The following is a 121,896-nucleotide window of genomic DNA, read 5'->3' as shown; positions in this document are numbered from 1 at the left end:
TATGGAAACAATTCTTATGGAAGAAAGAAGTTCAGTTATTACTACTTTTTACATCATTAAAAAATGCAGGCATACATCACCATATTTAATTGAAACAAACCAACTTAAAAACTGCTTATACTTCTGTATTTCTCAGACATATGCTGCTTATATTTTGTGCCAAAACAAGTCTTTCCACAATTTTTAACTTGCAGATATAAATTTAACAGCAATTAATCAATGCTGAATTATGCTTCCTTTATCACAAGTTTGTTTTAGCTGGAACTATGACTTTGACACTGGGAATCACTTAATTCTTAATAGAATAAAATGTGTAATGTTCACAGCAAAGTATATTCTGAAAATAAACGCTTGTAAGAAAACATTAAAGATGTTTACAGTTTCCCTTTATTCTAGATCAAAACAAAAAGGAAAAACACACTCCTCTTAACAAGAAATGATTCCCCATACTTTGCAATGGACACTGCCAGATAAAATATCCATGGACAGGATTAAATAATTTACAATATAATACATTTCTTCTTCCGTCGTCCAGGTTTTTTAGGTCCATTATTTGTTTTACATAAAGCTCGCTTCTGATTCCTAATTTCTCTCATTAGATGAAAGAATACCTGAAAAATAACCATGAAAACATTAAGTATATTGGTTTTTTTGTTCTTTCTCAATACATAAAAATATTCTGTTTATACTTTGCAGATAACTCATAGAACCATTTAAAAAAAAAAAAAAAAAGTGAATCAAGACCGTGTGTTTGTGTAAGTGAGAGAGAGAGGTGTACCTCTGGGTTATCTTCCTGGACATTTTTAGTATCCACAAGTTATAGCATGGAAATGTTTCAACTTCATTTTAATCATTAGGAATAATTTAGGCACCTTCCTACTCTTTCTTACCAAAGATCTCCTTTCATTTCATTCATTCATTCTACTTAAACATAATGAATCTTGCTTCAATCTTAATTCCTAAAAATTCTGCTTTTAGCTCATTCATCCACCCCAAGCCTAACCACAGAATTGGTATAAATTACTAAATCCTTCAGAATACCATTTTTGTTGTCTTTCCACTGAAGGATGACAGCCTTGGGTAGAAAGATCTGCATCTGAATCTTGTCTAAGATCCAAAGAATCTTTATAGAGCCACTGAAATATGAAGGTAGTAAGTTCTCCCTCCTAGAACCCCCCCCCCCTGCAAAACTACCTGAAGAAGACATGCAATATACACCTGAAAAGAGACATCATAAATTTATGAAAAAGGAACATTTATTATACATTAGAAGGCTCTTCCTTATACTACTTTGCAGAAAGCTTCCTATTTGTGAGAATGCAGATTTCAAGACTTTCTAGATTTTATTTTTTATACCTGGAAAAGGAACAGTATAAAAAAAAAGTATGATGCTTTATCAGTTAGCACAAAAAATTAAGACCTGATGGACCATTTCTTGGGTAAAGTAGATAATTGTTATATATCACTAGATCTTGTGAATGTGCTTGTAAAAGACAAGACTGATATTTTTGGTACAGTGAAAAGTAACAGAAAGGGTCTCCCAGAGGAACTTAGAAAAGATAAGTTGAAAAATTACTATTGTAATGTTAAAACTTCTTCAATGAAACTATTTTTCAATTTTATCAAAATCTGCTGAAAAAAAAAATTTTTTTTTGTACAATACTGATCAAAAAATTATCCAGCTGGAGGGTTAATAAGCATTGCCTTGGAAAAAAATACTAACATACAAATAACAAAAACCAACAAAGAAAAAAAAAAAAGAAACTGCAAGTAATTTCTGAAAGAAAATATATATTCTATCCAGGAAGAAGCTTAAATCTATGCCATGACATAAAACACCAGGGTAAGGATATTAATAGTGCATGGAATATAGTTAAAGGACATCTAGATGAAACAATATTAAACTGATTACCTAAGGTAAGGAGGGTTAATCAGATAGATTAACCCTCCTTACCTTAGATGGATGATAATTAAGTATGAACTGCAGAAGAAGAAAATGATGTGGTGGGTATATAAAGAGAAAGGTGACCAGCAAACTCACAACAGTACTCAGGCAAGGAAGGCAAACTCAAATTATGAGAAGAATGACTATGGAAGATTAACCTTAACGAGTGTTGATGGTCACGATGAGACAGAAGCAGATAAAATAGTTGTTACTGAGTGACCACTTTTGCAAGGATATATCATCCTGGTGAGGTTACTGCTTTAACATATGACAGACATTGATGTTTGAACAGAGGTGGATGAATTGAGATAATATATTGCAGAATCTCAATGTAAATACAGCTGTGGAATTAGATGGTATATCAGCTAGGGTTTTTCGAGAATGTGCAAGGGAACTGGCAATGCCTCTGACTATGTTCTTAAATTTAAATCTCAGCTCTGGTAGATTTTCAAGGGAGTTGAAAGAGGACAAAATAATTCCCTTGCATAAAGTAGGTTCTAAGACTGCAGTAGCAAATTATAGACCAATCAGTATCTCAGACATGGTGATAAAAGTAGTAGAAAAATTGGTCAAAAAGCATTCAAGAATGGGTAGATAAAAATATGATACTGTACGAGGGTCAACATGACTTTATGAAGGGTAGTTCATGCCTTAGTTAACTTTTTATAATGGAGTAATTGCTGAGTTGGATAAAGGAAATGGCTACATGATGATTTTGCAAAGGCATTTCACTGAATAACGCATGGAACACTGTTACACAAATTAGAACAAACGTGGATAGACATAACACTGGTTAAGTGGATAAGAGGATGGATGCTGGACAAATATCAAAAAGTGGTTACATGGAGGGGGGGTAGAATCTAGGCAAAAACAGATAACTAGTGGTGTGCCATAAGGTTCAGTACTGGGAACACTGCTGCTTATTTTGTACATAAATGATATAGGAAATATTCGGTTGTTTGCCAATACAAAATTATAGAGTGATAGTTAATCAAGGCAATGCGGAGAGCAATTTAAATAGGATATCAGTATGGGCAAAAGATAATGGGTGTCAGTTTAACGTGGAGAAATGTAAAGTTATGCATTTTGGGAAAATAGATTACAAGCTGTTTATCATATTGATGGTGCTGTACTCCGGGAAATAGAAGCAGCTAGAGATTTAGGGATGGTGGTAGACAGTTTAGAGGACATATTGCTAAGAACCCATAAGATTACTCAGCTACTGAAGAACACATTAACATATAGAGATAATAAAATTGTTATTACTCTTTATTGGTCCACATCTGGATTACTGTGCTCAAGTCTGGGTTTCTTGGGGAAGAGGAAGCGGTGGAGAGGATTCAGAGATGAGTTGTCTGTTGAATGTTCCCTATGAATATAGATGGAAGATGTGTTGATTGCAGAAGTTGGTTGATAGGGAAAAAGAGGAGATATGATAGAAACATTTAAGTTGCTTAAAGGGTTTTATAGGATTGAGGGGAAATGTTTCAGCACTTGGCTAGAGGGACCAGAACAAGAGGTCATCCCTGGAAGTTAAATAATGGTGTGGTTAGTAGGGATGTGAAGACTAGATTTTATGTTTGGAGTTGTGAACAAGTGGAATGGGTTGCCAGAGTCAGATGTGAATGCTTTGTCTGTATTATCAATATGGCAATACATGCCGCTGCAATACCATAGTGGATAATTCAAAACGTCACAAGTTTTGAATTACGGAATGTTGTGTGGCTACACAATATATTCAACATGCTGAAATTGCAATTGCATACTCAACCACAGAGTTTCACTCAAAATGTTATGGTTATAGCATGTAATGCTGGTCTTGAGGTCTACTAAGTTGTCTGTGTGTCCAGGATAACCAACGTTTATGAAACATTCCCACAACCAAAATTCGCAGGAGGTTCAGACCCGGGTGAGCAAGCTAGCCACATTGTATGAAAATGATGGCTGATGATTCTGTCTTCTGTAAGATGTGTCTGAAGCAGCTGCTTGACACTGATAGTGATTTGAGGAGGAGCACCATCCTGCATAAAAACTTGAATCCAAGCACTGATGCTGTTGAAGTGTTGGAATCACCTGATTAGCCTAGAGAGATGCACATCACTGGCCATTGACAGTGCAGGTAATGAGACCAGCAGGACCAAGCTCCTCGAAAAAGAGAGTTCCAATAATGAATTCTGCTGTAAAATCATACCAAATGGTGACCTTCGGGGAATGAAGCGAAATCTGTTGCACAACTTGTGGGTTTGTGGTTGTTCAAATTCTGCAGATGTGTGTATTCTCAGCACCATCCAGATGGAAGTAAATTTTGTCAGTTCAGAAAATGTTTCATGGCCAGTTATTGTCCACCTCAATCCAAGCAAGAAACTGTAGGACAAATGTTTCTCATGAACCCTGATGGCATCTGCCATTTTTCTGTCCTCTTGTCAAGTTTGACATCTAAGGAACCCATCTCTTCAAATTTCCAGATAATTTTGTGTAAATCATTTGCAGTCATAGGACCTGTTTTTAATCCCTTTAATGTTCTGAACTTTGGCAGTGCTATCAAGGCACAGCTGTTATTTTGGTAAGAAAATGCAATCCTTTGGTAATGGTGACATTGTGTTTTAACACGTCTGCTCACAGGCAATGAACTGACATATTCCGCAACTAACTGCTTTTAAAGACGCTTCTTTCGAAGAATACATCATTAGGAATATGTCATTTGCATAAATAGTACGGTCGCAGCATTTCACTGCTTATCAGGAGTATCATACATAATTTACACATATTGCAGGACCATGTATCACCCTGGTGGTAAGTTTTAGAACTAATGTTTCTTGTGCAAAATAAAATTCCATTGCTGCACACACCGTGTTAAATGTTAAATCGTTCCGCTGAATAGTTACCCAGTTACAGCCTTTCGAAATATTAACTTTAATTGTAATGACCTTGTGTGTGTGTGTGTGTGTTTTTTTTTAACTGCTCCACCACTCAAGTATTGAGAAAACTTAAGTGGACCGACATAGGCATCAGGAACTTAAGATATGATGCAATAAGCAATATTCTATTTGTTGATATTATCATCTTCTCAGAAGAACTCAATGAACTGATTTTTTTTAATCATCCGTGTGAGGGTCCCCCCCCCCCCCATCCTTGACTGTCCCTTAGGACTGGTTGAGCCCTCCTAATGAGAGATTAAGTATGTATTTTTTTGACTGTAGCACAGTGTGTTTACGGGACTGGTTTGCCTGCTCTGAGGGACAAAAAACCCTCTACTTTCGTATGAGACTAGCTAACTCACCTTTAATCGAAAGAGACCAAATAAAGACCATTCCTCAAGTCATGGACGAGGAATCGAAACCAGGTCTTTCCAACCAAGTCTATACCGAATGAGCTACAGAGGCTCACAGTGAACTGATAGGGATGATGAACTGAACGATAAACCACACTGGTGGAATTTGAAAGAATTTTATGAAAACAAATATCACTAATATCTCAAAAGCTGCGTGACATTGTCACCATTGAATACATGCTAGAGTATATCTCAACATCATCAATTTCCTGATAGGTACCCATAAGCGGTGTATATACAGGCTACTATGACAAAATTGCATAGTTAAGTTTACATTATTATTAATCTCAAGCATCAAATACCTTTTTTCTCCCATTCTGTTTAAATGACCATAGCACTTCAGATTATCCCAGCTCACACATTCTTGAATACTAACAATGTCAAGTGCCTTTCTAATATCTTCATTTTAATGTGATTCTGTCATTGATGCTATCTAGGTTAAGTCCCTAATTTTTCTCAAAACTCTCATACATCTATTCTACAGTTTTTCTCAGCCTATTCTCAAGTATATGATGCAAAGTTAGGTAGAGCAATAGTTAATACAGAAGTCAAAATTTTGCAGGATGATTTGGATAGATTGGCAGACTGGGCAAAGGAGAATGGATGTCAGGTTACTGTGGCAAAGTATAAGATTAGGTATTTTGGGTCGAAAAGATTACTAGCTATATATCGCATTGGTGGAACTGTACTTCAGGAAATTGATGAAGCCAGAGACTTTGGAGTGGATAGGGAGTTCAAGTTAAAGGGACAAAAGCAAAAGTGGCTAAAGCAGTTCATCAGATCACTTGGTTACTAAAGAATACTTTGACGAACAGGCTATTGTTCCTCTTTATTAAGTCTTGACAAAACCCCATCTTGACTACTGCATGCAGATCTGGGTGCCAGAGTTTCTTGGTGATGAGGAGGTGGAGAGGATCCAGAAACAATTGACCAAGATGGTAGCAGGTCTATGGAATGAACCTTAGGAGAACAGGTTGAAGATTTGTGGATTACAGAAACTGGTTGATAGGTGGAAAAAGGAATGATATGATTGAGACATATAAAATTATTGAAGGGTTTTTACAAGATTAATTCAGAGGAAATTTTTCAGAACAGATCTGGTGGTGGAACTAGGGGCCATCCATGGAAACTGAGTAAGGGTGAGTTAGCAAAGGTGTTAGAACTAGCTTTTTTTGCTTGGAGAGTAGTGAATGAGTGGAACAAGTTACCAGAGTCTGATATGGGTGCCATGACTGTGAATGAGTTCAAAGCAAAATATTATAGATAATGCACAAATGTTGGATAGTTCTTGACATGATGTTTAGGACCTTGCTTGATGAGTCTAAGAACTCCTTGGAGTTTCCCATAATAACAATTATCTTACTTGCATAAATCTTATCTGGAACACTTAGTTGAGAAGTTTCTCTGTAATTCTCACATTCAGTTTTATTCCACTTTATATATGGGAACTAGGAACGTTCTATTCTAATCATCTGGAATTTGATCGTCTGACAAGGTTCTCTGAATTATGCAGTGTACTCAATGCACAACACTTGCACCTCTGTATATGAGCAATTCTGGTCAAATATCATCTACTCCACCTGTCTCTACATTTCAACCTTTTGATAACTTTTTCTACTTCAAGTATATGTACCTTGTTTGCTTTCCTCTTGAATTTTGTCTGTTACTATTTTGTTTAGCAGTGTTTCAAAGTAATTATAATTAATCCAGATATCTAGAATATCCTTATCTTCAGTTTTCATGTCACCTTTATCATCTTTAACTTCTTTTACAGTACTCTTTACTCCATTTCTAAGCTTTTTCAATAGCCTCCAAAAAGTTTTTACCTTTCTGATATATCTTACTGAAGTCTTCTCACGACTTTTTCAGCTACTTTTACGCATAACTCATCTTTCATGCAATTTCCTACTATTTAGGACATCTGCTGAGTTATTTGGTAAGAACTATCTGAGCTTTCTTCTTTTCCAGAACTGCTTCTTTAACTTGTGTCTGTCATAGTGATTTTATATTTATATCTTTGCAAACAACTTCATGACATGCTTCCCTAGATGAATCAATTTTTTCTTCAGAATTTGCTACTGAGACTTCCAGGGTTTGGTTCTTGTTTACGAACTATTTCATTTTTTCTTTGATGTTTGTATAGTTCAGTTTACAGTTTACCCATAAAATCTGCTCAGCTTGCTTGAATTCTTTTAAAAATGTTCTTACATATTGCTCTTTAAAACGTAATATTCACTTTCATCCTACTTAAACTTCGTAATGATTACTTCCAATTTCAAATCCTTTGTCTATTCTTGTATCTTGAACCATCATAAAAATATTACTATCAATATTAACATAGTTAATGATGCCTATCTTATTTGTCAAGTCTTCTCTCCGCATGAACTTCTGCATATGTTTATGTTGAAACATGGTGTTAATGAATAGTCCATATCCTCAGCAGAAATCCAGCAGGTACTTATTATTAGCATTGTCCTTTTTTCCAAATTTTCCCAGAATGGTTTTATATTCCTGGTGAGATTAATTTTCTACTCTGTTATTTAGATCTATCTAACAATCCCACTTTTTCCACTTTGTGTCAGCTGCTTACTCTAATAACTGACTTCTTCCTTAGAATATTCTGTGCATTTATAGGCACAAATAACTTCCATTATCCATTTCTTCATTTTGATTGCCCACCCAACTCTACTTGAAACTGCCTTCCAATCAAAACGTTTATCTCATATTTGATCTGTTTAGTCTTCTTTGCCTTGGTTAAGCTAAGTATTGTCCACATAACAGTAATTTTCCAATTATTGCAAACAGCATGGGAAAGAAGGAACTTGATGTCAGAGAATGTTAGATTTGATCAGTGTCAGAAGAGAGGGGGGGGGGTCTCAGTTACCATTAATTGGTGACAGTTATGCAGCACTTTCCTGGGGAATAGCTAATTATATACATGCTCAAATTAGGACAAGTTACATGCTGGACTATAAAGCTGGACCAACTCAGGAGAATACTATCTTTGGTCCCATGGTATAAGTTGCTGAATGGGAAAGATATCGGCAATGCATGGGAATCTTTGAAAAAAGTGCTTAAAATGATGCAGTAACTGAATAATCACAACACTTTGAAGAACAAATAGGATCAGAGTGAAACAGATGTGCAACCTTATTAAGCAAGAAATCCATAAGTGATGTGGAAGAATATCATAATAAGAGAGAGAGGAGTTATGAAATACATAAAAGCAGGCCAGAAAAGTTGAGTATTGTGCAGAAGGCTAAATCAGAGTATGAAAAGAAATTGGATATGCAAGCTAAAGAATTCTATCATGTTGCAAGTAAAAAAAAAAACAGGGAAGAATAACTTTACTGAATACAGAAGGTACTTCTGTACCATCTGCATTCAGCAAAGATGATTGACAGAAGCTGATGAGGGTGTTCAATTAATGAATGCTATGCTCACTATACTAAGATATATCAACCAGATGTATATGGATGAAGACAGAGGTACATGAGAATGAGGTTGAAGAACTGTTGCATAACCTGGATAAGAATTTAGTACTAGGGCAAACTGAATATCAGCATGTATATACTGCCCAGTCAAATTGGCTAGGTCTTCGACATGTTTGTATAACTTCAGCCTCAGCTCAGGAAAGATATCATAGAAATAGAAAGAACATATTATCATCATCAACAGACTTCCATGGAGTCACTCATTGTGGGAGGTCCCACTCTCACACTCACACTCATCATACCTTGACTTACATGCATTCATCGCCTGCAAACACCACACTCATTCAATGCATTCCAATCACCTGCTACTCTCCATGAAAAAATCTACTCTTCACCCACTTGCTCATACTTAATCTGGTAATTACTCCTTACCAACTTATACATCTCAGTCATATTCTCTCCCTTCTATTCACTAGGCTCTGTAATTTGAATTCTCTTAATTTGTCATACTCTACATTCCAGAGAACAGAAACCAACTGTCAATTGATTTGAACTGTGAAATGGTGTTGAATAGCTGCTGCACAAATTTTAATAGATTTAAAAGAGTGAAGGAAGAATTGCTGAGGCTGCTTTTGAGGAATAGTCCAAGGAAATACTTGTAGAAATTGCAAATATCAGAAACTGAATGTGTGATAAAGTGAAGTGAACTAATGAGAGATTGATGATTAATCGACCTGATTATCTTCTGTACTGAGTCAAGTAATTTTAGGTAGCTCTTTTGGGGTATCATCCAAAATGTATGAATAGAATTTATTCAATAGATAGGTGGATTTTGGATCGGAATAGTTAATAGCTGTTCACAGGTAAAGATTGTTGCAAGCAAAGAAAACCCAAATTTTCTGGATTGGAGGAGACAATATTTGCAAATTGTTTATGCCAAGAGAATGATTTGACATTAGAATAAGCCTAAGAAGAGAAATCTCATCTTGACCAGAGGTTTGTGGTTGTTAAAAGGATTCATTTTTGTGAAAAAAAAAACACTATTATTATCATCAACAATTCCATGGAGTCAAAAGACTCATCATGGGAGATCACACTCTCATATGTACAGCTCATCGTACTTGACTTAAATGCATTCACTTCTCTGCACTCACTCTCAGGCAATAAATTCCAATCATTCTCCATGTAAAAAACCTACTCCTCATCCCCTCGCTCACATCCACCTTATACAGCTTCCAGGGATTCCCCCCCCCCCATCACCAGATATTCTATGAAGAAATCTCATCCTCCTCATCTGATAATTGGCCCTTAGCTTATACTTTGCAATCATGTCTTCCCTCTTCCTTCTATCCACTAGGTTCTGAAAATTGAATTTTCTCAATCTGTCCTCATATTTCACATTTCAGAGACAAGAAAACTTACTCAATCGTCTCTGCACCCTCTTCAACATCTCATCATCCTTTTGAAAATATGACCAAATATGTGAACGATAATCCATATGCAGCCTGATCAAAGACTTGTACAGTGGAATCAAAACATCCTTATTTCTACATGTCAGTGTTCTCTGCATCATCCCCATAATCTGTTGTGTTGTCCTCATAATTTCAGCAAAATGTCCATGAAATTTCAAGTCCCTATTCACCATAACTCCCAAATCTTTCATGTTCTCCACCTCTTCTAAAATATCCCCACCAATCTTATACTATGCATCACATTTTTGCTTATCAAATTTTGAAACCTCACACTCTGCAACATTAAACTGACATCACCCACACATTTGTCCATTCAGTCTATTTAGGCCATCTTGCTATATCTGCTCTACTTCTCGTAACTCTCCCCAATGTCATTTACATACAAATTAAGCAACAACAATGGTTCCTAAAATGACCCTTGAACAAACACTAGTGACTTTCCTCCTCTGGGATATCCCTTGCCCATATACAACAAAAAATAAAATAAATATATATATATATATATAAAATGGTAACAATATGGAAGCATCACAACTCATTTGGTATACAAATAAACCCACAATAAAGATACACTATAATTTTCAAACTAAATTGTATTAGCAAGATGATTTACAGAGATCAGTAAAAGCATGAAATAAAATTTCAGAACAGTATAATATGGGAATATCAAAAGTAAAGACAAAAATAATGCCTTTCAAAGGAGAAAATCCAATAAGCAAAACAGATAATAAAATATTAGAAGAAGAAAATACTTTTAAATACCTGGGATGTGACTCATCATATGAAGATGAAAAAGATAAAGACATTAAAATATCAACTTTTATTCAAGTAAATGATATAATGAACAATATATTTAAGCCATCTCTGGCAAAATCATGGAGTAAACATGTTTTTGTGCCATGCCAGAATTGGACTATATAATGTCCTGTCTAAATCAACCTTCTTACATAGAAGCGAAACATGGACTATAAAAAAATTAGAATGAAAAACAGATTCAAACAGCAGAAATGAAATTTCTCAGAAAAATAGCTCGATATACCAAGGGCAACCATAAACTATTATATAAGTAAATATAAACAAAAATGGTTAGAACATCTAAATACAATGGACAATAGCAGACTGCCAAAAAAATACTACATGGATAGGAATTCAATGGAAAAAGAAGAATTGGAAGACCAAGAAAGCAATGGCATGAGACTGGAACAGGCCATTTAGCCTAAACTCCATAATATGAAAATGATTTATAGTTTTAATGGTGCAAAGGACAGCAAAGATCATAACTGCACCATATCAAAGGTAAGAAAATCAGAAATATTCAAATCCACAACCTGTTGGTTGGAGAATGGTAATGCTAACCAATCGGCCAACCTAGCTGGCTAATAGGAAGAAGCCCACCAACACCACCAGTGAAAAACGAAGTACCACTCACAGGAATGCCATATGCTGAATTCAACAACTATGTTTGCAGATTTAAAGCTTCTGAAATGCTCAGGTGTCCAAAACCCAATGTAAAAAAAAAAAAAAAAAAAAAATCTAATCTTGAATCAGCATATATCAAAGACAAACTGATGAAGTAAACTATGAGAAACATTATTGAGCACATCACAACAATGAGCCACATGTCATCATCATCATCAAATTCCTGCCATGTACCCTCAAGGGGTGTACATGATATCATAGTACTACATGAAAAAAATTACATCATTACTAACTACGTATCTATAATTTTCCTCCAAATCAGTCTGTAACTTGTCAAGACTCCAACATTACCAGATCTTATAATTCCATCGTCTAAGGCACTTTGTACCATATCAATCCACCTATATCTTGGTCTTCCTCTGGGTCATCCTGCTGCCAACCTGGCAGAGAACACTTGTTTTGCTAATCTTTCTTTGCCAATTCTGTTTAAGTGACCATACCACCAGAGATTAGCTCTGCTAACGCATTCCTGGATGCTGACAATCTTGAGTTCTTTCCTAATATCCTTGTTTTTAATATGATATTGCCATTGATGCCATCTGTTCACCCTCTATAATCTTTCTCAAGACTCTCATATCCGCAGTCTCTAGTCTTTGGTCAAGTGTTTTACTTCTGACCCAGCTCTCAGATCTATAAGTTTGAACACTGTCTTGTATACAGCTAATTTAGTGTTCCGACTAATTTCTCTCTTATTCCATATGAATTTATTCATTTGACTTCCCACCATACCAGCTTTGCTGATTCTGTTGTCTATTTCCATATTTAATTTACCATCTTCACTAAAAATCGTGCCTAAGTAGCTGAAATGTTTTACTTGTTCCACAGGTTCTCCATTCATAACACAGTTGACATTTTCAATGATTCTGCCTATTTTCATTGTCTTTGTCTTTTTATTGCTGACCTTCATACCATATCTATTACAACAGCTATTCAATTTAGTCAGAGAATCTTCTGGACTTGTAGTGGATTTATTTAAAAGTATAACATCATCCGCATAAAGCAAAGAGCTGACATTAACATCTCCAATTTTGATATCAGGTTTAATACCACTTTCCTTCATAATGTGATCCATATAGATAATGAATAACAGAGGAGATAATGTACATCCTTGTCTCACACCAGATTCAACATTAAACCATCTTCCTGTACTTCCTTCAATTCTAACTGCTGACTTACAACTCAAATAAAGACTAAGTATTGCTTCACATAATGCCCCATTGACACCATATAACTGCAGCGTATTGAATAGCTTCTCTCTTGGAACCTTGTCATATGCCTTTTCCAAATCGACAAAACTTAAATACAGATCTCTGTTATATTCCCATGCTTTCTCGACTATTTGTCGTAAAGTGAAGACCTGATCCTGATAGCCTCTATTTGGCCTAAATCCAGCTTGTTCTTCACCAAGCTTTTCTTCCACAATTCTTCTCAACCGTCTCTCAAGTACACTTGCATAGATCTTGCCAGGAAGACTCAGTAGGGAAATACCTCTGTAATTCTCACATTCAGTTTTATTTCCCTTTTTATATATGGGTACTATGAGAGCTCTACTCCAATCATCGGGAATTCGTCCCTCTGTCCAGAGAGCTCTACTCCAATCATCGGGAATTCGTCCCTCTGTCCAGGCTTTCTGAACTATGCAGTGCAGCCACTGTAAGACTTATACCACCATACTTCAGCATTTCTGGTCGAATATTATCTACTCCTGCTGGCTTTCCACATTTCAAGCCTTTGATGGCTTTTTTCTACTTCAAGTATGGATATGTATTCCTGACTGCATGCCTTTTGCTGTCATCACTGCTTGTTTCATTTAGACAGTTTTTCAAAGTATTACTCCATAGTTCAAATATATGTTTCTTTCCCATTTTCATGTCACCTTTATCGTTTCTACCTCCTTTTACAGCACTCTTTCCTCCATTCCTAAGCTTCTTCAACAACCTCCAGAATATTTTCCTAAAGTCATTCCATGACTTTTGTTTAGCTAGTTTTACAGTGTTTAGCATTCTTGCATTTGTCTCTGTATTCTCTAAGAGCACAAGCTGACTTATTTGACAAGAACTTTTGATATGCTTTCTTCTTTTCCTTCACTGCCTCTTTAATTTCCTGTGTCCACCAGGGAGTTCTGATTTTTTTATCCTTGCAGACAACCTCACCACATGCCTCTCTGGCTGAATCAATCAATGTTTTCTTCAGAGTTTGCCACTGAATCTCCAAGGTTTGATTCCTGTTCTCAAACTCTTTCAATTTTTCTTCAATAATCTTTGTGTATTTTAGTCTACAGTTCACATCTGAGAGCTGCTCAACTTTTATTCGCTTTAAAACTTTCTTACATGTTATTTTTTTTTAATATGAAATTCAATTTTATCCTGCTCAAGACTAAATAGTGATCACTTCCAATTTCAAATCCTCTGTACACTCTGGTGTCCTGCACCAGGGAGAAAACATCACTATCAACAATAACATAGTCAATGAGACGTTTCTTATTCCTTGCCTCTTCTCTCCATGTGAATTTGTGCACATTTTTATGTTGGAACATGGTGTTAGTAATAACATTTCTGCTCAATCCATGTCCTGAGCAGAAATCCAACAGATATTTGCCATTATTATTAGCTTTGCTCTTTTCTTCAAATTTTCCCAAAATATTATTCTATGTCTCACAATCATTTCCTACTCTGCTATGTAGATCCCCAACAAGGATCAACTTTTCCTTTTTCATTGTGTCAGTTGCATTTTCTAAAGCGTCAAAAAATTCCTCCACTTCTACCTTAGTAGAACCTTCTGTGGGACCATAGGCACAAATAAGTGTCATTGTCCAGTTCCACATTCTCATATTTGCCCACATTACTCTACTTGAGACTGACTGCCATTCAAGAAGATTAGCCTTGTATTTTGTGTTGAATACTATGGCTAACTCCTTTTCCTTGATTGTCATTGCCTGAATATAACATTTTGTATTTATTGGTCAGAAAGATCTCACCAGTTTTTGTCTTTTTTGTTTCAGCACCCCTATTATGTCGATCTGGTACTTATCTAATTCATCAGCTAGCTCCATTTCTTTGCCATTCAGGCTTCTTATGTTGATAGTACCGATCTTTTAACTCTGGTGACGTTGAGTTGGGGAGTGTTTTCAGATTTGTTCCAGTAGCTGACTTTTCGCTGTTCGCCTTGGCGAAAAAAAACGGGGACCTTGTTTATCCAGGCGACGCCCCAGCCGGCATGAAATTTTGTCATGTCATACCATCATTTTTATTTTGGTTTAACCAATAAGAATACAATTTGGTCAGCTAAATTCCAAATTGCCAGCCCATCCTCGTTTGTTCAGTATTCAAGTAGATACCCAACATGGTGCACCACGAGAAGGTCAGGATTGGACATTAGGTCAGAAGCCCTGGTCGGTTCTCCACATTCCTTTAAAGGCTATGTGGAGGTCTCCTCTCAGTTATACAGCTTTGACCCTTAAGCACCCCACATGTCTATTATCTCAATATAGACAACATATCATTTAATAACAGTTATTAGTTTAAAAATCTGTTACCTGTTTTTCTAATTGCATAATTTAATCTGAAGATGTACAAAACTAGTCAAATAGTTCTTTTTCTGAATATATTATACACAGTTCTCACCAGATAAAATAATGGATATTTCATACCACTGATACCTAAATTCATTCAGAAGGCTTCATGCATGAAATACCAGTCCTGTGATTTGTAGTATTTAATACCTGCATTCAAAATTCTGTTGCTAAGCAAAACAGTTTGTCATATTCAGATTATTTTCAACCTGTGTTTTATTTTACAATCTAGTTCAACTTGTGTTTTAACTTTTTTTCACCCTCTGCAGTCTCACTATTAACATTACATTACTTTTGATAACCAGTATTAAAGACAAAATGAAATTTTGGATAATGAAGATTGTCTGACTTTTTGTACATCAAATGTCCGGTGCAGTGATGCTCGTTGGATTCACATACAGTGCTTTAAAGAAAATTTGGTTACCAATGAGTTCCTTAAATGTTGCCCTTTACATAATCTCTGGTGAAGGAAGAGATGTCTCCAACGAAGTTAACTTCAATTCTATTAAAACTTTTTTCATTCCAACATTAGATATCACCATCCCTTACTAAAGATGGATTTAAATCTGTGTTTCTTCCTTATGGACAAAGTTGTTCCTCCACAGTTAGAACAAGTTTCCTGGTGGACAAAAATGTTCTTACTATAGGGGTATGCATGAACTGAAAAGCTACGAAAGAACAGAAGAGTTCGTAAAGCACCACCATCTAAATGACATCGTAATGATGACAACAAATACAAGAGGAAGGCAGTTCCACATTAAAAGATATTACAAATAGATAGTAATAAACAAAGATCACATATAACTTCACTACAATATTTAAATCTAATGGTAAGAATGCATCAATTCTTCCAATCTTTTATACCGGGTGATTATAAAATAACATGAAGTGTTCAGAGCCCTCTAGCGAGTAATGTATTGGACGAAACACACCACTATTCGGTAGACGTACACAGTGGAACATGGGGATTCGCTTAAACAAAAAAAAAAATAAAGTACCAAAAGTCGCCAACAGGGGAAATTTTGGCACTGCCAATTTAATTTTAGTAGGTGTGACTAATGAATGACTAAATGGCAAATGAGAGACTGCACAGATCAATTTCATGACGTTTATTGTTAATTACAAATGAGGTTCGATAAGACCACCATTCTGGTGTTCCAGGAACTGCATACTGTGCACGACATTTTCCACAGTGGCTTGCAACATATCGGAATTGATTTGTCTCACATGTAACGTTATTCGATCTTTCAAAGTTGGAATATCGGGTGCATGTCCTTGATACACAATGCTTTTAAGAAATCCCTACAGCCAAAAATCACAAGGATTGAGATCAGGCGATCTCGGTGGCCATGGCGTGGGAAATGCATGACTAGAAATGTCACAAAACACGCTGTACCTGAAGTCTGATACGAGGTGGTGCACCATCCATCCTGCATGAAGATGGTCGAATCGAGACATCCTCTTTGCTGCAGTTGTGAAACCTCAAACTTCTGTAGCATATTGGCATACCTGTTAGCATTGATGGAACAGGTCACTGGTCCATTTTGGAGATTTTCCTCGTAAAAGTATGGACCGATGATAAAAGATGCCGTAAATCCGCACCACACTGCGACTTTGGGCGAGTGGATAGGCATCTGCAGACACAAGTGCGGATTAGTTGCAGCCCAAATGCGACAGTTGCGTGTGTTAATATCGCCGTTCAAATAAAAGTGCGCTTCGTCACTCCATAAAATCTGCCACGGCCATGCATCATCCACTTCCATGCACGCTAAGAATCTCAAAGATAAGTCGATTTGTGTGGTCGCATCACCAGGGCACAATTCTTGAACATGACTGATTTTATAGGGGTAAAATTTCAACATCTGATGTAGGATTTTCCACAACGTTGTGTGTGCGATATCCGTTTCTTGGGATATTGCTTGTGCACTGCTGGTACCCTGCACATTCATCATCTCCTGTTCCACAATAGCAGTTGCAACTTGTTCAACTTGATGGTGATTGATTGGTTTGCATCCCCTGCTTACCTGCACTACTAGAGTTCCAGTAGTTTCAAATTGCCGAATCAGTTTTCGTAGGTTTGTTACACTAATCGGTCCTTTTTGTAAATTTTTTATACGCCGAAAATCACGAAGACAAGCACTGGCATTATTGTTCGCTGATAATAGAGTTTGACTAACAAAGCATGCTCACGTAAGTCATCGAAAAGCAGTTCGTCTATGAATGATAAGAAATCTCACAGGCTTTCCTTTTATTGCACGAGCGCTCACAAGAAACGCGATAATGCAAATTAATGCATTTTACTCAGTAAACAGCACCAAAATTTCCCGTGTCGGCAACTTTTGGTACTTTTTTTTTTTCGTTAAATCGAATCCCCACGTTCCACTGTGTACATCTACCGAATATTGGTGTGTTTCTTTTTGTCCAATACATTACTTGCTAGAGGGCTCTGAACACTTGACGTTATTTTATAATCATCCAGTGTGTGTGTGTGTGTATATATATATATATATATATATTTGTGTGTGTGTCTCACTACAAAAAAAATTTCATGGAAGTTTTGGGAGTAAGCCAATGGTTAAGAACGTGGGGATTCGATTTAACGAAAAAAAAAAAGTACCAAAAGTTGCCGACATGGGAAATTTTGGTGCTGTTTACTGAGTGATCCGTGCATTTGTAAACTTCTATAACTGGGAATAACACTAAAAATTAACTTATTTTGCATTTGGGGATATACAGACTGAAAATATATTTGAAGAAATTCTTACCATATCTACATTTGCCTTTGTTTTTGCTGAAGTTTCAACATATGGCACACTCCATTGCTTAGCTCTGCCTTGAGCCTCTTCAACTGTCACTTGCCTATTGTCTTCCAAGTCTGCTTTATTACCCACAAGAAGAAATGGAATGTTCTCATCTCCTTTTACTCTTAGGATCTGCTCTCTAGGTGCAAGCGGAAAATGAATTTTTTACTGCTAAATGTTTAGTAATCAAAAGAAAGTTATAAACAAAAATAAGCAAAAATAACCAAAAACATAAACTGGTAAAATTGAAGCCTAAATTTGAAGATTAATCATGATAATTTAGAACTTATTAAGAAGCAGACAAAGAGACAGCTGAATGAACACCAAGAACAGGATAATGAAGAATAAGGCAAGATTATGGCCACTGGAACAGAGATGTGGAAAATCAATTAAATGGAAGAAACATGGAATGAAAGTCATCTAGCAGTGGAGTGAAGCTGTTCATGGTGAAGTGCATATAATTTGCACAATTGTTTTTTCCTTAAAATTCTGCTTAATACAACTACCACCCTGGTGAACTGCACCAACTCCACAAGAAATACTGCAACATAATTCAGAGTTGTGTTGATAACAGGAATCTCTGTGAGGGAGGACATGGGTTTGTTAAGGGGGAGTGTTGGCAATTTACTCATTACAACAGGGAGACAGATGTACTGGACAAGAGGAATGTGCATATGGCAGTATATTTAGATTTTGTGTGGGCTTTTGATAGACTGCCATATGACCAGTTGATATGACAACTGGATGGGTAGTGTTAGGCAATAAATTAGTAAATATTAATTTTTTACTTAATTTATTCATTTCTAACAATTTTTTTGTTGAACAGAAATAAGCAATGTGTGTGTGTGGGGGGGGGGAAGAATAGTATCTAAAAGCCACAGTTTACCAGTGATTCCGTTGCTTGTTAATGACCTTGAAAGAGATTTATGAAAGTCAATGGACATCATTTTCGTGCGATGACTGCAGCGATTCTATGGGGCATACTTTCCACAAGCATAAGATAGTAATCAATGGGAATTTAGGATCATTCATCCTGTAGGCATATAACGAGGACTTGAACTGTTGTGGGGGTGGATGTCCCTTGACCTCACCCAATGAACCAGTTCATCCCACAAATATTTAATTGAATTGAGATCAGGGCTTCACAGGCCAGTCAAGTGTGGTGATGTTCCATATGCATTACAGTAGCAGCCTTATGACACAGTGCATTGTCTTTCTGAAAGAGACAATGGTTAGTTCCGTAGAAATGCTACAAAGTAGGAAGCATATGCACTTTGGTAAGAGACGTTCACTGGATATCCACCACACCTGTCATCTGCTCAGTAGAGGATGTAGCTTGATTCGTCATTACATAACACAGATTTCCAAGCTTTCACATCTCACTGTACACACTCTTTGCACCAATGAAGACACTGCATGTTAGTTTGGAAAATGAATATTGTGGTCCTACCATGGAAACCCATGTTGTGAGTCTTGGTTCTGTTCCAGTCACTGCCCAGAACTCTGCATGAAAAGTGTTGGTCAACGAATGGTGGTTTTTATATATTATCCTTCATAGAACCCTATGGTCACATTCAGTAAGCATGGTGGGTCATCCACTGCAGGTATCACTTGCAGTTGACTCCCTACACTTCCATATCAATTATATCATGGATTATTGACCTGGGATAGCCCAACTGGTCAACAATTTTAATTTGTTGAAAACTGAACATCCTAAGACAACAGATACCCCAGGTCAGGAAGACCTTCCACAGCAATCACACCTGAAGGCATCAATGAAGTGCATGCCATGATCCGTGATGATAAACGAATACCAGCAAAAATATTGCAAAGATTCTGGAGATATCCAGAGTATGAGTCAGGGATATTATCCACCAACATCTGGACATGCACAAGCTCTCAGCAAAGTGGGTCTCCAAATGTTTGAATGCCAACCAAAAGAGAGAACATGTGCTGTCATCTCATGGGATTTTGGATCATTTTGAGAAATCAGGTGCAAATTTTTTGGCTTGTATTGTGCTGTTGATGAAACATGGCTTCATCACTATGACCCAGAGACTAAACAGCAATCAATTATGTAGACACACAAAAGGTTCTTCAAGGCCAAAGTAGTTATGAATCCGAAAGTCAGCAGGGAATGTTTTGGCCATTGTCTTTTTGGATATGGATGGTGTAATCCTTACCAAGTACTTTAAAAAATGTGAAACTTACAGCAGCAATTTATTCAACAGCTCTAAAGAAATTAAAGGAGGCACTGAAGGAAAAAATGCCATTGGAAATTAAGCAGAGGCATGTTGCTTTTGCAGAACAATGCAGTGGCTCACACTGCTTATGTAACATAATAGACAATACACAACTTGGGCTTTCAATATCTACCTCGCCCACCTTTTTCACCTGGCCCCATCTGACTATTTCCTATTCCCAAATTTAAAGAAACACTAGAAAGGAACAAAATTTATCACAGATGAAGTATATCTGCAGCTGGGGACTGGTTTGTGCAACAATGGAAAGACTTTTTTCTGATGCAGCAGCATTATAACAAGTGCATAACAGTTTGCAGGGAATATGTAGAATAATGCAGAATAAATTCTACCTCAATTCCTTCATGGTGGTTATCACAACTTTTCAGCACACCCTCATATCATGTTTGTGTATTGCTTCTTTATTTGATTTAGGAACTATATATTTTATGCTAAGGAAAGCATCTTGTTTGATATTTATGTATTCATTATTATTTTTATGAATAGCAGTACCCTAAAAGCATATAAATATCTAAAGGGTAGTAGTTTAGTATAGTGTATTTATTACGTATTGCAGCATCCTTGCATTTGTTTTTAGTTAAGATTTGAATTACTTTATTATGAGTCGAAACTAGAGGTTTCAGTGTATTGTGATAGATTCCTCCCCAGCTTAAAATACCTAACGGCTGCCACACAATGAGGCAAGGACTCTACAAGTTTGCAAAAATGTTTCACAGGTGTGGCAACCCATGCATCCACCAGAGCTGTTCAAAATTTGCCAAAGTTCAGCAGTGATGAGACACAGGCCCAAACACTCTCTGCTCAACAGTATCCCAAAGATTTTTGATCTGACTTAAATCAGTGCTTCTAGGTTGCCACTTCATTATTTCAAACTCAATAGAATGCTCCTTCAATCAAGCAGTAGCCAGCCTATACCTGTGAGATAAACAACTGTCTTGCATCTCAATGGAAATGGATGATGGACATAAACGGGTGTAAATGGTTAGCCTCGAGTTCCATGTACTGCGATGCACTGATTGTTGTACACGTACCAAAGGTCCCAAACACATCCAAATGAAGATGCCACAGGCCATCACTGAGCAACCACATCCAGCTTGCCTTGACATGCAGGATCCATGGCTTCATCCTCAGTCTCCCAGCAGCATTATGAAGTTTAAATCGCGATTCTTCACTCCAGGATATGCATTGGCAATTTTCATCATTCAGTTTTGATGTTCTATAGCCCAGGCAAAGGCATTCAAAGCTCGGTGTAGTGCAATTAGAAGCGGGACTCTCATAGGTCAGCAGTTTCCAAAGCCAAGAAGGTGAAGTGAAAGACACACAGTCTTTGCACTGCCTTTCCGGCTGGAACTCGTTTAGATGGGAGGTGATTTGAGATGATGTCGGCCCTGTCGATACATATGATGCAAGTCAGCCCATGATCATTCAAGGCTGGTTGCGCTTTGCAATTTGTCTGGATGCTTGTTTTTTTGCTGGAATTTTCATATTCCAGGAACACTCTTTGAAACTGTCATATTAGAAAATCCAAGTTCATTGACAATTTCAGAGATCGAATGACCCATCCATCGGGCATAAATGATCTGCCCTCTGTCAAATGCAGCTAAATCCTGCTCCTTTCCCATTACACTTCTCAAAACAAATACTTGGAGAGCTAAGTATAACCCCCAGTCTTGGCCACACATGCAGCAAATGTGGGAGTTGCAGTACAGAATTTGCTCAGTGTCTCCTAAAATTAGTGGAGAATCTCCATCTGCAGATTCAATAATGGCAAATGACAGTTTGTGGCAGAAAAAAGCTGATGAAACAGGTATGAATATTATTATAATCTGACACCTTACAATACATCTAAATTCAAAGGAGATGAATGTGTGGGTGAAAAAAAAAGCTAGACTTGCTTGACGGTGCTCTATGTAGATATACCACAGATACAGATTTAAAAAAAAAAAAGTTAATGACAAATCATTAAAACCTTGGTGCTTCAAAAATACGAAAAGTTTCTGTGGATTACACTGCAAACAAGAAAACTTTGATGACTTTGAACATTTTTCAGCAGTATTTACATGATTGGAATGAACTATTTGAGAAAGAAGAAAATATTTTTTTAGTTGATAACGGTCTGCACATGCCCAGATCTGTTCAATATTGAGCTAGCGATTCTGCCTCCCGACACATCAAATTTACAACCAGTGGACATGAGTGTAATCAAGAGTTTGAAAGGATTTTATAAAAGATTTGTAGTTAAACATCTAATCAGTCAAAGAGAACACAACTTAATGCATCTCTATCGATATTGGATGCTAGACATTACTGAATGATGTGCGGAACAATGCTACTTCAATAACCATATCTTCAAGAAATCAAAATGAAATTCAAAAAAATTTCAATCATAGTTGACGATGATGGAAATAAAGAAAACAGCTTAGATTTTAACAATGACACTGATGAATTTGTAAGTCGCTGACAACTTGTTAACTAATGGTCTTTTTACAACGATATTGTAAATGCTGTGCTCAACACAGACGATAAAGATGATGATACAATGACAAGAATGAAAATGAATCAAAATCAGTGCAGACAATCTCTCAAGCTCAAGGTATTATGGACACAGTCAATTTGTTAAAGGAACTGACGCAAATAACGTTTGAGACACTGTGTTTTAAGGGGAAATATGAGAAATATCAAAGTGAAAAATGAAATTTTTATATCAATTTTATGAAGAAAAAAAAAAAAATTGAAACCCTGTTTATTATTAAGTGTGCTGTAGTTTATACAAGCATTCATTCAAATAATATATCTATCTATCTATCTATCTCGGGGGACCCTATAACCCCTAGAGCATGCGTATCCTTGGTTGGCGGATATGGGAGCCCACCATGTGTGTGTGTGCATGCGCGTGCATGTGTGTGTGTGTATATATATATATATGGTGGGGTGGTCCCGCTGAATAAGGACTCGTGGACCAACAGGGCAATCATCTTGATTGTAAGGGAAGCGGCACTCCAATGGATCCCCTAGCTGGATCTATCCTCTCCTTATTCTACTTTGAGGAAGATCCACTTACTTTAATCTTTCCTATAAGGCTTTATCAGCCAACTCTTCTTATTTTATGGTCCCTATGCTATTAGAGTACTCGAGGGCCATGGGGTCTTTTCATTTCTGGCCTTACAACTATGCCCTCTCTATAAACCTTACTATAATTCTTCTATAATCTACTCTTTCCCCTTCAATATACCTTTTCCTCGTATGGGTTTAAATTCGGAAGAAGGCTAGTTCAGAAGCCTTAAGGTAGCAGTCCTACCACTGAACTATTCCATCATCAGGCTAGTCCCCTGACATGGAGAACATAATCCTACTTGTAAGCTGACAGAAAAAGATAATCGGATTGAATCTATGGGAAACAACCCTGGAATGGAAAAGGTAAAACAAATATGGAAATGACAAAATATAATACACATAGTAAACTGGAATGTAAGAGGAATAGCATATAAAGAAATAGAATTAGACCAGTTATTAAATGAAAGAAACTTTAAAATAGCAGTAATCACTGAAACAAAAAAGAAATTAAAAGGAACCATGAGAACCGAAAATTTTAATCTGATATACAGTGGAGTCGACAGAGACCAAAGAACATAAGCAGGAGTCATGATTTGGATTCATAACTCCCTTTTCACACAGTTAAAACATTATAAATTATGGAATGAAAGAATAATAGAAGCTAGAATAAAAATAGATAGAGGCTATTTAACAATAATTGGTTTATATGCCCCAGAAAAAGGAAGAGAACAGCATAATAGATTTTTATAATCAGCTACAAAACATATATAATAAAATAAATAAAAATGATTACATAATTTTAGCAGCAGACTTAAATGCAAGAATTGGAAAAACGAAAATTAATAATAATATAGGAATACATCGAGAACACACTCTAAACAGGAATGGTAAAAAATTGATTGACTTTGTAGTTTATAATAACCTAAATATAATGAATTCCTTCTATAAACATAAAGACATACATAAATATACTTGGGCAGCAAGAGGATGGAAATCAATATTAGATTACTTTATATTAAATGAAAAGACATGAAAATTTTCACTAGATGTTAGAGTTCACAGAGGATATGAAATAAGCAGTGACCACTTGATTGTTAAAATAAAATTAAGATTACCACCTAAATGGCTACAGGTAACAAGAACAGAAAGAAAAATTGAAACATTTGTTTATAAAACTAGACTATTGAATGACACAAATGTACAATGGTTATATGAACAAAGAATTAACCCATATCTAGACAAAATAAAACAAAATGAAGAAATAGAATGGCTTAATATAAAAACGATACTAAATGCAGCAGCAAATGAAAGCTTAAGAAAGACCAAAAAATTCAATACAAGTAAAAAAAAAACTGAAGATCTAGGATGATACAATCAAAGAAATAATCAAAAAGAAAAAAGAAGCCTATCACAAATGGTTAAGCAGTAAAAGATTAGAAGATGAAATAGAATATAAAAGAATAAGAGCCATAGCTAAAAGAGAAGTCAGAAAAAGACAGAGAATCATGGAACAAATTTATTTCTAATTTAGAACATGATTTATATAAAATAAGACCCAATGTATATAATATTTTGAAACACTTAAATGCAGATACCAAAGAAAACATAAAATTAACCACCGAATTGAAATTAGAAGAATTTCTAAATTACTACAAAGAATTGTGGACAGGCAAATATTTTAAAAAAGACAATTGGCAAACAATTAACAAAAATGAAAAGGAAATAACTAAAGAAGAATTAGAAATCAGCCTGAAAGAAACGAGAACGGAAAATCACCTGGAGAAGATAAACTAGGTTCAGAACTATATAAATATGCAGGAACTAGATTCAAAGGAAGACTCTTATTATTTTTAAATAAAATTTATTCAACTGGTATCCGCCCCCCCCCCCCCCACCAATAGAATGTAAAAAAGCAATTGTGATTCCTATCTTTAAAAAAGGTAATAGAGATGACCCTAAAAACTATAGAGGTATGTATACTAAATTCCTGTTACAAAATATATAGCAGAATCTTAAATAACAAACTAATGAAATATTCTGAAAACTTTATTTTAGAAGTACAGAATGGATTTAGAAAAGAACGATCATGTATAGACTCGGCCTTTTGCCTAAAATTAATAATAGAGAAAAGAAGAGAATACAATTTAGAAACACATATTGCATTTATTGACTTTGAAAAAGCATTTGACAAAGTTAAAAGAAACATATTATTTAACATATTAAAAGAAAGACAAATACCAAATAATATCCTAAAAGCTATCACAAGTATATATGAAAATATCAAATATCAAATTAAATTACGAGCTATCATATACGAGAGAGATAAACCAAGGGTTCCGACAGGGAATTTTAATTAATATCTACTTAATTAATATAATAATAAAATGGAATAAAAATTTACATCAAGGAATTAAACTTTCTCCTACAGTTAACTTAAACACTCTCCTCTTTGCCGACAACCAAATAATAATTACAAATTCTGAAGATAACTTACAGTAAGCTATTTTAGATCTAAATGAGATATCCAAAGTTTATGGTATGATAATATCAACAGAAAAATCAAAAACTATGGCCTTTAAAGGACAAGATCCACCAAGAACTAAAATAGTAATAGATAACAAGATCTTAGAACAGGTGAATTCATTTAACTACCTAGGATGTATGATCACATATGAAAATGAAAAAGATATAAATGTAAAAATTGCAAAATATTTAAAAATAACAGGTGTAATTAACTCTATATTTAAACCAAACCTAGTTCAAAAACAAACCAGGCTAAAAGTATACAATACATTAGCCCTACCAGTCTTAATGTATGGAAGCAAAATCTGGACAATAAAACAGAACGACAAACAAAGATTAATAACAGCAGAAATGAAGTTCATGAGAAAAACTGCAAAGTATACCCTATTTGATACAAAAGAAACGAAGATATGAAAGAATTAAACCAAGAACCAGTAATAGAAAATATTAAAAAATATAAACATAAATGGATGGAACACGTTCAAAGAATAAAAACAGAAAGATTACCAAAACAAGCCTTAAAGTACAAGCCATTAGGAAAAAGAAACCAAGGACGTTCTCTTAAACGATTCAATGATGACTTCTAAGGCCAGAACAGGCCATGCTAGGCCTGGCCTGTTCTGGAAAATAGTTCCACTGCATAAAGGTGGTTCCAAGACTGCTGTTGTAAATTACCGACCGATTAGCATATCAGGAATCATTGTCAAGGTCTTAGAGAAATTAGTCAAGAAAAGAATACAGGATTGGATAGATGAAAATGGGATATTGTATGGGGGACAACATGGTTTTGTGAAGGGTAGATCATGCCTCAGTAACTTGCTCACGTTTTATAACACAGTGACGGCTGAACTGGATAGGGGTAATGGGTTTACAGTGATACTACTGGACCTTGCCAAGGCCTTTGACAGGATACCACATGGAACCCTAATCAGTAAACTGGAGCAGATGGCGATGAATATAGGGTTGGTGAGATGGATAGGAGGGTGGTTGAAGGAGAGATACCAGAGAGTGGTTTATTCAGAAGTGGAGTCTAAAAGACAGCTTGTGACTAGTGGTGTGCCGCAAGGCTCTGTTCTTGGACCACTGCTTTTCAATTTGTTCATCAATGATATTGGAAAGGATTTGAGAGGAAGTGTTCACTTGTTTGCTGATGATGCAAAGTTGGGTAGAGCAATTGTGAGTGCACAGGATGTCAAAATTTTACAGGATGATTTGGATAGTTTGGAGGACTGGGCTAGGAAAAAATGGATGTCAATTTAATGTGGCAAAGTGTAAGGTTATGCACTTTGGGGTGAAAAGAATAGCAGCAGTATATCACAATGGTGGAACCGTACTCCAGGAGATTGATGAGGTCAGGGATTTTGGAGTGTTGGTGGATAGGGAATTGAAGTTTAGGGAGCACATTGCAAAAGTGGCTAAATCAGCTCATCAAATCACTTGGCTTCTGAAAAATACTTTAACATAAAGAGATAAACAAGTTGTTGTTCCTCTGTAACGAGTCTTGATAAGACCCTACCTGAACTACTGTGCCCAGTTATGGGCGCCAGGGTTTCTTCGTGATGGGGAGGAGGTGGAGAGGATCCAGAGATGAGTGACCAAGATGATAGCAGGTCTGTGGAATTAACCTTATGAGAATAGGTTGAAGATTTGTGGGTTGCAGAAATTGGTCGATAGGCGAAAGGGGTGATATGATTGAGACATTCAAATTACTGAAGGGTTTCTATAAGATTGATCCAGAAGATATTTTTGAAAATAGGACTGGTGGTGGGAGGACTAGGGGCCATGCATGGAAGCTGGGCAAGAGTGTGGTTGACAAGGGTGTTAGAGCTAGGTTTTTTTACTTGGAGGGTGGTGAATGAGTGGAATAAGCTTCCAGAGTCTGTTGTGGGTGCTACGACCATGAATGAATTCAAGGCAAGGTATGATAGATACTGTGTGAATGTCAAATAGTTGTTCTTGACATGTTAGGGCCTCCCTCGATGAGTCTGTCGACTCCTTGGAGTTGCCCGAATAATAATAATAATAATAATTATATATATATATATATATATATATATATATATATATATATATTTGTGGTTCCCACCCACAAAAGGTTATTATAAACCTATGGTACATTTATACCATCGTGAGCTAGAAAATTTTTTTTTTTCCACCCACTGTCTGGAAACCTTGTTCTAGAGACCAAACATGGAACTTTTTTAAGTCACTTCAGGCCTCCAATAAGCAGGGCGGTGGCACTGGGCAACAAAATTCATCTCCCAGCTAAATACACATTCACAAACATCCATGCCTACAGCTGGATTTGACCCTGCAGACAGGTGGTCAGAGAGTGAGTATGCTAACCACTTAGCCAACCTGGTATGCAATTTTTTTTACGTCATTTTTTAATTGCGTTATTGAGAATTAAAAAAAAAAGCGTCATCACTGATATAGTGAGTAATAGTTATAATGATGAAATTTTGTGTTAGTCTCCTAGTGCTTGTTATAACTATTTGAGTGCACTAAGTTTCCAGATATACCTTTTCTTAAAGCTAAAACAGACCAATTTCCTGTTCATATTGTAGCATATAACAAACTACTCTGTAATATACTGTGTAATCCGAGAAGATCATACACACCATCAAGATTATATCAGGGCTAATACATAAATCTAGTCTAATGTAGCATGGAATGGGCAAAAACAGAATACTCAGGTCAAATACCAAATTAATGCACAAATCCTATCCTATTCCCTCAGCCATACAGATGGTTGGGGTATCTACATGCTACCATACTAGGGAGATAATTATGATCAAGGAGAAGATGAAAACTGGACATTAGGTTAGAACTCCAGTCAGTTCTCCACATTCCTTAAAAGGTCATATGGAGTGCCCCCAGTTATACGACCAACTCTTAAGAACATTAAAAGCAGCAGACTTCCAAGTTAAATACCATTCCATTTCTTGTAGTTCCAGATGTGGCTGGAGTTGTGATATTATTTAAGAGGGCACAAACTGGTAGGTGTTTATTCTAGAACTCATGAAAAAACAAATTTATAATTTCAAAATTATTTTTATTTTTCAACATCATCTCCCTTAAGACGAATACATTTATTCCAGCGATGCTCCAGCGCGACTATCCCATCTCTGAGTGCAGTGGTGTTCAACCTTTTTTACTACGCGAGCTACTTTTCTATAAAAAAATTATTCGGCGATCTACACTCTTATATGGATCATGTTCCCCCAACCTGATATCTGATTATGCACAAATAAACAACTAAAAAAAAAAAAAAAATACACAACTAAAAACTTTGTGTATTCAAAACTGCATTTATCACTTTTAATTATTTTAATACAAAAAAAAAAAAAAAAAAAATATATATATATATATATATATATATTGGAATAAAATATTTATTGCTCTATTTTGGAAAACCAAAGTTAGAAAAAACAACAGATTGATTACAAACTCACAAGTTACAGGAAATGCTGGTTGATTAAAAAAAAAGTTAATGTGAAATTTGGCATTGTTTGGACCTTGCAATATTTTCATAGTCAAGTTGATATGAAGAAGTGGCCAATTGCAGACAATCATCCAAATGATTATTTGTAATTTGGTTTCTTAATTGATTTTTTATGACGGTCATATTTGAAAAATTGGATTCTGACAAGTATGTTGATCCGAAACACGACAGAATTTTTTGCACAATATCAGTTAATATTGGAAATTTTTCATGTGCATACTTCCAAATTACTTCATTGTTTATTGATTTTAAATGTAAACTATTCTGAATGTTTATTATCTCAAGTTCTACTTCAGCTTGGTTTATATCAAACAGCTCACTCATTTTATTTGAAATTTCTGTGATGTTTAAGTTTTCTTGAAATGGATTATTGATAAAAGATAATCATTTCAGTTTTATTAAAATCTTTAAATCTTGAATTCATTTCTTCCTCAACTAATTCTATTTCATGAATAAATTCTTTTAAATCATAGCGAATCATTTCTTGATTTTATTCAAAAAATTTTAATAAATATGGGAGATGTCTAAATTCGCAGTCATTTATATTTTTCTTTAATAAAATTAAGTATTACGATAAAGAGCCTATTTTTTTCTGGCAACGTAAATTAAGTTAAGGGAATAATAAATCCCTCATTATTTTAAAGCCAGATACGAAACTCGGAGATCGAAATCTTTCATGCCGCAGAACTATCAGCGAGTCCAAGCATAAGTCAAACTCTTAGATTTTGATCTCCGAGTTTCGTATCTGGCTTTAAAATAATGAGGGATTTATTATCTTAACTTAAAAGTAAGTATTGTTGGAAAGTTTTTATTGAACTTAACATGTCAATTAAATTTTTATCTCTATCTTGTAATTCCAAATTTAAATTACTTAATTTCGTACAGAAATCTACTAAAAATGATAAGTGTAACAACCATCTTTTATCACTCAATTGTGGATAAATATCTCCTTTTTCATCAAGAAAATTTTTTATATTGTTAATTAATACAAGAAATCTTTCTAAAAATTGACTTCTGCTGAACCAGCGAACATTATTGTACAACATAAGTTCCCTATCATCATCTGCCTGTAATTTAAATAACCGCCATTGCAGGGCTTTTCCTCGAACAGAATTTATAATTTTAAATGTAATCAAAACATCTCTTGTGTTTAATCTTTTACTACACAGTACTTGTTGGTGAATAATACAGTGGTACGTTAAAAAATCTGGATATTTGTCATCGTTTTTACATAATGAAATGAAGCCTGATTTATTACCTATCATTGCAGGAGCACCATCAGTAGTAATAGACACAAGTTTAAAAAAGCGGAAGTTTGAGCTGTTTCACAAATTCATCAAATGCCGAAAAAATGTCTTCTCCCCTAGATAGCAACTTACAATCAAAAGTTCTTCTTTACTTGAATAATCTTTTAATACCATGCGAATAAATACCATTGACTGAGCAATATCAGTGAAGTCGTTTGATTCAAATTGTAATGAAAACGCAACACACTGGTGAATGTCTGACATTAACCTGGCCTGGAAACTTTTCTCTGGCAATTGGAACTCTTCCTTTCGGCAATTTGAAACCTTGTCTGTGGCCTAGAAATAGTCTCTCTCTAGCGACATCTCGAACCGAGAAGCTCCTTTCTGGAAGCAGGGAAACTCCTCTCTCAAGCAACATGGATCCGAGCAGTCTCTCCGATGACAACTCTGGACCGGGCAGCCTCTTCTCCGACAGCAATTCTGGAACCAGGACCCCCCCTCTGCTTGCTTCAGTCCGTTTTTATTAAGCCTCCTCTGAGACCACATGAAGTTTGGCAACCCCCGAAAGAATCGGAATGAGTCTTTCATCTTAAGTTTCAAGTTCGGCACGCCTTTTGTTCTCCTCCAATTTCTTTTGATTGTAAGTTGCCAGCCATCGGAAAGTTGTTTGAACTCTTTCTGACTGACTTCGGAGATGTTTATGCTTAGAGCCTGCAAGCCTTTCTCATACAAGTTTCAATAACAATCTTTCTAATGCCGCCGTTTACAGCTTGGGCAACAAAAACATTGCCTTTGTTTTTAACACTCTAACATATTCTTATTAAAGCAGTATATACAGTTAGCTTCAAAAGAGTTATTTACAAAAACATCTAATACAAACTATACCAAGACAAAGTTTATTATTTTTTTTTTTAATATTCACATGGGACTTAACCTAAGTAAAAAATCTATGTAATGTGCTTTGAAATATTTAATATTTAAGCTACAATCGAGTTTTTTACACTTTGCTTATAATCGTATTCACTCGGTTCGCTGTTTGACTTCCACTGATCCAAATTAATTCATTTACCCGGACTTATAAGAAAATTACTGATTTGACAATTTTAATGAAAAATAAATAAACAATAGCAATACACTTAAAGCGAATTAAAAATAATACAAAACAATGATAAATAAAATATTATGTTTTCAGCTGTAATTAAATTTGTAAGTAAAGGAGGAATACACAAGAGATCAACCAAAAATCGCTCTGCAATCGACCGGTTGAACATCCCTGCTGTAGTGGTTCTCAGTAGGATCTGCAAAATACCCCTCTACAGCTGAAGTCACCTCTTGATTAAAAAAAAAATGCTGACCAGTGAGGAAGAGTTTGTCTTGGGAAGAGATAGAAGTCAGGGGAGTAAAATCTGGGGAATAGGGTGGATGGTCCAACAATTCATAGTGTGGATCCCTTCATTTTCTCATTGCCAAAACACCTTTGTGGGCGGGTGCATTGTATTGATGAAAGATGATATTTTTTCTTCTGCAAACCGGGTCTTTTCTCACAAATTTTTTCATCTAGTCTGGTAAAATATCGGAATAATATTCCCCAGTTATTGTTTAAACTTTTCAAGATAATTAATACCTTTAGCATCCCAAAACACCAATGCCATGACCTTTCCTGCTGATGGAACCAACTTTGTCTTCTTTAGCACTGAACAACCGGCTTCTGTCCACTGTTTTGACTGCTGTTTGGATGCTGGTGTGTAATGGTGAATCCAAGTCTCATCCACAGTAATAAATCTATGCACAAAATTAGTTTTATTCTTGTTGAAACGGTCGAAGCACTGCTCAGAGATTTTCATGCGAGTGTGTTTTTCATCAGCTATGAGCAAGCACAGCACCCATCTTGTACAAAGCTTTTTCATTTGCAATTCTTCATGCAAAATATATCTTACATATTCTTTTGAAATGCCTATAGTCTCGGCAATTTCACGCACTTTGATTTGCCGGTCAACCAATACCATATCGTGCACTTGAACAATGATTTCTGGTGTTGTTACACTTTTTGGACGTCCATCACATGGATCATCTTCAAGGCTGGTAAAGCCACATTTAAACTCAGCAGCCCATTTCTTAATTGTCGAAAACGAAGGTGAAGAATGTTCATAAACTTTTATGAACTTTGAATGAATCTCTTTTGACATTAAACCTTCTTTTACAAAGAATTTTATAACTGCACGATACTCAATTTTATCTATTTCAAGGGATACAGATAACACTTTTGTTTCAGACAGCTGTATAAAACAAACTACTTGATAGAATGACTTTCAATTTCACACGGATGCTTATGACATATGTACCAACTTAGAAAAAAAATTTTTTTTTAAATGTTGCGATAATGTTGCCATCTATGGTCGAGGCTGAGAACCTTTCAACCCACCCTCATATATAGAGGCTATGACTTAATTGGTTGCCTCAGTATCCAATAATGCAAAGCACATTTCAGACATGTATAATGTCTATGCATATGGAAATAGTCACTATCCAGACCAGTTTTGACCTTTATTAATCTGAAATTATTAGCCTCCGTATACAACCTAGTTGTGAAGATACTTCATACACAAACTTTCTTTGCTTATGATTGGGTAAAGGATTAAACAAGAATTAATTTCTTGGAGAGTTTAATCATTTTACTTAACACACTAATTAACACTTATAAATGCATGTTAACCAGATTGGTATCCCATGAAGTTTGGCGTATATGTTACAAATGGATCTATGAATCACATCAATCCTTTAGATTCAAATTGTAACATTCTGGAGCACACTATTGCTGTATACCAAAAATTTCTTAAGTACAATGTTATGTGTGGTACTGACTACTGAATTTTGTTGTACTTAAAATGTCCTTGCTAGGAAATATTAGATAGCATGTTAACATATTTACCTTCAAGAAAATACTATAGCCTGATATGCTGTCCTGTATATAATCATTCCATAGATAAACTGTCCTGTGTTAAAATGTGTTTTTTTTTAAAACACTGAAATATTAAAAAAAATCAGGTGTATATAATATTCTTCAATCCTCAATATATTATATTGAGGATTAAAGAAATGAAATTTTAAAAAAAATATTATATATAAGCATAATTGATGGTTTTAGCATATTATCTCTCATTATAGAAGTAAAATAGTTATTAATAAAAAAAAATAATAGAACAGATAAATACTTTCAGTTATCTTGGATGTGAAATATTATATAAAGGAGAAAAAGGCATAAAATTAAAAACTTCAAAATTTTTACAGATTATAGGCCTGATAAATAGAACACTCAATCCAAATATAGTACAAAAAGAAACATGCTTGAAAATATACAATACTTTAGCAGTGCCCACATTATTACATGGCAGTGAAATTTGGACAATAAACAAGATAAAGAATAAAAACAAGCGAAATAAGATTTATGAGAAGAACTGCAAAATAAACATTATTAAATCAAAAAAGAAATGAAGACATTTTAAAAGAACTAAAAACAAAACAGAAATGGATAGAACATGTAAACCGAATGGCCAACACCCGATATCCTAAACAAATAATAAAATATAAGACAATTGGAAAGAGAAGACAGGGTAGACCTCAAAAAAGGATATTGGATGGATAACGAGATGGATATGGGAACAGACCAATATGGTCTATTCCCATAATTAGAGTTATGATGATATCTTTCACTGAATAACTTCAATCACTGACTCACAATCTATTTCTACCCTACATCTTTTCTATAGTACTTCCAAGGTTGATGCACTGAACTGGCATTAATCATTCTTCTGTTCAAAACACAAGCATAAGTCAACCAACATCTTTTTTTTGCAGTTCGATTACAAACCCACCAATATCAGCTTCTTTTCTTCTTTCATTCCATCTGCCTCTATTCTTTAGAAACAGCTTTCCTCACAGATGTGCCCAAACAAATTCAACTTCCAACATTTCAAGAAAAGTATCAAGTGTCCTTCTTCCTTAATGCTTGTCTAGATATTGCTAGACAATATGCTTAGGTTTGGCAACCTTGTGTATGATTGATATTAAAAAACTAGAGGTTGTAGCCTTCAGAGAAAACAGTGTGAAGAGGACTATCTTTCCAGAGAACATAAACTAGAGGAATGAAAAAGCCACAATGTGAAGCTGATATTTGGATAGGTTTTAAGCTGTAATAAGAAAGTCAACCAGCAGCTGAAGCAAACTTACCAGAGTGTGGAGAAATAATGAATGGCAGTTCAGCAAAACGGCACCTGTATGGATGTAAAAATGTCATAAAGGTAGTAATGCATGTGTATGAAAGAGTGATTCAAGTGTGGTATAGGCTAAGGATGTCATGTGTATGTCAGGAAAAGCTGCAGGCATAAAACAACCTAAGATGGAACTACAATCCTGTCTCAAGATCCAGGTATTATTACCAAGAACTGAGGTTAAGGGACAAGAGATTATAATGCCTGACCTATTTCCCTTCCTTGGAGATAAGATAGGATCGAGTGTTAATTATGGAACATAAGTTGCGAGTACAACTGAAGACTGTTGAACAAGAGTTAAGAATATACTTAGAATAATATTCTGTTTATTTCCAAACTTCTAGATGTTTGCCCTATGTAAGCAAGGCCACAAGAACATGGAATATTGTAAACTCCAGGATGCTTGTTGAAAGGGTTGTGGTCCTTAGGTGAATGTAACAAAGCTCATATAGTCACAATGAGCTTTAAGAGATTTCAGGAGATTGGCGATTTTGAGAGAAAGTCTACCAATATAAGGGATAGGAACCAAGGCTCTGTAGGTGAATGTCAGGAATCTGTTGTGAAGCAGGAGTAGAGAATATAGTATTCTTTGTACCATTTTCTTAGCCTATCCATTGCTCCCCAATAGTTGAAGAGAACATAATTCTTCTTTTGTTTCTTCATCTCCTGTAATAGCTACCTCCTTTTGTTTAGCATATGTAATACATGTAGGTACTGTATGAGTGGGCTTACAGTATACCCTAAGAGAAAGGCTTATTTTCAAAATTAAAACATGTAGGAACACTGGAAACACAGTGTGGCTGAGTTACAAAATTTTCTTTCGTCTAGTAACTTCTTCCATTATAAAATTAAATTCACTTTAGAACTTGAAAATGAAGGAAAATTATCTTTCCTATATTTCTCTTCATTTTGAAGTCCCAAAGTAAACTTAATTTTATGCTGGAAGGAGTTATAGATGAAAGAAAATCGTGCAACTCAGCCACACTGTGTTTCCACATTATAAATATGTCATGTACGTATCTCGACAAAAGTGACAATTTTGGATTTGTAGCTAGCAAATCTTTTTTCAAAGTTCTCCATGAATAAATCAGCACATGGGCTTCCCATTGCAAGACTAAACAGCTGTTTGTAGATTTTCCCATTCCATCAGAAATAATTTGAGTTGAGACAATATCTAAATAGTTAGGCAATGTCAAGGGGGAACAGATCAACTACAAGTGCCACAACTTCATCTATAGGAACATTTGTGAACAAAGATACGTCTAGACTAGATATAATGTCCTTTGGAAAGATAGAAATTTTTTCCCAATTTTTCTACAAAGTGTTGTGAGTTTTTGATGGAGTTCATATGTCTGATATGCACCTTTATATCATCATCAAATTCCTGCCATGTACCCTCAAGGAATGTACAGGATATGATAGTACTACATGAAACATTTACATCATTACTAACTTCCTATCTACAATTTTCCTCCAAATCAGTCTGTTACTTGTCAAGACTCCAACATTATCAGATCTTACATTTCTATAGTCTAAGGCAGTGCTGCCCAAACTTATGAATGTAAAGGCCCCCTTGGAAAATTAAAATATTTCACGCCCCCCCATAAAAAAAATCATAATACAGGCATATTATTATTATATTTATTGTATTTATATAATAAATTTATATAATTTAAAACATACACAATGAATATTGCAAAAATCAAATGCAAATATTACATTTATAGCATCTTACATAGCACACTTAGTCTTAAAACATTTTAAATTTGTTTTCATTATTTCACGCCCCCCCCTCAACAAAACTAACGACCCCCAAGAGAAACGTGGGGGCTGTTAGTTTTGTTGAGGGGGGGGGGAGTTTGGGAAGCACTGGTCTAAGGCAGTTTTTACTGTATCAATCCACTTATATCTTGGTCTCCTCTGGGTCGTTTTCGTGCCAACCTGGCAGAGAACACCAGTTTTGCTAATCTTTCCTCGCCAATTCATGACCATATCACCTGAGATTAGTTCTGCTAATGCATTCCTGGATGCTGACAATGTCAAGTTCTTTCCTAACATCCTCATTTTTAATACGATATTACCATTGATGCCATCTGTTCATGCCCCTAATCTTTCTCAGGATTCTCATATCTACGGTCTCTAGTCTTTGGTCAAGTGTTTTACTTCTAACCCAGCTCTCAGATCTTCAAGTTAAAACTGTTTTGAACACAGTCTTGTATACAGCTAATTTAGTGTTCTAATTTCTCTCTCATTCCATATGAATTTATTCAATTGACTTCCTACCATACTAGATTTGTTGATTCTGTTGTCTATTTCCATATTTAATTTACCATCTTTACTAAAAATCGTGCCTAAGTAGCTGAAATGTTTTACTTGTTCTACAGGTTCTCCATTCACAACACAGTTGACATTTTCAATGTTTCTGCCTATTTTCATTGTCTTTGTCTTTTTATTGCTGACCTTCATACCATATCTATTACAACAGTTACTCAATTTAGTCAGGGAATCTTGCAGTCTGTAACGGATTATTTAGAAGTATAACATTGTCCGCATAAAGCAAAGAGCTGACATTAACATCTCTAATTTTGATATCAGGTTTAATATCACTTTCCTCCATAATGTGATCCATATAGATAATGAATAAGAGGGGATAACGTACATCCTTGTCTGACAACAGATTTAAAATTAAACCATCTTTCTGTACTTCCTTCAATTCTAACTGCTGACTTACAACTCAAATAAAGATTAAGTAAGTATTGCTTGATATAATGCCCCATCGACACCATATAACTGTAGCATATTGAATGGCTTCTCTCTCTCTCTTGGCACCTTGTTATATGCCTTTTCCAGATCTACAAAACTTAAATACAGATCTTTGTTATATTCTGATGCTTTCTCCACTATTTGTCGTAAAGTGAAGATCTGATCCTGACAGCCTCTATTTAGGCCAAATAGAGGCTGTCAGGATCAATGTTATACTTCTAAATAAATTTATTTAGAAGTATAACATTGTCCGCATAAAGCAAAGAGCTGACATTAACATCTCCAATTTTGATATCAGGTTTAATATCACTTTGATCTATAATGTGATCCATATAGATAACGAATAAGAGGGGATAATGTACATCCTTGTCTGACACCAGATTTAACATTAAACCATCTTTCTGTACTTCCTTCAATTCTAACTGCTGACTTGCAACTCAAATAAAGACTAAGTATTACTTGATATAATGCCCCATTGACACCATATAACTGTAACATATCGAATAGCTTCTGTCTTGGCACATTGTCATATGCTTTTTGCAGATCTACAAAAGTTAAATACAGATCTTTGTTATATTCCGATGCTTTCTCCACTATTTGTCGTAAAGTGAAGATCTGATCCTGACAGCCTCTATTTGGCTTAAATCCAGCTTGTTCTTCACCAAGCTTTTCTTCCACAATTCTTCTCCACCATTTCTCAAGTATACTTGCATAAAGTATAGAGCTGAGCCGATTGTTAACATTTTTCAAATTTAGTGAGCTGGTTGTTAATGTTTTTAAGTCGGGCAAGCAGGTTATTAAAATTCTTTATGAAAGGATAGATGATGAATAATACTATATACTTTTTCTCATAAATAGTTTGAAATTGTATATAATAAACACTTACATATATTATAATTATCATCAAAAATAAACGCATAAAGGAGAATTCACAAAACACAAACTCAATTTACAAACGGGAATTTGGAAACAATTTTATTTACTAAACAATGTCTGCATTCATTACAACACAAGCACGTTATCAAAACTCCCATACTGGGCATTTGAATAAACAATAATGCCTTATTTTTTGGCGAATTTCCAAGAACTTGCAACATTAAGTTCTTGGAAATGCAACATTGTTGCACTATTGATAAATATAAAAATTCGTCGCGACGGCTACAGTTTCTGGTCATTTGATAGACTACTCACAGTGTATAATTGTGCCAGTCATAAACGAGTGGTAATATTAGTGTTACATTTTTTCATCTTGTTCAGGACTTCATTTGATAACACATAATAATAATAATCATTGTAGGTAAAATAGGTTATAGGATAGGTAAGTTGTAGATAATATAGAAAAATTTTCTTTATATGCTTTTATTTCGTTTATAATTAAAATTATTTTAATCAGGGTTAGTTTTGCGGTCGAAAAAGCAGATAGCTGTTAGTTGAAAAAATGAAATAAAAATAAGCAACAATAAATATTCTTCTGTTTTTTAATAAATGTAAGAACAACATAATGTCTTTCCATTAGAAAAATGTTAAGCAAATTTTTTTTTCCAGCCCTTGCTATTCAAAATGTCGAAGAGGCAAAGCAATTTACAAAACTTCTTAAACGTGAAAAGGACATAATTTGAAGAAGCAGAAACAAAGACATCTGAAGATACAATAGAACTTCGTGAAGAATCAAATTCTTCAAATATTGTAGAAGATTCGATCTGTGACGATAATGAAAATTCCTTATTATGAGAAAAATCTAATCCTTCTCTTCCGGATTGTTGGTGTGAAAAACAACTAATAACTTTTTAGAACAGTATAAATGGCTTGATATAAAGGAAGGAAAATTGCTTGCACATGCTGGTCTGTTAATCTTGATCTTTCAGCAGTTTTATTATTCTGTAAAGTTGAAAATAGTTGTTCGCATAAATATGTGCTACCGAACATCGATAAAATACTCCTAATTGCACATAACACATTGGGGTACCAATCGACTGATAAATAATTATAGAACTTTGGAATTACAACATCCACATATTTTTGTTTCAAAACAGAATCACACTGAATTCCAACTGTAAATTGTCATGAATAGTTTCAACATCAATCGATAGAGGAGAAGTAAATAGGTGAAAGTGATTTTCATATTTCTTAAAATCTAAAAATCTTCTTTCGAATTAATTTTCTAATAACTTAATTTGATTGGCATGTTCTGAATATTTCAATTTCGGTGATTTTTGTAATAATGATTGACAACGTTCAAAATGAGATAAATTTTCTTTTTGAATTTGTTTTTGCCAAAGTAATAATTTCTGTTTGAAATTATTTAATAATACATTCACGAATAAATTCCTCTTCAGTGAATGGTTTCGACTTGCTTGCAATTAAATGTGATAACAAATAACTGGTTTTTACCATAGCTCTTCAATAGGTTTGGTAAATACACTTTGTTGATTTTGAAGTGTCAACTTTAATTCTGACAATTTATCTTCACGAAGTTTCGCAACATATTTGTCATAGTTTTCTTTATGATTTGTATCGTAATGCCTTTTAGTATTATATTCTTTGCAAACTGCAATAGAGTTACTACATATCAGGCATAAAATTTTTTTCCTTGAATACAAAAATATTATAACTCTCACTTTTCTTGAAAACTATGATGTACTTTCAATTAATCGTTTTTTACTCATATTGGTTGAAGGTTTCGACATAATTTTTATAAATTCTTTATTAATTATAAAGAAAACACTGCACTTTCTAAAGACTTGAAAATTGCCAACGGTTAGCCTCCGAATGCTGTCATCAGCGGATAGCCACATCAGCGGATCTTTAAAAAAATATAAATTTTTTTAAAGATCTGGCACTAATGATAGATATTCTCGAAGAATTTTCTTTACTTTCAATTGGCCTTTAATCACGAAAAACAAATTTAACCAAAGCTCAAACATTAATAAAGCATACAATATGTGCTTTTGAACTTCTTAAAAACAATCACGGAAAGCATAAGCAATAAATTAATGAGTTAGTGGAATCTGACAAATATAAAGATATTCCATTTTATAACGACACAAAAATAATGTCACTTCCCAAAGAAAAATTGCTTGACAAAATTATTTATTTTATGAATTTGTGACTTTTACTCAGTGAAGTTAATAAAGATATCTTGGAACTATTCGATTTACTAGATGAATCCACATGGCCCTATGAAAAATTAACTTCACCTTGGATGGAAAGTGAAAGAAAATTAGATCAATTAATAGAAGTTTTGAAATACCAGATAATAAAAATGATTTTCGAGATTTTGTAGATGACAACGTAAAGGAAAAAACTTAATCAGTTCCTACAACAATTAAAACAGCTGGAAAAATAATGAATACTATAGCAGTCAGTAGCGCAGAAGCTGAAAGAGATTTTAGTTTAATGAAGGTGATATGTTCAAAAGTTAGAAACAGTTTTATGGTTGAACATATTTCTGATTTCATGACGATTAATTTACTAAGCAAAGAATTAAAAGAATGGGATGCTACACCTTTCGTAAATTCGTGGATAAATAAAAATCACAGATTGGCCACCGATACGAGGATACGACATAAAAAAAAGAAAATTTTAGTGAAACACAAATTTCTATTTGTAAAGTATTATAAAAATTTTGGAAAAATATTTTTCAATAAAAATAAATATTGAATTATTGTTTAGTTTTGTTATTATCATAATTTGTTTCATTAAAGGATTTTAAAGCATTCACTATGTATCATGCCATAGACCAAAACGAAATTGTTAATTAAATACCTTTAAATTTTCATTGTAATTTGCCGTCATAGCATAATTTCTGGTGAATATTGCCCCAGTCTATAAGAGGCTCACAGATAAATATGTGAAAAAACCTAAAAACACGATGGGAAAATATTCTATGCCAGCTTGTCCCTCTTTCCCCAAACTTTTTCCCTGGTCACATCAGCACTGGTTCTATACTTTGTGGGGTCCTGTGCGAAATAGAATAGCGATGCCCCTCAAAGATAAAAAATAATTAGTTTAGGGCACTTGCTTTGCCAGTGCAGGGGCCCTCTACCTCTGCACCGGCCCTGGGTCGCATAAAGTGAGCCGGTTGTTAAAAATTTACCAATGCCCCTCAAAGATAAAAAATATTTAGTTTAGGGCACTTGCTTTGCCAGTGCGGGGGGGGGCCTCTACCTCTGCACCGGCCCTGGGTCGCATAAAGTGAGCCAGTTGTTAAAAATTTACCAACACACCACTGGACATTCTTCTGTAATTCTCACATTCAGTTTTATTTCCCTTTGGTATTATGGTACTATGAGAGCTCTACTCCAATCATCAGGAATTCATCCCTCTATCCAGGCCTTCTGAACTATGCACTTTAATACCTCCATACTTCAGCATTTATGGTCGAATGTTCATCTATTCCTGCTACCTTTCGACATTTCAAGCCTTTGATGGCTTTTTCTACTTAAAGGATGGATACATAGTCCTGACTGTATGCCTGTTGGGTGTTTTTTGCCACTTTGCTATCACTGCTTGTTTCATTTAGTTACTCATTAATTACATTCATATTAACTACTCCATACTTCAAGGATATCTTTTTCCCAGTTGTCACCTTTATCATCTTTAATTCCTTTCACAACACTCTTTTCTCCATTTCTGAGCTTCTTCAACAACCTCCAATATATTTTGCCACCTTCTTGATATTTATTTTCTATGTTCTTGCCAAAGTCCTTCCATGACTTTTGTTTAGCAGTGTTTAGCTTTCTTACATTTGTCTCTGTATTCTCGAAGAACTCAAGCTGACTTATTTGCCAGGAACTTTTGATATGCTTTATTCTTTTTGTTTATTGCCTCTTTAACTTCCTGGGTCCACTATGGAGTTCTGATTTTTCTATCCTTGCAGACAACCTCACCACATGCCTCTCTGGCTGAATCAATCAAGGGTTACTTCAAAACTTGCAACTGAATCTATAAAGTATGGTTCCTATTCTTAAACTCTTTCATTTTTTCTTCAATAATCTTTGTGTATTTTAGTCTACAGTTCACATCTGACAGCTGCTCAACTTTTATTCGCTTTAAAACTTTCTTACATGTTATTCTTTTCAATATGAAATTCAATTTTATCCTGCTCAAGACTAAATAGTGATCACTTCCAATTTCAAATCCTCTGTACACTCTGGTGTCCTGCACCAGGGAGAAAACATCACTATCAACAATAACATAGTCAATGAGACTTTTCTTATTTCTTGCCTCTTCTCTCCATGTGAATTTGTGCACTTTTTTATGTCGGAACATGGTGTTAGTAATAACCAGTCCATGTCCTGAGCAGAAATCCAACAAATATTTACCATTATTATTATCTTTGCTCCGAATTTTCCCAATATATTTTTGTATGTCTCACAATCATTTCCTACTCTGCTATTTAGATCTCCAACAAGGACCAACTTTTCCTTTTTCATTGTGTCAGATGCTTTCTCTAAATACTCAAAAAATTCCTCCACTTCTACCTTAGTAGAACCTTCTGTGGGACCATAGGCACAAATAAGTCTCATTGTGCAGTTCCCATTCTGATATTTGCCCACATCACTCTACTTGAGACTGCCTGCCATTCAAGAATATTAGCCTCGTATTTAGTGTTGAATACAATGGCTACCCCTTCTTTTCCTTGATTATCATTGCCTGAATATAACATTTTGTATTTATTGCTCAGAAAGATCTCATCAGTTTTTGTCTTTTTTGTTTCAGTCACCCCTATTATGTCGATCTGGTGCTTATCTAATTCCTCAGCTAGTTCCATTTCTTTGCCATTCAGGCTTCTTATGTTGATAGTACCGATCTTTAACTCTGGTGATGTTGAGTTGGGGTGTTTTTTCAGGGTGAGGTGCTTAAGGGTCAAAGCTGTATAACTGAGAGGAGACCTCCACATAGCCTTTAAAGGAATGCGAAGAACCAACCAGGGCTTCTGACCTAATGTCCAATCCTCAGCTTCTCGTGGTGCACCCTGTTGGGTATCTTCCTGGATACTGAACGAACGAGGATGGGCTGGTCGGCTAAATTTGGGATTTATCCGACCAAACTGCAATTCTTATTGGCTTAAACCAAATTTCAAAATGATGGTACATATATTTATTTGTTGTTCCCACCCACAAAAGGTTATTATAAACATATGGTACATTTATTCCATGGGTGAGCTAATGATTATTATTTTTTTTTGCCATTTTTATCGTTTTATATTTTTTTTTGTAATTAAAAATTCCTTTTTTTTTTTTTCTACAGTCTGGAAACCTTGTTCTAGAGACCAAACATGGAACTTTTTGAAGTCACTTCAGGCCTCCAATAAGCAGGGCAGTGGCACTGGGCAACAAAATTCATCTCCCAGCTAAATACACATTCACAAACATCCATGCCTACAGCTGGATTTGAACCTGCAGACAGGTGGCCGGAGAGTGAGTATGCAAACCACTTGGCCAACCTGGTATGCAATGTTTTTTAAGTCATTTTTTAATTGCGTTATTTATTGAGAATTAAAAAAAATAAAAAGCGACAGATTTAACTCATCACTGATATAGTGAGTAATAGTTATAATGATGAAATTTTATGTCAGTCTCCTAGTGCTTGTTATAACTAGTTTGAGTTCACTAAGTTTCCAGATATACCTTTTCTTAAAGCTAAAACAGACCACTTTCTCTCTTTCCTAAAACAGACCAATTTCCTGTTCATATTGTAGCATATAACAAACTACTCTGTAATATACTGTGTAATCCGAGAAGATTATACACACCATCAAGATTATATCAGGGCTAATACATAAATCTAGTCTAATGTAGCATGGAATGGGCAAACACAGGATACTCAGGTCAAATACCAAATTAATGCACAAATCCTATCCTATTCCCTCAGCCATACAGATGGTTGGGGTATCTACGTTCCACCATAATAAGGAGATAATTATGAGCAAGGTGGTTTCCTGTTTCCTGTTTCGGGTGTCTTGCTTAATAAGACTGCACATTCATTTTGCCCCCACTCTCTCTGTTCTTCAAATTATAAGGAAACATTCAGATGCTGCCTCATTTAAGCACCTTTTGAAGGCTTCTCAAAAGGTGCTTTTATATCCTTCCCATTCCAGTAGCTGATAACATGGGATCAAATATTATAGTATTCTGAGTTTATCATAATTTCTAGTTTTGTAATTCAGGGGTAGCCAACCTATGGCACTTGCGCCAAAAGTGGCGCACTGAACTCCAGAGAAAAATTTAAAAAACAAAAAAAAATTGTATACGATTTATATATATATATATATATATATATATATATATATATATAAACACACAATTAACCTACCACTGAATTCTAGAGTGCGCACTTATACTTGTTTGATCTTGAAGCAACAGGCACCGGGAAATGCTGACATGCGTCACCAGTTACTGAATCAGTTTACAGCTGATTGAGTAACTGTTGACGGATAACATTCATAACGTTCGATGAACTTCTGATTCGATGTGAGTGAACAATTCTGTGTCTTCGAACTTATATGTTTTAATTAACAGTTCTTTAAGTTTAAGATAAGATTTCTGTATTCATGAAGACTTAATATAGTTCTGTAAATTTAAAAATAATTTTTTTCATTTTGAACGCGTATGTCAAGTTCTTGCCCGCTCCCCTAATTTGCTGATTACTGAAACCTGCAATTATTTGGTGTATTTGTATGTGTGTGTGTTTTTTATACAATATCTTTCCTTTTGATTTACGTATATAGTAGGTTTATTCCTAAAATTTAACTGATCATCAGCAAAGCTTTCGTAATGAGGATGTTTGGGTTGTGTGTGTGATTGCCAGCTGATCGACTGTTTTATGGCAGGAAGTGATCTCGTATTTCATTGGACATAATATATTATGACAGAGAGACGTAAACTCTCTATGAAAAAAAAAAAGATTTTTAAACTTATAGAACTGTATTAGGCCTTCATGAAAACAGGAATCTTATCTTAAACTTGTAGAACTGTCTTTGAATGTTCATAATGTTTAAAACAATATAATAATTTAAATGAATTATTTAATAATAAGCTTTACTTTTTGAAATAATTTTTTTTTTTTTGCAGTCAGTTACCCATTACTTTGCAAAAGAAAATGAACAGAAGAAAAGTAGAAGGTGATAACAAGTGCCAGTTTAATGAACTGTGGGAAAATTAGTTCTTATTTATTGCGGGTCCTTCAGGAAAACCGTTGTGCATTGTGAAAGCACTCTCTCAGATAATAGAAGACATAATCTTAACAGACACTATAGAAAACGTCTGCTGAATTAGAAGAAAAACTGAAGTTAGTTCCTGGGTCTGAGTTGCGGAAAGAATATGTGGCTAAGAAAAAGGAAGAAATAAAAAAGAGACAAAATATATTTGTGAAACGAAGTTGTGAAAGTGTGGCGATGCTGGAGGCATCTTATGAAATTGCCTTTGTGTTGACTAAAAAACACAGGCCTTTCTCTGATGGAGAGGAAGTTGTTAAGCCCTGTCTCGAAAATTTGAAAAACGTCTTGGTGATAAGAATGTTGAAAGAAAAGTAAACCAAATTGCTCTGTCCAAGCAAACAATTACAAGACGCATTGAAGAACTTTCCCATGATGTTACTGAGCAATTAAAAGACCATTCATGCTTGTGCTTTCTTTTCTTTAGCCTTGGACGAATCCGCTGACATATGTGATGTAGCCCAATTAAGCATTTTTATAAGAGGAATTGATGATAATTTTAACATCTTTGAAGAACTTATCGGTCTTGATAGGTAGAGTTTCTGGGACTGTAACTTTACTTGAAAGGTTTTTAGGTCGTTCTCTTCTAAAGTATCACTATATTATACACGAAGAATCTCTGTGTGGAAAAACTCTAAATTTGAGCCATGTTATGATACCAGTTGTAAAGTGTGTGTGAATAAAATTAGAGCAAGAGGGTTAAACAGAAGAGAATTCAGAGAATATTGTGAACTGCTAGATATGGAATATGGTGATCTCATCCTTCATTGTGAGGTGCACCGGCTTTCTAAAGGACAAGTTCTCAGTAGATTTTGGAAGCTGAAAGAAAGTGCTCGTAATTTTCTGGAAGAGAAGGATGAGCTGCATGAGGAAAAAGCCCTTTTGTGGGTTGAGAAATAGCTATTTGATTTAGCATTTTTAGTTGATGTTACCAGCCACCTCAATTATCTAAATTTGAAACTGCAGGGCAAAAACAAATTGCTTCCTAGCTTAGTAATTGACATCAGTGCCTTCAAAATGAAATTAAAATTGTTCATCTCTCAGAAAATGGGGATTTAAGTCAATTTCCACATTTAAATGAACATAGTGAATCTGTTGAAAATAATGGCAACTATACAGAATATACTGAGAAACTTAGATTATTACAAGAGTCCTTTAACATTCGTTTTAGCGACTTTGCCTAAGAAGGAGACTGCATACTTGCATTTTAAATCCCTTTTCACTTACTGAACAAAAAATCTTGACGATGCCTAGTAACATACAAATGGAACTTATTGATCTCAGAACCAATTCTTTATCATCATCAACAAATTCCTGCCATGTACCCTCAAGGGGTGTACAGGATATGACAGTACTACATGAAAAAATTACATCATTACTAACTTCCTATCTACAATTTTCCTCCAAATCAGTCTGTTACTTGTCAAGACACCAACATTATCAGATCTTATATTTCTATCGTCTAAGGCACTTTGTACCGTATCAATCCACCTATATCTTGGTCTTCCTCTGGGTCGTTTTCCTGCCAACCTGGCAGAGAACACTTGTTTTGCTAATCTTTCCTCACCCATTCTATTTAAGTGACCATACCACCTAAGATTAGCTCTGCTAATGCATTCCTTGATGCCGACAATGTCAAGTTCTTTCCTAATATCCTCATTTTTAATATGATATTGCCATTGATGCCATCTGTTCACGCCTCTAATCTTTCTCAGGACTCTCATATCTGCGGTCTCTAGTCTTTGGTCAAGTGTTTTACTTCTGACCCAGCTCTCAGATCCATAAGTTAAAACTGGATTGAACACTGTCTTGTATATAGCTAATTTAGTGTTCTGATTAATTTCTCTCTTATTCCATATGAATTTATTCAATTGACTTCCCACCATACCAGCTTTGCTGATTCTGTTGTCTATTTCTATATTTAATTTACCATCTTCAGTAAAAATTGTGCCTAAGTAGCTGAAATGTTTTACTTGTTCCACAGGTTCTCCATTCACAACACAGTTGATATATTCAATGATTCTGCCTATATTCATTGTCTTTGTCTTTTTATTGCTGACCTTCATACCATATCTATTACAACAGCTATTCAATTTAATCAGAGAATCTTGCAGACTTGTAGCAGATTTATTTAGAAATATAACATCATCCGCATAAAGCAAAGAGCTGACATTAACATCCCCAATTTTGATATCAGGTTTAATACCACTTTCCTTCATAATATGATCCATATAGATAATGAATAACAGAGGGGATAATGTACATCCTTGTCTCACACCAGATTTAACATTAAACCATCTTCCTGTACTTCCTTCAATTCTAACTGCTGACTTACAACTCAGATAAAGACTAAGTATTGCTTGATATAATGCCCCATTGACACCATATAACTGCAGCGTATTGAATAGCTTCTCTCTTGGCACCTTGTCATATGCCTTTCCCAAATCGACAAAACTTAAATACAGATCTTTGTTATATTCCCATGCCTTCGACTATTTGTCGTAAAGTGAAGATCTGATCCTGACAGCCTCTATTTGGCCTGAATCCAGCTTGTTCTTCACCAAGCTTTTCTTCCACAATTCTTCTCAACCGTTTCTCAAGTATACTTGCATAGATCTTGCCAGGAACACTCAGTAGGGAAATACCTCTGTAATTCTCACATTCAGTTTTATTTTCCTTTTTATATATGGGTACTATTACAGCTCTACTCCAATCATCGGGAATTCGTCCCTCTGTCCAGGCTTTCTGAACTATGCAGTGCAGCCACTGCAAGACTTTTATACCACCATACTTCAGCATTTCTGGTCGAATATCATCTACTCCTGCTGCCTTTCCACATTTCAAGCCTTTGATGGCTTTTTCTACTTCAAGTATGGATATGTATTCCTGACTGCATGCCTGGTCAGTGTTTTTTTTATCACTGTGCTGTCATCACTGCTTGTTTCATTTAGCAGTTTTTCAAAGTAATTACTCCACACTTCAAGGATATATTTTTCTCCTGTTTTCATGTCACCTTTATCCTCTCTAACTCCTTTTATAGTACTCTTTCCTCCATTCCTAAGCTTCTTCAACAACCTCCAGAATATTTTGCCACCTTCTTGATATTTATTTTCTATATTCTTGCCGAAGTCCTCCCATGACTTTTGTTTAGCTAGTTTCACACACTGTTTAGCTTTCTTACATTTGTCTCTGTATTCTGTAAGAGTAAAAGCTGACTTATTTGCCAGGAACTTTTGATATGCTTTCTTCTTTTCCTTCACTGCCTCTTTAACTTCCTGTGTCCACTATGGAGTTCTGATTTATTTATCCTTGCACACAACCTTACCACATGCCTCTCTGGTAGAATCCATCAATGTTTTCTTCAGAGTTTGCCACTGAATCTCCAAGGTTTGATTCCTGTTCTTAAACTCTTTCATTTTCTTTTCAATAATCTTTCTGTATTTTAGTCTACAGTTCACATCTGAGAGCTACTCAACTTTTATTCGCTTTAAAACTTTCTTACAAGTTATTCTTTTCAATATGAAATTCAATTTTATCCTGTTCAAGACTAATAGTGATCACTTCCAATTTCAAATCCTCTGTACACTCTGGTGTCCTGCACCAGGGAGAAAACATCACTATCAACAATAACATAGTCAATGAGACAATTCTTATTTCTTGCCTCTTCTCTCCATGTGAATTTGTGCACATTTTTATGTTGGAACATGGTGTTAGTAATAACCAGTCCATGTCCTGAGCAGAAATCCAACAGATATTTGCCATTATTATTAGCTTTGCTCTTTTCTCCAAATTTTCCCAAAATATTTTTGTATGTCTCACAATCATTTCCTACTCTGCTATTTAGATCCCCAACAAGGACCAACTTTTCCTTTTTCATTGTGTCAGTTGCTTTTTCTAGAGCGTCAAAAAATTCCTCCACTTCTACCTTAGTAGAACCTTCTGTGGGACCATAGGCACAAATAAGTCTCATTGTCCAGTTCCCTAATCTCATATTTGCCCACATTACTCTACTTGAGACTGACTGTCATTCAAGACCTCGTATTTTGTGTTGAATACTATGGCTACTCCTTCTTTTCCTTGATTGTCATTGCCTGAATATAACATTTTGTATTTATTGCTCAGAAAGATCTCACCAGTTTTGGTCTTTTTTGTTTCAGTCACCCCTATTATGTCGATCTGGTACTTATGTAATTCCTCAGCTAGCTCCATTTCTTTGCCATTCAGGCTTCTTATGTTGATAGTACCGATCTTTAACTCTGGTGATGTTGAGTTGGGGTTTGTTTTCAGATTTGTTCCAGTAGCTGACTTTTCGCTGTTCACCCTGGTTCCCTGGCAAAAATAACGGGGGCCTTGTTTAACCGGGCGACGCCCCAGCGGGCATGAAATTTTGTCATGTTGTACCATCATTTTTTATTTTGGTTTAACCAATAAGAATACAATTTGGTCGGCTAAATCCCAAATTGCCAGTCCATCCTCGTTCGTTCAGTATCAAAGTAGATACCCAACAGGGTGCACCACGAGAAGGTGAGGATTGGACATTAGGTCAGAAGCCCTGGTCGGTTCTCCGCATTCCTTTAAAGGCTATGTGGAGGTCTCCTCTCAGTTATACAGCTTTGACCCTTAAGCACCCCCCAATTCTTTATTAAAAATTCAATTTAATGAACTTCCATCACTCCCAGATGCTTCTGATATAATTAATTTCTGGTGATCGTTGCCCTGTGAACATTTTCCAGAACTGAGAAAATTTGCTCAGAGTCATATCTGTCATTTTGGAACTACATACAGATGCGAACAAGCATTTTCATCAATGAAAATGATTAAGAACAAACTACGGTCGCGACTGACTGATTTAAATTTGAAAAACTATTTGATGCTTTCTGTAACTGATTTAACTCCAAACATTACAAGCTTGGCAAAGCAAAACAATTTCAAAAGTCAATAAAATAATTAATGTTTATCTTTTCTTTATATGAAATCCTTTTATTTAAAACTGCTAAAAGTGTCTATTTTACTATATATATAATAAATCATTTTATGCATAACTGTTAAATATATCCATATTACCATATTTTAAAAGCGCTGAAAAGTGGTATAAGTTTGTATGGCGCATCTTAACTATAAAATGAAAAAATTGACGAGTGAACTATAAAAGGTTGCCCCCCCCCCCTGCTGTAGCATATAACAAACTACACTGTAATCTACTGTGTAATCGGAGAAGATTATACACACCATCAAGATTATATCAGGGCTAATACATAAATCTAGTCTAATGTAGCACGGAATGGGCAAACACAGGATACTCAGGTCAAATATCAAATTAATGCACAAATCCTATCCCATTCCCTCAGCCATACAAATGGTTGGGGTACCTACATGCTACCATACTAAGGAGATAATTATGAGCAAGGTGGTTTCCTGTTTCCCGTTCCGGATCTCTTGCTTAATAAGACTGCACATTCATTTTTCCCCCACTCTCTCTCTCTTTTCTTCAAATTATAAGGAGACATTCAGATGCTGCCCCATTTAAGCACCTTTTGAAGGCTTCTCAAAAGGTGCTTTTATATCCTTCCCATTCCAGTAACTGATAACATGGGATCAAATATTATAGTATTCTGAGTTTGTCATAATTTCCAGTTTTGTAATTCAGCATGTAACCTATCCTAACTGGAACATCCAAATAGTTAGCTACCTCCCAGGACATTACATTAGCTTATGACAATACTTTGTTCCAATGAGATTCTGGCATCATTTTTAAAAGTATCTGAAATTAACCATCATCATCATCATCATCAAATTCCTGACATTTACCCTCAAGGGGGGTGTATAGGATATGATAGTACTACATGAAAAATTTACATCATTACTAACTTCCTATCTATAATTTCCTCCAAATCAATGTATTACCAGTCAAGGCTTCAACATTGTCAGATCTTATATTTCTATCTTCTAAGGCATTTTTTACCATATCAATCCACCTATATCTTGGTCTTCCTCTGGGTCTTTTTCCTGCCATCCTTGCAGAGAACACCAGTTTTGCTAATCTCTCCTCGCCCATTCTGTTTAAATGACCATACCATCTGAGATTACCTGTGCTAACACATTCCTGGATGCTAACAATGTCAAGTTCTTTCCTAATATCCTCGTTTTTAATATGATATTGCCATTGATGCCATCTGTTCATGCCCATAATCTTTCTCAGGACTCTCATATCTGCAGTCTCTAGTCTTTGGTCAATTGTTTTACTTCTAACCCAGTTCTCAGATCCATATGTTAAAACTGGTTTGAGCACTGTCTTGTATTGTCTTGTCTTGTATACAGCTAATTTAGTGTTTTGAACCAATTTCTCTCTTATTCCATATAAATTCATTCAGTTTCTTCCTACATACCAGCTTTGTTGATCCTGTTGTCTATTTCCATATTTAATTTACCATCCTGGGGTGGAAGGGGTGGTGAAGCACAATACATAGCCTCTCCCACTCAAACGTTAACCTCACCTTCCTGTGGTTTATCCTGTTCTAAAAGTACAAACTAGGTACTGGCGGCCAAGTATGGGCTGTATAACCCTAACAGAGTAAAATGCTGTTAGATCGGCCTGTTCAGAGGCGTTACATAGCAGCCCTACCACTGGACTTACCCAGCGACAGGTTAGTAACCTGCCCTGGGAAAATTCAAAATACTTTCAAGTCTCATGCAAAGAAAAGCCGGACAGACTATTAGGGAAAAGACCACAATTCAGGAAATGGTAAACGAAATTAGAAAAAGGAACACATAATGAAGATTGCAACATGGAATGTGAGAAGCATTGCACACAAAGAAGAAGAACTTGATAAACAACTAAACTAAGCTAACATAAAGATATGTATAATAACAGAAACAAAGAAAAAACAAAAAGGTACAAAAGAAATAAACAACTATATACAAATCTACAGTGGGGTAAAAAAAAGAAGAAAGAGCAAAAGCAGGTATAATGATTATGGTACATAAATCCCTAAAGAATAATACTGGTATATTACAACTATTTGAATGAAAGACTAATAGAAATTAGACTGAAGACATTAAGAGGTCACATAACAATAATGGCGCATATGCAACATAAGAGGGAAAAGGAGAAGACAGTAATATATTTTATAAAGAATTACAGAATGCCATAGATAAAACAAAACTATTTACTACTAGCAGATTTAAATGTCAGAATAGGAAACAAAAAATAGGTAAATTTGGCAAAGATACATGGATTCAAAATGGTCGCAGATTGCACGACTTTGTCATTTATAATAATAATGAGAATAATGAATTCAATGTTTAAACACAAGGAAATGCATAAATATACTTGGTCAGCCAGAGGATACAAATCAGTAATTGACTATGTTATCACAAATTTTAAATTAGAGGAGTTAATTTTAGATGTAAGAGCATATTGAGGCTTTGAATTAAACTCTGATCATTATGTAAAAATAATCATATTAAAAATTCTGAATATTTTTACGTATTAATATTGTTTGTTAGTTTTTGTTTTCATACACGCAGTGTCTGCACTTGTGATGTGCTCGTTATGAAAATATTATGTTAGAAGTAATATGTAAAAAAAGTAAAAATATTGAAGTACTTACTTAATTGATTATTTGTATTATTTATAAGAAAGTTTGTTGTATTTTTAAATGTTGAATTTTGTGTTTGTGAAAGACTTTCTTCAGCGCTGGTGGATACAGCGAGTCAGCCATATTTTTACAATGCGTAGTTTCTGACGTTGTTGAAGTGAGCATGCTCCCGGAGTGAACTTGATGTTTGATTGACAGCTGACAAGAAAGCGTTGCGTATCCAAGTTACAGTGGTAAACAAGAGAGCGTTCGGAAAGTTTTTAGAACACTGGCCGAGGAATATTCAAGTTGGGAGGAACTTGATTTTTTTGTGTGCGGCAGTTAGAAGGAAATTTCATATTGTATTCCGAAAAAGGAATAGTGGAAATAATATGTTTCAAGAAGGAATAAGTACAGAAGAAAAGGGGAATCTTGAAACTAAGTTTTTATAAACTGGCCGAGGAATATTCAAGTTGGGAGGAACTTGATTTTTTTGTGTGCGGCAGTTAAAAGGAAATTTTATATTGTATTCCGAAAAAGGAATAGTGGAAATAATATGTTTCAAGAAGGAATAAGTACAGAAGAAAAAGGAAATCTTGAAACTAAGTTTTTATAAACTGGCCGAGGAATATTCAAGTTAGAAGGAACTTGATTTTTTGTGTGCGGCAGTCAAAAGGAAATTTCATATTGTATTCCGAAAAAGGAATAGTGGAAATAATATGTTTCAAGAAGGAATAAGTAAAGAAAAAGGAAATCTTGAAACTAAGTTTTTATAAACTGGCCAAGATATATTCAAGTAGGGAGGAACTTGATTTTTTTGTGTGAGGCAGTAAAAAGGAATTTTAAAGGGATCCTAAAAAATGAAGTACAGAACCTTGTAACTTCTGGAAAGAGCCTTAACAGGAAGAGAATAAGACTATGAACATTTTTTTTGTGATTGTAAAAGAAAAAGTGTTTTGTCTTAAGAGTAAGTTTATATTTTTTTAATAAGGCCTTGGATCCATATAATCTGTATTTGTAGTTATGTATTTTTACTAGAAGTGTATATATATTGTTTTAAGTTTTATTAAATGTGTTTATTTTGTACTTGGTATTGAGTCAATGATTAGTTGGATTCTGAAAGAGTGAGTTAAAGTCATTGCACCAATTGGAGTGAACTCTTTGTGCAAATATAATAACATATAGGGACACTCGGAGTCAAAAATAAAAATAATTGTTAGTAAATGAAATATTATTTATAATACACATTATAAATAACAATGGCACATATTATAGGATAAATTCATCAAGAGCATATTGCGGCTTTGAATTAAACTCTGATCATTATATGGTTTCAGTAAAAATTCGATTTAAACCAAAGTGGCTAAAAACACATAAAATTGAAAATTCTTACCAGCCAAGCTACAAAATTTCTTCATTACAGGATCCTCAAGTTAGACAACAATATCAAAACTGCACAAACTTAAAAATAGAAACCACACATGAATCAAGTGACATAAAACATAAAAGATGAATGGGAAAATTTGAAACAAATTATCACAAAAGCAGCAACAGAAACCTTCCGAATAAAGTGCAAATGGATTAGAAAAAAGAGAACTGCGAGACTGGAACAAAGAAATAGAAACAAAGAAAATATAATAAAAACAAAGAAGGGCAGTTACCAGAAATGGCTAAATTCCAAAACTATAGAAGCAGAAATAGAGTATAAAAGAAGTAGTGTGATTGCAAAACGAGAAGTAAGGAAAAACATAGAGAAAGATTTAACAATTTCGTAACAGAACTAGAAAAGGATTTATTTAAACCACAACCTATAAAGTAATAAAATACATGAATAAAGAAATAAAAGAAAAGATAAAAATGCAAACAATTGATTTAGAAAAATGGGTGACCTATTTCCAAAATCTCTGGCCAGATGAGAACAATGAAATAAAATTTTATAAGACAAAGAACGACTTAATAGAAAATATCACAATGTTAGAACTGAAAAATATAATAAAGAAGATGAAAAATAGGAAAACACCAGGAGAAGACAATATAAATATAGAACTATACAAAAATGCTGGTGAAAAATTTAATGAAAGACTTCTGAAATTAGTTAATATGGTTTGGATGTCCGGAAAAAAAGCACTGGTTATCCCCATCTATAAAAAAAAGGACATAAAGACGATTGCAATAACTATAGGGGAATTAGTCTGCTGAATACAGGATATAAAATATATGCAGGAATATTAAAAGAGAGAGACTAAGCAGCATTGTAGAGGACAAACTACTAGAAGAAGAAAATGGTTTCTGAAAAGGCCGATCCTGCATAGATCCAATTTTTACTTTAAAATTATTAATAGAATAGAGAATTTCAAAAAGAAACACGTGGCCTTTATTGATTATGAAAAAACCTTTGACAAAATTAGTAGACAAAAATTGTTCAAAATATTAACCAATTTAAACATACCAAACCAACTTTTACAATCGATTCAAGAAATATATATAGGAAATAAAATAGCAGTTAAATTAGGACACATCTCAGAATGGAAAGCTATATCAAGAGGAGTATGACAAGGATCCACCCCTCTCACCTCTTCTTTTCAATATATATATAAATAAAATTATAACCATCTGGAAACAGCATAACCCATTTGATATACAAATGACCCAGCAAATGAATATAGATACACTACTATTTGCAGATGATCAAATAGTATTAGCTACATCAGAAGATGATTTACAAAGATCATTAAAATCATTAAATGATATCTCAAAAACAATATAATATGACAATATCTAAAGAAAAAACAAAAATAATGGCATTCAAAGGAGAAAAACCAATAAGAAGTAAAATAACTGGTAATTAATTTACGGAATTAACAACGCATATAAAGTAAATTAATTAAAGATAACTTTAATTAATCACTTCTATATTTCGACAATGTCACATTGTCATCTTCAGGAACATAAAGATATGGTATGTGCACTACAGGAACTAACAACGCAAATGAGGAAGAAATTAAGACACTAATTTTGTTCCTAAAGTCCTAATGGTGCCCTCTTGCGGGCTAATTTGGTAGTCTTGGCCGTTGGGCTGAAGTTCTCATAATGAAAGTCTCCCAAATTTGGGGCAGTTTCATGCACCCAAATTTGTTGAGGTTAGGAACGTTTTTTAGAGCTGCTGAAGATTCTTTGAATAATCTTTCGTATTTAAACTTGCTGCGATGGATTATTTTTGTCTTCTTCCAACGAATTTTATGGTGGGTATCTAAGGCATGGTCTGCCAGCCCAGAGCGGCTGTACTGGTGAAAACGGATGTAGTCTTGGTGTTCTGAAATCCTGATATTTGTTGTTCTGCCTGTTTGGCCAAAGTAGGACAATTTGCAGCTGCAAGGGACCTGGTATACACCAGGTAGGTCTAGGGGAAGTGGTTGGTCTTTGGTAGAGCGGATAAGGGATGCCAACTTTTTATATGGTCTTATAATATAAGATTATAAGTATAGATGCCAACTTTTTATATGGTCTTATAATATAAGATTATAAGTATAGACCATATAAAAAGTTGGCACTTTTTATATGGTCTATACTTATAAAAAGTGCCAACTTTTTATAAGTATAGACCATATACTTATATGGTCTATACTTATACAAAGACCAACCACTTCCCCTAGACCTACCTGGTATACACCAGGTAGGTCTAGGGGAAGTGGTTGGTCTTTGGTAGAGCGGATAAGGGATGCCAACTTTTTATATGGTCTTATAATATAAGATTATAAGTATAGATGCCAACTTTTTATATGGTCTTATAATATAAGATTATAAGTATAGACCATATAAAAAGTTGGCATCCCTTATCCGCTCTACCAAAGACCAACCACTTCCCCTAGACCTACCTGGTGTATACCAGGTCCCTAGCAGCTGCAAATTGTCCTACTTTGGCCAAACAGGCAGAACAACAAATATCAGGATTTCAGAACACCAAGACTACATCCGTTTTCACCAGTACAACTGCTCTGGACTGGCAGACCATGCCTTAGATACCCACCATAAAATTCGTTGGAAGAAGACAAAAATAATCCATCGCAGCAAGTTTAAATACGAAAGATTATTCAAAGAATCTTCAGCAGCTCTAAAAAACGTTCCTAACCTCAACAAATTTGGGTGCATGAAACTGCCCCAAATTTGGGAGACTTTCATTATGAGAACTTCAGCCCAACGGCCAAGACTACCAAATTAGCCTGCAAGAGGGCACCATTAGGACTTTAGGAACAAAATTAGTGTCTTAATTTCTTCCTCATTTGCGTTGTTAGTTCCTGTAGTGCACATACCATATCTTTATGTTCCTGAAGATGACAATGTGACATTGTCGAAATATAGAAGTGATTCATTAAAGTTATCTTTAATTAATTTACTTTATATGCGTTGTTAATTCCGTAAATTAATTACCAGTTATGTCTAACCAACGTATAAGTAAAATAGTGGTAGATAATAAAATACTAGAACAAGTAAACACTTTCAGATACTTGGGATGTGATCTATCATACGAAGAAGAAAAAGACAGACGCTACAATATCAAACTTTGTCAAAGTAAGTAGCATAATAAATAATATATTTAAGCCATCCCTAGTACAAAAACGCACTAGAATTAGACTATATAATGTCTTGTCAAAAGAAACTCTACTATAAGGAAGCAAAACATGCACCATAAAAAGGAAAGATGAAAAACGAATTCAAACAGTAGAAATGAAGTTCCTCAGAAAAACAGCTGGATATACCAAGTGGGACCAAAAAACAAATGAAGAAATCTTACAATCCCTGAAAATAAAACCAATAAATTACTACATAAGACAGTATAAACTAAAATGACCAGAACATTTAAATCGAATGGACAACAGCAGACTATCAAAAATATTATACACACACAAAATAAGAAGAAAAAGAAAAATCAGAAGACCAAGAAAGAGATGGCATGAGACCGGAAGGGCAACTTGGCCTAAAATCCATGTTACGAAGAAGAATTTACCATCTTCACTAAAAATCGTGCCAAAGTAGCTGAAATGTTCTATGTACTTGTACTTGTTCTATTGATTCTCAATTCACAATGTAGTTGATATGTTCAATGCTTCTGCCTATTTTCATTGCTTTGTCTTGTTATTGCTGACCTTCATACCATATCTATTACAACAGTTATTCAATTTAGTCAGGGAATCTTGCATACTTGTGGCGAATTTATTTAGAAGTATAAATCATCAGCATAAAGCAAAGAGCTAAAATTAACATCTTCAATTTTGATATCAGATTTAATACCACTTTCCTTCATAATGTGATCTATATAGATCTATATAACAGAGTGGATAATGTACATCCTTGCCTGACACCAGATTTAACATTAAATCATCTTCCTGTACTCCCTTCAATTCTAACTGCTGACTTACAACTCAAATAAAGACTAAGTATTGCTCGATATAATGCTCCACTGACACCATACAACTGTAGCATTCTGAATAGCTTCTCTCTCTTGGTACTTTGTCATATGCTTTTTCCAGATCTACAAAACTTAAATACAGATCTCTGATATATTCCCATGCTTTCTCGACTATTTGTCGTAAAGTGAAAATCTGATCTTGACAGCCTCTATATGGACTGAATCCAGCTTGTTCTTCACCAAGGTCTTCTTCAACAATCCTTCTCAACTGTTTCTCAAATATAGTGGCATGAATCTTACCATGAACACTCAGTAGAGAAATACCTCTGTAATTCTCATATTCAGTTTTATTTCCCTTTTTATATATATGGGTACTATGAGAGCACTACTCCAATCATCTGGAATTTGACCATCTGTCCAGGCCTTCTGAACTATGCAGCGCAGCAATAGTAAAAATTTTATCCCTCCATACTTGAGCATTTCTGGCCAAATATCATCTACTCCAACAGGTAAAGAGCAGGTAACTCTGCTCTTTAACCCCCCCCCCCCAAAAAAAAACCCCATACAATATGTATTTGCTATAGGCTTTGTGGTCACTAGTGTGTGTGATAAAAAAAAATAATAAAAATAAATTAATAAGCCAAAAAAGTAGAGGAAGATAAAATTCAGTGACTACTACAGAGATTAAGCCATCACAATCATAATTTAAATGCTAAAAGCAACATTAACCTACGGGAATGAGGAAGTTATTCTCCCACTTTGCAAGATTTTGATAAGAAATCCTGACTGCTGTGCTCAGTATCGTCTGGATTAGATTTTATGATGGGAATGGGAGATAAATTTCAGGTAATCTATAGAATTAGCAGTGTAGTTAGCAAGCATGTGACATACATCTTCTCAGAGCATATGGTAGTGAGTGTGTGGATTGGGCTAGCAGGTGAGTAAATCTTCAGTGAATGGTTTCAAAGAAAATAGGAATTTGCACATTATGACATGAAGAGGCCATCTCTCAATAAATTTTACTCCCCAGAAAAGCTGCATAATAATAATAAATTCATCTTTACATTTAGTTAATTGGTATTCAGCCTAATTAATATTAAGAAGACAGAGTGCATAAGAACAAACCTGAAGTCTGAGGTTAGGAAAAAACTGTCATGATCTGTAATGGAAAAAACACAGAGAAACCCTTCACCAGATCGAAAATAATTGTCTCTTATTGCTGCATAATCTTCTTGCCCTGCTGTATCCAGGATATCTATCTGAACTTCTTCACCATCTAGCATGACTTTTTTACGATAAGAATCTGCTTTAGTTGGTTCATAGTCCTCCACAAACTGAAAAATATTTTTTTTTACATTTATATGGTCAAAAAGTAAATATAAATTTTCAACACTAGTAAAAAAAAACTTCCATAACGAATGTGATAATTTGCTAATACATGTTTAGCAGACAACTACACTGGTTTCCATAAATTAAGGAACAAGGAGAAAAATCATGAAAAACTCAAAAACTGTATGATGAATTTTTATGCATGATGAAAAGCTGTAGGAGATGCAAAAGCAACACCCAAAAATATTATAAATTATTTATTTCAGTAACAAATTGGTGCATGAAGACAATGACCAAAAACCAGAGGTCAAAATGAGATTGTCAAAGTGCCCTGATAAGGAATATGGTCACCACTCATAGCAATACAGAACTCAAAACTGTTAATATTGTTTGTATACTGTCAGTTGATAACCACTGCTCCTGCAAAGCTCTCCAAGGTTTAGGGAAAGAGGAGTGAGAAGCAGCAACACACTACCTAGTGCATCCCAGACATGCTCAATAGGATTAAGGTCAGGAGACGTACCTAGCCAGTGGATATGCATGATAATCTCCTCTGAAGAGCTTTGCTTGACAAGGACAAGCATCTGCATCTTGCAGGATAAATGTCTTCCCTATTGCACCAACATATAATGAACATAGGGGGAGCAGGACTTCATGTCTATAAGTTGCAGCATTTATTGTTCTGCTAGGAAGCACACACAGGTTGGTGCATCTACCCAACGAGATACCTCCCAAAACCATCACACCACCTCCACCATAAGTGTCCCCTTCACAGATATTACAGGAATGATAACATATCCCTGACTAAACAAACACATGTAATAACCACAGTAATAAGTTTAATAAGTAAATATTTCATCCTAAGTATCTCGGGACATCATCAGTACAGTTAATTCAAACAATACTAGGAATAACATACCGTCAGGGCACATGATTACAATGGAATCTCAATATGCATGCAGTAGCGTGTTATAGAATTCAATTAAAATATAACTGAACAAACAAAAAAAAAAATATAAAGAAATTATTTAACACAATTTTGTATAACAATTTAAATTTCCCATACTTTAGGAATAGCAAAAACATCATTACGGTTTAGATTTGGTCTATGAAGTAAGGCTTCAGCACTTTCTTTATATAAATGTTCATGTTTATATAAAGATCTATGTAAAAGTTCATTTTTTTTCCAATGGATCCTATGGTTTGGGGTTTTCAACAGCGTGTTAAGCGAAGACAGATTTCTGGGGTTTGATAAGATAGATATGGTCTTGATGTTCCAAAATACATTTCCGAACAGATCTACCTGTCTGTCCATAGTAAGACTATTTACAGGAGCATGGAACCTCGTATACACCAGGTAGCATCAGAGGTGAGAGTTTGTCTTTAGGAGAATGTAACAAGTTATAGATCTGGTTCTCTCCAGATCAGAGCATGTCTGGTATTGCTTTGTAGAGCAAATTGGGACTTATTTGTAAACAATAAAAACCCCCAGTGGTCTTAGGTTCAGATGCATGTTCTCTTCTGTGGCATGGGGATGGGGGGGGGGGGAACACGGACCACCAGTTGCCTAGCACCAGGCCACCTTCATGAAGCCTTCTGTGCTTAGGAAGCAGATATCAATGTTCCTGTAGCTGACACAAGGTCGGATCATAGCTGATTCAGCATAGTACTCCTTTTTCAGCAAGCAGATAACTGGAGATATCAGTCATCTGCAGTTGTAGGAATGTGTCCTTCCTTCACTGCATCTCTGGCATGTTATTTGGGACTGTTGGAATTGGTTCTACAGGCTGAACCATGGAACAACTCAACCATCTAGCTACCTCCACCTGATTTTGGACAGCCTATAGTCTTATCCACTTGAATTTATTAGATAATAATATCTTGCAATCATAATCAAGATTTTGCTTTCACCCAGACATGAAATAGAAAACTACTCCAAAATGCCTACTTTTATGCCGCTGTTCATTTGCATATACTATTACTGACAGCATCACTAATTTGTATAGATAACCACACTCATCACTTTTTACATAATGTACAGACTTTCACATCTTTTTTTTCTTCAAGTTATTGTGATTTTTCTGTTTGTTCATTAATTTTATGGAAATCAATATAATAAAAACTGAAGTGTATCCAATTGGTTGGAATGAAATGAGAAAGCAGAGGAAATATTGAACCTGAATGTGATGTTGAGTAGATAAGAAATTTAAGGATTGCATAACAGGAAATGTGAGGACAACACAACAGAATACAGAAATGGTGAAGACACTATCATACAGAAATGAAGATTATAGTAAAGGACCTCTGAATCCTTTCCAAAATGTTTCAGAAATAGTCCAAAGCAGCATGATATGGGGAAGATAGTGTGCTATCTTGGCCATATCATCAAGATTTAGAAGACTTGCTTTCTAAATACCAGAGAAGTCCAGCATTAACTATTTTCTCTATCTCATAAAGACAGCTGGTCAGAGCAATAGGTCAATAATTATTTCCTTGTGTTGAATCCTTTCCTGGGTTTGGAATAGCAATGACAACTGACCTATGACAAGAATCTGGAAACTCTTATTCTGCAAGTATTCTGTTGTATACTAAGAGAAGGAGATAATAGGAAATGATGGTAGATGTTTTATCATTTCATAACAGATGTCATCAGGTCCTACTGCACTAGGGAGAAACAGTAAAAGAGTTCTTCCTTAACAAATGACTAATTGTATGGCTCAAGTCCATTGATAGAAAAATTTAGCCACTGTTTCTCTTGCTGATCTTTCAATATTATTATTATTATTATTATTGTTCCGGGAAACTTCAAGGAGTCGACAGACTCACCGAGGGAGGCCCTAACATCATGTCTGGAACAACTATTCAACATTCACACAGTATCTATCATATCTTGCCTTGAACTCATTCACGGTCGTAGCACCCTGGAAGCTCATTCCACTCATTCACCACTCTCCAAGTAAAAAACCTAGCTCTAACACCCTTGTCAACCACGTTCTTGCCCAGCTTCCATGCATGGCCCCTAGTCCTCCCACCACCAGTCATATTTTCAAAAATATCTTCTGGATCAATCTTATAAAAACCCTTCAGTAATTTGAACGTCTCAATCATATCACCCCTCCTTCGCCTATCGTCCAATTTCTGCAACCCACAAATCCTCAACCTATTCTCATAAGGTTCATTCCACAGTCCTGCTATCATCTTGGTCACTCTGGACCCTCTCCACTTCCTCCCCATCACGAAGAAACCCTGGTGCCCATAATTGGGCACAGAAGTCCAGATGGGGTCTTATCAAGGCTTGATACAGAGGAACAACAACTTGTTTGTCTCTGCATGTTAAAATATTTTTCATAAGCCAAGTGATTTGGTGAGCTGTTTTAGTCACTTTTGCAATGTGCTCCCTAAACTTCAACTCCCTATCTACCAGCACTCCCAAATCCCTGGCCTCATCAATCTCCTGGAGTACGGTTCCACCAATGCGATATACTGCTGCTGTTCTTTTCACCCCAAAGTGCATAACCTTACACTTTGCCACATTAAACTGACATCCATTTTTCCTAGCCCAGTCCTCCAAACTATCCAAATCATCCTGTAAAATTTTGACATCCTGTGCACTCACAATTGCTCTACCCAACTTTGCATCATCAGCAAACAAGTGAACACTTCCTCTCAAATCCTTTCCAATATCATCGATGAACAAATTGAAAAGCAGTGGTCCAAGAACAGAGCCCTGCGGCACTCCACTAGTCACAAGACGTCTTTTTGACTCCACTCCTGAATAAACCACTCTCTGGTATCTCTCCTTCAACCACCCTCCTATCCATCTTACCAACCCTATATCTATCCCCATCTGCTCCAGTTTACTGATTAGGGTTCCATGTGGTATCCTGTCAAAGGCCTTGGCAAGGTCCAGTAGTATCACTGTAAACCCATTACCCCTATCCAGTTCAGCCGTCACTGTGTTATAAAACGTGAGCAAGTTACTGAGGCATGATCTACCCTTCACAAAACCATGTTGTCCCCCCCATACAATATCCCATTTTCATCTATACAATCCTGTATTCTTTTCTTGACTAATTTCTCTAAGACCTTGACAATGATTCCTGATATGCTAATCGGTCGGTAATTTACAACAGCAGTCTTGGAACCACCTTTATGCAGTGGAACTATTTTCCCCTCCTTCCACCCGCTCGGGACTAACCTGGACGCAAGACTCAAATTAAACAAAATGGTCAAGGGTACTGACAATTCTTTAGCTGCTTCTCGTACTACACGAGCTGGTATACCATGCAATCCCACAGATGTATTGACATTGAGGTTATGCAATAGACTACTCACCTCCACTTCATTCACCACAATTCCCGTATAATCTACTGGTTTATTCGTTTCTGCAATGTCACCACCTGGTGATATATTCTTGCAAAGTGCTCACTCAGTAACTCAGCTATCTCAACTGATTCAGTTACCTCCCTACCATCGGCATTCTTTAAAATCATTCTGCCATGTACATTTTTCCTTTTACTTGCTACATATCTAAAAAACTGTTTAGGATTCTCTTTAGCCTGCATGGCCAATGTCCTTTCATAATCCTTTTTTGCTTTTCTTACCACACTCGTCACCCTTCTGGCCTGCGCTTTATACCGTTCATGTGCCTGCCGGTCACCTTTCTCCTTAAATTCCCTCCATAGTTGTTTCTTTTTTTGCAGCTCAAGCTTAATGGTGTTATTCATCCATTTAACCCCTACTTGATTTATTATTCGGACTCTAGGTATACAGTTAGCCATTGCTTCATGCAAGCACTTCCTAACTACCTCCCATGCACTATCAACTTCTAGTCCTTGCAGTTGTACATGCCATGGCACTGAGCCAATCAAACTCCTAAGCTTGTCATACTTTCCCGCCCGATAATTCCACATGTACCCTGTCTTAATTGAAAATTCTACACCTTTAGCCACCTCCCAAGTCAAGACCCTATGATCACTCTCACCGATTGGTGGCAATGTGGTCATATTTGTTACAGCCAAATCCTCAGATGTAATTACTAGGTCAAGCACTCTCTGACCCCTAGTATTTTCCATTACATTCTGTCGCAGATAGTTATCCCTTAATAACCGCATAAAATCCAATTCCTTCCTCCCGTGTGTCCTCTCCTCACTCCAATCAATGCGACCATAGTTTGAAATCTCCCATAATAATCACCCTCCTTCCACTCATTTCTTCTATTTGCTTGTGCATACTGTCACCACCATCTTTTCCATCACCCGGTCTATAGCAGCACCCAATTGTATATTTAGTTCTGCTAACCACAATCTCACACCAAATGGCCTCAAACGTGCTCTTTTCTCTATCCTGCAATTCAACTTCTATTCTCCTTGGCTGTAGCTCATCAGCCACAGCCAAATATTAAAAATTCAGGAGGATATGAAGCTGTTGCTGAGATTCTGGGAAAATTTTCTCCCAGTGTCTGCAATAGCTTTAGGATCAGCAATAACACACATCCATTATGGACTAAGGTGGGCATACAATGTGTTCTATATCTACCTTACATTTTCCTGATTTTATCCCTACAATTTTTGTAACTATTCATTTAATTAATTGATGAGGTAAACTGGATCTAGGATAGCTTTTGACTCTGCAGCTCACATAGGACTGGCACATAGTATTTTTCTTGTGTGTGCGATTAATGTTCGGCGCCTTTCCAAAAAAGTTTTTTTGAATAAAGTGTGAATAAAACGAACAGGAAATGAAAAACAAATGAAAACTGCTTTACAGTATAATGTTACCAATGAATTAGTCCTGCTAATTAGATTAGTTTTGCATTAATAAATAAATTAATTTTGAAGATTCAACGAAAATAGATAAGAGAATTTTACAAGAATGTTTTGCATTGGACTCGAGAGTTCGCCGATTATTTTGTGTCGCTGCCGCCGCCCTAACAGCCGCTAATACAACAGACTCGAATGTCGAGAAGAATGAGTTATTGGTAGTAAGCCGACTTTTAGGGGTGGACCACATGCATCCGATCCAATTAAAATTAGCATAGCATACAGCCCTTACACGGAACTCAACAATTAATCATAAGTTGATTTATGATACATCAAAAAAAAAAGAACTATTTTAGGTATATTTTCGTAAATTTTAGTCATAAAGTACAGTGATATAATCGGGTCCAGGATACAATTTCAGAATTTATTTGTTCGTTTCTGGGAAGATCTGAAGGGGCCCCAAGCAGAAGAGGATGTACATTCATAATTATATGTACCATTCGTTGTTCGTTTAAACTCTTATCTCATATTTTTTTTACTTCTTTTAGGTGCCTTTTCTTGTGCAGTGCCTGTGTATATTGCACACGCCACCAGCTGGGCCAAATCTCACATAATGTTCCTGGATCCAAGCATGCTTAAAAGCTCTATTAAGTTTGATGTGGTGGGGTATCTATGCAATATACTTAATGCTCTGTGCTGATCTTTTTCAGCTGCCTGATATTCTTGGTAAAGTGGAAATCAAGATGATATTCTTGGAATGGAGGCTGTTGCTGCCTGGATAATGCAGTTCCATACTTGACCGCTTCACTGAGAGGTGGTTGACTGTATCAGCATTAAATTTTGCAAGATGGAAAAACAGTTTTACAGTCAGCCTGCTCCGTTTTCCATATGGGCATCAGTGTAGGACAACTGTGAAGACACTATGCAAAGAACAAACATGATCACTTCCATACATGTTGTCTTCGACATTTCAGATGAGCAAGGGAAGTGGATGGTAAGATCGATTGCAGAATATAAGCAAGTAGGAGGCATATGGAAGAAAGTATTGAGTCTGTGATTCAAATGGAAGTGGTTATTATTGTCAAGAATTCATTCGATGATAAGACTTCATCTATTTGTGTTGACACCACCCCACAGAGTATTGTGGTCATTAAAGTCACTCATAAGAATTATGGGTTCAGGCAGTTGCAAGATAAGATTATCAAGTTCAATTTTATTTAACATAGCACTTGGTGGTAAATAAACTGAACATACAGTAATAAGAAATCCCACATATAGGTGAATTGCTATTGCTCCCAGAGCAGTATTGAAGCTGGACATGATGGAAAGGAGTATGACTACCCACTAGGATAGATACTCTGCTATGAGCAGGACCACCTCCACTTCTCTCCTTGTGTGCAACAGTGAAATTCTTTAAGGCAGGGTCCTCACTGGATCTTAAGCATGGTTCCTGTAGACAGTAACAAAGGTTTGTGTTTCTGCAGCAAAATCTTGATATCATCGATATTCTGGCAAAACCTATAACAGTTCCACTGTAAAAATTTTCCTATTGTTTTGGCTTTATGGACTTGTCTGGTTTTCAGGAGGCTGCGGGCTTACCATTGTCAGTTTTATATTTATCAACTGTTTTTGGGAAGTATACATGGATAGTATCCATCTCTTCCTCCAGTAAAATATTCAATATACCTAATATGTCAAGGTTAGTTGGCAAGTTTATTTTACTTTCAGTGGATACTGAAGTGTCCATTTTTCCTGTGGGATGGGATGTCTGGTGGTTTATGTTTAAGTGATATCTTTGCCATAATTTTTTGACAAGTGGGTTCTCAATGAATGGAACCATTTTTGGAGTTGTCTCTGGAGTAAGACCTTACATCATGTGATTGATGCACTCAACATGTATGGTGAAATCATCAGATAGTGACATTTTCTTAGCTGTCACCTTCTCAGTATACAAGGATCACAGAAAATGTGTAGTGGTGGTTAATTTCCTTTTGGCATCCTGATATATTTTATTCTGTTTTATTTATTTATTTTATTTTTTTTGTATTTCTTTTTTCATCTTTCCAATTCTGACATGTGTGAGAATAAGCTGGATGATCTCCCAGACAGTTGACACATTTACCTTTTTGCAGAGTAAAATTTGTTTTCATGCTCTTTACTACCACATCAGGCACAGATGGTAGAGTCACAATAAGCAGTTTGGGCATGCCCATATTTCTGACATTTAAAGCATGTTAGTGGATTAGGGATGTATGCTCTAACAGGACAGCTGGGATACCCTGCTTTTACAGATGTTGGAGGCTTAGGTCTATCAAAAGTAAAGATGATGTTCCTGGTTGTAACCAGGTGACCATCACTACATATCAGGATGTGCCTCACACTTGTCATGCCCTGATCTTTAAGCTATGAACATATCACTTCATCAGTAACATCAAAAGATCCAATTATTCTAATATTACTTCTCTACAAGAATTGAGTATTTTATGAGGCGTTACTGTGAATAGTATTCCACTTATTGACGTTGCTCTCAGCAGTTTCTCAGAATGTTGCTGACATGTTTCCACAAGGCTATCACTAGAGCGTAATTTCTTAAGTTTTTGGGAGATCCTGCCAATCCTTCAAAACCCTTTTGAATAAAGGGTGATATTTTCTCTATTGCATGGATGATCAAAAACACTGGTACATTTATACCAGTATCATATTTTTTTGTTTCTTACTTCTGTTACTAAATGCTGTATCTACAGTATGTACTTCATTGGGACTTTGTTAGAGACCTGAAATGGTTGAGGATAAAGAATTCATGCTCGAGGGGTTTTGGTTTGATGCTATAACTCCCCACCCAGCATGGACACACACTGACCAGAAAGCAATGACTGCACTCAGGAATGGAACACCAGGGCTACACTAGATGCTATACCAGCACCACAGCAAGCTTTGGGTCCTGACTCTAACCCATGGGGCGAGAGACTTACTGCAACACAGTTAATCCTTGTAGACAAGCCCACTAGAGAAATGATCCTGGCAGGCCATCCAAGACTGCCGGTCTTGCCAAAGCAGTGGCCAAAATAGTGCCAGACTACTAGGCACTATTTTGGCCACATCCCCCTTTCTGGATGTCCACTGGTCACATTGCATAGCAAACATGATGGTAGTCTGGAAGAATGGATAGTAAAAAAGATTCAGGAGAGTGCAGAGAATACAGGAATAAAAGCAAAGAAAAAAGAGGAAGAATGAAAAAGGCCCAGTACCATCACTGAGAACTATTCACAAATGACGAAGCCAGGGAGTTTGGAATGATTTTGGACAGGGATAGGGATGTTATTGTTCCCTTTCATAAAACTTTCTTAAGGCCAGATCTGGACTACTGTGTGCAAATCTAGTCACCTATATTTTGTGAAGATGAAGTGGAGGACAAGATCCAGAGGCAAGTGAAAAAGATTGTGGCAGATCTGTGGAATGCTCCTTTTGAGAATATTGATGGTCTTGGTTTTCAAAAACTAGCTAAGCAAAAAAGAGAAGACATGATAGAAGTATATAAGTTATTAAAGGAGTTTTACTGAACTGACAGTGAAGACTTTTTTCAGTACATGACAGGAAGTGAGATGAGAAGTCACCCATGGAAATTGTGTAAGAGTGGTCAGCAAGAATGTTGGGACTGCATTTTTTGCCTGGAGGGTGGTGAATGGATTGCTAGAGATCATCCGTGAATGAATTTAAAGAGAAATATGATAAATATTGTGTAAATAATGGCTAGTCTGAAAAATAGGTCCCCCACGTTGAGTCTTCAGACTCCTGGAGGTATTTGTATAATAATAATGTTATATTATTGTATTATATATATTTAAAGCATTATTAATGACCAGTGGCATTGTGTGTGTGTGTGTGACAGTGAGAAACCTCTACAGTAAAGGCATTTCTGTTTCATAGAGAACAGATGATACCAATAAAGCTTCCCAATGTTAAGGGAGAAGGTGTAAATAATAAAGAGTATATTAACTTGTTTACAGAGGACAGTTGTTCCCGAGACAATAATTTTTATCATTAATTAGTGAATTAATTTAGAAGTTTTTCTATTACAAAAACACCCTTTACTAAGATTGACGGTTTCTTGTTTTATATTCTTGTTTTAATCCTTCACCCGAACATAAGCAAGCTAATTTTGTATGTGAAGTATCTTTATGAATGGACTACTTGTATATTAGAGGCTGTCGAATTCACATTGATGCTTCAGTATCTCATAGCACACAAACATCCTTGCAAGTGTATAATCACTGTGCACAGGGGCATGCCAAGGTTATTTGCCGCCCGGGTACAAACTTTTATCGGCCGCTCCTAATACTGCATTGTATAATCCAAATTAGATATTAGCTACATAAAATGCTGCCCAGGTGCGGTGCACCTCTTGCACCTTTGGGTTGATGCGGCCCTGACTGTGCATTATAGGAAAGAACACTATTCAGACTAGCATCAATCTTGACTGAGATCTTATTAGTGAGAGGTACACCTCTCATCGTGGACGCTATACCCAGGAAGATATCAAATTCCTGATGTATATACTTACAGGAGATACAAAGCATATTATGATAGTACTACATGAAAAGTTTATATCATTACTAACATCCTACCAACAATTTTCCTCCAAATTAATCTGTTAGTTATAAAAGATAATATATTGCAAACTGGTATCCAAGATAAACCAAGGGAAAAACCTGGTAGACTTCCAACTAGATGGGAAGATCCTCTAACCAGAGTGATAAGAAACAAGTGGAGAAGAATGGCTCAAGATCGCCATAGATAGAAACTTTGCGACTTTGTGAATTTGCATTTGTGAATAAACTCTGAATGAAAACAACAGGTCCATCCAGTTAATTTCAGCCTTGTTTAAGTTTACTACGAAAAAATTCTACAAACAAATAGAAAAAATAAGCTTGGGCTCTCTGTTCCCCCCCCCCCCAGCTAATTACTTCATGCAAATATATGAAGAGAAAGCACTAAACTCTGCCTCACATAGACCCCTATTTAGATTTGCTTTGTTGATTGATGCATTCTCCATTTGATCATGTGGCCCAAACACTCAACATATTTTTTAACAAATAAAATTTCTGGATCCAGTTCACATTACAAAAAGAAAGTAGCAATAGTCTCCCATTCTTGGACACCTTAATTACATGCTAGGGATCCATCTGGTATTTTCTGTTTATAGAAATGCCATACACACTGGTAGCTACATTCACAGTCACCCCCCCCCCCCCAACAACCTCTCAACAGTATGGGATTATCATTGTCTTCTCCAAGGAAATTAACCACATTCACAAAACCTTCCTAGGCAATGGCTACAATTCCCACTATATCCAAAAAATATTAAAACCCCAAAAGCACACATCCCCTCCTCCTCTCCAGAACAGATTTCACTTAAGTTATCAAAATGCCATATATTCATGGTACATCTGAAAAATTAACTAAAATCTTAAAAAAATACAACCATCCAATCACTTACAGACAATATAAAAATTATCATCCCTTATCTGCTTCAGCAAAGACTAGCCATAGTCCATAGACCTGTTAGGTGTTTACGTGGTCCCTTGAACTTGTAAACTATCCTTACTATCTTGTATAATGATATCTGTGGTGTATCTGTAATAAATTTAGTTTAATCCTTTATCCAAGTGTAAGCAAACAAAGTTTGCATCTGAAGTATCTTCAGGACTGAGGCAACTCATGGTAAAGGTGGACCAAGCTCACATCACTTGTCTTAGTATTAAACTAAATTTATTATAGTCTAACCAAGTGGGAAAAAACTTCCAACATCTTTCTCTAAATCCAGAGTAATTTAATAATAAGGTGAGACACCTTTTGGCAACTTGTATAGGTAAATATGACTTCTCTATTACTTCCACCATCTCTGGATCTGGCTCCCACTGAAGAGACCTCAATAAAGGTCGAAACCGGTCTGGGTAGTGGCCCTTTCCTTAATGCATAGCATCATACATGTCTGCAAGGAGATGCGCTTTGCATTATGGGAGATACTAAGACAAGGAGTGATGAGAGCTTGGTTCACCATTACCACGAGCTGCCTCAGTCCTGAAGATACTTCAGGTGCAAACTTTGTTTGCTTACACTTGGATAAAGTATTAAACTAAATTCATTATAGTCTAACCAAGCAGGGGGAAAAACTTCCAACATCTTTCTCAAAATCCAGAGTAATTTAATAATAAGGTGAGACACCTTTTGGCAATTCGAATAGGTAAATATGACTTCTCCATTACTTCCATCTTAGTATCACCACCTCTGGGTCTGGCTCCCACTAATGAGACCTCAATATAGGTCGAAACTGGTCTGGGTAGTGGCCCTTCCCTTAATGCATAGCATTATACATATATCATTTAATGCAAAAGTACATGTATACATGTACTTTGTATACATGTATACATATTATACATGTATCCTATAATGCAAAGCACATCAAGGAGATGTGCTTTGCATTATAGGAGATACTAAGACAAGTAGTGATGAGAACTTGGTCCACCTTTATCACGATTTGCCTCAGTCCTGAAGATACTTCAGATGCAAACTTTGTTTGCTTACTTGGATAAAGGATTAAACTAAATTTATTATAGTTTAACCAAGTGGGGAAAAACTTCCAACATGTGGTATATCTGCAATTATAGAATCGCACATGTATCTCAGTAAAAATTAAATTTATTATGCAGATATTTCGTCTTGCATATTATAAGACATCAGTGCAAACAGTGAACATATTCATGTTTATATATATATATATATATTTTTTTTTTTTTTGAGTATGAATAAACAAACAGCACATGCATTAAATTGGAATCCCTCTATGTATACAGTTGCATGTTAAAACTATCAAAAGAAAAATCAGCTAATGTATTTTATTCCCCTATAGAGAGTAGATAGGCTGTTTTAGCCCCATCTAACTTTTAGAGATTGAGGAGACATTTCAACCTCCACCGATAGCCAATCAGAGATAAATGTCATCATCTCATGGTCCCTAACCCTACCACTATTTATTGTCTGAAAACAGTGTGGGCTCTACAGTCTATTTTCTTAAGTTTATAGGATGAAAAACGAGTTTCCAGGAGGGAAAACCCACTTGCCCGTTCCATAGATTGACTAACTCAGGAACCAAGTCAAAAAAAGTATAGTAATCGTTCCTCTAGTTGACAACTAGAATTAAACTTAGAATGCTCTTTTTTTGGGGTGGTCTACTGAGCTACACAGGTGGTCATTAGGCTGAAAAATTAAAATAGATGAGTTAAAAAATAAAAATATAAGGGATTACAAATTTATTCAATACAGTTGAGGATGACAATTTCCCACACATTTTCGGAATAGTAAGGCAGTCATTACAATTGAGGTTAAGTCAATGAAGTAGGGCTTCAGCATTTTATTTAACATTCATGTTTATATATGGATCTATGTATGTATGTATGTGTTCCAATTTGCTATGTAGATCCATATATAAACATTTCTACAAAGAACGTGCCCTACTTCACTGATCTAACCTCAATCATAACGACTGTCTTACTATTCGAGAAGTGTGAGAAATTTTCATCCTCAACTGTATTAAATATATTCGTAATCTTTTATATTTTTAATTCATCTTTTTTAATTTATTTTCAGCCCAATAGTATTAACCTATGAACACACAAGTGTACTATTATTATTACGGGCAACTCTAAGGAGGTCCTTAGACTCATCAAGGGAATCCCTAAACATAATTTCAACAACTATTCAGCTTCCAATAGCATCTATCACACCATGCCTTGAACCCACGCACAGTCATGGCACCCACAACAGACTCTGGCAACATATTCCACTCATTCACCTCTCCATTCAAAAAACCCAGTTCTAACACCTTTGCTAACACACTCTTGCCCAGTTTCCATGGATGGCCCCTAGTATTCCCACCACCAGACCTGTTCTGAAAAATATCCTCTGAATTAATCTTATAGAAACCCTTCAGTAATTTGAATGTCTCAATCATATCCCCCCCCTTCCGCCTATCAACCAATGCCTGCAACCCACAAATCTTCAACTTGTTCTCATAAGGTTCATTCGATAGACCAGCTATCATCTTGGTCACTCCCCTCTGGATCCTCTCTACCTCCTCCCCATCAAGAAGAAATCCTGGCACCAAGATCTGGGCACAGTAGTCAAGATGAGGTCTTATCAAGGCTTGATACAGAGGAACAATAATTTGCTTTTCTCTGCTCGTCAAAGTATTCTTCAGTAACCAAGTGATTTGATGAGCTCATTTAGCCACTTTCGCAATGTGCCCCCCTAAACTTCAACTCCCTATCCACCAACACCTCCAAATCCCTGGCTTCGTCAATCTCCTGGAGTACAGTTCCACCAATGTGGTATACTGCTACTAATCTTTTCACCCCAAAATGCATAACCTTACACTTTGCCACATTAAATTGACAACCATTCTCCTTAGCCCAGTTCCCCCAATCTATCCAAATCATCTTGCAAAATTTTGACATCATGTGCATTCACTATTGCTCTACCCAACTTGGCATCATCAGCAAACAAATGAATAGTTCCTCTCAGATCCTTTCCGATAACATTAATGAACAAATTAAATAGTAGTGGTCCAAGAACAGAACCCTACGGCACACCACTAGTCACAGGCTGTCTTTTGGACTCTACTCATGAATAAACTACTCTCTGATATCTCTCTGTCAACCACTCTCCTATCCATCTCACCAACCCTATATGGTGCAGTTTTACTCATTAGAATTCCATGTGGTATCCTGTCAAAGGCCTTAGCACGATCCAGCAGTATGACTGTAAACCCATTACCCTTATCCAGCTCAGCCTTCGCTGTGTTATAAAACGTGAGCAAGTTACTGAGGCATGATCTACCTTTCACAAAGCCATGTTGTCCCCATTACAGTATCCCATTTTCATCTATCTAATCCTGTATTTTTCTCTTGACTAATTTCTCTAAGACCTTGAGAACGATTCCTGATATGCTAATCGGTCAGTAATTTACAACAGCAGTCTTGGAATCTCCTTTATGCAGTGGAACTATTTTCCCTTTCCCCCCCTCGGGACTAACCCAGACCCGAGAATCAAATTAAACAGAATGGTCAAGGGCACTGACAATTCTTTAGCTACTTCACGTATGACACAAGCTGGTATACCATCCCAACCCACAGATGTATTGACATTGATGTTTTGAAATAGACTATTCACCTCCACTTCATTCACCTCAATTCCTGTATAACCTGTTGGATCTTTCATTCCTGTAATATCACCACCTGAATGATATACTCTTGCAAAGTACTCGCTCAGTAATTCCACTATATCAACTAATTCAGTTACCTCCCTACCATCGGCATTCCTTAAAATCATTCTGTCATATACATTTTTTCTTTTACTTGCAGCATATCGAAAAAACTGTTTGGGATTCTCTTTAGCTTGCATGGCTAATTTCCTTTCATAATCAGCTTTTGCTTTCCTTACCACACTTGTTACCTTTTTGGCCTCTGCTTTATACTGTTTGTGTGCCTGCAGGTCACCTTTCTCCTTAAATTCCCTCCATAGTTGTTTCTTTTTTTGCAGCTCTAGCTTAATGCTGTTATTCATCCATTTAACCCCTACTTGATTTTAATATAATAAATTTAGTTTAATCCTTTATCCAAGTGTGAGCAAACAAAGTTTGTGCCTGAAAGTATATTCAGGACTGGGGTAAGGTGGTACAACACCAGGGCACTCCTTGCTTGATTTACTATCCGGACTCTAGATATACAGTCAGCCATTATCTCCTTCAAACATTCCTTTACCACTTCCCATGCACTATCAACCTCCAGCCCTTGCAGTTTTACATGCCATGGCACTGAACCCAGAAATCTCCTGAGCTTGTCATATTCACCAGCCCAGTACTTCCACATGTACCCTTTCTTAAATGAAAATTCCACACATTTGGCTACCTCCCAAGTCAAAACCTTATGGTTACTCTCACCAATTGGTGGTAAAGTGGTCATATTCATTACAGTCAAATTCTCAGATGCAATTACTAGGTCAAGCAATCTCAACCCCCCCCTCATATATTCCATTACATGCTGTCTCAGGTAATTATCCCTGAGCATAAAATCCAATTCCATCCTCCAATGTGTCCTCTCCTCCTTCCAATCAATGTTACCATAGTTGAAAACCCCCATAATAATTACCCTCCTTCCACTCATTGCATCTATTTGTCTATGCATACTATCTTCACCATCTATTCTATCACCTGGTCTATAGCAGCATCCAACTGTATATTTTGTTCTGCTTGTCTCAGTCTCCCGCCAAATAGCCTCAAATGTGCTCTCTTCACTATCCCGCAGTTCAACTTCAATTCTCCTTGGCTACAGTTCATCAGCTATCATCAATAACACTCCTCCCCCATTATTTCCTCTCTGTCCCTCCTGAACACACTATACCCTTTCACATTCTATCCCACTAGCTATATCATCTTCTGTCAGCAATGTCTCACTAATGCCAATAACCTATGGCCAGGAAGAGCCAATCAAGGCCAAAAATTCTTCCTTCTTATTCCTAATACTCCTGGCATTAGTATACATGAAGTGCAGAAGCCTGTTAGTCCCATCCCTATCTTGATACCCTATACTAACTACCCATTCTGATCTGTTGTCCTTCATACTAGCTCATGCATATTATTAACATTCTTACACTCAACTGCCTCACCCCTCCCCCCCCCCCCCTTAACAGCTCTAGTTTCCCTGATTCTGCACATCCATCCACTTTCACTTCATTCAGCAACACTTTTTCCAATCTCCATACACTAAATCCATTGAGATGCAATCCATCCATCTTATATAAGTCCTTTCGCCCATCAAATTCACTCCACACGTCCACAAACTCCACACCACTCCTCATATATAACCTGCGCATAGTCATTTGCAATTATGGCTCTTCTTCGCAACTCTTTTCTGTAATACCGCAGCAACAGACTCACTATCTTAACTCTCTCTCACTCTTTTCTTTTGCTACCTCTAGTAATTCCTTCAAGTCTTCTCTCATAGCAAATTTATCTCCTTTCAAATCATTCGTTCCTGCCACTACTATCACTTCTTTCGCCCTCTGCTTTTGCACTCTAATAGCCTCACTTACATCCTTAATTTTCACACCCGTATACATAGAGGAATTCCAATTTAACGCATGCACTCTGTTTCTTTATTCAAATTCCTTATTGTAGTTTCACTATTTGCCCTGCTAATGACTTATGATACTCAAGACAAAATATCTGCATAATAAATTTAATTTTTTCTGTAGTATACATGCAATTCTATAGTTATCCTTAATATAGCCAAACAGACAGAAAGCCAACATCAGAACTGCTGAAAATATACGTTTGCACTGTTACAGCCACTCAAGACTTGTTGACCATGCTTTGGAAACCTGCCATGGGATATGCTAGAAGAAGGTAACAACTCCATCGCAGCAAATATAAATATTAAAGACTTTTCCTTAAATCTGATTCTGCCTTAAAAAATTACCCAAGCCTCAACAAATTTGGTTACATGAAACTGTCCCATATTTGGGAAGCTCTCATCCTCTGTGGTTCAACTCAACAGCTGATGATGCCTAATTTATCCCACTAGGGATGCAATTTAGGACTTTAGGCTTACTCTCAGTTGACATGATTCAATCTCATTACTTAGTGTAATACCTGTATGCACATATATGGTGTTCCTGGTGATGGCAATTTGAATTTGCTTAAATACTGAAAGTATTAATTACATTTATTTTATTTAATATAATAGTCTACATTGTAATCTCCTTAAAAATACATTTATGGAAATTAAAACAATGTGAGAATTATTCCATTTTCATGCTAAAGAGTATTCCAGGCTAAATTGTTGAAAAACATTCACTTCATGTTTAGGTTAAAAAAAAAAACTGTTTTCAGCTGTTGAACTGAAACATGGTAATGTTTCATTTGTTGGAATTTCTTTGAGCTAAAATGCTTTTCTTTTCTTTTTTTAATAATTTAAAAACATTTGGTTTGAGATTTGCAACTAATATTAGTGTTCCACAAGGAACACCAGAATTAGCAGTCTTTCATCTACACTCTTCCTACTTAACATCAATGATCTTTTCAGATGACTCAAAATCCAATACAGTTTTGCCAATGAGAGTACACTGCACTCTTCGTTTCACGTCTTGCACTACACAAAGTACCAAAACTTCTACAACCCTAAATTCCAATCTCCAAACCATTCTTCAATGGTTTGGGGATCGAAATTTAGCCTCATAGATTTCAACGCTAGGAAGGAGGTGAGAACAAAATGTCTAGAAAAATTGGTTTGGCTAATAAGAAAAGGGTGATGATCATTATGGGCAATTTCAATTATGGTGATATAGACTGGAATGAAGAGTACATAAAACAGAGGCCATATGTAGATCAAGGGTCTTGGATCTGATTATATCAGAAGACACTAATGAAGTGTCACATCTTCCTCCAGTTGGTGAAAGTGACCATGAAGTGATCACTTAGGTAGTGGCCAGCATCAGAACTATTGTGAAAAAGTTATATGTGGAATTATAAGGCAGGTGATTATGGCAAACTCTGGAGACAGCCTGCAGCGATATCATGGAATGAAGAATTGCATCTTTTTTTAGTAAATCAATGTTGCTTGGTCTCTACTCAGGAAATATCTAGCAGAGGCAATGACTGAGTGTATTCCAAAAGGTCAGGAGATTAAATAAGGTAGGTGCAAAATGGATGACTAAAGAGACAAAGCATGCGATATGGAAGAAAAAGACATTGTGAAGGCAGCACAAGATGAGTGGAGATAATCAGTTGCATGAGGAGTACAGAGAGCAATCAAGCAAGGAAGGTGACTCACTAAGGGTAGCAAAAGTGTGGTATGAACACCAGTTAGAAAATCACACTAAAAGAAATCCTAGGGAGATTTTTTTTGGTATGTGGCCGGTAGAAGGAAAATGATTATGGAAGGATGATGTTGGTCGTTGATAATGAAAGAATGATAAACATTGAACAAGGATATAGTAGAGGTGTTTTATGAGCAGTTCATTAAAGTATTCTATCCCTGTGATGAGTGATAGTGAGTGAGCAGAAGATATCAGGAAGTTTATTTATTTCATATGGCGATTCAACAGCCATGGGCCCCTTTTACAGGGAGGTACGGCACCACCTCAATCCCACTCGCCCCTCTTTTTATCCGGGCTCGGGAACAGCATAGCTGACAATTCAGACCTATGTGGCTGGAGGGATTGTCTTAGGTATTCCTGACTGTATCCGTGTGTAACAGGGCCGGTTTGCCTGTTTGCAGGATAAAAAAACCCAGCTAAACTGGTGAGAAAAATCCTGCTGTCCATGCCCAAAACCAGCTAACTTGGCTATGTTTGAGAAAGATCCTTAAGCTCCACAACGTCAGGGATGGTAATCAAACCCAGGACACTCCTTTCCCAGACACCTGGTTGTGAAGCGCACAGCCAATTGGCTAACTGTGCAGACATAAGGAAGTGAGTAAACAATGTCAACAAGGCCATGAGACTTGGTGTATCATTGCATGTCTTGAGGGAATGTTCCAAAGAGTTAAGAACAGTTTAAACATACATTTTAACATGGCAAAGAGTACAGATCTTCAAATCCACTGTTAAGTTAACAAATTTCTTCTCACCTTTCTGCTCATCCACAGTACTGATGCATAGTAGGTTGAACCTCTCGTGAATTACCATAAAAATAAAATAAACAATGAGGGGTTATCCTTAGAAATTGAATAAGAGTGTGGTTAGCTTTAGTTCTTATGTGTTTGATAGTGATAAACAAGCAGAATGAGTTGGTAACATTGTGAGTACACTGTCACTGAACTAATCGAGGAAACATGACAGTCATTGTGTGGGTCTCCCAAGAATAGTCAACTTCATAATTTGTTATACTCCAGAAGACCTGTAAACAATTTAATAGATAACATCTGCATAGAGGAAAGAATTGAGCTTAATGTCCCACTTCCTGATACTAGGTTTAATATCAGTTTTCTTAGTAATGTAATTATAAATAATAGTGAAGATAATGTGTCAACCTGCTTTATACTAGATTCATCACTGAACCATTCTGCTGTATATTTTTTCATTCTATTCTACACCTGCAGTTTAAGCAATGAACAACTGGAATATATAAGAGGGAAGGGTCTGGAAAGTTCTGATAAACACTTAGACCAAAATATTAAAGCAAAAAACATACTAGTAGCAGAGTTATGAAAGTAACTTATTCTCGTATGTTCTTTCTTGTGGTTATATCAGTTGCTTTAATATCAGGGGTTTATCAAAACTTTCTAGATCTCCCTTGTAAGCTGTACATCTTTGCATAAATGTTTAATAACAATAAACCAATTTTTCCCTTTGGAATTGTTTTTTTCTGAGCTCAACAAATCTTAAAAAAGACTTATTATATTCCTATGATTTCTCGCTTATTTGAGGAAGTAAAAAAAATATACCTCTGGCAAGTTTTATTTTACTTTTTATTTTATTTTATTTTATTTTGTCACACCCGACATGTTTTTCATCTGTTCTCCCAAACAATTTTTCTCAAGAATCAAACAGGTAGAGAAGCTTATGTTCTGGAAGTAAACTGAAATTTTTAGGGGATATAATTCACAACACAAAACAATAATAAGAAAATAATATATTTATTTACTTAGTTGCTAATATTTCACTAGTTTTTCACCTAGCATCTTTTGGACTTGAACAGTCTAAAATTGTAAAGGATAATATAAAGAACTAATTGAAGTCCTAATTGATGAAATCTATTGTTTGCTACAGAGAGAGGTAAATAAGTACTAATATGATATTAAAATGACTGTCTTTAAGATTTTTGATAAACTGATACAGCCATAATTGTTGAGGTGTGGGCAATGTTTTAAAGCTGCAGCTGATTCCCCCCCCCCCCAAAAAAAAGTCGAGTCTCTCTCTGACTTGTAGTAACTTCTGTAAAGCACTTTTGTTTTCTTCTATTCAATCCTATGTGAAGGGGCATTCAAGGAATGGTCTGCTAGGCCCAACTTCCCATAATGATAGTGCCGAATGTATTTCTTATGTTTCCAAGGCAGATGTCAACCGATATTACTGTCTGTAAGTAAGATCACTAGTACAGAGCTTCATAAACTTCTTAATGTGATAAAGGAGAGAGTTTGTTTTTAGGTAAACAAATGAGGGTTGTTAGTTTGATATATGGCTTAAATGTGGTGTGCAGCTGATATTTATTAAGCACTCTGGAATCTTTGTTGTGATCTTATTAGGGAAGAGAGGGAAGGATTTAAACACATTCATTCAGTATTTTATCTGCTTTCTGAGAATTATAGCTATTGGCTAAAAAAAAAAAGTGTGGCAAAGGTGAGCAGGTTCAGTGATATGAGTATCATAAACAACTCTGGCTTTGTGTATTAGGGTTTTTAAGACTCTAGTGATGGGCTGGATGATGGTGATTGTGCAAATAACCTCCAGTGTTTTTAAGCTTTCTATAAATAGAAAAAGATAATGAACCATTCAGAAGGCATGTAAGTAGTGTATTTAGGAGGGGCATACAATTACTTGATTCCTTTCCATTGTGAAGGGGATTCTGGGATGTTGGCTATTTAAATGCACTAAAAATGTATGGAATGTTTCTAGACACATTAGATACCTTCAGTCATACTCAAACCACCTTTGAGTATGGCTGTGTTAGTTAATGGCACATTACTAAAAATGAGATCCTCAATGTTTGGGGGAAAGAGATGGCTCCATGAAATCAAGGATTTCAGTTAATGGTACATTAGTAAAAATGAGGCTTGAGTTCGTAAAGCCCAATTTCCTCCCAGACATTCAAATTTAGAGTACATATTGATAACCAAGCACTCATCAAAGCCACCTTCAAACTGGTGGTTTGACTGCAGCATGTAGATGATGTATTTGCTATATGACATGGTCTAGACACACATCCCAACATAGCCAATATCCACTTCGCAATGGAAAAAGAATTAAATAGCTGCATCCCTTCTTTACATGTTAACACAAGGCCACAACAAACCCTATTGCATACATTCTGGACACATCTGAAAAGATATCCAGAGTGCTTAATAAATATCAGCTGCACACCACATTTATACTATATATCAAACTGACAACTCATCTGTTCACCTATGAACAAACTCTTTCCTTTATCACATCCAGGAGGTACCCTATATTGGTGACTTTGCTTATACACAGTAATATCTGCTGACATCTGTCCTGGAAACAATCATACCATACCATATCCTGGTTATTCTCACAGGATTAGATAGAAGAAAACAGAAGTGCTATACAGAAATCACTAAGAGTCAGAGAGACTTTTGGAATCAGCTGAAGCTTTAAAACATTTCCCAAACCTCAATTATGGCTGTATCAATTTATCAAAACCTACGAAACAGCCATTTTAAGATCAAATTAGTACTTGTTTACTTTACCTCTCTCCAACAACAGATAGTGCCATTTAGGATTTTGGTTCTTTGTGTTGTCTGTTACAATTTTAAACTGTTTCACTATTGATAAATTCTTGCTGTTCACTTATTCTGACAAACTGATTGTGCTCCAAAGATCCTAGGTGAAAAAACAGCAAATATTAACAACTAAGGAAATAATATATTTTTTTGTTGGTGTCTTGTGTTGTCAATTTTCTCAAGAATATTTACATAAATATTTTGTGTGCTCAGTAAGGAAATTTCCATTATTCTCGCAATGTTTTATAGATTTTTTTTTTTAAAATTAATTGATACAACAAGATCACTTGATGGCTAAAACAACTAAAGTGAGTTCAGTAGAATATCTCCTCACTATAGCAAACACTACTATAACTACTGGGAAGCCCTCAATTCAATAGGTGAATGCTATGCTAAAAGACATTCACTATAACAAACTTATTGGTATGATCTCTACAAGGATGCTTAGTGACAGCTGACTGTGTATTATCTTTTAATTGGCCATTTAATCCTCTGACCAGTTTTGCAAGATGAGAAATTTCATTTTCTGGGGAACTTTCATCTAGGATGCAAAGAACTTCATAAAGACTCCTCATAAGATAGGATTGGAATTCAGTCTTTTCAACCAAATGAGTACTCTTTAGATTAACATAACATTCAGCTTAATTTCCTAATGTATAACATTCGGAAAATTAACTGATAACTCCACAAAATGGGCAACTATATACTTGTTATTCTTTCTTTTAAGGTTAAACAATAGCTTGTTATTCTCTCTCTCACACACACTTGTTATTCACAATTCATCTAGTTTTTATTTTTTTTTATTCCCCTGCATTTTCAGTCATTTTCGGGAGATAAAAATAAAAAAATAAAAACACATCTGGATTAGATAGGCTGCTTAACATGAAATATGAAAAAGAAATAAATCTGAGAGCAACAATAACGAACAATTCACAATGCTCAAAATTAAGAAATCTAAGTATATAATGGAAGTGATCAATTAATGTAGGTTTAATAAACAATCAGCAGAGCTCCCATTTCCTTACTAATAGGATATAATTGAAAATAAGTTTAAAAAAAACATTACTATTAACATACATCCTAAATCATAAAATCTGTATGTCAACTTATTTAAAACGTTTGTATTTTGTGAGATAAACTTTTTAAAATAACAGTAAAAAAGACAGGCATTTATGAATGTTAATAAACTGCCTACTTCGGAATTAGTCATCAATTGAAAATACATCGTTAAGTAAAACACCGAAGTCAGTTACTGATTTCGTACTCCGCATTGTGAAATAAGCATTTTAATTTATACAGTGTGACATTTAAAGGGAACTGTCAACATATAAAAGTTAATATAGGTAACTCAAATAATATTATACACTTACCTCATCATACATAAACTGGAGAGTTAGGGCGGATTTTCCAACACCTCCGCTGCCAACCATTATTACCTTGTGCAAAGCAGGTGGGGCAGTTTTCCCCTTCGACATTCTGTCTTCCAAGCGCCGGCGTCTATAAAAACACTTCGAGCCTAAACTAATAGGGCAAACAAGGTTATCTGTTATATTCGGCATTGTGTTACTCCTACTTTAAAATATTCTTATGCTACAGCAGCGCCCGTAAATAAAAAGTAGCTTTATAAACGGGAGAAAATACAGTTATATTAACGACGCTAAACTTTCTTCGCAGACATGCGTGTCGACCGCTTAGTTATACATCAATGCATTACCGGAAGTCAAGCTTCAATGTGCACACACCGAACACTTGAACGCAAAGGGAGTAAAAGAATGGTGACAACAAAACTGGTGAATTATCAAAGAAATACACAGTTTTCGATGAACGTATACATCAATCCCATATACCTATCCTCCTGAGATAACATATACTAACAGCTGCTATTGAATAAATTACAACACCAGACGGCAATTTACTAGTTTTAATATTCATCCATAAATCCTTATTTTTCCTCTTAATAAGAATCTTTTTTCTGTTATTTCTATTAAATGTCTGCTTTGAAAATATCACTATTTTTAAGTGACCATAATATATTACGTTATACTGAGATCACTGCTTTTTTTTTTTTTTTTTTTGCCTATCAACAGTTTTCAACTATTGATAGAAACAAGTTAATAATTAATCTAATTTGATTTAACCTCAAAATAATAAATGGTTGTAAAAATGATAATGGCAAAAATGCAACATTAACTTGTAAAGTAGGAGAATAATTTCCTTATTCCTACACGTTCTTAATGAGCCAACATCTGGAGCAAAAAAAACAAGATGAAACTGAATATTAAAAAAAAGACAAGCAATAGCCAAAAGAGAAACCAGAAAGAGAGACAGAGAAAGCTGGGAAAAATTTGTATCATACCTAGAAAATCATATATACAAAATAAGATACAATGTATATAAAATACTAAAGCAAATGAATGAATGAAGATATAAAAGAAAACGCAAATATAAACTGTGAAATTGATTTAAAGAATTCTTGGATTACTTCACAGATCTTTGGCCAGATAACTTAAGCCATTTTAGAACTCTATTATACATAACATAATAAAGGACTTTGTGGCATGCAGTGTTAGCAGCATGTATGCTTCCTGGGAGTTGGATATGTGGCGGGTGAGAGAAGGGGGAGTGTGTATATGCACAAAATGCAGGCAGTGGGAGGAAATCAATGAATTAGATATTTCGATAACCAATCTAGTTGCTTCAGGGATGGAAAATGAATGTTGAGAGGCGAGTAGTGTGATAGGAGAGAATGACGAGCGAAATATGATTGAGAAAATAAGAGTCGGGAGTGTGGAAGGCTTGAATGACTGTGAAGTTTGCGGCAATGGCTTTGATTGGGTAAATGAATGGCGAGTAAGAGTGACTAACTTGCAGAGAGGGATAGATGAGCTGAAAGAGGAGGTGGAATGTCTTGTGAATGAGATGAGAAGTATAAAAGATGAAATTATGAGAATGGAAGAGATGAATGTAAGGCAAATCAGAGTAGGGGTGAGAGAAAGTTTTGGGAATGATAGAAGAGGAGAGTATAGAAACAGTGGGAGAGAGGGAGTGAGAGAGAGTTATGGGATTGATAGAGGGGAGAATGGAAACAGTCAGAGAGAGGAAATGCGAAGGAGTGCTGGAACCAGGGATAGAGTGATGCCAGGACAGCAGGTGAGTAGGGGAACATGGAGAGAAAGGGTTAGAAGAGAGAGAGAGAGAGAGATGCAGGTGAGCAATCAAGGAACAGAATGGTTAGCGGTGTGATGTATGGAGACTCGATGATCTCAGGTGTGCAAGATAGGATGCCAGAGGTGTGTTTGCTTGGAGGGATGATAGAAAATGTGGCTATGGCAATTAAGAGGGGTGAAAGGATGGATGAAATGAATGTGATGGTGAGCACGAATGACTTGAGAGGCAATGTAAATCGGGCGGTGAGAGATCTGAGATTCTTGCTTGAGGTTGTGCAAAAGAAAACACACAGAGGAAAGATTGTGTGTGTGTGTGTGTTGCCCAGGTATGAGAGTGACAAGTTAAGCAGAAGAGCAGTAATACTGAATAGCATAATAGCCAGAATGTGTCAGAAGAGAGGATTGGAATATGTGGATGCTTGGAGGGTGTTTCAGGACAGAGGGGGAAACTGTGTGAGAGACTGCTTGCATTTGAATGAGGAAGGACGAAGGCATCTGGAGAGATTGCTGTTTTCTGAACGAGTCAGTGTGTCAATGCAGGGAAAACTAGAATTCCCAGGGTGGATGGTAGCAGGGGTGGCCTCTTATGGGAATGGGTGCTTGGGGGAAACAGGGACGACATCAGGTAACACTTAATCCAGTGGGGGTTGAGAGGGGACAATGATAGGTATAGAAGCAGTGACATTTTTATGCTCTATACAAATGCCAGGATTATCCAAAATAAAGGAGATGAATTGCTGGCGGTGACAGCGTCAGCCTGGCCAAAGATTATTGGGATCTGTGAGACGTGGTTGACGGAGGATGATATAATAACAGGAATTGAAGTGGCAGGGTACAGCATTTTTTGGCAGGATAGGAAAGGAAAACGTGGTGGAGTACTGCTTATGATGAGCGATGACTCGTGTCCTCTAAGAGTGGAGTCTTTGGAAGGCAGCGACACTAATAGTTTGAAAGCATATGCTGTGAGGTAGAAGTGGCCAAGACAGGATATTTAGTGGGTTGTTGCTATAAACAAGGGAGCATAGAGGGGGGAGGGGTGCAGGAGATGTTGAGGCAGTTGAGCTTGGCAAGTGCAAGAAGAATGATTGTTATGGGAGATTTTAACTACAGCAGTATAAACTGGGAAGATGAAAATGCATGTAGTAATAAGGGGATGGAATTTCTAGAATTCTTGAGCGACAAATGTCTTAGGCAACATGTAATAGAGGTTCAAGAGTTTTGGATTTGGTCATAGCATCAGAAGAGTTGATAATAACTGAGATGACATCTCTCCCACCAGTTGAAGAGAGTGACCATGTAGTTTTGACTAGGAAGATGCAGGTGTGTCAAAGAAAAGGGAATGAATGTGGAATTATAAGACAGGTGATTATAATAGTCTTAGGTATCAACTAAGGGCAGTTCCATGGAGAGCAGAATTGGAAGGCCAGGATATCATTAGTGGTTGGGAAATTGTGAAAGGATATTTGTTAGCAGCAATAGTAAGCTGTATTCCACGAGTGAAGAAGTTGACACAATTTGATGTAAAGCGGATGACAAACAATATCAAACAGGAACTGCAGTTGAAAAAGAGATTATGGAAGAGATATAAGGACAGAGGTGGAGGGCAGATACACGAAGAATATAAGACGCAGGCCAGGAGAGTGACCGGTATGGTGAGGAAGGCAAAACTGGAATATGAGAAGAGATTGGCACTAAGATCCAAAGAAAATCCTAGAGAATTTTTTAGCTATGTAGCCAGTAGGAGGAGAAATTATTGTGGAAGAATGACACTGTGGGATAAAAATGGGAATAGAGTGACTGATGCAGAGGACATAGTGGAGTTGTTCAATGAGCATATTATTGGGGTATTTCATCCTAGAGAAGGTTTTAATACTAGAGGGATAGGGCAGGTTCAGGGTTTAGAGGAGAGTGTGTTCCAAATACTGAGTACTCTGGATGGTATTTCACCACGGGTTTAGAGAGAGAATGTGCTAAAGAACTGACAGCTCCAAGTCTGGCTGTGGGAAAGGTACCCAAGGAATGGAAGGAAGATAAGACAGTGCCACTGCACAAGGGTGGTAGCAGACTGGAAGTGTCTAATTATAGGCCAGTTTGTGTGTCATCAGTAGTTGTTAAAGTCATGGAGAAATTAGTGAGGGACTATATACAGCGTTGGGCAGATGAGGGTAATGTTATTTGTGAGAATCAACATAGATTTGTTATGGGGTGCTCTTGCTTTAGTAATATGATTGCCTTTTATAATAAAGTGACAAGAGCAGTTGATTAGGGAAAGGCATATACTGCGATTTTTTTTAGATTTTGACAGGGTGCCACATGATGAGCTGTTATTTAAGTTGAAGCACATGGGTTTAGATGTCAGGTTAGTCAACTGGATTCAGGATTGGCTGTCTGATAGGTACCAGAGTTGCAGAAGGTTACAAGTTGTATTCCACAGGGCTCAGTACTGGATATTGTTCAACCTTTATATCAATGACATTGTCAATGGATTGCAAGAGGATATTCAGTTGTTTGCAGATGATGTGAGGCTGGGAAGGATTATCAGTAATAGTGCAGATGTGGCAACCTTGCAAGAGGATTTGAATAAACTAGACAGGTGGGCAAATGAATGGGAGTTTCAGTTTAATGTAGCAAAATGTAGTCTTGAAGTTTGGGAACCATCAATGGGAGGATGCATACTCGACTGGAGGAGCTATATTGGAGGAAGTAGGGGTGACAAGAGTTTTGGGGGTGATGATTGATAGAAAACTGAAATTCAGGGAGCATATTGCAAAGGTAACCCAGAGGATCGCTGCAATACTGAGAAAGATGATAACTCTTATCTCTGCAGGTCAGCATTCTGTTGTATAAGACCCTGATCAGACCACATAGTTACTGATCAAGAAACAAGCTGCACTACAATCATCATGGCATGCCTATTTAATGGTCTAACAGTTGATCAGTAACTTTAGCATGCCATGTAGATTGTAGCGTAGCTTGTTTCTTTGTATATATATACACATGTATACTCCAGAAGATGACCTTAATGTGAAGGTCGAAATGTTGAGTGTATATTTTGGTTTATATTAAACTAAAGTTTTACTCTAACACGGTAGTTGTATAAGTTTCATAATGTATTCTGAGCACTGGGTAAGCATGAAAGACAGGATACCTGAATATTCTTGAAAGCAAAGGTGATCATAATTTTGCAGAAAGTTATAAATTTAGTTACATCAAGAATATTTTCCATTTTTAAGAAAAGAACAAAATAGGTTGAAAATAATGCAAAAAGTGAAGAACTAAGATATGTATGAATGGATGAATTTATATAGATTAGAAATGTGAAATACATTATTATCTAATTCCCATGGGGTCAAAGGACTCATCATGGTTTGATCTATACTCTCTCTCATGGCAAAAGATCAAAACATGCCTTGAATCCATTCACAATTTCTGCACTCACCACACTTTCAGGCCATGCATTCCATTCACCAAGAGTAGGTCACTTTAGTTCTACTCTTGTTGCCTTCTATGAAATATCTTCTTTAATAATATTAGAAAATGTTTTAAAGTATTGAAAATATTATTAGGGAGCATATTGCAAAGGTGGTAAAGATAACCCAGAGGATTCTGCAAATATACATATATTAGAAAATTATTGGTATTAATACCAGAAGCAACATAAAAAGGATTCAGAAAATCCAGTTATTTTAATAATATAATAAATTTGGAAAAACTTTTCTTTTTTAAGAAAAAATACATAATTTAAGTAGTCATTTTTGATGTGTTTAACAATGACATTCCACTACATCAGTGTTTTTGGATTAATATATTAATAGCTTCTTCAGAGCTACAAGAGAAAATAATTTATGTTGACTAATGAAACAGTTTTGCTTCTAACCCAACTGTCATAGTTCTATATCTGAAACTCACAGTATACTTATTTTGATTTCATGTCAATCTTCCAGTTTTTTCATCCTTTCCATTTTGCTAACATTAATATAATCAGTGATAATATGACATGGTCTGTGAATGTTTTGTGTCTACTGGCTTCTATATTTATTAATTCCAATTATTATTCAATGCTGCTTATTCTCTTAATTTTTTTTTTTTTTTAACTAATCATATATATATCCTAATGGTCAACTGAAATAAGTTTAATAGCTATCATTCACTTTTCCTAAGAAACTTCTTCTGGGACCTCACTGCCACATAAAAGACAGATTTGATAATTACATTGTGGTCTAATTCTGGTTTCTTTTGTATCATTCTATGTAGTTTGTTATATTTTAACTATTCAATGTCTTTTTTTTTCATGAAATGTGGACAGACTTAAGTTGTTCCCATGTTGGCAGTCATCCATTTTATATAATTATCAGGATTGAACATAACACCATAAAAACAAAAATAAGAAATTCAAGGTGCACATTTTATAGGACTATAAACAAGTATCTCTATAAAGCATAAACAAAACCAACTATTTTTTCTTAGTGCATTTAAACAGTCAATAACTTAAAATACATAGCACAATGCCAGCTTAGTTAGCTAAGTGGAGCATGTAAGCTCTCCAATCAGCTGGTTGTAGGTTCCAATTCCACATTTTTTTATGTGGAAGATGAATTTCGTCACGTGATGCGAGACAACTGCCCTGCTTATTTGTGGTCTGAGGAAAGCTCATTTAGTCTCTAGCAAGAAGGATTCTTTGATATCTAACTCTTAGCTCACTAATGGTGCTAAATGTATGACAGGTTTAGAACTTTACATAGGTAGAATGAACATAAAAAAGAATTTTTTTGACAGGTTTGGGGTTAGATTTTATAATTTATTTTAATGGTATTACAACACCAAAACAAAAACACTAAATTATAAAATGTTTACTAACTAGCTTATATTCTTTTGGATTTTAAACCAGCATTCCAGAGTTCAACAACATGTTACAGTTTGCATGCAACGAGTTAAGTGAAAGGGTTCTAGGAAAATTCAGCATAGGAAAATTCGCCAGAACATTTTCACTGTAAAACATTTTGCATTAATTTTTGTAAATAATCAATGGATGATAAAGGCATTATAAATTCATTAAAAAGGCCAATTTTAATTAAGGTGAATGTTAGTGATACATAACATGAAATCATTTAAAAATTGTGCAAATTAAAAGAGATGCTGCATAAATAATTAACTTTTTGCTGCAGATAGTCAATTCAACAAATCCAGTCAATAACATCGCTCATTGTAAAAATGCTAATGCTGTGAAGCATTTAATTTTCGTGTTGAATTCAGCATCTGTTTGATAGCGTAACTTCAAACCAATGGCAACAATTTTGCGACACAGATTTTGTACCATATGAAATAAACAACCTGTTATAGTTGTTGATGTAAATATGTTAGAAAAAGCATTGATAGTTGCTTTCTCGAAATCAACCATTAATGTTTCAGGATCTAATGATGAACATAAGCCCTTTAAGGCACTGAATAATCTGCTGTAAGTTATTCTGATTTGCCAGGAAGCAAAGCAAAAAGTCGCCATGAAATCCTTAAGGGTCTCATGCCAGTACCAAGCCTGGATAAAGGAGGAAGGTCGGTGAGATGAGTGTCAATGCTCTGACTGTAAAGAAAAAAGACGATTGTTATCGTATGCATATATGATCAACAGCTACAACATGCTGGCTTGGACGTCGCCTGGATCAACAAGGTCTGTGATACCAATCAAGCAATCGGGGATTGGATCGAAAAGTGGGATACTGAAAGGAAACAAACTGAAACTAACAGAACTATTATCAGTAGGAACATGGAATGTACAGACACTTTGGATGGCAGGAAAACTAGAATTACTTTGCAAGAAAATGAAGAGATATCAGCGTGATATACTAGGACTGAGTTGCAATGGACATCAGCAGGAAACATAAATAGATGCGAAGTCATATGGTCATGGAATGACACCAAGCAAGAAGCAGGAGTTGGTTTTCTTCTTAACAAAAAAGCTAGAAAGGCAATCTCAGGCTACAAACTAGTCAATGAATGAATCATAACAGCAAGATTTCAAGCAAAACCATTTAATATAGCAATAGTTCAGATATATATGCACCCACATCTGACAGCACAGATGAGGATATTGACTTATTTTACAAAGATCTGACAGAGACAATAGAAACAATACCAAAACAAGATGTACTAATTATTGAAGGAGATTGGAATGCCAAAGTTGGAATATATAATGATGGTTGGGAAAGAGTCATGGGAAAATATGATTTTGGAGAAAGAAACGAACGAGGTGTAAAAATGTTAGAATTTGCTGTGGACCACAATATGATGATCTGTAACACAAGATTCCAGCAAAAGGAGTGTGGAAAACGGACGAGGCGATCAAATGATGGGAAAACCAAGAACATGATTGATATGATTATGATTAAAAGAAGATGGATAATCAGTACAGCAGTGTCGAACTTTTCAAGGAGCGGATATAGACTTGGATCATAGTTTAGTGATTACAAACCTCAACTTGAAATTAAAAAAGAAAATATAAACCCCATCATCAGAAACGAAGAGAGCAAAAACAAGTGAAGCAGAAATAGGAAGAAGCTGAAGAACAGTGAGGAGAAACTTAAAAATGTGGACAAAGAATAAAATTCGAATCTAAGAGTGAAAGGAGTAACTAAGGCGATAGAAGATGCAGTTGAAGAAACATTACTAGAAGAAGAGAAGATCAAAAAGAAATGGATTAGACAAGAAACAATGACGTTAGTATAGGAGAAAAGAATGTTGAAGATAAGGAATACATCAGAACAAATAGAGGAGCAATATAGAAGTATAATGAGGTGAAAAAAGCAGTCAGCCAGATAAGAAGAAATGGTTAGAAGTCCAATGCAATAATATAGAACAGTACTATGGAGAACATAAAACTAGGAAGGTGTACAAAATGATTAGAACCATTAATAGAAGGTGACAAACAAAACAGAATACAATTAAAGACGAAAAAGGCAAAGTAAATTGATGAATAAAGATAAAATTATATAGCGATGGACAAGATACTGTAGCGAGTTATATGAAAAAAGCTAGCTTTAGATAGCATTGGAAAACTGACTGAAGAATTGAAGCAGATATCACCACTAGGTAATGAGTATGATATGGAATTGCTCAATTGGTATTGCGGACCTTGTTGATCCGGGCAACGTCTGAGCTGGCATGTTGTAGCTGTCGATCGTATATGCATCAGATAACAATCGCGTTTTTACTTTACGGTATCGCAAAATTGTTGCCGTTGGTTTGAAGTTATACTATCAAACAAATGATGAATTCAACACGAAAATTAAATGCTTCACAGCATTTTTTCAATGAGCGATGTTACCGATGAATTTGTTGAATTGACTATGTGCAGCAAAAAGTTAATTATTTATGCAGCATCTCTTTTAATTTGCACAATTTTTAAATGAGTTCATTATGTTATGTATCACTGACATTCACCTTAATAAAAATTGGCCTTTAAGCAAAATATCTTACGCCGAAAATGTTGCGCAAATTTTCCAGTCTAATTTGGGTCAGTCTCATTCATCCAAATCTGTTGAGGTTGGGCAAGTTTTTTTAGGGCTGAGGCTGATTCTATGAATAGTCTTTCAAATTTATACTTGCTGCGGTGTATTATTGTGGCTTTCTTCAACGAATTCTGTGGTGAGTATCCAGAGCATGGTCTGCAAGCCCAGAGTGGCTGTAATGGTAAAACCAGATGTAGTCCTTGTGTTCTGAAATTCCGATATTCGCTGTCCTGCCTGTTTGGCCAAAATAGGACAGTTTACAGCTACAAGGGACCTGGTAAACACCAGGTAGGTCTAGGGGAAAGTGGTTAGTCTTTTGTGGAGCAGATAAGGGATGCCAATTTTCTATATGGTTTGTAACAAGAGGTCAGGTCATATTTTTTTAGGATTTTGGTTATTTTTTCAGAAGTGCCCCAGATGTAGGGGATAGTGATTGATTTAGAGTACTCTTTATTGTGAAGGGACGGAGGGGGGGGGTTGTGGTTTACTGGTTTTAGTCTCAATGCAGGTGTTGGGTGTTTCGGTGCTGGCAAATCAACAGAATGAGGTACAGGTTGCAAAGCTGATGCAACATTTGGATACACAATGTTTCTTATTTTTTGATGAAAATCGGAAACTTTTGTAAGGCATAAATAAGTCGGTAAAATGATTGGTTGACTCTCTCCAAATCACTGGAACAGCAAATGGCATGCAGGGTCTGTTTCTTTTCAGCCAAGCGCACAGATTAACCACACAACTTGCACAACAAGTATACAAAGCCCAGCTTTTATTTTGTTTACCTGCCTTACAACCAAAATAACATTCATGGGCTTCCTTAATTAACTTTGTAAATGGTCTCTGCTTCTTGTTTGGAGTGAACTCCCTACACATGTAGCAAAACAAATTAGGGGAATTGATACACGAGGCATTTTTCTATCACACAGAGAATACGATAAGCTATATCTGAGACTCATGCACCAAATGGACTGTACAGGCTAATGTGGAATGATGTAATGTCTTGATCATCTTACACAATAGTTAAATGTTGCATCATCATCTCTTGTTAACTAAGCGTGGTCAATGAAATAACAACAGAATGTGACTGCATCACAATAGCTCATATAGAGCCTGGAATGTACCTCATGTACCATTTCTCTGGAATGGTACATGATAAAAAAATTTTAAAACATAGTTGAAATCAGTGCAAAAAACTGATTCAGAGATACCTTTTTCTTGCAAAGGAAACAATGTGTGTGTGTCAGACATAGCCCTAATTATAATTAGGTCTCGATGTCAGGCCTTCAAAATGTAAATGATAACCACAGGAATTTCTTCAAATCTCTCAGTTTGCTGTTAGTCTGCTATGGAATGAGCATGGCAGAAGTCATATTGGTCATATAGAGTCTATAGTTTTTCTCTGGAATGATACATGGTAGAAAAATTTTAAGTAAAATAAACTTTAGTACTGTGAATTTTTTACTAAGTAATTTAAGGAAATTACAATGTCAACTAGGATATACATTAAAATAAATTTTAATATACTTCAATATTTCAGCAACGTCACGTTGCCATTTTCAAGAAACTTAAGAACAAGACACGTGCACGCAGGCACAACAAACAGTAAATGAGGAAGAAGCAGGAAGCCATTATTTCTCCTAAAGCCCTGATGGTGCCCCCTAGCAGGCAATGTTGGTATTCTTGGGCGATTGGGCTGAAGGTCTTCTGATGTAGGTTTCCCAAATTTGAGGCAGTCTCATGCAGCCAAATTTGTTGAGGCTTGGATTGTTTCTTAGGGCTGAAGCTGATTCCATGTATGGCAGGTATCCAGCACATGGTCAGCAAGACTAGAGTGGTTGTATTGGTGAAACCGGATGTAGTCCTTGTGTTCTGAAATTCTGATATTGGCTGTCCTGCCTGTTTGGCCAAAGTAGGACAGCTTACGGCTGCAAGGGACCTGGTACACACCAGGTAGGCCTGGGGGGGGTCTTTAGTAGAGCAGACAAGAATACCAACATTGCCCGCTAGGGGTCACCATCAGGACTTTAGGAGAAATAATAGCTTCCTGCTTCTTCCCCATTTATCGTTTGGTGTGCCTACATGCACGTGTCTTGTTCTTAAGTTTCTTGAAAATGGCAACGTGACGTTGCCGAAATATTGAAGTATATTAAAATTTATTTTAATGTATATCCTAGTTGACGTTGTAATTTCCTTAAATTACTTAGTAAAAAATGCATAACCAACGTCTAAGCCTTTCCACGAGAATTCAGTACTGTGAAGAAGTCGACTGTTGATGACTGTTTTTTAAAAAAACTGAAGTAAGGGCAATTAGAACAGCAATTTGATGCTGATTTTTATTTCACCTACTTCCATAATACTAGATAAATGGCAGAGAAGTATGACAGTCTTTACTGAAAAATGGAGTATTAATTCTGAAAAACACAATTTTTGGACACAAAGTTATTAAGATTTCTTATGTCTCTAAAGTAAGATTAAAGGAGATATCCTGTTTCTGGTATAGAGAAGGTGATTTGCCAGGTATATTTATATAGGCTACCACAGAAGGAAAACTGGTTCTAGGAGGTCTCTTATCTTTGGGTAATATCACAATGGTATCACCTGGAACGAAGGAAGGGCAAAAGTCCACCCAATGCCTTAAGCGAGTGAACAGGAAGCAAGTTTCAAATACTTGGTTATCTAACAAGTCTCTGTCAGAGAACCAAGGATTGGATAGCAGTTAAAGATGTTCGATGTTATTATTAACAACTGACCTCCATGGAGTCATCATGGGAGGTATACACTATCAAGCACAGAGCTCATCTAACTTTAACTGATTAAATTGTGCCTTAAAGTGATTCAATGTGTCTACATTCACAACACACTCAGGCAATGCATTCCACTCACCACTCTCCATGTAAAGAACCTGCTCCTCACTTTGCTAACACCCTCCTTATATAGTTTCGAGGGATGGCCTCTTGTTCTATCCTCCCCCCACTTCTCCCATTGTATGAAAAATCTCTTCCAAGTCAACCTGATAAAACCCTTGACTAGCTTATATGTCTCAATCATATTCCTCCTCCTATTCATGAGGCTTTGCACTTTAGATTCTCTCAATCTGTCCTCATACTCTACATTCCGAAGACCACTGATTACCTATGTGAATCATCTCTGGACCTTTCTAATATATTCTCGTTGCCATGAAAACCCGGTGACCAAATCTGTGCACAATAATCCATATGAGGCCTGATCAAGACATTAATACAATTGCATCATTGTATTTATTTCTGCACGTGAAGGTCCTCTGCATCATTGCCATTATCGGGTGTGATGTCTTCACAACTTGTGCAATGTGGCTTCAATTTCAGATCCTCGTAAGCCACCACTCCCAGATCTCTCATCTCCTCTCCTTTCATTAACATTTCCCAACCAAGTGTATACTTTGCATCCCATCATTGCTTACCAAATTTTAAAATGTCACACCTTGCAACATAGAACTGACAGTTCCACTTACCTGCCTAATCATGAAATATTTTCTTCAAGTCCTCCTGTAAGGCCATAACATCTGAGTGACTCTCCCCAATTTTGTATCTTCTGCAGACAATATCATTAATCTCAATATCATTAATATACAAATTGAACAAAAATAAACTGTTACTTGAGGCACACCACTAGTGATCTTCCTCTTTCGGGATACTGCACCCGCATACAGTGCTGTAACCAGACAGGTGCAATGGGTGCACAAGAACAGAGCCCAGGAAGAAGTGGGCCAGAAATGGGAAATCACAAAAAACAATCAGTATTATATTTTCATATTCAAATTTTAAATTTTGCTACTGTGGGGGCTGAGCCCATAAAAATTAACTGATCTATTTCTATCGTATTTGTAATTTTTTTATTTTCTTTCCAAAAAAAGAGGGGGCCAAAAAATAAATCTTGCACAGGGCCCATGAAAAGCTAGTTATGGCACCACCCACATATACAGCTTTCTGATACTTATCTGAGAGCCACTGATCCAACTCAGAAGTCTGTTACCCAATCCCATCCATTTCAATTTATTTAACACTTGTTATGTGGCAGTCCATCAAAAGCCAATATATGCACCTTCATGGTCAAAGACATTTGTCACCTTGTTATAATACATAAGTTAGAAAAACATGATCCCTCTTTAACAGACACAGAGAACTTTAACCACATAGAATATCAACCCATTTCTGTATCCTACTTCTCAAAAATCTCTCTAGCACCACCACGTATACAGATTGGCCTATAATTTGTAGCCACAGTCTTTTATGCAGTGGAACAATTTTACCTTCTTCCCACTCCCTTGAAATTAGTGTTGTTGTAAGACTTGCAATTCCCTGGAACATTCCTTTAAGATGTAGTGATATGTTATCACATCCTATCGCTTTATTGACTACTAAATACCTACTACCTCTCCTATGTCCTCTACAGTTAAGTTTTTCGTGATTCCACCTTAATGAAGATGGAACATCTCTATAAATCGATCACTGAATACCTCGATAATATCTTCTGCAGCAGGTACCATTTTATCATTTTCATCAATTAACATCATCTTTCCATAATCATTCTTCCTTCTACTTGCCATATATATCTAAAAAAAACTCTCTAGGGTTTTTCTTTGCCTGATTTTCTAATTTCTGCTCATACTGCACTTGTTGTTGTCCTTACGGAGTCTCTCTCCGGGCTTGTTCTTTATACTCTTCATGTATCTGATTATCACCATTACTCATTTTGTACTGTCTCCAAAGTGTCTTCTTCAAGATTTCATGCTAAAGCCCCTCATTCATCTATTGTATATTATCTTATTCAACCTTTTGAATTTGACTTTCAGAATACATTCACACACACTGATGCTGTTATGTATTTCGTTGTCAGTTTCCAACCAGCATTTATTTCCTTACTGCTCAACTCCTCATTCCATGCTATAACTCCAAGCTGTTTCCTAAACTTGTCATAATCACCAGCCTTGTACTTTGACATATATATATATATATATATATCCTTTCCTCACAGAAGTCTGCATATGGCTAGCCACAACCCAGGTGATCACTTCATGATCACTCTCACCAACTGGAGAAAAGTGCAAAATCCCACTCATAATTACATCCTTTGATGAAATGATCAGATTCAAAACTCTTGATCCTCACATCTTCCTTTCACATGCTGCCTGAGATAGTCATCTCTCAAGAAATCAAGAAATTCATTTTCCTTATTCCCAAATGCTTCGTTCCAATTTATACCACCATAATTAAAATTGTCCATAATAATCACTCTTCCTTTGTTCACTAACCTAAGTTGTTTACACATTTCTTCATCATCACGCCACTCCCTGGCCAATAGCAACATTCGACAAAATGTCTCCCTGTCAACCACTACCTCAAACCACACTGCTTCATAACCATTGCCAGTATTTCATTGTTTCATGTCTACCTTAATGTGGACAATCCTCCTGCTATCATCATCAGCAGCGCCCCCCCCTCCCTCTGCAAAGAACAATGTTCTCTTCCAATTCTATTCCCATTAGGATATCATTTTCATTCAACCATGTTTCTCTTATTCCAATGATTTTGGAGTGAATAAATTCAATCAATGAAACCATTTCATCTCCCTTATTTCTGATATGTCTGGTATTTGTAAATAAACACACAGTTCACTTTCAGGTCTATAACCAAGCCACTCGTTGGTTGCGATTTTCCCACCACACCTGCCCAATCACCTTTATCACTGCTTACCACATATATCCACTCAGTCTCAACTTCCCCACCCACATCCCAATATATTCCATTTCTATGCTGATCATCCCTATACATACATACATTCACTACTACTTCAAACATCCACTCTCCCTATACCATGTCACCATGTCCACCCAGCCCCCCCCCCATTTTCCTTTTGCATTCCCATTCGCTCTTCACCTCTTGCACTACTAATGTTTCCATTACCAAACTTCCATCTCTTCAATACCAGTCTTCTGATCTTTCACTTCAACTCTTACTTCTGATCTCTTGCTTGCATCACACACACACACTGCAATTCCATCTAGCAACAGTTTCTCCAGTGCACTCACTCCAAAGCCATTCAAATGCAATCCATCACATTTATAAAATTTCATTCTTTCCTCAATTACATGTCATACATCCACAAACTGTACTTCCTTCTCCTCACATATCTCCACTAGAATACCATACATGATCCTGGCTCCTGCTTAAACTCATCATTTCCACACCTCAGCAACACACTGAACAATCTTTCCAACTATACTGTTATCTTTCACTCTCCTCAATAACCTCCTGATATTTGTCCTTACAATCTTCTTATGTCCATTTAAATCATTATTAATCATAGCGGTCCCACAACCGCTACTAATTCTCTTGCTAGTTTCCACATGTCCAACGCACAAATTATCTTGTTCATTCTCCCTCCTGGATAGCAGACTATATGGACTCTCTCTCTCTCATTAACCAATCCTCTAACAACAGGATCTCCATACACTGCTATTCTTGAATCACTTACCACCTCTTTTATCGCTATTTTTTTTTCATTATCTTCTTTTGCACACTTTAATTTGTTTACACTAAATGTCTAATGTCACTCTACATATTCCTCGTTTCATTTTTCATTTTGAATAACTGTTTCAGCAAATCTTGCATTCCAACAATTTCACTCTCTGTCACTACCGTAGTCTCACTACCACTCGTTCTGCTACACCTTACTTCAGATTCCTCATTTATACTTTCTTCATTCCCTTATCACTTACTTTTGCTTCTACATTCTTGTGCTCTTTCGCTCCCTGAATGAAAACATTAATTAGACCAATGAAAAGAGTAGTTGTCATCCCAATCAATGACCTTCCACTGTAGTCCAAAAAACAGTGAGAATATGTTATAAACAGGAGAGTTGCTTAAGACAGAGTATAGAAGGAATGGTGAGGACTAGCTATTATTCTGGTGGGTGGATGAACAATTTTTTTAAATCATTACTAATAGCTGGAGAAAGGAAACTGGTTTAAGTTGTGAAACTGAAGTCCACAAGAGAAATGAGCTCACAGTTTCATTATTTCTTTGAAATAATGAAAGAGATGAGTGATAATGACAGCAAAATGAATGTGCAATACAGTATAGCTTGGAAATATTTTGAGCCTGCAGATCACAGAGAGGAAGATTTGAGGTTTTTACCATTTTTTTTACCATTTTCTTTTATGGAATGCCAGATATGAAACTTACAAGGGTGGTCTGAAAAGTACTCGGCCGCGACCTTAGATGGCAACACTATGGGCAAGATTTTTTTTTTCTAAGTTGGAACATCTGTCATAAGCATCCATGTGAAATTGCAAGTCATTCTATCAAGTAGTTTGTTTCATACAACTGTCTGAAGCAAAAGTGCAGTCTGTATCCATTGAATGTGCAATATTCAAGTTATAAAATTTCTTTATAAAAGTTTAACAGTAAAAGAAATTCATTTGAAGTTCATAAAAGTTTATGAGTCCGCGCAGTTAGCCTAGTGGCTATGCACTTCGCAACTATATGCCTGGGGGAAGGAGCGTCCTCTGTTCGATTCCCGTCGGAGACGCGAGGAGATCTAGGATCGTCCTCAGCCATAGCCAAGTTAGCCAGTCTTGGGCGTGGACAGCAGGGTTTTTTCCCCTAATTTATCTGAGGTTTTTCATCCTGCAAGCAGGCAAACCGGCCCTGTGAACACACATGGATACGGTCAGAAATATATCGCCCTAGGGGATGCAGCAGAGGAGTGGTGAACCGGCTGCATTAATACGCCAGTAAACCCCTCATTAGGAGGGGACTCAACCCATCCTGGACGGATGAGGATAGGAGGAGGAAAAGTTTATGGGCACTCTTCTCCTTCGTTTTCAACAATTAAGAATGGGCTGCCAAGTTCAAATATGGCCGTACCAGCCTTGAATATGATCCACGTGAAGGACGTCCAAAAATTGTAATACCACCAAAAATCATTGATCAAATGCACGATATGGTGTTGGATGACCGGCGAGTCAAACTATAGGCATTTCAAAAGAACATATAGGATATAAATATTTTGCATGAAGAATTGCAAATGAAAAAGCTTTGCGCAAGATGGGTGCTGCACTTGCTCACAGCAGATGAAAAATGCACTCGCATGAAAATCTCTGAACAGTGCTGGGAGCATTTTAACAAGAATAAAACTGATTTTGTGTGCATCAATTTATTATTATGGATGAGACTTGGATTCACCATTACACACTAGAATCCAAACAGCCATCAAAACAGTGGACAGAAGCCGGTTGTTCAGCGCCAAAGAAGACAAAGTCAGCAGGAAAGGTCATGGTATTGGTGTTTTGGAATGCTAAAGCCATGATCTTTATTAATTATCTTGAAAAGGGTAAAACAATATCCAGAGAATATTATTCTGATCTTTTAACCAGGCTAGGCGAAAAAATTCATGAGAAAAGACCCAGTTTGCAGAAGAAAAAAATCATTCAAATTAAGAGGATATTAAATCCCACATTGTTTTAAAACCGAATAAGAAACTCAAAGATTGGATTCAGAGAGTTTCATGCCGAATATAGTAAAGTTTAGCGATCCAGAACTTTCCCCACCTTTGGAACGAGTTGCCTGAGATTGTACTACGTACTACTTGCATTAGCTCACGCTAGTAACCGCCGATACTTTTATAGTTTACTATATTCGGCATGAAACTCTCTGATTCCAATCTTTGAGTTTCTTATTCAGTTTTAAAACAATGTGGGATTTAATATCCCCTTAATTTGAATAATGTTTATATCGCCGAAATGAAACCTATTGGCTCTTTATATTTAAGTAACTTAATGGTTGCACCTGTTTGACAACTTGCATAGCAGAGTATATAAGTTCTTTTCGCTATACCCTTTGGTATCTATTTGGTCTAGCTACTCACTGATGAAGCCTCAAAAAAGGCTGAAACCGGTCTGGGTAGTGACCTCCCACCATAATGTAATAACAGCATACATTTCCTAGGAAATGTGTTTTTACATTATGGAAAATACCAAGATTAGCAATCGGAACTTTCCCCACCTTTGCAACGAGTTGCCTGAGATTGTACTACGTACTAGGACTACTTGCATTAGCTCACGCTAGTAACCGCCGATACTTTTATAGTTTACTATATTAGGCATGAAACTCTCTGATTCCAATCTCTGAGTTTCTTATTCGGTTTTAAAACAATGTGGGATTTAATATCCCCCTTAATCTGAATAATGTTTATATCGCCGAAATGAAGCCTATTGGCTCTTTATATTTAAGAAAAAAATCATCTTTTTTTCAGGACAATGCACCTGCCAACAAAGGTGTTTTGGCAATGGAAAAATTAGGGGATCTGCGCTATGAATTGTTGGAACATCCACCCTAATCCCCAGATTTGGCTCCCTCTGACTTCTATTTCTTCCCAAAACTAAAACTCTTCCACGCTGGTCAGCGTTTTTCTTCGAATCAAGAGGGGGATTGCAGCTGCAGAGGGATATTTCGCAGATCTTACTGAGAACCACTACAGGGACTCGATAATGGTGCTGGAGCATCGCTGGAATAAATGTATTAGTCTTAAGGGAGATTATGTTGAAAAATAAAAATAATTTTTAAATTATAAGTTCGTTTTTTCATTGTTAGGCTGAGAACTTTACAGACCATCTTCGTGCATATACCACTATTTTGATGAAAGGAATCATATGTATAGTTTGAATAGCACCTATGTACATTAGTACAGTGGCAGGCAAATGTTTTTTTTTTATTATTTTTATTTATTTTACAGAATGATATGGAAATCCTGCTCTAGAATCAAAATGTAAAATTTAAATACATGAAAGTAGTGATACATATCAGCTATATTTAAAACCATAAATATATATACATTTCACCAGATTGGTGGGTCGAGTGGTTAGTGTATCCACTCTTCAGCGAATAGGTTCAAATCCCACCATGGGCATGGACGTTTGTCATTGTCCTACTAACTCTGTGTGGAAAGGGCATCTATGACCCTACCACCTCTTCTAGTAGAAGGCTTCACTCCCAAAACCAGGTTGGGTACGAGAGTGATCACATGGTGTCTACGTATGTCAAATGCAATTTTTTTTAAAATATATATTTTATTGTTTTTGTCTATTTGTTTGTTTCTCAAACCCATGAAAGGTTAATGGCATATATACAATGAAATAAATTTAGAAGAAAGACAAGAACAAAATGGATATGGGATGTTGTTAATGATAGTAGAAGAATTGTTACCAAAAAAGCTTGAGATCTGTTGAGAGGGCAGTGCATTTGAATCTATTTGGTAAGATAGAAGTAAAGAGGGCAGTTGTGGGATGAGCCTACAAGAGTATCTATGGATGCAAGAGTAGATTTAAATTATATGTATCAACAGATCAGATCTGAGTAAGAGCAAAATAATCATTATAAGAGACTAATTATGTACAGACTGGAAAGAGAAAAGGATGGGTGGAGGAGGAGTAAATGTACACAGCCAACTGAGAGATAATCACTTGAGACAAAATGCGCTGCAGGGAACTTATGGATCAAGATTGTTAGATTTGGTGATGACAGACGTTTTCCATTTCCATGATCATTTTGCTGCAACTGGAAAGAAAAATCATTCTTCATTGTCGTGATAGGTGTTTGCTCACATTGAATCTTTGGTCAAGAATGGATACATGTGGAATTACAGAACTGGAGATTATGTCAACTTAGAGAATAACTTGGAGTTATTGTCTAAGTTAGCATAAGTTAGTCCTTGTAGTATGCCATGCTACAAGGAAAGGATGTTAGTGATGCATTCCTAGGACTGAGAGAAGTAAAAAATGTTCGAGTTAAATGGGTAAGTAGCATCATTAGGCATGAGCTAAAAAAAAAAATATTGTGGGGAAAATATAAGGTGAAGTGTAATCACCATGCTCAGGAACAGTGCAAAGCACAAGCAAGAGAGGTGAGCAGCATTGTATGGAAGGTAAAATCATGTTATGAGAGAAAATTAGCTGGGCATGCCAAAGGGAAATCACAGAGTTCTTGTGTTATGTAATGAGTAAAAGGAAAAATGGTTATGGAAAGATATCTTTAACGAATTCAAGTAAAAAGGTAACAGAACCTGAAGAAACAGTTGCATCACTGAGTGATTATTTTGTGAAAGTTTATCATCAGGGTGAAGATAAAGTAGTGGCTGATGAGACAGACACTGACATGCTATTTGAGGTAGATGAACTGAAGCTGCTGGGGATATTGCAAAATCTACATGTAAATCTTATTATGGGTTTAGATGGGATTTTGGCAAGTGAGTGTTGTATGAATGTGCAAGGGAATTGCCATTACCTATGACCAGGTTATTTCACTCCAGCAGAGATTATAAAGAAGATATGATATGATAGGCCCAATACACAAAGGTAGATCGAAAGCAGACGTTAAAAATTACAGACCTGTTACTATTTCAGGAGTGGTGGTTAAAGGTTTTGAAAAAGTTAGTGAAACCCAGAATTCAAAAATGGGCAGATAATAATTTGATACTTTGTAGATGATAATATGACTTTGTCAGGGATAAGTCTTGCCTTAGCAGTTTACTTTGTTTCTATAGTGAGGTGATGCTAAAGTTGAGTTGGATAAAGGCAATGCCTATAACTGCTGCTGTGAGGACATCGTATTGGAGGCTTAATGGATTGTATACAGCACTCAGAAAGGATTAAAACAGACACTTTACATTCCAGGCCACCTACAACCACCCTTAGAGGTGCTCCACCTAGATAGGACTTTAGTGTCACCCATGTGGTTGGGCTTAGTATTGTGTGTTATTTGTTTTTGATGTTACATTATTTTTTTTTTTTGTAATCCCTACAGATGTCTCATTTACTGAGATGAAATATATAGGAAGTATTAAATTCTGTTTTAATCCTTTCTGAGTGCTGTATACAATCCATTAAGCCTATAACTGTTATAGTTGTTTCTTTCAGGGTTACACAATAATCAGCAATCATTATGGTGACATACTACCATGTTCCAAGAACATAGTTCAATTAAAATTAAATTTGTTTAATGTTTCGACCTTTATTATTATTATTCGTGACACCTCCAAGGAGTCTAAAGACTCATCGTGGGAAGGCACCTACTTCACAACACTCCGTCTCCACTACTACACCGAACCTCTACTACGAATCGCCTACATCAACGCCATCTACTGTCCATAACCACCACAGCTAGTATTTTTGTCTGTAAATTGCATGTGTTCTTTTATATCAAGGTCATTATTAAGAAAACGTGTGTATATACACTGACTCACAAGCCATACTGGTACATATTGCAATGCGCTGAGAATAACTGATCTGTCAACTGTTGACCATAGTGTGATCTCTAGTAGTAAAAATAAAGCATAATTATCTTAGTAAAACTTATCTTAAAAAAAGTAAAAGAAGAAAGCATATAGAAAGTTCCTGGTGAATAAATCGGCTTGTGCTCTGAGAGAATACAGAGAGAGACAAATGTAAGAAAGCTAAACACTGTGTAAAACTAGCTAAAGAAAGGGCATGGGAAGACTTTGTTAAGAACATAAAAAAAAAAAAAAATATCAGGAAGGTGGCAAAATATTCTGTAGGCTGTTGAAAAAGCTTAGAATGGAGGAAAGAGTGCTGTAAAAGGAATTAGAGATGATAAAGGTGACATGAAAATTGGAGAAAAAGATATCCTTGATGTATGGAGTAATTACTTTGAAAAACTGCTAAATGAAACAATCAGTGATAGGACATTAGTAAAAAAACACTGACCAGGCATGCAATCAGGAATATACATCAATACTTGAAGTAGAAAAAGCCATCAAAAGCCTGAAATCTGGGAAGGAAGCTGGAGTAGATGATATTCGATCAGAAATGATGAAATATGAAGGTATAAAAGTCTTGCAGTGGCTGCAATGCATAGTTGAGAAGGCCTGGACAGAGGGATGAATTCCAGACGAGATGGAATGGTTATTACTAACACAATGTTCCAACAAAAAAATGTGCATACATTTGCATGGAGAGAAGAGGCAAGTAATGAAAAAAAGTCTCATTGACTATGTTACTATTGATAATGATGTTTTCACTATAAACTATTTACTGGTGTAGAACACCAGTGTACAGAGGATTTGAAAGTGATCACCATTTAGTCTTGAGCAAGATAAAATTGATTTCATATTGAAAAGAAGAACACAGAAAAGTTTTAAAATGAATAAAATTTGAGCAGCTCTCAGATGTGAACTGTAGACTGAAATACACAAACATTATTCAAGACAAAATGAGAGTTTGAGAATAGGAACCAAACCTTGGAGATTCAGTGGCAAGCCTTGAAGTAAAGATTGATTCAGCCACAGAGGCATACACAGGAAGTTAAAGAGGCAGTGAAAAAAAAAGAAGAAAGTATATGTAGAAAAACCTGCAAAAGGCATATGAAAAGGTGCCAAGAGAAAAGCTATTCAAAACACTACAGTTATATGGTGTCAATGGGGCATTATATCAAACAATACTTAGCCTTTTTTTTTTTTTTTTTGAGTTATAAGTCAGAATTGAGGAAAGTACAGGAAGATGATTTAATGTTAAATCTGGTCAGACAAGGATGTATATTATTCCCTCTGTTATTCATTATCCATATGGATCACATTATGAAGGAAAGTCCTGAAATCAAAATTGGAGATGTTAATCTCAGCTCTTTGCTTTTATGCAGATGCTATACTTTTAATAAATCTGCTACAAGTCTGCAAGATTCCACGCCTAAATTGAATAACTGTTGTAATAGATATGGTATGAAGATCAGCAGTAACAATACAAAGACAATGAAAATGTAATTGTGAATGGAGAATTTATAGAACAAATGTTGAAAGTTTATTTTTCACTTGGTTAGACTATAATAAATTTAGTTTAATCCTTTATCCAAGTGAGAGCAAACAAAGTTTGTGCCTAAAAATATCTTCAGGACTGAATATGGTATTGTACTATCTTACCTGAGTAAGTAGTACAACACCAGGCAACTCGTAGCAAAGGTGGAGCAAGCTACCAACACTCCTATCCCAGTATCTCCCATAATGCAAAACATCTCCTTGCAGATATGTATAATGTTATGCATTAAGGGATTGGCCACTACCCAGATTAGTTTGACCTTTATTGAGTTGTCTTCAGTGGGAGCTAGGCCCAGAGTTGGAGATACCAGGTAGAAGCAATAGCAAGGTCATCTTTACCTATAGGAGTTGCCAAAAGGTTTGCCACCTTATAGAACAAGTAAAACATTTCAGCTTCTTGGGCACGATTTTTAACGAAGATGGTAAATTAAATATAAAAATAGACAATAGAATTAGAAAAGCTAGTATGGTAGAAAGTGAGCTACCACTTCCTACCTTAAAAAATGGTAGGAAATGGTAAGAAAAAATTTATGTGGAATAAGAAAGAAATTAGTCAAAACACTAATTTCTAAATTCAAACAAATTTTAGCTTTTGGATCTAAGAGCAAGGTTAGAAATAAAACACTTAACCAAAGACTAGACAGACCATGATATGAGAGTTCTGAGAAGGATTAGGAATGTGAACAGATGGCATGAATGGCAATATCATATTAAAAATGAAGATATTAGGAAAGAACTTGACATTGTTAGCATCCAGGAATGTGTCAGCAGAGCTAATCTCAGGTAGTATAGTCACAAACAGAATAGGTGAGAAAAGATTAGCAAAACAAGTGTTCTCTGCCAGGTTGGCAGGAAAAAAACCCAGAGGAAGCCCAACATATAGGTGGAGTGATACAGTAAAAAGTGCCTTAGAAGACAGAAATATAAGATCTGATAATGGTGGATTGTGAAGTAGTGGAGACAAAGTGTCTCCACTACTTCACCTCGATGAGTCCTTGGACTCCGTGGAGGTGACAAATAATAATAATGTTGGAGTCTTGACAGATAACATATTGATTTGGAAGAAAATTGTTGATAAGAGATTAGTTATGATGCAGATTCTTCATGTAGTGCTGTCACAATATCCTGTGCATCCGGTGAAGGTACATGTCAGGAATTCGATGATGATGATCTTAGTAAAACTAAATCAGGAATTATTTGCTTCTTATAGTTCTGTTACTTTAAATGTCTATTTACTGCTTGAGAGTTGCCATGTTAGAGTAATCCTGTCAAGTACCTTTCTGACGAAGATACTTGACAGGATTTATGAACAAGTACCTTCGTTCATAAAGTCAGAAAGTAGGTCTTTCTGACTTTATGAACCAGACTTCAATCTGACAGGAAAGGCACCCTGTCCTTACATTGGACTAAAACATGGTACAAATAAATTCAAGAAAGCCTATGAAATGTTTATCGACCAACAAGATCTTAACAGAAATGATTGCCTGAAGGTCTCAAAAATTTGGATGGCTCACCTACAACTCATGACATCTAGGGAAAAAAAAATAACCCACATAGCGAATACCAGAAGAGTAAGAGGTCTATAAGAAACAAATAACTCTTGATGTAGTTTTTACAAAGATAATTATGCTTTTTTTTTTCCATCAGAGGTCAGGCTATGGTCACTGGTTGACCAAGTAGTTATTCTGAGGCCACTGTAGTACGTACCAATATAGCTTGCAATGCAGTGTATGTGTGTGAGGATACAAAGTCAAGTGACCTCGATGGTAGTAGATCTACTATGGAATGAAACTTATGAGGCCAGGTTGAAGATTTATCATCATCATCATGCATATCAAGGATTTAGGCCTAGCATGGCCTGTTCCGGCCTTAGACGTCATCAGTGAATCGTTTAAGAGGACGTCCTGGTTTTCTTTTTCCTAATGGCTTGTACTTTAAGGCTTGTTTTGGTAATCTTTCTGTTTTCATTCTCTGAACGTGTTCCATCCATTTATGTTTATATTTTTTAATTTTTTCTATTACTGATTCTTGGTTTAATTCTTTCATAATTTCTTCATTTCTTTTGTGATCAAATAGGATATACTTTGCAGTTTTTCTCATAAACTTCATTTCTGCTGTTGTTAATCTTTATTTGTCTTTTTGTTTTATTGTCCAGATTTCGCTTTCATACATTAAGACTGGTAGGGCTAATGTATTGTATACTTTTAGTCTGAACTAGGTTTGGTTTAAATATAGAGTTAATTACACCTGTTATTTTTAAATATATTGTAATTTTTACATTTATATATCTTTTTCATATGTGATCATACATCCTAGGTAATTAAATGAATTCACCAGTGCTAAGATCTTGTTATCTATTACTATTTTAGTTCTTGCTGGATCTTGTCCTTTAAAGGCCATAGTTTTTGATTTTTCTGTTGATATTATCATACCATAATCTTTGGATATCTCATTTAGATCTAAAATAGCTTTCTGTAGTTTACCTTCAGAATTTGTAATTATTATTTGGTCGTCGGCAAAGAGGACAGTGTTTAAGTTTACTGTAGAAGAAAGTTTAATTACTTGATGTAAATTTTAATTCCATTTAAGTAGATATTAAAAAGAGTTCCTTAAAGGGGCCATCCCTGTCGGATCCATTGGTTTATCTCTCTCTCGTATATGACAGCTCTAGATTTAATCTGATTTGTATTTGATTATTTTCATATATATACTGATAGCTTTTAGGATATTATTTGGTATTTGTCTTTCTTTTAATATGTTAAATAATATGTTTATTTTAACTTTGCCAAATGCTTTTTCAAAGTCAATAAATGCAATATGTGTTTCTAAATGGTATTCTCTTCTTTTATCTATTATTAATTTTAGACAAAAGGCCGAGTCTATACATGATTGTCCTTTTCTAAATCCATTCTGTACTTCTAAAATTAAGTTTTCGGATTTCATTAGTTTGCTATTTAAGATTCTGCTATATATTTTGTAACAGGAATTTAGTATACTGATACCTCTATAGTTTTTAGGGTCATCTCTATTACCTTTCTTAAAGATAGGAATCACAATTGCTTTTTTCCATTCTATTGGGGGGGGGATACCAGTTGAGTAAATTTTATTTAAAAATAATACGAGTCTTTCTTTGAATCTTGTTCCTGCGTATTTATATAGTTCTGAACCTAGCTTATCTTCTCCAGGTGATTTTCTGTTTCTTGTTTCTTTCAGGCTGATTTCTAATTCTTCTTCAGTTATTTCCTTTTCATTTTCGTTAACTGTTTGCCAGTTGTCTTTTTTAAAATATTTGTCTGTCCACAGATCTGTGTAGTAATTTAGAAATTCTTCTAATTTCAATTCAGTGTTTAATTTTATGTTTTCTTTGGTATCTGCATTTAGGTGTTTCAAAATCTTATATACATTGGGTCTTATTTTATATAAATCATGTTCTAAATTAGAAACAAATTTGTTCCATGATTCTCTGTCTTTTTCTGACTTCTCTTTTAGCTATGGCTCTTATTCTTTTATATTCTATTTCATCTTCTAATCTTTCACTGCTTAACCATTTGTGAAAGGCTTCATTTTTCTTTTTTGATTATTTCTTTGACTGTATCATCCCAGATCTTCATTTTTTTTTTACTTTTATTAAATTTTTTGGTCTTTCCTAAGCTTTCATTTGCTGCTGCATTTAGTATCGTTTTTATATTAAGCCATTCTATTTCTTCATTTTCCTTCATATTTCTTCATTTTGTTTTATTTTGTCTAGATATTGTTTAATTCTTTGTTCATATAGCCATTGTACATTTGTGTCATTCAATAGTCTAGTTTTATAAACAAATGTTTCAATTTTTCTTTCTGTTCTTGTTACCTGTAGCCATTTAGGTGGTAATCTTAATTTTATTTTAACAATCAAGTGGTCAGTGCTTATTTCATATCCTCTGTAAACTCTAACATCTAGTGAAAATTTTGATGCCTTTTCATTTAATATAAAGTAATCTAATACTGATTTCCATTCTCTTGCTGCCCAAGTATATTTATGTATGTCTTGATGTTTATAGAAGGAATTCATTATTTTTATGTTGTTATAAACTACAAAGTCAATCAATTTTTTACCATTCCTGTTTAGAGTATGTTCTCCATGTATTCCTATATTATTATTAATTTTTGTGTTTCCAATTCTTACATTTAAGTCTGCTGCTAAAATTATGTAATCATTTTTATTTATGTTATTATATATGTTTTGTAGCTGATTATAAAAATCAATATTATCTTGTTCTCTTCCCTCTTCTGGGGCATATAAACTAATTATTGTTAAATGGCTTCTATCTATTTTTATTCTAGCTTCTATTATTCTTTCATTCCATAATTTATAATGTTTTAACTGTTTGAAAAGGGAGTTATGAATCCAAATCATGACTCCTGCTTGTGCTCTTTGGTCTCTGTCCACTCCACTGTATATCACATTAACATTTTCAGTTCTCATGGTTCCTTTTAATTTCTTTTTTGTTTCAGTGATTACTGCTACTTTAAAATTTCTTTCATTTAATAATTGGTCTAATTCTATTTCTTTATATGCTATTCCTCTTACATTCCAGTTTGCTATGTGTATTATATTTTGTCGTTTCCATTTTTGTTTTACCTTTTCCATTCCAGGGTCGTTTCCTATAGATTCAATCCGATTATCTTTTCCTGTCAGCATACCAGTAGAATTATGTTCTCCATGTCAGGGGACTAGCCTGACGATGGAATAGCTCAGTGGTAGGGCGCTTCTGAACTAGCCTTCTTCCGAATTTAAACCCATAGGAGGAATAGGGTATATTGAAGGGGGAAAGAGTAGATTATAGAGGAATTATAGTAAAATATATATATAGAGGGCATAGTTGTAAGGCCAGAAATGAAAAGACCCCATGGCTCTTGAGTACTCTAATAGCATAGGGGTCACAAAATAAGAAGAGTTGGCTGATAAGGCCTTATATTAAAGATTAAAGTAAGTGGATCTTCCTCAAAGTAGCAGAAGGAGGGGATAGATCCAGCTAGGGATCCATTGCAGTGCTGCTTCCCTTACAATCAAGATGATTGTCCATTATGGCCCTGTTGGTCCACGAGTCCTTATTCAGTATATTCGGACCATCCCACCATACACACAGACACACACATGGTGGGCTACCCCTATCCGCCACCCAGGGGATGGGCTCTCTAGGGTTACAGGGTCCCCCGAGAGTTGAAGATTTGTAGGTTACAGAAATCAGTTGACAGGCAGAAAAGTGGCAACATGATTTAGACACAAATTACTGAAGGATTTTTACAGATTAATGCAGAGAAAATTGCCAGACTGGTTGGCCGAGTGATTAGTGTATCCGCTCTCCAGCCATAATGCTGCAGGTTCGAATCCTGCCATGGGCATGGATGTTTGTGATAATCTGTGAAAATGCTAGTGGTGGTGGTGGTGGTGGTCAGCAATAGATGCCATTGTAGATGATGACAGTAGTTGCGGTTCGTTGTTGTTGGTGGATTGAGTGGTGGAGACGGACAGCTGTAGAGTAGGTACCCTCCCTCGATAAGTCTTTGGACTCCCTGGAGGTGTCATTAATAATAATAATAATAATAAATTTTTCAGAACATTTCAGATCTGGTGATGGGAGAACTAGGGGCTATCCTTGGAAATTGAATAGCAGTGTAGTTAGCAAGGGTGTCAGGACTAGATTCTTTGCTTGGAGAGTGGTAAATGCATGGAATAGATTTCCAGAGTAGGCTGTGGGTGCAATGACTGTGAATGAATTCAAAGAAAAGTATGATAAATACTGCACAAATGTTGGTTAGGTTCTTGGCATGATGTTTAGGGACTTCCCTTGATGAGTCTAAGAACTCCATGGAGTAGCACATAATAATAATAATACATGTACTCGTGAAGATGACTAATATAGTGGTTAAAATGTCAAAATTTATTTTAATTAAAGTACTTTCTTAAACACAGTAGTGTCTTCATGATTATTCATGTGGCCCTGTTAGACTTTTGCAAAAGCATTTGACAAGATACCACAAGGGAACCTGTTAAGTAAATTGAATTGAATGGAGGATGGATACTGATTGGTAAGACATAAGTGGGTGGTTGTCAGATGGATTTTTTTTTTTTTTATTAAAATGAGTAGCATATGGTGGGGTGGAGTATCAGCAAGGTGACCAGTGATGTGCCACAGGACTCATCTTGGTCCACTGTTGTTTAATCTGTACATTAATGATACTGGAGTTAATCTGACGAGTGACATCCAGTTGTTTGCCGATGATACTAAGTTGGAAAAAGCAACAGTATGTGAAAGCAATCCTGCAAGACAACTTGAATAATTACCATTCTGCTTATTCTTTATATGATTATTATTGAATAATCTACCATTCTGTTTATATCTTTATATTCTATTGACAGGGCTTCACTATTGGAAATTGTTGAGGCCAGGGATCTGGGAGTAACGGTTGATAGGGAACTGAAGCTGATGGCCATACTACAAAAATTGGCAAAACGGCACATGTCATCACTTGGATGCTTAAAACCATGGTACAAATAATAATAATAAATAAACCCAACATTATCCCTCTTTATAAGGATCCAATACATCCAAATCTAGACTACCTGCTCGCATTAGTCCTCTGGTTTTTTGAAAGTTTATTTTTCACTTGGTTAGAGTATAATAAAATTAGTTTAATCCTTTATCCAAGTGTGAGCAAACAAAGTTTGCACCTGAAAGTATCTTCAGGACTTGGGTAAGGTGGTACAACACCAGGACAACTCGTTGCAAAGGTGGAGCAAGCCACCAACACTCCTATCTCAGTATCTGCTATAATGCAAAACACATCTCCTTGCGGATATGTCTAATGTTATGTATTAAGGAAAGGGCCACTACCCAGACTAGTTTCGACCTTTATTGAGGTCTCTTCAGTGGGAGCCAGGCCCAAGTGGAGATACCAAGCAGAAGCATTAGCAGGTCATCTCTACCTATAGGAGTTGCCAAATGGTGTGCCACCCTTTTTTAATGAATTACTCTGGATTTAGAGAAAGATGTTGAAAGTTTATTTTTCACTTGGTTAGAGTATAATAAAATTAGTTTAATCCTTTATCCAAGTGTGATGTTATGTCTAATGATATGCATTATGTTATGCATAACATTAGACATAACATCTATGTCTAATGTTATGCATTAAGATTCCTTAATGCATAACATTAGACATATCTGCAAGGAGATGTGTTTTGCATTATATGAGATACTGAGATAGGAGTGTTGGTGGCTTGCTCCACCTTTGCAACGAGTTGGCCTGGTGTTGTACCACCTTACCCCAGTCCTGAAGATACTTTCAGGCACAAACTTTGTTTGCTCACACTTGGATAAACTGGTACTCTTGATGCACTTCTAAGCTATTAACAAACATCAAAAGAATGTGGCCATTTAATAATTTAAAAAAAAATGTACTGGCCCACATAATTTTCAAACGAAGTATGCAGGTGAAACATAGCAAAAAGGTTTGAAAAAATCTTCTCGTTCTTACATTAATGCTAAGTTGTTTTGTAAAATAAACGTTTACCACATCCAACCAGAGGAGGGTAACCAAATAAAGAGTTGGGTTGAGAGAATTACAAGATCAAAGAATTAAAATTTATCAAGTACTGACCCACAGAACTTTAAACGAGGGGATAATGAGTAGCTTCTGTAAAATATCATTAATTGCAAAGAATTTTGTGATAAGGATGGTAAGCAACACTTTATTTGAGGTGGGTTTGTGTGTGTGTGTGTGTGGGGGGGGGGGGGGTTATATTTCAGTTTTGAAGCTGTTCATCAATAATAGGGTGTGTGCCTTTATCAGCAAGGCATGTCAGCTGTCAATATAATTAAGACACTATTATATATTTTGTCACAAAAAAAATTTAAAAAAAAGTTGTACACTTACCTATAGTAAATAAACTTTTCCCCCTTTTTAATCAACAGATTCAGATCCTTGCAACATAAAACATCTCTAACAGCAAAACAACACACAACCTAATGCTTGTTTCACTAACGCAGAGCATCATGGTATGTATCATATCAAAATCACCGGTTATCAAAAGGTGGCAGAAAAATTCCTTAAGAAAACGAAGAAAAACGATTGGGTTTCGCCTTAATACATATTTACAATAGAACCCCAATTACGGAATAAACATAGTTATCTTAAATACAACAACAAAAAAATGAATAAATAAATAAATAAATAAAATATTAACAATAAGACCACAACACATTTAAGCCACCTGTGTGTGTGTGTGTGTGTGTGTGTAGAAGATTTTTTTAAATTAAGCAGCAAAAATGTAAATTTCATGAACCAAAAAAAAAATTCTATTTACATTTTATAGAAGATACAAATAAGAATAGATATTGATCCTCGGTAGCACATTAATGTGCTACCGAGGATCAATACTCCAGAAACTATATCGCTACTCTCATCAGCGTCATGCATACTTCCCAACCAATTTCTGATTAGTGGTAACTCTTTAAAGTTAAAATCAAAGTATTTACTCAAACGTATAGCAGCAACAGAAATAGGAATATACATACAGAATATACTTACAACAACAACAGGAATTACATCATTCGGATTCTGAGGAATACCAGTCCCTAGAAGCCACCATACATTAACATATGGAGCATGCTGCAAGAGTAGCTCTAATAAGAGCAAAGCTCAAGCACACAAACTTCACAGACACAACCACAAAGTTTTCTTTTTACTAGAAAAACTCCAACAAGGGTATTCCACCATTTCTACTATAACAACATATAGTGGAAGCATTATAGACGATCATGATGAAGTCCTCCTAATATGCCTTGCAGTAATATAAAATCTTATACTAAGCTAACGCAACATTCATCGATGCCACCGGTATAATCTTCTCTGCTTTGAAAACAATCTCACCACCGATGCAGCATAAGACAACTTCTCATCACGCTACGAAATTAGAAAACTGCCTTCGTTTCTTTATTATTATTGTTCCATGGAGTCAGCATTTGCGCACTTACTACACTTTCGCACTTTTTTGCATTCCAATCACCCACCAATCAGCATGCAAAAAATCAACTCCTAATCCCATCCTACTCACACCATCCTTATTCAGCTTCCAGAGATTAGCCTCTTGTTCATGCCCTGTCTGAACACATTCTATAAAAAATCCCGTGCACGTTAATCTGGTAATCAACCGTTACCAACTTGTGTCACGATTATGTCTCCACTCTTTCCCCAATCCCTTAGATTGTAATTATCTTCTCTTAATCTCTTCTCATATTTTACATTCTGGAGACCAGAAATTGACTTAGTCAATCCTCTCTGAATGTTTACCCACAATTCACATCCTCTTGAAAACCAGATGACAAAATCTGTGAAGAGTATCTGAATGCAGACTGATCAAAGCCTTGTACAATAGAATCATAACATCCTTGCTCCTACACCTCTGCATCATTCTTATAATTCAACACATTGAATTATAGGAATGATGCCCACCAATATCTCCACCAATATCCCCACCAATCTTATACTATGCATCCCATCTTTGCTTCCCAAATTTAAAACCTTACACTTTAAAACATTAGACTGATATTCCCACACACTCTCCCCTTCAGAGAGTCTCTTTAGGTCCTCTCAGAAAGCTCCAAAAATTGCTCTACTTCTCATAACTTCCCCAACTTTACATTATCTGCAAACAACTGTACACTTCTTGGAAAGGAGTCAAAGGATATCCCCATGAACAAGGTTCATCATGCTATGTAACGAATAACGTCTTTCTAGCTGGTATGAAATGGAAGAATATGATGATCTGATGTTACTGCAATTGTGTCTAGGTGAAATGGCTGTGAGAAGGGAACTGAGTTTTCAATAGGCATTGTGATCGAATGTTATGGTTCTGGCCTATCTGTTCGGAAAATTGTTGTCAAATTAGACCATCTCAGGTCAACAATCAAGAATATCACATTGAGCTGGACTTGCAAAGAGTCAACAGGACGAAATGCACACACTGGACTACTCCCACACTCACTGTAACTGACCATAGGGTGCTACAAAGGATGCTATTTAAAATAATCTTTCCTCGGCCAACACGATATATCCGGGCTTCCAGGCATTGTTTAAACATTAATCATAACAGAAACGTTCAGGACGAAGTTCAACACATTGTGTTCCATAGTAGGAGAGCAATATGTAAGCCACACCTTACCTGAACCGACATGCAGCATCGTTAATGGTACAAATAGAGTGTATACTAAGACGTGGACACTTGGAAAGCTGTGTTAGGAAACGAAGAATCATGCTACACCATACACCTGGCAGATGGTGGAGTGTAGGTGTGGTGTTTGATGAATGAGCATCAACTACCAGAGTGAGTAATCCTAAATATGAAATTCGGAGGTGACAGTGTGATATGATCCTGTTTTTCCTAGTTTGCACTTGGATGTCTGTTTGTAGTGCCACTAATATTGAACTCGGTGAGTGATCTAATCATCCGTAACAATGAAATCCTTCCTAATTTGTGGCGTTTTTATGGAAATTACCATTGTCTCTTTTAGAAAAACGGTGATTTCTGTCGTAAGGCTGCTGCTATAACTGACTGGTTTGTGGATATGAACGTCAACACACTTGACAGGCCTCAAGGGAGCCCTAATCTCAACCTTATTGATCATCTGTGGGATTACCTGGAGCTGCGATTAAGGTCAAGGGACTTCCGACCAACAACGGCCTACGACAACATGCCTACAAGAAGAATGATCCAAAATTACCATTGATCGCTAGCGTACACTTGTAGAAATTATGTACCGTAGAACTGCTGCCGTCCTGAATCTTACTAAGTTTGGCACTGTGGTGTTTGTTCCTCATACTATGGTGGTCAAATTCTTTTCAAGCCGTTTATATGATTATTTAAGTCTTATCAAAAGTCATTTACTTACAAATTAAACCACAGTAGATGCAAAGCCAAAGCCTTTCTTCTTCTTCTTCTTGGATATCATTCCAATAAACACTACCTGTAAATACCTACCAAGCAACCAATCTCCAATCCAAAGCACTAATGTACAATTCAACCCCATCTGTTCCAATTTAACTACTAGTTTCTTAGGTAGTAATGTATTGAAAGCCTTTTTAAAATCTAAATATAAAATGTATAAGCATCCCTTTATCCAATGTATTTTGCATCTTGTTATAATAAGTAAGCAAATTGCTAAAACACGATCTTCCTATAGCAAATCCACGCTGTCCATTGAGAAGAATTCTGCTGACATCAACCCAGTTCCAAATCATTGTCGTTAAAACCTTCTCAAACACTTCGACCACAATTCCGGACACTTTTATTGGTATACTGACCATATCTTCTTTGGACAAAAAACGGGAATATTGGAATTGCAAAAACGGGACTGGAGTTCTGTGTTCATGAAAAAGTAAGACGACAAAAAAAAAGTTTTATTACATAAACACATTATGTTTGCCAAGTCTTTTGCAACCACCAAAATTGGTGTTCATTATCTGCACACAAAACAACAATTTTGTATTACTTTCTTCAACAGCACACTGTATATCGAATATTTCACCAGGTAAGAAATAAAGTCTAGTATTTTGTCTTAAACACGACAATTTGGCAAAACTTATCGCACAACGATTGGAAAAAGTTTGATGTCTTTTTTTTTTTTTTTGATGCATCTAAACTGACTGTAATGCTTTTTGTTTTATTCAAATCCTCAATTACTTCGCCCAATATGTGTGGTCATAAAATGTTGATAATTCCTGCTTCTGATTTGGTAAATGCTGAAGAAGATTTTGGTTCATAAATTTTATTTATACAATATCGACAAACAGTCATTTTCGCGAAAACCTTGTCCATGACACACAGTATATTAAGCAACAAGAGCTTCGCTTGCTGCAATTTTATCACTTTCACTATCACCACGTCTCACCATAAACGAGCTGATGTTTTAACTGAAGCCAAAGTCTTCTCAGCATCCTTATGTTTTTGGCTACGTAGATGTTGATGTCCCTTCTGCCTCCATGAGCAAAGGAAAAATGAACATTAGAAAGTGTGTATACCACTTTTTTTCCATCATTATACAGCTTGTCCAGTTTAATAAATTTGAATTCTTTCTAGAGACTGTCATTAAAACTGCAGTTTTGCTTCTTTGACATTGCAAGGATAGTCTTAAAGCTTTAAAAAATAAGACTTAAAACTTTAAAAAATATGAAATTTAAACCACCAGTATTGAATAACAAAGCCACGGTAGGCAAAACACTCATATAGGCAAAACAAAAATTAATGCTACAGCAGAACAGACGCTGCGTCTGAGACGCGCAAGTGTTGCCAATATGTATTTTTTATTTTCTTTGAATAAATCACTACAGATATCGATATTTAGTATCGAACAATGCGACTCCATGGTTATACAAATTATTGGTATCCATGATATTGATAGGTTATGAATAATAATTTATGATTGACCAATATTAAAGTATGTTTTTATTTTATCAAAACCGGGACAAAATTAAAATTTTATTAAAACGACTGGACGGCAGGGAAATATGAAAAAAAAAAAAAAAAACGGTACAGTCCACTTCAAAACATTAGCTGCCTGAAAGAGTACATTAAGTTAAGCCACACGGTGATACACTATCAGGGACGAATTCTCCATGCTTGCTATGCTTGCTGGACAAGCTCATTAATTGAGAAAGAAGTAATATTTATTTGTTAAAAAATGCATGCATTTATAATCATTCCATTCAGGCTTTTATTTTTGTAGACAGAAGACGTCTTTAGCTTGTGCGGCAGTAATTGAGCTTTGCGTTGTGTATCGAACGCCGATACTTGTCTAGTCAAAGCTACCTTGGCTTTCTCGGTTGTAGCAGCTTCCAGGTCGTCGCAGCAACGCCATGATTTCATGCGCGCGCATAGCCATTTCACGTCCTCTCACTCTGTTGCTTAAACACAGGTCATACGCAGTCAACGTAGCTCTATACAGTGAGCCTCAGCCAGCCTTTAGAAGTGTACGTGTTGCACGGGAAAATTAAGTTAAAACCAAATTTTTATGACGATGTTAATGAACAGTTCATAAAGAAGAACCGTAGGGCAGAATTTGTATTCATGAAGCTAAATTGAAAAAGATAGAATATCATTTGTAAAATAAATGTTGTATAATATTTGTATGATTAAATGTACATAAATTTCTAAATATATTGTTTTAAATGGCCAGTAATTCATTATTTCGCTAATCAGACTTCAATCACACCTCTCACTCTCTGAATGATAACAAGAGCAAGCGTGAATTTCGAGACAAGCATTCGTCCCTCTACACAATCAAGTCCCATGTTCTTGTTTACATCAAGTTTACTCAATTTCTCATATATCTCCTGCTTAGTCACCATTGGTTCCCTCATCATTGCCACTGCTTTCAAATTCTGAATTATGTTATAATCACAAGCACTGAATAATTTAATTAACTGTTCATTTAACACCTCTATTACATCCTCCTCAGTCCTTATCATTCTTCCATTATCATTGACCAACATCATTTTCCCATAATCATTCTTTCTTTTACATATCGAAAAAACTCGCTAGGATTTCTTTCAGAGTCGTTTGCTAACTGTTGCTCATTCTGCATTTTGCTATCCTTATCATGCGAATCACCTTTGTCGCTTATTCTTTGTACTCCTCATGTAACTGATTATTATTATTATTATTATTATTATTATCATTATTATTATTATTATTATTATTATTATTATTCCTGACACCTCCAAGGAGTCCGAAGACTCATTGCGGGAGGACACCTACAACTGTCTCGACCACTACACCGAACCTCTACTACGAATCATCTCCACCAACGCTATCTACCGCCCCCCCTCCACCACTACGACAACTAGTATTTTTGTCTGTAAATTGCGTGTGTTCTGAAGGCCGATTTGTCTGTATGCGGGATGAAAAACCTGAGTTTTCGGGAGAAAAATCCTGCTACCTTCGTATGATTATAGCCGCTCTTTTTGGGCCACCTCCACAATCCTATTCTTCCAAATTGCATGTTTCTCTTCTTCACTCATTCAATTTACACCTACCTTATTTAATCTACTGCCCTTTGAAATGCACTGAGTTATTTCTCTGCAATATATTTCCTCAGAAGATATCAAACAGCATTGATTTTCTTTCCATCCAATTCTGCACTCCAAGATATTGCGGCAATCTGCTTCCTGAGTTTGTCATAATCACTTGCCTTACATTTCCACATATAACCATTCCCTTTCTCACAAAAGTCCTGATATGGATCTTCAAACTTAGAATTTCGGAAGTTATTTGGGAGTGTTCGGTAAGATGCAGACATACAGTGAAATTCTGTTGGGAAATTCTCATTGAAAACTGGGAGGCGTCTCGAAATATGCAGGTGGGTTTGAGAATTTAGAGATTGATGCAAGTTCTTGCACGTGAAAGGATTAGAGATTAAAGATTGATGCAAGTGAAAGGCGTTCATAATGGCTGTTTGAGCATGTTGATATTGCTTCTTTGCTTTGTAAACGTTGGAAGGTTTTTCCACTCCTGTTTCTGGATTAGAAGGTCTCTTCTATTTCTTATACCTAGCAACCTCAAGGTAGCAAAAAGGTTTCCTAGTTATGTGACTGTTCCTCTTTCCGTTTGGGAATAGAGACTCTGTGGGCACTGCCACCCCCGATAACCTAGTTTTTGTGGTGAGATTCTGTGCTTTTACTGCGTTGTGAGGCATCTTGGCAGAATGGAAACAAAGCCACCTACTTTTGTGGGAAGTAGGTGGCTTTGTTTTCAAAGTAGACTAGACCGTGGGCACCCTTGTTGAGTGGCTTAAAGAGTATTAAGTAGGTTATCCGACTGGGGCTGTTTCATAGGAATAGTGTTATTATTATTATTATTATTATTA

The 121,896-nt window shown here is 35.9% G+C and overlaps 1 protein-coding gene across 1 annotated transcript; it reads right to left on the bottom strand.

Annotated features, from left to right (window-relative positions):
• Positions 1-369: 369 nt before the first annotated feature.
• Rala (Ras-like protein A) lies at positions 370-115,045 on the bottom strand. The gene is made up of 5 exons (XM_090394009.1): positions 114,911-115,045; positions 83,835-83,985; positions 59,982-60,190; positions 17,998-18,172; positions 370-611 (listed from the first exon to the last, which is right to left on the bottom strand). The coding sequence occupies exons 2-5, from the start codon at positions 83,937-83,939 to the stop codon at positions 501-503; spliced, it is 600 nt and encodes a 199-aa protein (XP_090250135.1). The 5' UTR covers positions 83,940-83,985; positions 114,911-115,045; the 3' UTR covers positions 370-500.
• Positions 115,046-121,896: the final 6,851 nt, after the last annotated feature.

Source organism: Typopeltis vanoorti, chromosome 6, assembly GCF_054136105.1.
Source record: "Typopeltis vanoorti isolate ZY-2024b chromosome 6, IOZ_Tvanoo_1.0, whole genome shotgun sequence".
In the NCBI taxonomy this organism is placed as follows: domain Eukaryota; kingdom Metazoa; phylum Arthropoda; class Arachnida; order Uropygi; family Thelyphonidae; genus Typopeltis; species Typopeltis vanoorti.
The sequence above is the reverse complement of the archived record's forward strand: the minus strand, read 5'-3'. Positions and strand labels throughout refer to the sequence as shown.

What these genes read in the sequence shown, in the direction of transcription:
- Rala (XM_090394009.1), bottom strand. Translation starts at nt 83,939, where the DNA reads ATGTCGAAGGGGAAAACTGCCCCACCTGCTTTGCACAAGGTAATAATG. An exon ending in TCCAGTTTATGTATGATGAG is followed by an intron (nt 60,191 to 83,834) that starts GTAAGTGTATAA and finishes AATATTTTTCAG; the next exon opens with TTTGTGGAGGACTATGAACC. An exon ending in CAAAGGCAAATGTAGATATG is followed by an intron (nt 612 to 17,997) that starts GTAAGAATTTCT and finishes GTTATTTTTCAG; the next exon opens with GTATTCTTTCATCTAATGAG.